The sequence below is a fragment of the Branchiostoma belcheri genome, unplaced genomic scaffold (assembly GCF_001625305.1).
Source record: "Branchiostoma belcheri isolate BF01 breed outbred unplaced genomic scaffold, Haploidv18h27 scaffold7, whole genome shotgun sequence".
In the NCBI taxonomy this organism is placed as follows: Eukaryota; Metazoa; Chordata; class Leptocardii; order Amphioxiformes; family Branchiostomatidae; genus Branchiostoma; species Branchiostoma belcheri.
In genome coordinates this window covers 3,720,325-3,828,857 of record NW_017804353.1, presented here as the reverse complement: position 1 = coordinate 3,828,857, position 108,533 = coordinate 3,720,325, and the positions used below count along the sequence as shown (strand labels likewise).

Sequence of the window (108,533 nt, the reverse complement as noted above, 5' to 3'; positions counted from 1 at the left end):
GGAGCGGATCTTGGGTAGCGGACTAAAGCTAACAAGGCTGGATACCAGGCTATTACATCTTTGCCTTGTCGCTTTACCCAGGACCAAGAATGAGTACACGGAAGCCGTCAAGAGGATGGGAATCCTTCAAGTTGAGCGCAACTTGTAAGTGGAGTGTTCGCTTGCACATACAATCAAGTTCCCATACATGTAGAGCGTATACATTAGTACTGGATCCATTTCATTGTTCACAACGCTAGTCGTACCAGTAGACAACAACTGAATGTTTTTTTTGTATGAAAGAAATACAAATGTCTTTAGATGCGTAAGGTTCCTCACATGGATCACAAGCATTCCTAACGAAGGACATGTACAACGTATGTACAACGTATGCACATGTACAACGTATGTCTGACCAAGTATGATGTCCTAACGAAAGAATTACGTATACACCTAAGTGTGCCCATGTATGATGTCCTTTTATTACGACCTTTTAATATGAGTTATTCATATCTTTCCCCTACACTGTATGTGTAGTAACCCGCTGTACATACTGTCCACCCCTCTCTACCACCTGTCTCCGGGCGGACGGGAGTTCCTCCGCCTGTGCGACTTCGTTCACCAGACCGCGGGCTCTATCATCAAGAGAAGGAGGCAAGCACTGGTACGTTCAAGGGGAAAATCAGCAGATAAGGAAGTATACGTAAATAGACACATCTATTTCAGTATGGAAAGCTCAGACTGTCGAAGGCTTCAAGTTCTCCCTTGCTTGTACGAAACACGCGGTCACGTCCTACGAGCTCTGAATCTGTAGAACGCAACCCAGGGCCTACTTGTTCCATCCTTGTTGATATACTCAAAATTGTGTGCTTGAATCTGTACAGGAAAGCGATCCTGGGATTTTAGCGGAGAAGAAAAGGCTGGATTTTATCGACATTTTGCTGACGGCTCGAGATGAAGAAGGGAGAGGGCTGACGGATCCGGAGATCAGAGAAGAGGTGGACACTTTCCTGTTCGCCGGTAATAAGTGTGACATCTCGCAAAATGTCATTTCATACTACACTGCACACAGAAAAGAAATCAATCCCAACAATAACTTTATAAAAAGTAGCATTAGCATTACTTATTACCATTTTTACTGTTTATTATTTAATCACGTTCTTGCCCTCGGGCATGGATGTGCAATAAACTTTCATTATAATGAAAAAATATACGCATTTGTCCCATTGTGCTCAGTACACGTCCTCCCTTTTTCATGGACGGGAGGGCAAAATCTCCCTCCAAAGATCAGCTTGGAGATAACTCTTCTTTTTCTTTTAAAATCGTCCCGTTCCGTCGCCAGGACATGACACGACTGCCAGCACCCTGTCCTGGGCCCTGTACTCCCTGGCCCAACACCCGCACCATCAGGACAAGGTACGGCAGGAAGTGGACCAGCTTCTGGCCGGCAGAGACCAGGACTCTATTGAGTGGTACGCCGCCTGTAGTTTACATCATGATAAAGTACTCCTACAGATTATTTGTGTTAGTTCCTTTACAGTTTCTGATATATTCCATGCTTGTGATCATTGGATAAGGCAGCTAATGTCTACATACATTTCATTTGTAGATTCTATCAAAGCTTGCCTGATATTGACGCTCCGAGTCAGTCATATCCTCGTACGTCGACGTAATACGGTTTTGAGCAAGGGTAATATGGCAAAACTGACCGTCGACAAGGATCGACAAACTTTTCCTTCACAGCTGAATCTCATACGACACATCCAAGACTGCTCATGTCCTAAGAATGTTCCCATTTCGTAAACCTGTCGTACGATGTACATGACAGGGATCATACCTTATCTTATCCCAGGGAGGACCTGCACAAACTGCCTTACCTGACCATGTGTCTGAAGGAAGACGCCCGTTCCTCTGATCTCTCGTACCGTCATGGCGGACACCATGATAGACGGGAACCCCGTCCCCCAGGGCCAGTACGTCGGCATCCACCTGTACGCACTGCACCACAACCCGCATGTCTGGGGGAACCAGCATATGGTACATTTGTTCTCTCCGCTACGTTTTACTTCTTTAAATTTTTTAACCCCTAGTGGCTTCCTTCCGAACTGCCAGTCAGAATCTTTTTCTGTGTGAATGGTACATTGTCAGTTCTGTATATATCGGTATAGCCGGTTTAACCGCCCCTCGGCGTAACACACCAGCTTCGCAGGCACGCGGCGGGGCGGCAGCTGACTACATGAAAAACCCAGTTCCTTGCTAGTGGTGCAAGTTCTAGAAAATTTTAACCCCTTGTGCCTTTCCTAGTGGTGCAAGTTCTCCTTTGGTTGTCTCTAGATAACCCTCGATCTCCGTGATTGAACTGTGGGTCGGATAGAATTTTACACTAACAGGTGTCAGCGTTTTGTTTCAGGAGTTCGACCCAAGCCGTTTCCATCCGGACCGTATGAAGGACATGGACTCTCACGCCTTCATGCCGTTCTCTGCTGGACAGAGGTATTCAATAATAGATACACGGACTGTTATATAGTGACGACTCTCTCTCTCTCTCTCTCTCGTTTTGCTGTGGGTTTCAAGACACGAATTTTGCTGTGACCTTTAGTTAAAGGTTAAAGTGATGGTGTGAAAATTTGATGCGTCTCTATGCACACTCAGATGTTACACACTTTTTGGACAAGCCATTCGATTATATACGATTCATTCTGTTTACGTCCCTGACAAGTATTTTGTGCTCATACAGGAACTGTATCGGACAGAACTTTGCCCTGAACGAAGAAAAGGTGTTACTGGCTCGTCTCCTCCACAGGTGAGTGTATTCAGCATCGTTTGTAAACGGTGTCATCAGTCTACCAGTTTATAAAATATAAACCATATTGTTCTATATCCTACAATAGAAATACGTGTCTCCATCGGTCTGGTGAACCCCGTATGTGAAAGAGTCAGGTGTTTGACAAATATCTTTAAACCATGCACACAACAAAAAGAGTTTGCTACTCTGGTGAGCAAGGAGCACTCAGTCTCTTAATTATACTGGTAAAGCCAGATCTAGTCTTGGGGTTCTACAATGTTTATAAGGCAGTAAGATGTGTGAAAATTGACTTCTCACAGCCAAGAACAGTTATTTATTATTATTAAGTCTCATTCATGTCCGTATTCCAGGTTTTCCTTTGACCTTGACCCCGGCCGCCCCGTGGAGAAGGACATGATATTTGTGATGAAGACCAAGGACGGACTGTGGATGAAGGTCAAATCTACGGGCCAGAAAACTAACTAGTTTCCTCGGAGAATGACACTGCCTATCATATACTAAGGGATAACAGTACCTACTGGGAGAACTGAAGTGATGGGTTTCTTTAGAAATCAGAGGTTAGTCAAAAGACTCAAAACTGTATTTATTCAAGATTGTTATTTTTCATCAAGAGGAAGAATTGTTAGGTCTGATTGTATGTCTTTGTCATATCATTTTGTGGTGTGAAATTCAGATCATGGAGGTAGAAGTGGAACATTTTACCTCCATATTCATCAATTTCGTGTACATGTACATGGTAACCTCATCATGCATTGATCAAAATTGATCCCTATTCACCAAGGTTATTGCACTGCAGTACTGCAGTTGATCAATAGAGGCCGCTATTTTCAGCCATCCTTTACAAGACTTGACCAAAAAATCAGATCCAGATTGTATGGTAGCATTCATTTTATTTCTGACATATCATGGGAAATTACATAAACATTATTTACATAAAATTGCACATACATGTAAGATACATATAATCTTACACAAATTAAGATTGATAATGTACAACAATGAATTAATGCATACAAAGCGACCAACATGTTGCAATGTAAAATTGGCATAAAAACTAGCATAATGGAAGTTAAGCATGGTTGCAGAGGCATCTTTGGCACAAGTTAAACACCACTATAATTATGTACACACAGAAGCATATGGAAAACACTACACAAAAACAACACCTGAATCACCATAGCCAGCACACAAGATAGAATCCCTTGATTCTTCGAACTGAAACCCTTCTATTGAGGGTTGACAAACGTGTTAAAGCTAATTGAGATTTTCCTGCCTCATCCACAGTAATTACTGTGTTTCACATTCTTAATTTTGTAGAGTTTGGAGAGTCAAGTATTTATGTGTCTTCAAGAAACAAACTTCACAACTTTTGGCATACCAAACTTGATTCTTGTCCCTAATTTTCTTGACAACTCTAAAAGCCATTTACAACTTGTTTTTTCATCATCTCAAACCAGAATGTCACAAGAAAAGACTTTCCAGTGTCGAATTCGAACTTGTTTTAAAAGTTATTTCAGAACAAGACCATAGTTTGTATCCACTCACTACTAGAAACAGGTATAACAGGTTTTTTGCTATCAACACTTTTTATGTACAATACAGCCATATTGTATGAAATATTTCACTGCATACTGTTTGCATGAAAGCTGCTACATTATACACCGGCTAAGCCTTATGTCTTAATTTGCTAAAATGGTATTTGCTACCAACTTCTTATGAAATACAACAGTTTGACAACAGATCTCTACTTTACCCTAGAGTTTTCAAGTTGTGTAGACTTGTCCAAGAATTGTCCAAAAGTTATACGCAAGTACCAGACAGCAGAAGACCAATACACATACATCGTAATACCAGGTGTTGGAGCAAGAAGGTTAAAAAAGGCCTTAACCACCTTGGTTACATTAGGCAAGAACACCTTTACATGCAACATTTTAGGTCCAGAGTTTGCAATCATAATGCATGTAACGGTTGCAGTTACTTCTTTACACACATGTAACACTTGCAGTTACTTTTTACATACTGTGGTAACACAATGATAGAATTTGAAGAGTTTGAGATATCACACATTATCAGTAAAGCTGTTCTAACTGTGTTCGTGACTCCTATACTACATCTCAGTTTCTGGAGGTTCTACTCGATCTGAAATCACCTTCAGAACCTTCTCAAACTTCATGTAACGGTCCTTCTGATTAGCCAGTGCTCCCTTGCTGCCCCACAGCAGCTTCATGTGGAGTTCCGTTCTAAACACGTCGAGCAGCGTGTCGTCCACCTTCAGCCCCTGGAGTCGTGACTCTGCCGTGATGCGGTATAAACCCGGCTGCTGCGCCACGCTCCGCATCCCGTCCACGTGCGCCAGGACCGTGTCCAGCCCGTAGTCGTCGGAGCTGTCCCAGGCGTACGCGCGCTCGAAGCCGGTGACGTCGTGCCCCATGAGCTGTAGGAACGGCAGGACGTGGGGGAAGCAGGTGTTGCTGAGCGGGATGGTGCTGGTGCCGGTGTTCAGCGCCTTCAGGGCCGGCCGCAGCTTGGAGTCGAACTTCACGGCGCTGGTGGTGAAGTGTTGTCTCAGGGCCGACCACGTGCCGTACAGGCGAGAGATCTGCATGGGAGGAAACAAACAGTCAGAATTTGTGTAAGCACAACTCCTCAGTCAGCATACTGACCAACAAGGTCTGTTTTCAGGCAAAATACATTTAGTACTGCACTCTTTTTATCTTTTTCAGAACCCGGAAAAAAGTCCAAAACACAGTTGAGTATCCATGACTCTCTTTTATGATAGTGTCATTTACTTTATGTTCAAGTTAGCAAAAGTTCATGGTCTGATATAAATGGACATGTTCACAGAATTACATGTTCACGGTGGTGGCAGGTGCAGAAAAAAAAGGGTCAGCAAATTATTTGTTAACAGCAATGATAAGTTTGCGGTACAGAAGTGACTTCAAAAGCCGTGAATATAAACGTACAGTGAAAAAAATCAGGATTCACAGTAACCAATCATGAAATACTGTACAGTAATCTCAGTTGCTCTTAGCAGATAGTGGAAAGTTTCCTAGAAAGTTTACAATGCGTAATATACAGTTTAAAAACTTGGGCCTTACATGTGGGGACTCCAGAGCCTTCATGATGGCAGAGAAGCCAAACAGATTTCCCATGGTTCCCTTCAGCTCGGCGGCGACCTCGATGAACTTGTGCAGAATCCCGGCGCGCTCCTTATCCCCGCCAGTACACGTCAGGACCGTCACCGACACCCACATGTAGATACACGTGTGTCTGCAGGGAGAGAACATTAACACTCAGTACCGACACCCACATGTAGATACACGTGTGTCTGCAGGGAGAGGATAACATCAGTACACTCAGTCAATGGTCATGTTTCATACTAATTTTCACCATTCTATTCTTTATCGTCATCAACTAACAAAAGGCTGGAGAGACACTCAAGGTTCTTTGTTAGATGTAGTATTTTACAATTACTAACAGATTCTGTGGAAATGTAGGCATATAACCTATTTAAACCATGTTACTTTATTTAAATGACAATAGTGACATAGTAACATGTAACAATAAAAAAAACTACAGTATATCATCAATTGGCTGAAGGATAACTTTGTTAATACAATCATAAAATCTCTTCATACCAATTCAACTTTGTTTATTTTGAATTACCAGACAGAGTGTATGTTGAGATATTCTATGAGTAATTACAAGATCTGGCAAAATGTCATACAGCTCTTTCATGAAAACTCCAGAAACAAGCTTAAAAGATGGTCTCACCTCTCTATGAGGTCCGTCCTGAGTACCTCCCCGTGCGGGAGGGTGATCAGCTCCAGGCCTGACGACACGCCCATCTGTCCTGCCTGCTCATCAGACACATCCACTATTCTGGCAACCTGTGTGGACAGGGCAGAATTTACATGTTAGAGGGACAACCAAACAGTGAATCAAAACTGGAAGAATGTAAACAGAATGACTGAAGACCAAACTTGTGCCTCGATATAATCAGACATCTGTTACCCTGTCTGGCAGATTCCTCATTAAACCGAAAGTGCTACTGCACTACCAAGGCAATCCACCAGGACGCCCATATTTGACCTTGACCTTCGTCCCCCTAACACCTACCAGCATACCAAATATCACCACAATCCATGAAGGCGTTATGAACTTATGAAGGTACAAAAATGCGGAAACACAAACACACACACACACACACACACACACGCACACAGACGCGCCAAAAACAATACCTTCCATTTCATGGAGGTAACAACAAAAAGTAAAGTGGTGTATTACTCACTTCACAGTCAACTCTGGTCATGTGCTGTGCAATTGTCTTAGCGCTGCCATCTAGCAGCATGGACCTGATCTGCACCACTGCAGAGTTGTCCAATGGCTTGTTCTCAGACGGTAACAAACACGTCGTGAATTCTGTAGGGTTGAAGGAAGACTCAGTCTCGATAACTATAGAAGGAACAACTTCCTCAAAGGAATCTTCGTCAGGATCCAGCTCGTCTCCAAGACTGTCCAAAGACGCTGTAGACAGGACCGAGAATCTTGTGTCAGACATTATCCGTCTCTTTCGTGCCTCCATGCTGTCTTTGCTCCTTTTTGGAGTGTTCAACCTGGCATAGTCAGGAATATCGTTCAACTTGACCAGACGAACTTCACCTTTGGCCAACGGTTGCCATGACACTGGAGGAGCGGGGTCAAGTTCAGAGTAGTCGTGCTGGGCTACGTAAATTTCCTCCTCCGGTGACAGTTCCTTCTCTTTATTCCTCACTTCCACTTTTGGTCTCTGCTGTTTTCTAACTGATGGTGTCCTGCTGGGTTTGGGGGGTGGTTTTGATCCGACCGCTTCGTTTGACCCGTGGAAGAACTTTCTCCGCTCCACGCCGGGGCTGAGAAGCGTTGGATCGCTGCCACACCTCTGAAGGTTGCGCTTCTCGATGCGAATGTCCTGAGCACTTCCTGAATGAGCGTTTTGCTTCTGCTTGATCAACGATATAGCCTCCACGTCCCTTGCTGAAGGAAGGTTGCTCTCCGAGGGATTTTTTGTCATCCTCCCGCTGACAGATAGCAGTTGTTCGGGAGACAGAGTCACTGGTTGGCTGCCTGATCTGCCGTGGATGATTTTACGACTAGCGTGAGGACTCCCTGTAGGTGTAGAGTGCGAGCTTCCCTTTGGACTTGGTGTGGAGGCAGAACGCAGTATAGCTGGGGCCGGGGACTGCCGTTCTGGTTGTGTTGTCGAGCCATACTTTGCGTCTGTGTAGCTCAATGGCAAGGTCCTGTTGATGGGGTGGTAGATGATTGCCCCCGTGCCTTCTGAGATCGGCTTCCTGTTGCCAACATAGAACCTGACTAGGGAGGGAATGGAGTCAAAGCTCTCCTTCTCAAACTGGTACTGAATCCTCGAGTACGTGGTGTTCGGGTGCAGCACCACCTTGTTGATGATGAAGTGAAGAGCCTGTCCCTTGGAGCGGCACGTCAGAACGAAGTCGCCCGGCTGTGAGATGCAGTCGCGGATCAGGAAGTCCCCGCTCTGCGTGACGAAGTTCTCGGCGACGGTGCGCGGTATCATCCCGTGGAACCAGGCGTGGCTGCGGATGTCGTTACTGTCCAGCTTCAGCTCCTCCTCCAGGTCTTTCCGCAGTTTCTCCGGGCTGGCGTCCATGGTTCTTCTCAGGCTGGACCAGCCACCAACTCCCTGTACAGGAAATAAAAACAAGAAATTATTCAGATCTCAATATTCTCTACTGTCCTGACAGCACATTGACAGACATCAACAAGACATCAACATTGAAGGATCACCGGCAGTATGAACCTTTGTATAACAGAATAACTGAATCTGTCAGAATTTTGATATACACACGTATTGCAATTTTGTCACTACGGAACATTGTGTTTTAAGCAAAACCTATAACATAAAGTAGTGCTCTCTGACAGGTCAGGTACCTCTACTAGTGGTGGTACAGAAAGGAACCTTCAGTCTTTTCGCCCACATAAAATCTACAGTCATCACGACTTCCAAGAATGAAAGCCAAATGCCTCGCCACCAAATGGACACAACTGTTTAAAATCCGGAAACAACTGTCAACATTTTCTGTTGTCCCCTGGTACCCATGGTATTGGTGAGTATTATCACAGGGTTGGGCACTGACAACCACAAAAGGAAAAGTGTTACAGTGTCGACCAATGACCAACTTGTTCTGACAACTGCTGCATTTATACAGACTTGACCCTGAACTCTAAAGTTTGCCGTGATTTAGTATCCTTGAAGCAGTTTGATATTTCAAACAGCTAAGAATAATAAACCGTCCAGTAAGTGGTTCCATATATTTTATCAGCCGGTTGCTAGCCAGGATCTGTAAGATCATGAAAATATACAATTGATCTTGACAGGAGTTCAGATGCTTCTATGCGGCTGACAGTTGTTGGGCATAATTTCCGGCTAAATTGACGGCAATGGACATTTGTCAGCTGTCTCTACTAGCTGTCCTTTGATAACCTATTGATTTTCACTCGCACTATATGGGTGGAGTCATTTGATTTTTATTCAAGAATTTCCAAAAGGGTTCTGAACTATTGTAAAATGGCATCAATACCTCTAGCAGCTGCCTTTATAACTTAAGATTATACCCAGTGGAAATTCTATCAAGGAAATTGTGCTTTTTGGGCAGCAGAGGTTGTATGTACTAAAGTAGTAAATAGATGTACAATGTCTGTCATTTCTTTCCATGTATTATTTACTTATATGTTGAAGGCATGCAAGGTGCTTAACATTTTTGAATTGCATTTACATGTCTTGCTTTTTCTGATAATAAAAGCATGATTTTGATGAACAGAAAAAGCGAAAATCATGTTCAGATACGCATCATATAATATTTCTGTTGAATCATTCACAAACAATATCTTTCTTGGTGATGTGACTGGAATATGTCTGACTGCTTTTAATCAAATCTGTCTTGTATCATTCAGTCATCCATAAATCTTACAAACGTAGTCCTCAGCCAATTATGTGATGTCTTCCTATAATGTCATTAACTTCAGCCATGCATGAAGGACAGAGACACTGATGAGAAAATCAAGTCAGGATGAAATATAGACAGACTCCTGCCACCTGACATGTAATGGCCTAATGCCCTTCTCCCACAGCAAAATATAATTTTGACCATTTTTTGTAACCTTCATGTACATGAATGGATATTTCATACCATCCTGCTTAGGTGTTTTGACAGAATTTGACTGGTTGACGTGATGGATCATGTTCGTTAATTTGGAAGGAGCTAAAATTGCAGACGTTCTTCCTGGTTGGAGCCAGGTGGTCGCTGAAAATTTGATGAGCACCACATATCACACATGTGGACGTCTTGTTTAGAGTGTCTCCGTCTCTGATTTATGGTCCTTTGGAGGATGATCCTTCAGGCAGACAAAAAGGATGCTTCACTGCATACTGGTACTGATTATGCTATGATATTCACGTCTGTTTGATTCAAATTTCTTCAGACCTGTTTCATCCTGCAACTTGTAGAGAGCTAATAATGTAATATTCAAACTGACAGCATTTTACAAATTGATTATTTCATTTCTATAATTCACCCATGACATTACAGGGAATTGAGCTGTGCAAGAAAACAAGTGGCTTGATGATAATCAGATGTGAATGAAACTGGAACACTGCCTAGAAATGGGACAGACTATTCTTACGTTGCCACACCATCTGTTGTGCAGTTTTCATGACTTGTCTACATCTAAGATAAGATTAAGTTCACATCAAGGGGCTGAAGGTTTGGGAATATTCTCTTCGACTACAAAAATTCAAATGTATTGAGCACATATGATTATAATGTAAAATTCTTCCACTATCAAAAACTTATGTACAGTAATGTACATTTTGGCTCAACCCTCCTGGTAAAATTCTAAAGATGAACAGAAGTTGGGATTTGGTGGGATGAAACAGAAGCCTGTAAATGGAGGAGGAAAAATGTCACAACACCTCCTCTGGGGCCCAGACAAATGGACCATAAGTGAATTTGTGGGACCCCCCTCTAGGGAATAATCCTATTAGCAATGACACTTGTCTCTGTCTGGAGCATGCACCTGTTCTAGTTCAAGTATAATGTTAATGTCAAAAGTATAGTTTTACCTTTCTTTCTTACATACTGAACCTTAACATTTACACGAAATATCTTCAGAAAAAAAGTCTGGTTAACAGTTCAAATCTAAAGCAAGGGAGTTGAAAAAAAAGAAAGACGACAGCTGACAATTTCTACAACTCCAAATTGATCAATGCCAACATAATGGCGTGATGTCACAAGATAAGCAACTTTTAAGGAGAAAATAATAAAAAATTGAATGATTTTGAAAATCATCCATTGTATATGCAGTAGGATTAGTATGTAAAAGTTTGCTTGCGATAGTCTTTTCTGTAGCACATCACACACACATGAATCCTAGGTAATCAAGTTTCAGGTTATGCATAATTCAGACCATTACGGGGTTGGTGGGGAGGAGATTATGGTGTTTGCCACTCACAATTACACGCTTACTTTGTCTCACTAAAAGAACAGATAACCTGCAGTGTGAATACTCATGACATCATGCTCTCCAGAGAGATTGGGTGGATCTAAACATGCTTTGGCCTGGAAGAGGTTTCCGTCATTAAGGTTTTCTGTGTTAACATGTTGGGAGAGGTCTAACATGTCTGTGAAAAAGACAATGTCTTACATGATTTCCCTACAGAATAAAGACATCATTTTCTTAAAAGCATGTTGGAAGTAAAAGGGTTTAAGGAGACCAGATGACAAAAGCAGATAGTGGAATTGCATGTTCTTTCTAATTGAAACTTTCCTTCCTTCGAAATAGGTCTTTCCCAAGTCTTAAAAGTGGCAAACAATTCTATAGAAGATAATAAAAAACATACAGAAGTCTTTGCCAGTCTAATTTGTGGTCTAAGCAATTAAAGTTCAATTTGTCAGGAGGTATTTAGATGCCACAATCTGAATAATGCAATTTATTTTGGACCATTGAATGGTGGACTGACCATAATTTGATCAAATTTCAATTCAGGACAAAACTTTGTATTCCTTACAAATGAAAATGTACATCACTCCTGCAGTTAACATTATTAATTCATACACCGTTTTGTTGGGCATAATCATACCATTAATCTATATGATACCCAGAACCAAACAATTGTTCACAATGTCTGCTTTTATTATTCGATAGTAAGGCCACACCAATTTGATTTCTTGGTTGACGAATTTTTCTAGAAAAATAATGGAGCGGGCGGGCGAAAAAAAAAAAAAACACCCCTAGGCATCCTATTATGGCCCAAAATGGTACGATAGGAGCCCTGAAGTCAACACACCAGGCTGGTTCAAAATTTAAACATTGAATTTTGAACTTTTAATGATACCACTGCATTGAAAGATGGAATAACTGTAACAACTAGGAAGAAAAGGACTGTTTTCAACTGTTCAGGGCAAAATATGAGCATTTTGCAGTTGATTCTGAATCTTTATTTTCATTTGCAAATCAGAAAAAAAAAATGAAGCGGGCGAATCCGTTAACCAAGAAATTGAATTGGTGTGGTCTAATATCTTTTAGCATGAGGCATTGTGTAGGTGGTAACCTAACCTGGCTTGAACTAGGAATGATGACCCTGGCAGTACATTGTGACTATGGTTGGTATGTCAGTCATGTCAAAGGCCAACTTCAGTATCTGCCAAAATATCACACAACCTTCTGATAACTACTCTTCCCTTTCATCCAAGTGTGATCGTTCCTGCTTAGTTGTATCATCTAGTAGTGGGGTGACACTTATGATTTTGTATTTATGACTTTTATAGTGGAGATAGGTGCAGATGGTTGGAGGGTTCAGGAATGTCAGACATCCAGGGTCAAGATAAGAGCAGCACCCTGACACTTCTCACCAGACAGGTCTATGCAGGGCGAACCAACATGTTACCAGTCTGACCAAAATATTTTGTAATATAGAATCTGGCATGTAACTCTGAGTTACAACCAAAAGGACTGATTTTGAAGATTATGTTGTGGATTGACAGCGTTTGTGAATGCAATGAAGGGAACATTTTAATGTACATAATTGTCATTCCTCTTCCAAACATTGTTGGCACAAAATTTGCACTGAGTTTTAGTGTGAGTGATTAGACGAGATGACACATTTCAAAGGTATGCACCAGTTTTACGACTGTACTCATGGACTGGTTGCCTGACTAGAGTTGAAGGTTGAAAGGCGGTGCCGGATTTGGTTGTGTGGTTGTCGTGCTGCCAAAAGCAAATTTCTGTGGTTGAAAGTTATAACAATTTCCTTGGAGCTGCTATCAGATTTATCCAACATCAAAATTCTTCTTGGAAAGACGTGACGAAAGACACTTCACTTGAACGGGACAAAGCAAGTTTCTGCTATTTCAGAAAGGCTCAGGAAAGCACTACAAGCATCAAGTACAAAAGACCACTACTCCATTCAGTGCAAACAAACAGGTACACACTCCTGCTCTAATCCCTATCTTCCACACAAATGTGTACCGGTATATCCTCTGGGCAAATTTACAAAACACGCCCAGTACAAACATCTGTAATTATAACAATGGAAGTTCCAAGAATCAAACTTGTTCTTACCTGAGAGCTGTAATTTGATGGTTTCAAACTGCAAAGAAAAGAAGAGACAAGAGTTAGAAACATGATCTTCAGACGACGGCACAAAATAATCCATCCTTGAACTAAAAAGAGTTACCAAGGTTTGGGGAAAATGAATGTAAAGGCTGCTGACCGCAACATGGCAGATAGTCTTCTTAATCGTCTAAGCTTGCTTGTTGGCACGCACCCCGGCGTACACATTGAAATCCTGTGATTATTGCACGTTTTCCCACAGAACTCCTGAATACGCTAATATTGTGTGGCCCAGACCACAGCCTTCTGACCCTTGGACTTCATATAGAAGCAGATTGTTACCTAGAACAGCCACCGGAGGTAAATATAGCCATACATTCATCTTCAAGTCATGAACTCAGCCTACATGACACCAGCTGCACGTTAGCGTTCATGTCAACCGCTGCGATTTACAGTGACAGTGCCCCGCCCTGACGTCATGTTTTCTGGGGGGTACGTCCCGCCCTCCCAGTTGTGTTGTCAACATCCTGGGCAATACTAAGGTCAAGTATGGAACCTGTTCTTAAGCTCAACATTCTTGTTTGTAAACTGACTCTCCAACCTGGATCAAATAACCATGATATGACGTGTACTAGACACTTAAAAAAATGAAATTCAATGTACATATTTCCTTCCTACAACATTTGTAAGTATAACAGAACAGTAATTCATCTGATTGATGTGAGGTCAGCTCATAAATGTCAGATCAGACATATCCATGACATTTTGACAAATTTACAACAGGCAGCATAGAAAATCTACAGGCAAAAACTGCATGCAACTGTAATAAACTAGTTTATATGCAGATCCATTATTCCAGATTCAAATAGTCATCATCATCTCAAAAGAAATCTGAGATGGCTTCAAAAGACAACAAAAATATCATATGTTTTGTTGCAAATAGCTGTATAATGTACAAAATCCATCACAAACCTTAGGGTACCATACGTCCACTAGTTAAAAACAGCCTCCTAATGACATAAAACCCCTATCATGATGGGGTAATTACCCGAAGTCATCTCCTAACAACAGGTAAAGGCCTGCCTCATTACTCCTGCCATTTCCTCTTACCCCAGCCCGAGTTTCCCAACTGGTCATCTCCATACCTGATGAGCAAATCCTATGTTCCATTGGTCTCAATTACACGGAGCTCTCACAGGCTGGCTAAATTGTCCATCGGGAGGTTTTAGCCACAGGTAGTGACCATTTACAGTGGGGTAATATTGGGACGAGTAAACCACTGTTGCTGGGGTTTTTAGAACTAATAGAAGGCTACATCAATTTCTTTTCTGCTGTTCCCATACTTGATATGTTTAGTATCAAGCCCTACAACTGTACATTGTAGAATCATTGATTTTAAACCTCCTTGGTAGAATCAAATCCTAATTGTGATTCGTAGCATTTTTTCAAATCTTTCCTCAATTAATTCACATACTAGTAAAATCCAAAATACCATCAACTATATTTTATGAATTGGTATGATAAAAAAAAACCTCCTTACTATCCAATATGGCATTATATGAAAGTCTTACAATGCAGATGATGCATGCTCATGAGTGAACACAGGCTACAGAACCACCTCTTTTGCAATTCTATTTCAGTTCAATGCTGGAATTCAATGTCTCAAGAGAAAGCTTATCAAATAACATGACAATCATTGCGATGGTCCCAAAGTGCTCCCTCACATGGTTTTCTTACTTACGATAACAATACAGCCTAATTGGAAGGGCCTTTTGTTTTTAATACATCTTCTCTCAAGGGACAATCTCTTCCATTTATGACAAAACGTAACTTTTACTTTTCTTTTGATACTGGTATGGCTATGCCAGATTTATATTCTAAAACAAATTTATTGGCAATTTCTTCTGCAGCAACCTTTCTGAATGAAGAAATGTTGGGTTCAGGTCATACAATTTTCTCTCCCCCTCACAGACATCACCAACTGATTCAGATGAATATTCCCGTAGATTAGATGCCCACTCAGGTGGCCCCTCGGGGATGCTTAACTGGTAATTCAAATTTCCATTTGTTGATGAACTGATAGTGATATTCCAAAAAACAGTTACTCAAGCAACTGGATATGATTTCTAAAATCATATCCAGTTGCTTCAGAAACTCTTTTTTTGGCATATCTTATTACCTGGATGTCTAACATTCACCAATGTGATAGTGATATTCCCTGCTGCTAAAATTTGCTCAAGGGTCCAAGACATTTTTCTACAGTTTTGGTATGAAAAGGTTTTCCAACGCTACCCAGAAAATCGTCTATCGGACGGTGTCAGTAAATTTTCTAGCATCCTCCCAGAAATCATCCGCTCCTAGTAGCAAACTTACCCATAGAGATAAAGGATATAACTTCCTCTTTCCTGTGGTGTATTTATGTAGCTTGTAAAATGTTGAAAACTCTAGAAATTTGCCAATGAAATTCAAATTTTCATCATTTTTGTACTAAGCAATTTCAACCAAGTTAAAAAGCAATCATAAACACATTAACCAACATGTTCCACCTTCATTGCACAAATGAGATTATTTAGAACTTACCAAGTCATCTTGAAACTATGAAACATTTTACTTAGAAGAAGATGGAGGAAATGACACTAGGACTTTTTTTTCTGAATCCTGTCACAGAAAAATCCTATTGGCAGCCTGACACATCTCTCAACAGTAAATCACTATAAACACCTTTAACCAAAATGTTCCACCTTCATTGCACAAATGAGATTATTTAGAACTTACCAAGTCATGTTGACGGCACTCCTATGAAACATCTTACTCAGAGAAAGATAAAGGAAATAACACTACCAGTAGGACCTTTTTCTGAATCCTCTCACAGAAAAATCCTACTGGCATCCTGACACATCTCTCAATAGCAAATTACTATAAACACCTTTAACCAATACCGGTATGTTCCACCTTCATTGCACGAAGGAGATTACATGTACTAGGATTTCGAACTTACCAAGTCATCCTGACGGCACTCCTACAAAACATCTTAATTGGACTTGGAAGAAGATGGAGGAAAGAACACTAGGACTTTTTTTTCTGAATCCTGTCACAGAAAAATCCTATTTTCAGACTGACACATCTCCCAACAACGACAGGCTTCACCTTTATCTACTGATGGAACTTGCCGTCCCGCCGGAATCTTCTCCACTGAAGCTTCCCACGTTAGACCACGGCACTCACGGCGAATCACATGCATTATGATAATGTCTGTTGCTAGGTGACCAAGCATTATGTGCCTTACTGTATAACAGTGGGCATGGTCCTTCATTAGGCATGGTGCTTGGCTTGAATACACTTCTCCAGATGGTTTGCTTTATGGTACTTTAGGGAACCACTGTACAGAATGTAAGGCTTACGTATATGATATAGAGGCAGCGTTTGATGTCGTGAAGACAAGAAAAAACATCCCTCCTACTATGCGTGTGAAATTATGTACATGAATGGACAACTACTTCAAAGAGATATGCTTTTTTTCTTTTGATTTGTAAGCCTCATATACATGCCATAGAAAACACATACAGAGCAAGGAGCTTAAAATATTTAGAGTCTGTAGAGTCTAAGGAAACCCTCAGGTTTTTGAAGGAGCCATGAAAAAAAATCAGCTTCTCACCTGAAGTTATTTCAACCTTATGAATTTTTCTGGGTGGATGATCCTATTTGAATACTGGGGCTCCTTAAAATATATTTTGGCGTGGGAGCTCAATTGTATACCATTAGTACTAGTATACAAATCAGCTGGCACTAAGGCTACTTTAATCTTTTCCATGTGTTTTTTTTTTTTACAGGTTAACATTCCACAACTATAGAGGATTTGGCTTGAACTTCATTAGATCTAGCATCCATTAACCACTTCTACCTGTTTCTAATATCAGTTGAACTTTGATTGACATCAGCTTCAGGGTTCCTTTTACAGTTAATGAAGTTCACCTGGTCTTTGGCTATTAAAGGCATCCAGTGCAGTTTTTAGGGCTTGGAAACCCGATTTTTCAAAGCCAATATATAGTCTAGCCACTTATCTACATGTACATACTGAGTTGAAACCACACTATCTCAATGTATATTGACCTTCATGGAGCAAATATTCCTAAAATTCTGATGGAAAATGGTTACTGGAAGGACCCTTGGCTGATTTTTAGGGTACCACCCATAAAGTAAAGGACTCATCTTGGGGCATGTTTCTGTGGTTTTAAAAGCCCAAAGTATGAAATACTGACTCAAATGTGCTAATGTGAAGCAGTATGTGTCAATATCACAAAGATTGCCGTGTTCAGAATTTTTCCAGTTTTGCTCCCTGAAATCACATTGGATGCCTTTAAAGGAACCATGCTAAATGTTAGCTGTCAACAGTTACCGAAATTCTAGTTGTGAGAGTACAGAGCAATCAGAGAATATTACCTAAAAATTTGGTACCTTGAACTTTTCTGTGAAAAAATACTTGACCAGCAGTCTTGAGACAGTATCATAGCCTATTGACTAACAATAGGGGGTTATAGCCATTGTCATGCACCTAACACTGAAGTACTAATACATTGGTGAGTATGTGCTAATACTGCAAAGAATGAAATAGGTGTGAGGGGGAGGGCAGTTTGATTTGCAAAGTAAATAGAGGATTACAGAGTCAGTTGGCAAACAAAGCACGCTGCTAAATGGAAATCTACACCTAGTTCACTTCCCAATTCAATACATGTACAATGTATTATGAAAGTTAAGGGCAATATACTTCATAGTATGCAGTTGTTACTGTGTCTAGTACAAGCTACAAAACTGACATTTACAAATCAGGTCTGACAGCGGGAAACCAAAACAAGATCACCCAACCATGACGTGGTACAAATATAATCCAGGACTTGATAACATCATTATCACAAATTCACAACAGCCTATGCCTCAAAATCAAATGAAATGACTTTGGAATACAAAGAACATACTACAACATGCCGACCATTGTCTTTGGTACAGGTATTTGATGTGACAGTGTCTTCTTTTCTTGCATGCTCCTTGATAGTTTTGCTTGACCCAAGCTACCTTCCTAATGTCAATGAATGATATAGATTACACAAGATAACAACAAACATACCTTCTACCCTTCTGGTTCCTGCTCCACTTCAGTTGTCAAACTATTTATAGTACATGTATTTTGAATTTCACACAGGCTAACGACATTTGGGAACACAGACTACTGATTATGCAACAACAACAACAGACAGTCATGCTTCAAAACCCCCCTAACTTTCCCTTACCTTCAGCTGTAGTCACTTGGCAAGTAGAGAACCGACACGGGCACGTTCTACTATCTCTTTACACACCTTCCAGTACAGTAAACACAGCTGTAAACCACCCATCTATTGATCCAGGCAGAGACAATTGAATGATGGCACCCAGCGTCTGACGCCGCCAAAACACTAGAGTAATCAGCTGCAAACGAACCCGCGGAACCTGTTTTATAACGACAAAGGGAAGGGCCCGTCTGAAGAGTCCAGGAAGGGCTATACCATTCCTACACACCTGCAGGGGGGGATTAAAAGGCTCTAGCCAAGTGAGTCTGGGTGGATTTTTTTTTCAAAACAGAAGTACTGACAGGAAGGAAGGTAGAGCAAGGAGCTTAAACATCCTTGGATAGAACAAGGACAAATGGGCTAGATTTGGATCTGGATATGTTTATTTTTAGCCAAAATAAAATTATCTCGCACAGAACATTATATTATTTTCCACGGAAAATTCAACTAAAATTTTGTTCGGATAGAAAAAAAAGGTGTAAAAATAAAAGTGTGAAACATTGAAAGGGGCATGTGTAATGATTTTAGAATTTGCTTGTAAATACTAGTAGCTTTCACACCTGTCACAATGGCTTATCTGGTTTATGCAAATGAGTTGTAGGGGGGAGGAGCAACACACATGAAGAAATACTAGTAGGTCACCTCCCAACCTGTGTGACATTACAAGGTCAGGAATCTTAAACCTTCTTAGGCTGTCAAGTCTCCCTTTTTCACTGGTAATCCCCTGAAGTTTTCTGGCTTTAGGTATTCCAGGTTGTTGGATAGATTCTCTACCACTTCCAGAATTTCCAACAGCAGTAACAATCAAATGAAAAATATACTAGTACTAGTACATGTATGTAGACCCCCTGGGATGATACTGGTGGACAGTGAATAAATCATATCAAATATCCACCATCCACCATAATTCAGTGTCCAATCAGGCAGCAATGGAAGGGGGGGGTTGTACACCACAAGCTTTGAGTAATGGATTACCGGGCTTAACTAGGTCAGAGGTTATAGGATGAGTTGTGACTAGAATACCTCTACCATAATAATGACAACAGACTTTTGTTTGGTTTGTATTCTTTGCATAGCTTAGAACCATTATAATATTACAAACTTACACAATTCCCTTTGACGCAATCTCTTTCAAACTACATAATGTATGTTGGGGATTCAAGGCAATTATAAATGCACACTTTTTTATATTCTTCACGGGTGCCTTGGAGTTTTGTCTTTTTTTATTATTTCAGGAACTGTGTACAAAACAATGGGCCTACATGCTGTGTGAAGAAGCACAAAGGAGTGTGCTGCTACCTGAGAGTCAGAATCTGGTGCAAAACAAACATGCGTCAGTCTATAGCTTTCTGTGTCAGAAGGTCAGGTGAACTTGAGTTGTAATTGATCCTTTCAAAATATTGAACGAAACAGGGACTGGTACAACTTTTGCTTGGAAAGTTATTGCCTGTGCAAATAAAGCAAAATTTGAGTGAAAAGAAGACGCTGACACATCCACGGAAGAACAGACATGAGTGTTGTCCCTTTCAGTTGTCAATCATTCATGCGGTGGTAACAAAAGGTGTGGTTGGATTTGATCACAATACACTTGGGTGTGGTGGGGGGTTAACCTGTTAGGTGTGGTAGGAACAACAAAAGGGCAATAGACAAAGGAAGCTATATGGCAGGGGGTCCTGTCAAATGTGAGTTATATGACAGGATGTTAAAAAGGGAATTACAGGTCATTAGACATTGGCATTGATACCAATATGACTTCAGAATCACCTTTTTTTCATGCAAGTTACAAAAATTAAATTTCTCATACTAAACAGATTACGAGAGGAAACCGATAAGGTATTTCTTTGGTGGACAAAAAATTGAAAGAAATATAAGAATGATAGACTGTCGACTAGTCCATTTACAGTTCTTGGAAAAAAGTCTTCACGGTCTGAAGGATGTTGTGAATTTTTGGAAGGATACACAAAGCTTTGCTTGGATACAAAATAGCACAGTTTGGTTGTCTGACAAAATGAAGGTATCATCTATCCTTCTTCCTTCCTCTGCAGTGAGGAACTGACTTCTATGTACAGAAAAATAACTTTCTGATGACAAAAAGGAATGCCTACACCTGTTTCTACTGAAGGCCCAAATTTACTTCTGCTGTATTTCTAAAGTCTAGTAAAGATAATTCAACTTCCATGTCCTAATCTGAACTTATCCCTCAATCTAAGGAATTTTCTGTATCTATAGTTAAAACAGACCTTGGACTTGATATTGACAAGTAGTGAAAGAAACTTTCACAAGAGGGGAAACAACTTCCCTTGAGGACAGGTTGAGGTTAACACAACTTCCCAAAATTTGTACTGATGTACAATAAAGAGTCTATTAGAAAGATTAGACAATTTCATGTTTCATTTGGAACAAATTCTTATTTTTAGAAGTGTGTACCTTGGGTTAATTACATGAACATGATATACAGGCTGTACCTGGATAGTGAGTGTGAATGAGTGACACTGATATGTCTCACAGAATATCAAATTTGTACAATAATGGATTGATGCTGAGATACACTTGAAATTTCAATTAGAAATTACAATTTGGAATTCAAGTTATCACGCTCTATCTCCAGTTTGGCGACACTGACACTCTCACCCACAAAAATTTGTGGTTTGGCCCTCTCCCCTTATCTGATAACCTTCAGGCCAGTGGCAAATATCGCACATACTTTCTCTCAAAACTGCGACCCAAATACTCCAGGACTAACAGGCAAGGAAACAGGAAGAAAGGCCAGGCCATATGGCTTACATCTCCATGTTTTGAAAAGCACCAGGGTTACCTCATGTAAACTATTAACCCTTATAAATTTCTAGCAGTCCTGTTAAACATCAGGATACAGGGGAAGAGTCCTTTTGTTCTTCTAGATTAATTATTCATTCTTCTAGATTAATTATTTGTTCGTCTTTTTTTTTAGATTGATTAGCAAGTCACAGTTTGTTACATCTAACAGTGAACACACATGCCATATGGCCTGTGACATGGTACAGAACAGTACCTAATGATATCTAGGCTAATGAGAGTAGCATTCTCTGGCAGAACATTTTTCTGGGAAGATTTGAAGATGCTAAGGATTTGTAGAATCTGTGGTCATTTGTATTATAGAACAAAATGGATCTTCACAAAGGTTATCTGTTATTTAATGTAATCAGCAGCCTTGAGGTTGAGGCAAATTTCCTTTTATGGTCATATATAGGTGAGATATTTCCTCTCTTGGGGCAGGTTTCCACATGATTAGTGATGTCATGGGGTCACTCAAGGTCACCATGCTTGTTTGAGGCTTACATGTTCAGGTTATGTCTAATGGGAGGAAATAATTAGGACCACGTCAAAATCACATCTGAACCAGACATGACAAATCACTCATACGTATGAACTCTTGAGCAACATTAAAAAAAAGTTACGGAAATTCAGTCTGTCATCTGAAAGCTTAACATCTGACCCAGGAATTTTTATTGCAGTAAATTATTAACTCTTTCTGAGGCATTGAATAGTCCTTCATAGTGATTAGTCTGTGTTCTACTTGTCAATCAGATGGACAACCAGAGAGAGAGACTTGTCAATCACTATTAGAACAACCTCTTGGAAGTTGGAAGGAATTTTGTTGACATAATAAAGACCACCATTTTATCCCTCCCCCTCCTTTACTAAAGTTGCATTGAGAAACTCACTTCAAGTTGGTACAACTATAGGTTACACCTGTTCCCTAATGCAAACACTTTACTTCTATCTTCTAAAGTAACACTACAATTTCAAACCTGAGATACCCTTTAGCCCTCCCATGGCCCACTACAAATTGCAGTGACCTCGCTTTAGTCACACTTGTGTAATAGCTCCATTCAGGGGGAATGTTTCCTTCCTACTGCTCTGCCCTTCCTGACTGACTGCAGGGTCTTAATGGAAACCCAAGACACAGGGTCATGTCTCCTTATGTATAATGGTCGAGACAGGCGTCTTGGAGAAAGACTGTTCTTTAGCAGACCACCCAAATTATGGGGACAACTTTTGTAACATTTTACCTTGTAGTCATGGAGTTGAAACTTACATCATTCAAATCTGTCAAGCCTAGGTTACATTGTAGCAGCAAACCAAAGGTTAATATGTAACAGTATGTAAAGTAATAATGATCACTTACCTTAACACAACAAACCTTGATCCATATGGTCCGAAAATTCAACTTTTCAAGGCTTGCAGTACTAAATCACGAATTTTGGAGGTACCCAGAAGTATCCTTTCCTTATTGACTGTTTAAAGAGGAGTGCACAACACCTGTTACAAGTCGTAAGATCATGGCAAACAGTCCAACTTACTTTTCTTTCAAACTCCCACCCTGCCTACGCTGTGTCAGCAGGGTGCCATTTGCCCTCCTTATCTTCAGGTCATGTGACGGCAGCAGGAAGTTCTGATTGGTCGGCAGGGCCCTAGGGAGGGTGCTTGAGTGCATCTTGTAAATATCTGGTGGGGCACAAAGAAAACAAGTCTTGGTTGAGTGCGCACAGGTACAGCTGACATGTGACACTGGCAGGGAAACTCCAATGGCTAGTACCAATACAACTGTTACTGAGGAAGTAAAAATATGTAAACAATTCAGATCATAAACAAATAGTAACCAATTTTGTATGCAAATATAAACTTCATGCTTGTTACACAAAGAAAAGCTATCAGATAGTATTACTGTTTCAAGGACAAAAAGTGACCAACAAGGTCACACATTCCAACTAAAAATACTAGAACAAACAAAAGAAAATTAAATAGGTCAGGGTCTTGTAAACATTAACCAGCTGGCGAACTGAAAAAGATGGGATGGGGTATTATTTCTGAATTACTGATCACTAGTACTTCACATAACTATTTCTATGGTAGTTGCTGTGGTGCCAATAAAAACATCAAGCAAATAGCACTATCTGCTCAAACTTCAACACAAAAAGTTGACAGTCTGACTGACAGGCTAAAACGTCTCAATTCGCTGTTCTATATTAAAGCTTGTACAAAATGTATGAACAAGTAACCAGAATACCAAATATAAGCTGCAATTTACCTCTAGGGCCACAATGACTTTTGGACAGATCCTTCTCTTCTTCCAAATCAGCAATGGTCATGGTAAAAAAAAAAGGATCCCACAAATAAAGTGGCTATCTCCTAAAGAGTTTGAAAAGTTCTGACGTTTCCTTGATAAAGCCAAAGTGCAAAGGAAGTAGTTGGGACAAACTGTTGTTACAAGGATGTGATTGGAACACCAGGAATGTGCTGACTTTTGCAGGAGGGAGGACCAGTGGGTCTAAAAGGGGTTCGTCAGATCACGAATTTTGTACAAATGTATCCAAATGTTTACAAAACAATTGGATAGGTTAAGAAAAAGTCTGCTGACACTTGAAAACCTATCAAAGTATGACCACACTTCCAGGTCAATAACACAACAAGCCTGGAATCAGACTAAAGGACCTAAGCAAAATCCAAAAGCCCCCCATCACATCCTCTGGAAGGGAGGATCTGAGTAACCTGTCATTTACTTCCTTTGGATCTGGAAATGATGATAACAGAGCCTCATGGGATACAACTACATGTTGTACCTGTGGACAGGGACAATCCATCCCTGCTGGCGTGTCATTGGTCACTTCCTTTGTGACATCATCAGGAAGTTTCAGGTAACTTGATACCGGATCATCGTTCTCATGTATCGAAGAACTAATTCAAAATCTTGGGAGGGACTACTAGTATATCTTTCACACAGATTAAGTGCATTCATGTTCTTTTTACGAGGTAGGTGCTTTCTTTTTTTTGAGTTGAAAACTTTTAACAAAATGTTTTGCAGTACATGAACACCATCTAGTGAAAAACTAAGGTACTGCAGGAAAATATCATCCATTGCCCAGCTACTGGTACTCAGTCTGACATTTGTACTTTTCCCCAAGAAAGTGTTGACAGAGAAAGTACATTCCTTCTACCACAAATAGTTCAGATTGTTTTAGAGTAGACTACCACATTTTTCATGCCAAGTTCAAGGCCAAACTTGTTTCCTCGTAGATGTAAAACAGATTTTACGAACATTTTGCCGAGGAAGCTAAAAGGGTTGGGCAGCACATTCCAACTGTACTGAAAGGAATGCTAAAGATTCAAAACATCCTAGAAATGAAGGTTAAACTGCAGATTACAGGGGAAGGTTGGAGACATGCAACAGAGATAAGTGTGACTTTGATGTCAATGATACAAAAATATGTAATTTTATGAGATTTTTCCATTTCAGTTGGTACCAAAAGATTATAGATTTTTGTGTTGAATTGATACAATAAGCAATGTTGTTCTGCTGGTGGTGTAATATAAAACTGGCAAACAATTATCACAAGAGGAAAGTGGACATTTCAAAATCATTTTCTGTCACTGTTTCCTGAGAAACATCCCAAGAATTAATTGAGTCAAGGACAACCAAGATAAAACATTTCCTCTGAGGGGAGGTCCCTCCAGGGTAGGTGATGACAAAACTATGACAACCCTTAGATCTCACTGTCACCACAGTCCTGGCTATCTCCTAGTCAGCGTTCCATGGGCTTTCCTCCAAATATTTCCCACACTTTCAAAAATTTACCACTGTCTGTCGGCTTCTCTGAATTCCCACTGAGGATTACTGCTAGCTAATGCTGCAAGTAATTTACAGTTTTCACGAGATACGTAATTTTACATCAAATTGGAAGTCAGGTACAACCTGCTACATCACATGTTTAGTAAGGAATATTTACTGTTGCCTTTAATGAAAAAGAAAAAAAAATACCCATGATTTCAACATCTAAAGAATTCTTGATCCTGGCACATAAATTTAGATTTCAATCTGGGATGGGTAATAAACATGCATATGCCATTGTAAAACATACATATGCCATTGTAAATCCGGTTCTTCCGCCCGGCGGACAAAAACCGGGCGCATGATAAAGAATGTCACAATTTTCCCCACCAACCTCTGCTTGGAGAGTATAAAATCTTACGTCAGTAACGTACAGGTTTGGTCATCCTGTGGAAAACTCGCTCAAAACAAGTTTAGGAAAGAAATCCCCAAGCCTGCCTAAATCGCGCTCCTGACAGTAGGCCTATGATGATTGGGGTGGGGTTATTAACCTCCTGCAGCAAATGCTAAGAAATCTACCAAGAAATCTAAGTTTGTTGCCTTACCTCTGGAGCGTCTCCTGTTCTGGTGTTTGATGAGGAAGAGGCTGGACACAATACTGGCCCGGTGGCCGCCGTTGTTCACTCCCAGGTTCTTAATGTCTGCTTCAGACAGGACCAGCAGGGACTGCAGGGGGTAAAACACAACAATGAAGACCTCACCTGTCTGAGGTACACACATATTGTGATGGATGGTTCCAGGATGTATATACAAGCCTCCCGGCTAATTTTTTTTCTCGGTTCTGCAGCTTAGACAAAGGCACAAAATCATTTGCTGAAACAACCTCAGAGTGTTACTTTGAAATCCAGTATTTGTACATTTTGTACATTTATGCAATGATTACCTGTATTGCTAACATCACATTTGTGGTAAGGCAAAGGTTGGAGCATCACTAAAGCTTAACACGGTTAGATCTCACGCTGAAACCAACTGAGTCAAACCATTTCACAGTGTTTGGTAAAAAAGGTTTATCAGCTGTTCTTTAAGTTGTTTTCTTATCCTGAAAACTCCCATTACATTGTTCAATTGTCTTTCCAGCTAACAAGTAAAACACACTTGATCAACATCATTACTAGAACATACAACATTGTATGTACAGTTGATTGGGGGATTAGAAAAAGACAGACCATCATTAAATCATTGATTCATTACAAAGTAGGGCTCTATGTTGGATTACATACCATAAAACTGTAGCCTGCACATCAGTATGGGGGATAAAATGGTAAAATTGCAAGGATTAATGTCTTTCTATTTGCCCAGAATCAGTTAGGGTAAAATCCAGCTTGGATCAAGTTTCATGTCCATGTCCCAGCCGTGTAATTCCTACATAATCCTGCCTTGTCTGAGCCTAATCCCCCAGAACCTGTGGATAGGGAACATCTGATGCTCCACTGCTCCTGTGTGTCTCCTCTGCACTCAGGGCCTTCAGTGGGCAAACAAGCACAGGTGGTCCGAAAGGTGAGAAGAGGAAGTTTCAATACTCAAACAGCTTCGACTGTCAAAATGCAGCTACCATAGTATCATATGATAGCCTGGGAGAAAAGCATTCAAGGCAGCTTTTCCTCGAATCAAGGAGGTTAGAGAGAGACCTCTTTGCTTGATTCAGGTATTTCTATTTGTTTGAATTTGGTATTTCCATCAGGTATGAGCTCAATGCCTGGGAGAAAGGCAATCAGCTTTGCCTCGAATCAAGGAGGTTAAAGAGAGACCTCTTTGCTTGATCCAGGTACATGTATTTCCATCTGTTGCAGTCAACGAAAAAAAGAGCGTCCTAAATGAAATAAAATATTCAAGTTAAAATTCTAAACTTGTGTAATCTAAGTCCAAAGGGAATTGTCAAGCTGTGTTATGGCAGTCTGAGTACTCAATTTTCTAACCCACAAATTTCTGATCAGCATATGAATAGCTAATGTCCATTACAGCCACCTTTCAATGAAGAGGGCATATGGAGCACTGCAAATGAGGTGTCATGTACATGCTGTATTTGAACTAAGTGGCTGGTGTGAACCAAAATGACTGAGTAGATAAAGGCTAATATTTGTACAAGGTGGTTAGGTATCATAACAGAAAGTAAAGGCTAACAGTATCTGTCTTCAATTATTCTAACATTGTAGTTTGTAGAAAAATCAAAATTGTATAATACTTTGACAATACAAGTGCACACAATTGTCCAAAGCTTCCTAACACATTGTGACAGCATCACCCCATCTAACACATCTGGTACCATCTGGCTAAGTGGTCTTTTGAACCTGAGAAAGCACTCAGTTTTACGATAAAACCATGACACAAGGCTTTTACCCAGACCCTGCAACAAAAAAGAAAATCTATTTGCAGATGTCTCCTGTTGACATAACATGTTTTATCCCTGGGAAAGCTGAATGAATGAGGCCATCCCTTTTGAGAGTGAAGAAAAACAGAAGTACCCAAAGGAGTTGACTTCATTCAGGCTAAAGCTGGGGAAACACATGTCCAAGTTTTCTGTTTGGACAAAAAACATGACTGATTGATTTCTTCTGAATATCTGAGTCCGTATAAGCAGTTTAGATAATCCACCAATGACAGAAGGGAAATCCCAAGTCGGCAGTAAATTCAACCAGTATTGTCGATGTTAGCTATCAAAGTCAGGGGAGAGGATGTAGAAAATCTGTACATGTCATCTTCAAGAAAGATGTTTTCTTGCAGAAAAAGAATTGCTCGCACCTTGCTTTGGATGAACATCTTCAGATCTTAAACATTATAGATGCATCATTTTATTGGACTTTCCAAGAACCGCTTTTGAGCTGTTGTCAGCAAAGTTCCTTGTTGGTTGTTTACACTTTCACTTGTTTACAGCAACCTTGTTTACAGCATGGAGTCTTGTTTACAGCTACTAAGTAAATTGCCTAAGTGGGCAGATCAGTGTATAATCAGGATGTGACATGCAGAGAATGTGGAAGCCACATGTTGTTAGCACTTTGCTGTCATTAAGTATTCAATAGACAAATGCTACTAGCCTCTACCGGCAAACTGTAAACTGGATGGCTAAACTCCCTCGGCGTGTTTATATCTCTCTACATGTATTTGGCCAATTTCTACTATTTCCAGCCGCGCCCTTAAGCCTGGAAGAGGCTAAAATGCTACTGAAAATGAGAGACTTTTCAAATCTGTCCAGCTGCTAATGCTTGCCTAAGCTCAAAGTCATGTGAAATATGGCTACTAGATCTAGCACTAATTTGACTAAAGGCATTCCTGTGTCCACTACCAGTTTTCATACTAATCATACCGGTAGTTATTTTGCTTGCCATTGGAATGAACTACACACTTCCATATAGCTAGATGTTACATCAACAGTTGGACTTGATACCCATCTGGAAAACTTTAATCTATCTCCTACAAAAGCTTAAAATTCCCTACATACTTGACGTGTTTCTACCTACTGCAAACCTGTAAACAAATTAACTCTGTACATCAACTACAAAGCCTGAACGGCTCGGTAACAAGTTGACTGGGACAACATGAAGTTTGTGGTTTACTTCCTTCGGCATTTCTAGAACTGCGCCAGTTCAGAAAAGCAGTAATTGGGTCTATTACTGAGAGGCAATTGGCCAACTCAAGCTTTCTGTAGTACTAGAAGGTCCTTGACCATGCAGCAACCACACTGCTTGAGAAGAAAGTTATTATTCCAGCTGGCAGAAAAATAAATAATTTACATTCTTGCACTAGTAATGTACAATATTACTTACTTATTAAAACTAACTTCTTGGCTTCAAAGAACAGAAACAGAAAGCCACGCTTATCTTTTTTTTTAAAACATTACTCTGCTGGTGTGTTACGCCAAAAGGCGGTTATACCGGCTATACAGATACAGATACTACTCCAAAAGTCAGTCAAGTGTACAATATGGTCTGTAAGAGGAGTCAATAAACTACCCAGGGTGTCTTTACAAAATGCCATCCCTCAATTCCCACCTATTTGCCACTTCCCACCTCACTGACAAAGCCATGTTTGAGGACTGTCCAGTGTTGGTTTTTCCTCTGTCCTGTGAAAAGCTACTCTCCAAGCAGAGGTTGTGGGGAAAGATCGTTACCTTTTTATATATGGCGTTTTTTTTTTGTCCTGATCCCCACCGTCGGTGGCCGCGGAGCTTCTCTGGCTAATGGATACTGCCTGGCCAATTTGATACTGTCTTTTTGCCACCGAGAGGGATCTGCTTGGAGATTAGTGAAAAGCAGCAAGTTTTCCATGTGGCTGGGATCAGGGTGAAGGATCAAGGCACAAGTATGTGAGGGTTTTATGGGTGGATTATACATGTCTGTGGGGACATGGCTAAATGCACTGTGAGGAGCTATTTACAGTAAGGAAAACACAGTATTTTAGGGAAAAAAACGATGATCAACATCTGATCCTTTCCTGATGACCTTCAGAACTGAAAGAGTGAAAAATGCTCTGCACTGAAGAGAAAGAAATCAAAGTTTGTAACGTAAGCATTTAATAAGTGCTTTTGGCCTTTTATTCCAGATAACATTTTATCCTTGCCAGGTGTGATGCTGGCAAGAATGAAGTTCAACTGGCTAGCTAGAGTGAAGTTCAAGCTCAGCTTGTAATCCTGGAGGCTTTGTCGTTTGAAGTGTTGAAGTGTGTTTTGTAAGCCTAGCTGCAGTAACAACCGTGTGAGAGATGACAGAAGTCTCGCCACTCTCACAATTCTCTCCCTTCGTCTTGACTTTCAGCTCACAACTGTCAGACAGTTGCATAACATCTTCAAACTTTCCTCACACCAAATTTAGAAAAGAAGTAGCTCCCGGGACATTCTATTTGCTTGACATCATCTTTCAAGGAAGAACTAGGAGCTCCCGCGTCTCAGTCTAAGGAAGTATGCCATTACGCATTCCACAGAACTTTTGCAAATGGACTGTTAAATTCCTTTTTCATATTTTTTACACATTTATTAGAATACACACTCTTTTTTTTAGGTCTGTTCCATAAATTCATGTTGCCACAAAATAAAAATACATTCAAATGATTCAACAGATTAGGTTATAGTGGACATTTGATTTAGTCATATCCAGCACAATGGAGATACATGTACCTAGTTGTGTACAAATATCAAAGCTACAGGGACCCTGTAACTTGTTTTCATTCCTGAATGCATGAAAATAATGAAAGGGCCTGGCAGACGTAAAATCTACCTTTCACCTTGAAAACTAAAGCCGCTGCCCTACAAAATGTATATCTCCCATGTGTGACAGACCTGCCTAACTGCCTTGAACCACCTCTGACCCTGGTAAAAATACCCAACCTGCTAACTACCACCTTCTGGCAGAGAGAACACATTTTAGAGACTCGTTAAAGTGTTGTCGTGATACACTCAAACTAGTAATGAGGCTGCCGCTGACTGTTTTCATCCTAAGACCACACAAACCCGATTTTACGGATGACATTTAACGTGACTTACACTACTACTGGCCTACTTCTTGTAAAGTCTGAGCAATTTTACTGCATTTGACTGTCAGCCAATGATATGTAGCAATGGACACATTCTGGCTAAGGTGTCACAACTTGAAAAGTCACAATGAACCTTTTGTAACCCTTTGTAACTAACTGCAAAACGAGAGCATTCAGGCCTGACTAAAATATGCACAAACTATAAACTATTTTTTACTCTTCACATCATTCGCATCATGTTTGAGGTTTTCATACACATAGGCAAACAATCTATGAGGGCCTGCAAGGGGGGGGTAGCGATTACGAATTACGCAAAATTTTCGCCGCCTATTACGAATTACGTTAAAGTCTCAGAGCTGATTACGACTTTACGATTTGCGGCTAATGCCCAATTACGAATTACGTTGATTTTTGGGGACGCTACCTACGAATTACGAAGTCTAAAACAGCCTGATTACGCCTTACGAAAAAGGGCTTGCAGGCCCTCATCTATGAAACTACGCAACTAGAAAATGAAGGTTGTCTGGCCAAAATCAGTTTGAATTTCCCCATTGTACAAAAAGGAGTTTCATGTCCATTTCTACTTGACTGAAAATAATTCTCCCTTAGTACTGAGTGCCATCTGCCATAAACTCTGTAATTTCTTCTTTTCACATACCTTACGGTAATCAGACCTCCTATTCCCACTATCAAGGGTGACCGCACAAGTTCACAGTCACAGTTGTTGACCGCAGCTCAACCATAAATCTGTGACATCTTCTTTGTATCCTCTGACCGCGACCGAAGAAAATCCACCACTTATCACGATGTTACCTCCTAACCGTGACCTCTGTCAGCAACCCAAAACACTTCCATTGACTCCCTGCCAGTGTTATTACCCTGATTTATCTGTTGTTCATCCTGGGGAGGTCTTTGAACTTCGTGGACCACAAAAGACTTTTGACACAATTCTATGGGGCGTCACATCCATGACATTGACCATGGCATTCTGTTTCAGCCTCACAATGTGCAAGAATTTTTGTTTTCATCAAGCTGAAAAGTGACAACCTGAGGAAGAATGTGGAAAACTTGGAGAGAAAGACAGTTGCCAGGATGATAAAATATCGCTAAAACTTGGCTGGTAGTGGTACATTATGGAAAGGAATGTAGGGATAAGTTTCAGACAAACACTTTCCTTGACTGATGTAACGTCTGTGGCCATAATATCACCAGGGTCCATAATATCGCCAGTTTCGCCACCTTGAGAAAAAGTATGCTTAAAGATATTTTTACTGCAACATACCCTAGGTATGTACATTTGAGGTGTAAAGGAGTGCATACCACAAGTATGTTGCAGTAAAGATATCTTAAAGCACACTATTTTTCAAGGTGGCAATATTATGGACCCTGGTGATATTATGGACACGGATGTTATATCACTAACTATAGAGTACATATTGCATATTTAGAGATGTCTACTCTGGAGGAAGATGGACTACAAAACCACAATTCACCAAAAACCACAAATCACTAGACTGTGTACACTGGCAATTAAAATTGTGGTTTGTTATTAGACAATCACAGGAGACACCAGCACCAACACACTTACCTCAAAGTTCAAGCTCCAGTCTCCTTTTGCCTGTCTATTAAGGCTGACTTCATTCTTTCAACATGCTTTACAAGACCATGGGAACAGGTACCTGGTCTGGAAATATTTGCCCCCTTTCTTGCTCCCTGCCCTTCTAGTGTTAGACCTAGCAGTTCTGGGTCCCTTCACTGGACTCAACTATACAGAGAGGGCAGCTTGACCAAAAAGGCATAATTGAAATTTCTCAAAATATTGCTTGGGCAGCCTCTAATACTTTTCTGCTCCACCCCCTACCAAGCCCACTGTGCAAACCATAATAGTCTAACTGTCAATCAAACTGGGTTGATCGATTGCGTTTGGCCCACTGTTGTCTTTCCAGTATTGTCAACACTGAACACTCCAGTGGTTTGGCATTGTTGGCCCCATATTGAGGAAGGAAGGAAAGGCTAGGATTCCCTTTTAATTAGAATAACAAGAAGTCTTCCAGAAGTCTTCCAGACATTTAGAGTCAGATACGGTCAACTAGCAGAAGATCTGTGTCCTAGGAAAATACATTGTAACAGTCTGGTGCCATCTCTGTGTAGGGCAAATGGGAATGACAATGCATCACAGTGTATGAATATTCATTTTAGCATCATGAAAGCTAATCATAACATGGACAGATGCTATATATATACAGTCAAGGATATTATAATATCACAATATTAAGGTTTGATGTGCTGGGAAATTCCCATGGCTTTTTTCAAGAGCTATTTCTTTGACATGCAATCCTCAGAACTACTGTTGCAATGTGTTAGGAGACAACCCCCCATGTCCCCCTGTCCCCTGTGACAGGAAGTTGTCATAGGCACACCACATCTGTATCTTATTAGTTGTGAATAAAGGACTCAGACCACAGCGTCTGGGAGACAGTTCTAGCAGGCAGCCACTGAGTACGGACATCCTTCATAGCCTCTGCTTCCGAACCCTACATTGGTGGCCAGCGGTGTGTTGCCGCTTACGAGCGGCCGAACCCGTCCCTAACGCCATCGTGCTAGGCCATGCCTCCTGAATCGCCAGGCGACGATTCCACCCGCCCGATTGCTGCTCGAGCTGCGCTACCATGCCTGCAACCGTCCGCTTAGCCAGCCTGCCGCCGTGCCATGCAGCCAAACGCCTGCCTAGCCAGCCTGCCGCCGTGCCATGCCGCTACCCGACCCCGCCCGACCGTCGACGTGCCACCGTCCCGTCCACTACACAGCCTGAGCTCGCTGACCGACCACTCGTGCCATGCATGTGTCCAGCCATCTCCAGCCGCCGTCGCCGAGCCCGACACCACGCCACGTGTACAGGACCGTGCGCCCGCTCCTGAGTAGCCCATGCTGCCGACGAGTGCCGCCGACCTGAAGCCTCCGTGTGCTCCAGCTTCCGACAATGACCATCCGCACTGTTGAACTTCTGCTGTGACCTGAATGAACTCTAAGTACTTGTGCCTGGAATTTCCACCACTGAACTCTGCCTGTGTATAACATCTGCGAACTTTAGCGAGTGAACTCTAGCCGTGTGTAACATCTGCGAACTTTTGTGGTTTTTGAAAGGTATTGTAGCACGCTGTCCTATCTGCTATGTTTTGTATTTTGTGTCTTGCGAATAGAAATGCTAGCCGAGGAACTGGTCGATGCCTGCGGGCCGACACTCCTGTGCATTTTCTAGATATGCTGCTTGCCTAAAATGAGCTGCGACTTACGAGTCAACTCTTTTAGGAAGCCTATTGCTCCCCGATCACATCGAAGGCCGGTGTGGCGTCGGATGACTGTTTTTAGATTATTTTCTGCTTGCCTAGATAGAGCTGCGGCCTGCGGGTCAAAACTTCTAGGAAGCCTTTATGTAACTTGTTTGTATGTTGTGCTCCAAGTACTGGCGCCTTTGAAATCACCAGCGCCCATTTTCACAGCAGTTAGTCCATATGTGCACCGGAAGAATCCATCTGTGTACCGGAAGAATTTAGTATTTTATGGTCCTCCTGAATGTTTACTTATCAGCTTTGTTTACATTATCTTCGGTCAATCACGCCATGACATGTCTTACCGATTTATACCTTTTCTTGTATCTTGTATTCAACTTTGTAAAACCTTGTACAGTATCTTTTCGTTCGGGGACGAACGACTTGTGAGAGGGGGCGAGTGTTGCAATGTGTTAGGAGACAACCCCCCATGTCCCCCTGTCCCCTGTGACAGGAAGTTGTCATAGGCACACCACATCTGTATCTTATTAGTTGTGAATAAAGGACTCAGACCACAGCGTCTGGGAGACAGTTCTAGCAGGCAGCCACTGAGTACGGACATCCTTCATAGCCTCTGCTTCCGAACCCTACACTACAACCCTTTCCAGAAGCATGTAAAATACACAACTGTCTGGATACAACTCTTGAATTTTGCTTCGTCCCTGATTCAGCTACTTTTTCTTGACAAGAAGCATGCCACAATGTGGTAATGGCCACGGACCTCAGCCCACCCATGTAGGAACTATACAGAACAGGAAGTTTTGGGTCCAACCAAAGAACCTGTTGGGTTTCAGTATTCAAGGAAACCCTCCAGTTCTTTCAGTAAGTGATGTAGGGGTGGGAACGGTGTGGTTTATACAACACAAGTTTTGTAAGTGATAGATGTGTGACTGGAGTTTGATAGCAGCTTAAGTACTTAATTAGTTTCGCTTGGTTGGTTGGGTTGGTTGCATCTGAGCTAACAAGGCCATGGGAACAATTAAGGTTCATTTGCGATGTGATAAAATATCGTGAAAATAGGTCATGTTTATTATCTTTCTTCCTTTTTTCTCTTGTGTAACAAACTGATAAGTTTGGCCCAAATCTGTTCATTTTTAGCCCTCCCTGATAGGTGTATCAAGGTGTATGACAGACTGGAAGGAAATATTTACATTTTGGGATTCATATAGCCAGGGTACCTGATCCCTCTTCCTATGAGAAAGATATTTGGTGAGATTTTCTTCCGTACAAAACTAGTTGATGGAGAAGGCGATTGACACATTTTGAAGATGGTTTCAATCTATTATAAGGTTTTTTCTAATGTAGAGAAACTTTTTTGGGGGAAAAGTACACCTTCACCAACTTGTCTCTCCCTGTTCTAATACACGCAGATCACAGAAGTGTGAAGAAAGAGCCGAATCTTACCTCCACTCCCTTGTAGTTCCTGAAGAGGTCTGAGTACTGCTTGAGGCCCAGCGAGTCCAGCCAGGACGGAATACTGGGGGAGGTCATGCTGGAGTCTGTGGTTAGCATGCTCCACCTGGGGAACACAACATCAATATTCCTTAATCATCACTGTTGCATTTGTTGAGTGTAACAAGTTATTCGGTGTGATAAAGCTAGCTGCCGCCGCGCCGTGTGCCTGCGAAGCTGAAGGGCGGTTATACCAATGCAGATACAGATTGTGCATCAAACTCAATCTGAGTAGATGAACGCTTTTTTATTACGCATACACATGCACTCTGAATATCTTTTATGAAGTCTACCTCCATGGTTTGAGATTACTCTTTCTGCTGCTCTCCAAGCAGAGGTTTGGCATACTTCGTTGGAGTTTTGTCAGACTTTAAATTTTGCTAGCTTCTTTGAGTACCAGTATATAGAAGCTGAAGAAAAGCTAACAAGAGAAAGCCCAACAAAACACCTAAAGGACACCTAAAAACCTCGAACACAAGCCTAACCTCTGCTTGGAGAGCAGGATCTGCTAGCCTGGTTAGTTTACATTCCCTCAATAGTTGTCAGCAGTGACTAGTGGAGTGGACATAAACTAACCAGCAGGTGCTTGTTGTCATTATCAGCCCTAAAGTTCCATACATGTCCAACAACAGATCATGTTCGCTGTAAGTCAGCTGTAGCCTATGTAGGACATGCCACAGGATAACCCAATATCATTGGAGACCAGCCAAGGTGTACTCTCATCCAAGCAGAGGTTTGGGCTTTGGCTTATTTAGCCTGGTATCCAGTCTTATCATGGTTGGGGCATAGTAGTTGGGGCAGGCTGTGTCTTCGGGCTGTAATAGTTTCCCCCCGCCAAATAGGCCACCTGGTAGGAGTGTTATGCTAATAGGCTAACTTTTGGCATGTTTTGGGGCTTTTTTATCAGACTTTCTTTTTTATATTGGTGTCTTTTTTTGTTAACGTTAAAAGAGATACCAGTGCAAAAAAAGAAGGCCTGATAGTATCACACAGTGATAGAAAAGCCTAAAAACACGCCAAAATAAGCCAAAACCCAAACCTCTGCTTGGAGAGTACAGCCAAGGTGCAGACAGGACCTGCCTCCCATAGAGGGACCCAGGGTCACCACATCAGTACTCATCTGTATCCTGGGGATAGTCCCACATTTTTCACATGCCAGAAGGCACTGAACTCCAGTTGTTTGGGGTATATGGATGAGTGTAGATAGCCTTGTAAACAATGTGTAAATGTGTGGCAAATGTGTCACGGAGATAAGAAAAACTGCATGCGTTTGTTACTGATATACTAGTAACTCAATGTAGACAGTTCCTATTCAATGTATGTACATGTAGTTCTGTCAAAACTATTTCATCATAAGTGAACTGTCTACAATAGTGTCTTACTTACTGCAAGGACATGTATAATGTCCTTGCTTACTGAAAGTTACTTTTGTCTCCAACAAGCTATTAAACAATGCTGGCTGTATTGTTTTAACTTTTAGCTTTTTAAAATACGTGATGAAAGTTGCCAGGGAAATTTTCCCCTTTCCTACTGTCAATTTTTCATCCTATACTTAGGAGTTATAGAGTTTACAATCCATAGTCCCTATAAAAGTAGGAGGGCCTGATGGGGGTTACTAAAAATTGCCAGACATTTTATTTGTTAATTGCCTCACAATCCTGTAGGTAAATGAGGTGTTCTGCACTGTACAAGCAACAGCTGCGAGTACACTACTGGTTTGGTCACCTGTAAGGCCACATAACTTTAACGACATAATTACTTGTTTGCCAGATTGTTTCTGGCACAATCAGGACATGGGAGAAAACAATAAAACCAGGCTTGCACCCCTGTTGAGATATTTGATGAGTTGGTTGGAGAAAAAAATTGTGATGGAGTTGTGAATAAGATCCTGTTCTTCATAGCATTGTATCCTAGAAACACATGTACAGCATCAAAATATACACAAAAATTATTGGCATCTCAAATTTAGGAATTAATCTAAAGAATTGTTCATAGATGTTCCAAGTTCTGGATAATGCATGTAAATGAGTATTAATTCATCTTTCTGTTTTGCTGGATAAAGAAAAGGATGGACCCACTAAACAAGTTTACTTACCAGTAGGTTTGTTCCACCTAAACAAGATAAGAGAAAAATGCCTTGAAGGAGAGGTATGGATGACATCCAACACTGTGAAACATTTGGGGCAAAATCTGCATGTAGGGTACCAGGCAGGAGGGTCTTGCCAATCAATGGTGTACTAGAAAAACTAAGTAGGCCACACTGAGCATAGGAAACTGGAGCAAGGCTTCACCCCTAACTAAGGACTTTGCACATTGCTGGCGGTTTTAGCAAACAAACAACGAAGAGATTTAAATCAATTGCATGGTTTCATGACTACTGTACATGTATGTTTAGCCACTTTACAAGGACTAAGTGATTATCATACCTCCTTGCTCATTATAATAATCATAATCAGACCTCAGAATTCTCCACTTTTCTGTCTCTCCCACAGAAAGACTTCTACAAAATGTATGACATGAAACAGGACCTGTGAAACTGCTGGACCCTGACAGAAGGATTAGTTCAGGAGAAGTAGTTGTGATTATGCGGCCAGTGACCCGCCCACTGGGAACCCTGCCTCAGAGGAATGCTGCACTCCAGGGGGAGCGGGCAGGCTAAACTGGAGCCTAATCACTGGAAATATCCTACACGGCCTCAAAAATCTGTAAAATCATATCCAGTAGAACCTGTAAAATTACATCCAGTTGCTTGAGTAACTATTTTTTGGCATATCTTTCTACCTGGATCAGTGGACGTCCAACCTTCACCAATGGCCTCAAAAATAGCTTTATAGTTTAAGGAAAAATGTTTTGTAGTTTAAGGAAAGATCAAAATGTTTGTAAAACATAAGATATCCATTAAATTTATCAATAAAAGATTGAAATTAGATCATTCCAAACAACGGCAACAAACACCCTCACAGTGACTTGGAATGGACTCTAGAATGAATTCTGCTTTTCCCCATATTTTCAGTCACAATTTTACTGTCAGTAATAAAAATTTGATTTTGGAAACTTTACTTTTCTCTTGCAATTTTTAGAAATAATGCTCAAAAGTCTTTTGCAAAACTCTTTTTAAGGGTTGTGCAAATCATTCTATGTATATACTTGGAAACATCAGGTAACATTCAGGTTGAAACTGAAAGAGTCTTGCAAAAAAGGCATATGTCAGAAAACACAGTTCTCAAGTTTGAGTTGAGCAAATTTTTAAGTGACCCAGTCACTCTTTGCTGAACTTTCTGCAAATTTCACAAAATAAGGAAGAACATTGATCCATGAGGTGGTGTTAGGATTTTGAAGTTGGACATCTGAAGCTGGTCCAAATCCTCAGGTTTCATCACCAGCCCCACGCTGGCACCTGGAGCTACACAAGTATTGGTTTTCAGCATCCCACTGTGATGGTGGACCAGACCTGAACACCACAGGGTCAGCAAAATGCTGGGTTTACAAATTATGTTCCACTTGAGCCAGACTGAGGAATTACTGTGGCACCAGCCTGGGGTGAATGGAGTTGTCAGGACACATCTCATGGTCCCATTGATTCGTTTAACCACCAGCTATCAGATGGGTGCTTAGTGATTGATGTGGATCCAATATTAGCTTGGTGGCAGTCCCCACCTAGTCCCCATCGCGAAGTTTTTCTTCTTTTTTTTTTTCAACAATTGCATGCAGTTTTCTGAGCTACCAGGTTTCAAGGCTTATGAGATCTGATTGCTGTCCTCAGAAACTATCTAGTAGCTATCAGAAAATTGCACTTTTTAGTTGTTGAGAAAACTGTAGGGATGTGGCTGCAATGGAGGATAGATTGAGGCAAGGCCTGAAGTTCAAGGTCCAAGCTCAGTTAGGTATGGAAAGAACTGTTTTTGTGCTGACAGTAGGGCTGGGATAAAGCGCAATAAATTTACCAATGAAAAGTACCAGTATTGGGTACTCAAAGGCCAACATACACACCTTAATATGGAAGATAAGGGAGAGAAAATAGCTTTCTCTGTCTATGAAAGTAAAAAAACAACACCAATTTGTTTTGCTAAATGTGTTCAAGCAGCTCTCTTTTGTAAAAGGACCAGTATCACTGCAAAAACAAGTGATGTGTGAAATTAGGAGAGATCACCTGATAGAAAGTCATGGAAGTAATCTAGATCAAACACCGAGGTTCAAACTTGCCTAAGCCAAGTTCAGGGTAGATGAAAACAAAACGAACTACAAAGGAGCCTGGATCAAAGATTTCTCTTGAACCCTGTACTTGTTTGGCTGCAACTTTCCGAGAAATTCTTCCAGTTTTCGAGTGCCATGTATTCCAGATGTTACCGATGTGAGATACCTTTCCAAGGCTCAAGGTCAAGAAAGAAAAACAAAACTGCTGCGGCACAACAAAAACACGAACAGCTGTGCAAAAACTTGGCTTTTCCAAGTCCGTACGATGAATATGGGGGCTCATACACAGATGGGCATGTTTCAAATTCAAAACGTGTACCCAGCAACGATTTATGTTCCCATCTACTGACCTTCCTGGTGGTAGGCATGAGCAGAACCACTCTCACTAACAAGAAAAGACAAAAAAGATCATAAATCTCATAAAATCAATACAGGAAAAAACATAACCAGCTGCCAGGGTCTTCCAATGAAAGATTCAACATAAGCATTAAAGGAAAAAGCAAAGTCCAGAGTTTAACTATGTAGGAATTAGAAGCAAGCATCTCGCGTCCTGTGAGGCTTTCCATGGCACAAAAGCCCTGATGTTTGAAAGACAGACCAGAACTGATGTTATTTGCCGCTGACTACTTATCCCATGTAGGCGCATGGCCCTGCATAAACAAGGACCAGTGGAGTGCCACTCTCAGGGCAAAACAAATCTGCTGGTAAAAAAAAAGGCTGCACTACAGATAAGCAGAATACCCAAGATAAACAGGTAGCCTTTAAATTGTTTACTGGTACTGTAGATATCAGTATTTCTCCACATTCCTGGCCAACACAACAGCTTTAATACCTGGCTGAACTTGGAAACAAGCCTAGACGGTACTGACACCAAAGAGTTTTTCTTTACAACTGCACTACCCATGGGATAGAGACCTTTCCACCATTTGAGAGTTCTTCTATCCAGTTCCCATGTCAACAAGGAAAATTCCTGAGGGAACACAGAATCATTGAACTGCAACACACACTTGTCAGGCCACTACTGCTAATTAAAAAGCATCGACTTCTGAACAAAACATGCAATGACAACACATTCTTCTAATACAATGTACTAACGTTATCTATTAAAAGTACAATAGATTATTGGACTGATCATAATACAACATGTATTTAGCCACGGCCACTTACCCAAAAGAAGGGAGACCCACAGAATTCCAGTTCAGACAGAGAATTCCCTGGATGACTTCAAAGAAGAAATGTTGCCAACCTCTGGATCTAAAAGTTGATTTTGGAAAGGCTTTGCCGTGAACTCAGCACGTGCACATGGAGAGGACTTGACAGCTAGCCTGAGGCTCCTGCCTGGTGTGTTGGCCTGCACTGTGCTGCCCACATGTGTTACAACAAGGTTTGTTGGTGGGAGATACCACTTGCCTAATGGGAAGGGGTGAGCAGCCTTGAGTAAAGAAAGCTCCTTTGGCAAAGCTTTTATCTTTCATCCTTTGATGCAGACATGACAGTAGGTAAAAGTGTAAGTGGCAAATGTGGCACATTTCTATGTAAAATTCTGCACATAAGAACAACATTACTACTTGGCTGTATCTTGTAGCATCTGAATAAAGCACATAATGACTACAAAAAATATGCTAATTGAATACAGTCATGATATGAGGGTGATAAGAAAGTGATAATGATCTTATTTTTACACATAATGTAGTTACGGTTCACCATAATCACCAATACTACAAATCTACCTTATTGCCTGTCTAGTTTTGCATATTTCTGGGCTTGCCTTGACCCCCCACTAGTATATAACAACATCGGCAACACTTCTCAAAAACCTGTGAAAACCGGCCAGCCAGCTGATTTCAATTGAGTGGTGACAAGATTTGATGGAAGAGGGGGGGTGGTCACATTGGGGATTATCATTAGACCAAATAAATAAGATAAATCATTAATGGAGGAAGAATTGTTTGGAAGATAAATAAATCCCATCTGGTCTTCTCTACAGGGGACCAACTCAGATTTTCCAAGTAAGGGAAAGACAACTTCTTATAAGGACATATACAATCCAGTTCCTTATAACATGTTAATCTTAATGGATGGACATGATAAGGAAAAGTCAATTTATCATTGAATCACTGTGTGTATTGATAAAATGTATGGTTATATTGGGACTGCAATATTTGCTGTAGGCCCACAAAATTGGGAATTAAAACATTTTGGCTTTGGCTAGCCTCCGAGACAAATTGAAATAACAAATTGCCTGATATATTTAAACTCATCACTATGAATTCTAGTAGTGCATTTACACAGATATTTCATTTGTGATGCTCTATGTCCAATTTATAAGACTGACTGCTCTTTGAATTGAAGAAGAAGAAAAAATTAAGTATAGTCTAGATGTCAGACTGTTTCCAGGTCCTACAAATGGCCTACAGGCTACATAGGCCAGCTCTTTACTCGAGCTGAGGAGCTGGCCTGTGTAGGTCCAGGAAAAACTGTCTGGTATCCAGGCTAATGCAGTGCTCTCTACCATCCCTTATCAAATAACAAGTGATTGACAAACCACAGGAAGACTAGTTGTGATAAACCAATGGAGAAAGGCGTTGATGACTTGGTGACAAATTCTTTAGCGACCCTGCGTTTACATGGCTCCTATGTCTTGTAAACTGTTCTGTTTAAAATAGGTGTCATCTGAAAGTAAGAGAATTTTAAGTACTTGAAAAGAACTTCAAGCTGTCTTGTACAAGTTGGCTTGCAGCATACTGAATTTCATTCACCTTATACCTTGTACTTGTTTGAAAACAATTTTCTAACCAAGGAAAATTTGACCATAATTAGAAAATCTGCTCTTGTAAAAAAAATCTGCCAGCAAAATTATCTTGAGCATAATTTGGCTGGAAAATGGTGAAAGACTTCTGAATTCCTAATTCAAAATGACTTCTTCACCTTCCAAACAAGAAAACTCTTTGATACAAGATTTTTCGCCTGTCATGCTGAACAAAACCTAGATAAAACCTCCTCTCACGAGGCTCCTTAGCGATTTATAAATGAGAACATCCTGAGACAGAAAATTGTGCCGTAAGACACGCCGATTCTCCACACTGTAAATGTCTTTAGGGGTGGGCGCTTCTTTTGCCAGGGTGACAAAAACCCTATGTAGTCTTCAAGGCATTTCCATTGTCTGACCCAGACATGACGAAATTCACCAAAAGAGCAGAGGGAAATCTTGGCAGGAATTCAATTTTCCAGTTCCCTCCATTCTTAGGACCCTGTCATCTGTGAAATCTGTCCCGCCTACAAATCTATCAGCTGTGACATCACCTCTTTCACCCAGTCTTGCTTCAGAACCACGGCCAGAAGTGGGGGCCTGCATGCCCTTTTTCATAAGGCATAATCACGCCTTTTTAGTCTTTGTAATCTGTAGGCAACCTAAAAAAAAATCATCGTAATTCGTAATAGTACATTAGCCACAAAGCGTAAAGATATAATCAACTCTGAGACTTTAACGTAATTCGTAATCGGCGGCAAAAATTTTGCATAATTTGTAATCGCTATAACCCCCATGCAGGCCCTCAGAAGTTTGCATGGGGAAGAGGCAATGGGAAATGTAATTTGTAGATGTTGATTGTTGAATTTTGCGCTGATAGAAATTCAAGAGTGTTGGTCTGGCCAGTATATCTTCTAGGCTCACAACCCAACTTTGGGTGGTCTCCGTTCCGGCTAATTTCTTGCTCTGTAAACTCCAAACTTTCAGATAACGTATCAATGAGTTGTTTTTACAGGAGCATATCTCTGGCATATTTCCTCAAGTGTGGACAACAACTCTATGAAAAATGCACAAGAAACGGACTACGTATGGGCTTGCCTTAAGCATCTTGTACAGTTGCATATGCACTTCACATGGTCAAGATTCATACTGAATCATAGTTTGGTCTACATGTATGTTTTTAGTCAGTTTCAACTCAGTAATGTTAATTGTTTCAGTAGATGTTTGGCTTTCACTTGTATTTTGTATCTGTATAGCCGGTATAACCACCCCTCTGCGCAATACACCATCTTCGCAGGCACGCTGTGCATTACGAAGACTAGCCTGGATGCCAGACCCAAAGCACACTGGACACAAAATATCTCAGTGTGCTAGGCTCACTGAGATATTTGTGTCCAGTGTGCTATGGGTCTGGAACCCAGGCTATACGAAGACTCTTTATGAAGAAGTGTGGCTGTTCAGGTACATGGTGTCCTCTTTGAGTAAAAGACAACACTGTCTGAAGTCTCTACCTGTCATGGTTTAGTTCCCAGTTTCCTATGCATTAACATTCCAGGCTGCACTTGGCCATATAATTTGTAACTTCCTATGTTAAAAGGACTGCGGACAGTCCCGACACCTGTGCAACAATCCCTGTACTGTCAGCCCTGGAAAACTGTCTTGTTTGCTCTTCACAGCGCAGCTCTTGTGGAACCTGGCGGAACTAAACGCCAGGCAGAGAGAGGGTATCAAGATGCTTTCAGAGTGAATCAGGGGGTACTTATCCAAATGTTGTGGAACCTAAATGGTACTTGATCCAACTAAATGCAGGGGGAAGATCACAACAAAGTAATGATGTAAGATATAGCAGAATACTGTATATTTCCTTATGGAGGTGGGTTCTTCCAGAAAGTTGGCATCTGACGTAAACCTATGAATCTAATACTAATAGATGCTCCCGATAACTGTGTACGGCAATGTAAGAGTAAGACGGTTTGGAGACGCCACTTCGTCCAAATTTGATTTACCTACTAACATGCTTTCAAGCACTGTCAAGCAATTGATTACAGATAAAGCGGCAATTCATGGTAAAGGAGCCATGGAGGGGGCAGAGTTCTTGAGTAACAGGGCACAGACATTATGTCACCCCTCTTGAAGGTATATTTGAACTGCTCCATTGTTTCATTGTTGGGTTGTGCTCTACACAAGGTCTTCACAGTGTGCTCTAGGCCTTCATGCTTGAAAACATGGCCTTGGGAAGTGTCACAGCTGACAAAAAATAGCCACATGAATTCCTGAATAACAAAACATGGCCTAATCCCTTCAAGCACAGAAAGGAAAGTGTCACACTTTTCTCACGCAAAAAAAAGGAATAAAAATAGTGATACTAGTAAAGCAGATCTAAAAAAAATTCATCAAAAGAAAAAAGTACATGTACATTTTTACATGACATGAAAAATCTAACTTTAACACAATGAATCAAAAACGGTAAAAAAAGTGATGTTCCAAAAATTAATGATCAATGACCTCTTCTGAAAGTTGAGACCAAAGACATTACAATTTAATGTTTTCTTCATTGCAAAATTGATTTTTAATTAGAAATGCTTTACTGTTTAACTTAAAGCTAATATAAGCAACAATGACAACTTTAAATGTTTGTCAACACAACCATAATTCTTATAATAGGTCAGGCCATGTGTCTGTTGAGCATTTAAGCCAATAGTTTTGAAAAGAAATGAATATGCATGGTATACTAAGCTAAAAACCTGTGTAACTACATCGTAATTTAGGCCCGATTTAGACTAGAAACGGTATACCGTTTCGAAACGGTACGAAACGTTTCGCCACAGAAAACGGTTCGTCTTTAGACACAGAGGCGGAAGCGTTTCGGGCCGCCCGTGGAGCAGGATGTTTCTGACCCACAGTGACCTATGATGACCTCCCCGAGAGGCTTCTACGGTTTGCCTCATTGGCCTTACGATACTTGTGTTTCAGGGCCTTGAACTTCGCCCGAACCTGCTTTGGGGTGCGTAAATAACCCTCAGCCGCCAGCCCGTCCACAAACATCTGTATGCCCTCCCTATTACGCGAGGTCTCCAAGCGGGATTGTATAGTTTGATCGGCCCACAAGCTGATCAAGCAGCGGGTCTCTTCTTGGGTCCAGACCCTCCCCTGGCCTTCTGCCATCCCTCCAGACGTAAAGGATGATGAAAATTCGAGAAATACACGATATAAAATGGCGAAAATGGACACAATCGAATATGGCGCGAATCTACCAGAAAATGGACGCGCGCGAGCCTATTAGCACGTGATTAGCATATGACACGTGACCTGGTTTACCGTTTCAAGAAACCCTTTGACTTTAGACCTAGCTAAAAGCGTTTCGGGCCCCCCGCTGAAGGGTTCTGAAACGGTCGAAAACCACGATGGAGGTGGTTTTCGGAAACGGTCCGCGAAAACCCATAACAAACCGTTTTTTCCTCTTTAGACCGGGAACGGTTAACCGTTCCGAAACGTTTCCCTGGCCAAAACCCCTTAAGCGTTTCTAGTCTAAATCGGGCCTTAACTGCCAAGCAGTCAGAAGCACATGCCAGTCTACCTACCAAATGAAGGCCCATTTAAATTCCCTTTGCGACATATTAAAACAACACTTTTCAACTAACTATAGTTCCCCGTCAGTAGAAGAATTTGTCTTACCCCAAATGTGCAGCCAACACTTAACCAGCCAGGGAAGTCTTAGCCAAAACAACAAAACGCAGGAGAGTCCCTCTGACTGTCAGAGCCGTGCGGAAGTGATGACCCAATGACAGTGTCCCTTCTTTTCCCTGGGGCAGTGGCGGTGGCCTGATTACATGCTACCCAACAATGTACTTCCAAATATGGTCATCCCCCATGGGTCTTCTGTCTCTGCTGACACCTGACTGGGTTTACGTGGGGAAAGTTGCTGATTCAAACTTCCAGAAAAATGCAGGAAACATGTTTTACACACAATTTGACAAAAAAAAGTTTATGATATTCTAGCAGGTAGTCCATGTGGCTATATTTTTCTTAGGTAGAAGACATTTTTTGCATGCCGTGTCTTTGTTTGCTTTCTATTCTATGCCATAGAAAAGAAGTGAATGCACACATCTCAATGAGCCAGGAGTAAATCACTATCATGAAAATCAATTACCAAAAGTAACTTTCTCCCCCTCTAACCTCTAATCTGGGTTGGTCTGACCATCTCTTTTTTACCTCCATGGTCTGACAAGCTATATAGAGATTTTAGGAAGACTACAAACAAAATGTTTTGTAATAAGTACCCATAAAAAGAAAAATTGAAAATGATGAAGGACATCAAACAGTGACAAGGCCATACAAATATCATACCAGAAGACACATGAAATTAAAGTAACACATTTCTATATCTGTCACAAATTGTAATATATGCTGTAAGATAACATAGTACACACACATAATTGTAGTTTCCCCTGTAATTTTTAGCCATTGACTAGAAAATTAGATTATAAAAAAACAGTAAGTTGATGTCGGTGAACAAAAATATTATGTTATACATGTACATTAGATAGAACAAAAATATCTTAACATTACTGATGTTGATTATGCAAGGAGTCTAGTCTCTACCATGCTTTGGGAGGCGGCTGGAAAGAGTAGAAATTGACCAAATAGAGAGATAATATGCCAGGGGAGTTGGTCTGCTAGAGAGTACATTTTGCTATTAAACTCTCTCTATCTGGCCAATTTCTACTCTTTCCAGCCACCTCCCGAAGCCTGGTAGAGGCTACAAGGATTCACAAAGTCAAAGAGGGAAAAGATGACGGCAAACTCACCAGTCTTGTAAACCAGCGTGAACAGTGAGCCAACGTGAGAACAATGGAGTCCAGGTCGGCCGGAGTCAGGCTTGTCCAGCCCAGCACAAACGCAGCGTGTACTCAATAGCTGACCCTTCAAACAGTGGTCAGTCTGGGCAGCCCTAACAAAAGCCCGCGGTGCCCTAATGGACACAGGAAATATAATAGAATTATGCAAATGTAATCATGTCGGATGGTCACGCTTTTGACTGGTGGTCAGACAGAGGTAGGAGAGTGATTATGGAGATTACAGTACTTCTCAAGTGGACTTACAGACAAGTGTTTTGTCAACAGTCAAGGGATCTAAAGTTAAAGAACCTCCTATTCCCTGTAGTATTGTCCTAGGACAAAAGGGGTGAGATATTGAATTCAATGAATGTTCTTTATGGGATAACATAGGAAGTACAGAGTGTGCAGAAATTGAAGAGAAGCTTTTGTAAGCAGGTATTTAGGGAAGAAAACACTATGTAAGTTGAGTAATGGTTAACAATTACTCAACTTACATAGTACAGGTCAGTAACATGAATGGCAGCTCCCTCCATTACTTCGAATTCTTCAAGTTTGTGTGTTTCTGTAACCATTAGGAACGTTTAATTCATTTCCTGTAACGCCAATCAAGGGTATAAGTTGTTCATGTTAAAACTTACCTTCCAGACTTTGTGAAGCTGCACTTAATTTGTCAGTTTAAAACCGCAAAAGAGAACAATGAAACAAAACTGTTGCGCCACGCCCCCATCCTCAACAGCTGAAGGTCATGGTGACAAAAATGTCACTTCACTCAAATCACTCAACTTATGATTTGGACAAAAGTTTTAGAAATCATCGGTGAACGAACAGGACGAAAACGAGATTCATAATCAGTGTATCAAACAGTCATTTCATGTAAAATGTTAGCAGTAAAGTTACCGTCACACCATCTCGTGAAACCGCATCGGGCACTCATAGGATCGAAAGCATGGTCTAAAAGCGCCGCCTGGCAGTTCTATACAAAGTGCAGTTCATCGATGCCAGCAGACTGAAAGCGTCGCCTGGCAGTTTACGTCCAAAGTGCAGTGAATATGTAGCCAGACGTGGCAGTACCTGGGATGAATGAGTGTATCACGGAAGGAGATTTACTGTTTATAATAGTCCTTGCCTAAACAGCGACGCCATGGCAGGGTCAACCTCCCCGAAAGCCCAGGTTGTTTCTGGCTTGTCGAAGCGTCGCTGGCAGTGGCTCGCCTTCCTGGGGCTGTTCCTGGGGTACTGGGGAAGCGTCTTCTGCCGCACGGCAACAGAAGCTGTTATGCCCGCCATGATGCAGGACAAAACCATCCAGTTCGACAAGGTGAGGCCGATATCCAGGAAGGGAGTCATTCTGCCAAACACACCTGTGTAACAAACCTTTGAAGATGTTATAGATAATACCCATTTACCGTAACGTACGACATGTAACGCTACTAGATCACATAACGTTTAGACAGTATTCAGTTTTGAAACACTGGTCCATATGGAATGTATTAACCTAAGGAGGTTACACATGGGGCCATAGTGCACTTGACGTGGCACCCAACCTTTGAAACTAGGCATGTATGCATCCCTAACAACCAGAACAGTTGACATTCATAAACAAATCCATGTGTACTTGCCACATGGACATACCACTACTCCAGTGCATCTTTAATATAATATCCCTCCCTGTGCTACCTGTCTTATGAAAACAGTCGAGAGGTGGTGCTTTTGTACCGTAGAAGTTGAAGCAGAAGTTCACAGCAAGGATATAAAAGTATGTAAATAAATAGCAAATTGCTGTCAATTTTGTTTCAAGAGTTATTTCTGGTGACCTTTAGATTAATATCTTATATTTTATCGATACATGTAAATTGATGTAAGCAATCGTCACAACATTTACAGCGTACAGCGGGGACCATGCTGGCCTGCGGAAACGGTGCATTCATCGTGGGCAAAATCCTGTGTGGCATAGCCTCGGAATCGTTCGGAGGGACCAGAGTTCTGACCGTGTCTCTACTGCTGGTGGCGTTCTTCGCCGTGGCCTACGCCAGGGTGTACGTCGCCTCTATGCTGATCGGCTCTTACATGCTACTGAAACTTTTCACTGTGAGTTTGTAGAGTTTTATTTCACTTGCTTGATGAGTTTTCCTGGATTTCTCGGGAGACAGACACCTTCCTATTACATTTCAAATCGAACTGGTAGAGTCAACATAAGTCAAGGGATGCCGGTACATCTACTATACTGTTTTAGATATCTCTTCTTCCTATCCTTCTTACTGTAACAGTGGGGGGTTTATAGGCGCTACCAACAGATCCTGCAAACGGGTTTAGACCTTTTCGGCCGAGCGGTTAGAGTGTCTGACTGGGGCCCGGGAGGTTGTGGGTTCGAACCCCGGCCCGGGACCAGTGGGGTTTTTACTGTCTCCTCCTGTTTCTTACATTACATCAAAAAACAAACCCTTCTACCTCTACTATCCTCCCCCTACACAAAGCTTTTGTTCCTCCCCTACTATCCTCCCCCTACACAAAGCCCCTTCTTATCCTTAAATGAAGACCCTTCTTCCTCCTCTCCGATCTTCCCTTGATACCTTGATACCGTCTTCAGTCAAGGGATATAATATAATAATAATAATATATACACAAAGCCCAGTGCTACAGGTCTGAAGTCTTGCCTCCCCCCAGGCGATCTGGCCGGCCGTCACCAAGCTGCTGTCTGCCTGGTTTGACAAGCAGGATTATGGGAAGGTTCTGGGCGGGATGTCCATCGGGTTCCAGGCAGGGAGCGTCATCGCGACGGTCCTCATCGGATCCATGCTGTCCAGGGGTGAGATGTCTCTCCTTAACCTACTTCCTGCTGAGCTAGCCTTTTGGTAATCTCCAAGTAGATCATATGGTGGCAAGGCAGTAGCCACCGAAGCCCAATGGATACTGTCTGGCTAATGGATACTGCCTGGCCAATTTGATACTGTCTTTTGCAGCCACCAAAAGATCTGCATGGAGGTTAACAAGGGTAAGCAACAGGAATAGTGTCACCATGTTGTTTTGGTGGTGTTTCTAGACATGTTATAGAGTTTAAACCAGGGAAGAAGGGTGGAGATGAAGATAACTCATCACCATATTACTAAGATGAGTATGCACATGCACATACAGCAATCAAGTACATCGGTAGAAAAGCATAAATTGTCTCTTGTATTTTCATTTCTAGCCTTTAGTTTCATCCTCTAATATGTAGAATAGATCAGTCACATAGTATTCTTATAAGATAATAGTTGCCATACATTGCACCCTGAATGAGTATTGAGCAGCAAAGTTCATTGTTTCAGTATGGACGTGACAGTTTTTGTCTTTTTCCTGCCAGGTCTCCATTGGAGGACCGTAGTGACCATCCCTGCCGTTGCCATGGTGATGATCGTGTGCCTGAAACAGTTCCTCCTGTACGAGTCGCCCAGTAAACTTGGGCTGGCGCCGGCCGCACGGGAGGCAGAATCACCTGAGAAGGTGAAATGAACATAATTCTTTGAATTCAATGTTGTTGTTCTTAGAGGCACACAAGAAGAAAATTTTGTTTGGAGGTGGTGAAACTGTAATATCTGATACAATTTTTGAAATCAAAAGTTTGTTAGTATTTTAGTATTGTCATGCTCTTTTCATTCCTGTGGGTATCTGAAAATCCACCTGTTCCACAAGTGCATAGTGTGACCCAGATGTAGTACAGCCGTATAGTGCTAATACTCTCTATATACATTATCTATTGTCCATTTTCTATAAACCATGTTTTCTTTGATTGTCTGTGCATCACCATTGTAAAAGAGTCCCATCCCTTTTCCTCAATAGAAACCGGTGGACCACCCCATGGACAAGCTGAGTCTGAGACAAGCCCTGGTGTACATGATGGAGACTCCAGCCTTCTGGGTGGTGGCTGTGGCGTCCATGGCTCTGTCAGGTGGGAATCATGAAAAAAGAGACTCTTTTTGGATACAGGAGTTTTCTTTTACTGGGCTAATATGCATGTCCATCATTTGTACAGTATCAATGGAACAACAAGGCTTGATTTGACCATAAGTCAGAAAGGAGTGATAGCTTGAGCTTAAATCTTGGTCAACAGTAATAGTTATACATGTACACCAATTTGTGCAGGTACAACTATAGAGCAGACAGTTCCAATTACGGTGTACTTTTGAAGATAACTTCTACTGGTTGTAGATAAATTCTAACCATCATTATGTGTCAACAAAGCAGATCTAACTTGCCTAACGTTGGTTTGGTTCTCCAGGAGTCTTTGAACTTCAGATCTTCATAAGATATCTGTATAAGATAACTTGTAATTTTAACAGTCATTGGCTGTTGTTTTCTGTGTCAAACAAAGCAGATCTAAAAAAAAAACGTTTGTTTTGTTTCTCCAGGAGTATTTGAGCTTCAGATCTTCATGCCGCTGTACTTTAAGGAAGTTCTCCAGCTCACGCCAGGCGAGGCTGCTCAGGCCGCAGCTCTGTCTCCCGCCGGGGCCATCGTCTCGCTGGTCATCGGCGGCGTTCTGTACGACAGGCTGCGTCGGCAGGAGAAGTGCATCATGATCTCCACGTTCCTGGTCATCACCGTGGCCTGTATAGGAACGCTGTGGCGATACAAAGACTTGGACATCAAGCTCGCTGTCATTATTGCGTTCCTTCTCGGCTTTTCCGTGACGATGCCGTTCTTTCTCCCGATCACGATATTCTACATGTCGTTTGGGGGAAAGCGCCACACGCCCACAGTGACAGGGATCCTGGACTGTTTGGGGTCGCTGGCTGCCGTGATTATGGACAATCTCATGGGCTCGTTCGCATGGAAGGACTTGTTTGCCGTCCAGTTCGGCTGTGCGGTAGCGGGACTTGTGTCCTTGGCTTTGCTCTTGTCTTCACGTTATGCAACGTGATGCAGGATCAGAGAAGAGTTACAATATTTTCTATGAACAGGTGATTTTGGATTAATTTGTACATTCCTTTTTTTTTTTTGACCATAACAAAAGATGGCATATCAGGGCACTGCAGTTGAAATTATACTTTTGTATGGAAGGAAATCACTGTAGATCATTCCAACAAAGAATGAGTACATTTTGAAAGCAATCATGGTGGAAATCAGGTGAGCACGCAATATGTAAAAAGATGATTCTAGAAATAAAATATGATATTATCATTGAATACCTCACTAGCATAGAGCCACATAGAAAAGTGGTGTGAAGACTAGCTGACTGCTGTCCACCCCTGTATCAGGGACCATGCAGCAGTATAATCTAATACTGGATACCATTACTACCTGTTATCATTGTTGCATATACATATGTGTTGCTACGTTTGTGAGATACTCCACTAACATGGTTTCTTTCATAGTCAAGTATGTTTGGCACATCTATGGGCTTTTTCATGACCTGTTATACAGATGTAACGTTATATGTACATGGCCCGAGAATAGTTGATTTTGTAAATTTTGTCTCAGGAAAAGAAGCAATTAACCATGAACAATGCATAACAGGATCAATAAACAGGACCTATGGTGCTCCGGCTGTCTTACTGAGGAATGACTGTGGTGTGAAAGATGTCAGATAGCTAGAGTATTAGTCCACTCTAGATATATACATGTACCATAAACAATGCTTAAAATACTGGCCCTAGTAATATACATACCTTGTCAGGCATCTATTGCATAATTTATGTAAAATTACCTGACTTGAACCACATCATTTTTCTATCATTGGTTGCTGTCTGCGGCCTTGACCCTTGCGTCACAGTAGCGTGTGAGCGTTAGTGCGTACACACCCACTGACCCAGCTATCATTATATTCTAAACTCCTGTTTAACCAGCAGTGGTGAAACCAGCCAAGTCTAGAGTCAGGTAAGGTATTAGCCTGTTATTAGCTTCATAAAGACAGCTGTTATGTTGTAAAAAATCTGCATGAAATCATTACACTACGTCAGTGTTTGTACGTTGTGTTCAAAGAATTTACCAAGGTCATTCCACCTTGTTTGACAAGCTGTCTGTCCTTGGTTGAACTCAGGATATTGTTAGGAGATTTCACGTTGTTGAAGGTGGTTGCTTGCGTTGGTTCCTTCTCTAGTTACAAGATAAAGCGTGCACTAGCTGTGTACTTGAGAAACAAGTGCCCCTTTCTGCATGTTAAGTCTTAATTACAGCAACACTATGTCATATTTCAGAGGGGGATTTTTAGTTTGCATGTGCCATGCGTGATAGGGTCATTATTGGACTATATGCAGTTCAAGCCCAAAAGATTAGCATTTCTAGATCATGGACTGATAGTGAGAACGCAGATTTTCCCACTATGTCTGATCTCGCACCAAATATACCTGTAGTCACATGTAACCTCCCGTGAGCTGCGTTTCTCTCTAATAATAGTATTGGGACGGTTGTCATTGTTTATGATAAGTCAGGGGTTATGATAATTGAAATTCAAATGCTCGGCGTCCTGTTAAATTTGCCTGGGGGGAGATTAAGTCTGTGAGGGACGCTATTATCTGTTGAACAATGCTATTCTTTAACCATGAAACCGGCAGAAAGCTTGAATCTGTATTTGCCGAATCGTCCTCTAAAAACTGAATCGTTACATGGTTGTTAAAGATAGCGAAACAGTTAACGTGCTGCTTTAGAACGGTGGTTAGTGTAGAGGTAACCATAGCCAGCTGGATTACGGTATGACTTTCACATCATGTTCACACCGGTGCTTCGCATTTGTTGTACGTGCAGGTCTTGTGCTCAACAACTTGGAACAAAACCTTCTGGTAGAATTCAGTGTGTTTTGTTCTTCACAAGGCTTAGTTACGGAATAAAAATACGCACTTGTAAGAAACCTGGCATCAGATCAAGCTTCGAATGCTTTCTGACTGATTTCTATATAGTAGATGCCAAAACCGCAGAAATTTTAATTGACTGAGCATTTCTGTCCGCCAATTTCTTTCGCCAAATATAATCTCTGTCGTAATGCTACAAAAGGTTGCCGATTGTGTATCGCTCACGGACTGTAGCATTAAATGGTCAGGATTCAATCATGTGGATAAATTTGATCAAGAACGCTTGACATGAATGACCTGACGCGTCACTTAAATAGTTATTTTGTCGGATGATATACTAGTAGTTCACTCTCCTACGAGGGCATGTTAAAGTTCACCACATGTACAGAACACCACTGCGTGGTCTATTCAACTGCCACGACACGGTAAGCAACGTTGGTACTCGTACAATCAAATATTCGCACTATCCTTGGTATATGGTGGGTATAATGTTGCCAAATCCGAAGCTTTTTATCACGTCCGAACGGCACACCTACGTCGCATTTGTACTCTGCTAGAAGGTACTAGTAAAAGTGACAAGATTTGGTTTTAGCTTATTATGCAAAGAAATGCCATTGACTGTCCGTTCCAGTAGGGACCTTCAAGCAAAAAAGGACAACCACAAAGTCACGTCGAAAAGCAACCTAGAACGTTAACATGTCCTCTGTAGCCTAAACCTGGCCTCTACCAGGCTTCGGGAGACGGTCGGAAAAGTAGAAATCGGCCAAATAGAGAGATAACTACTTTTCCAGCCGCCTCCCGAAGCCTGCTAGAGGCTAGCCTAAACCGTATTAAACATCATCAATCCTTAATTAGTTAGGCCCGCTCATGTATATTCATTATATAAGTCAATAAGCCTTTTTTATGAGTGTCATGTTTCCAGCTATGCCGTCCGCGAAGTCGTTGCTAGGCGAGAGAGAGTACAACGCGTTCCGGGACGAGTGTCTGTCCGTGCACAACCAGTACCGATCCCGACACGGAGCCCAGCCGCTCAAGATCAGCAGTCAGCTCTGCCAGTCTGCACAGGAGTGGGCGGAGCAGCTCGCACAGGTAACCGGCCGATTCAGCTGCAATATTGAAAGGGATTTTAGGATGCAGTTTAATCTTCAAGGAGATTCTAGGGAGGCAAGGGTGGCGTATGGCTCCTCTCTGGCGAATGGATACTGTCTGGCCAATTTGATAACTGTCTTTTGCCACCCTAGGATCTGCTTGGAGATTAGATGCACTTCACACACCTACTTATACAACATGTACATAGAAATGCCTGACAAGGGAAACGGCCGGCGTCTTATGGTGATATTACAATCTGTGACAAAAGTATTATAGTTACTCTTACATGTACATCACTGAAATTGTACCTAGAATTGTTTCAATTGCCATGACCTAGTACCTGCACTCGTAAGAGCATAGCATTACAATAATTAAGGTATTTCATTCAGCCATTTTACACTACCAGGTATACAAATGTGACCTTATACCCTCGGTAGTGTCAATCGTCGATATTGCAACGAAGACATGTACAACATGACATATCAGACCTGATTTCTGTGCTTGTCTTTCTAGACCGGTAAGTTGGAGTACAACCCCGACAGCCCGCATGGCCAGAACCTCGGCATGAAGCCGGCGGGAGGGAAGACTCCCCTGTCCGGCAAGTCCCTGTGTACCGCCTGGTACGAGGAGAAGAACAAGTACGACTTTACCAAGAACGGACATCAGGAAGGAACAGGTCTGAGCCTGCGATATTTATCTAAAAGACTCGTGAAGAAGCCAAATTTTGGTGTTGGTAAACAGGATGATTAGAAAATCCAATGCCCAATTATGATGTTTCTTACATGATTAGATCTCGGTTCATCAAAGAAACGATAAAGTTTCCCTAGCGGCATTCATTGGTACTGTGAAAGAATTAAGAGCCACAGTATTGCGGCGTTAGGCCATGTTGATTTGATTATATGGATGACATCCTCCGGGAACCCCAAAATTAATGCGCGCGTGCGAATAAAAAAAAAGTTTTGAAAAAAAAAGTTGTTTTCACTATGAAATCTACGTGGTCACGAGGGTTGAACAAATGGGACGGAATATGGTTTGGCGAATAATCTAGTCTTCAAGTTCATTTCTTTACAATTTCGTCTTTTTTCGTTTGATTTTGGCATTCTACGACATTGGTATGGTTTTTTTTGTAACTTACGGTATATTTTTGCTCATTTTGCAACTGTTTTGTACGATTTACAGTATGGTTGAAAACTTTTTTTTTTTTGAAACGGCCGAAAATTCACGCGCGCGCGGATGTCATCCATATAATCAAATCAACATGGCCTTATCTATCTCATCGATCATAATGACTTCTGACCACACTGCTGTGGTATAGATCAGAGAAACTGTACACCTTAGAAATTTCTTGGAAGCAATCATGGCCTGTTAGGCTGAAATAGAAATTATACCAACCTCTACTTGGAGCTGAATGTAATCCTTCCGGCATGCTTATGTAATTTTTAACTGTTCTGTGCGATTTCAGCCCATTTCACACAGGTGGTCTGGAGGGACAGCCGTGAGCTGGGACTGGGAATGGCGAAGGACGCCGGAGGGAACATTATCGTGGTGGTCAACTACTCACCCCCGGGTAACATCATGGGCAAGTTCCAGGAGAACGTCTCGTCGGAAAGGTTTGTAGATCCCACAAGATTTGAGTAAAGGGCGAATCTGTAAAGTTACATTTATTGTTAACGCAGCGATTTGGTCGTTTTGTCTGTGTCACAAACCCTTAATTCTTTCATCCTCTTCAAATATAAGGGCGGGTCATTGCACTGCATCAAGATAAGGATTTATTCTAATTCGACAATCATAATATGCTGTACCTAGAGAATTTCTGACACGAGGGGAACGATATGATGTCGTTTCTCATTAGTTAATGTTACCCATATCATCAATATGTAACAATAGCAACCTTTATAGCTTTGAGTGACTTTGTTTTTCCCGCACGGCACTAGTAGTGGGAGGAATCCCTCAGTAGCTGGGGGTAACAAACCCGCGACTGGTCGGACGGCGGCGGACGGGAAGCCGAGTCAGGCTGCCTCGGATGACGAAGACGACACGGACTGGACCAACGAGAAAGTCAAGGAAGGTAAAATCTCGACGTTCTCCGGTCTCAAAGATAGACTGTGGGGATAGCATGGTAATTGTACTATACTATACAAGGGCACATTTAGCATCCCAGAAACTCCTGAAATTGTATTCCTTCCTTCCTTCCTTCCTTCCTTCCTTCCATCCTTCCTTCCATCCATCCACCCTTCCTTCCTTCCTTCCATCCTCCCTTCCTTCCATCCTTCCTTCCTTCCTTCCTTCCATCCTTCCTTCCATCCATCCACCCTTCCATCCTTCCTTCCTTCCTTCCATCCTCCCTTCCTTCCATCCTTCCTTCCTTCCTTCCTTCCATCCTTCCTTCCATCCATCCACCCTTCCTTCCTTTCTTCCTTCCATCCATCCTTCCTTCTCTTCTTTCTTCCCCAGGTCATTGAAATCACTCGTAATCTTTTCTATTTCTCGTAAATGTGCCTGAACTTTTTGACGACGCCTCTGGGGTGGGCTTATTTCTCAATAATCATTACATGCTGATTTCTGTCTTGTAGCTGAGGCGAACTTTGTTGAACAGCTGATCGAGCGGCAGAACTACTACCGGGCCAAACATGGCTGTGACCCCGTGACCCTGAACCCCGTCCCTCTGACCGAGCATGCGCAGATGTGGGCAGAAACGATGGCAAAAGACCGGCAGCTGAAGCACAGCGGGAACCACGAGTACGGAGAGAACATCGGCTACAAGTACAGCAAGAGGGGCCGACCGACGAAGGGTGAGCAGATACAGACACATTGATAACATACACACGTATAAGTACACGTACATGCATTAACATCTCATGTTTATGCCAGTACACAAGAACATATATCTGCATACATTATGATAATGATAAGACTCGGGAACAATAATCGTTCATATTGGGAGAGGCACTTAACACGACTTTTATCAATTGACTCAGGTGAAAATGAGTACTAGTGTATATTGTCTATTGTCCGCTCATGCGTTTGTCCTCTGTGTTGGTGGCGGCATAAAAATATGAATAAACTTGAGTGTGCCGTCACCATGTCTTGTGTGTGTGGTAAATGTTGGAATAAATAAAAACTGTGTTAAAGCTAAATGGAGAGATAAGCCCCTGACCCGGTTTTTTTTTCATCAATAGCGGCCGAGGTTGTGGACATGTGGTACGACGAGATCAACCACTACAATTTTGACCAAGGTGGACACCAGGAAGGAACAGGTAACCGAACATTTTCTTCAGAATATTTCATATTGTATCTTGCATGCATGTGGCATTTTCTGGAGATTTCAATGTTTATTCTGCACTTTGTGCCTTTAAAATAGCTTTTAAAGTCGCCATTACGAGTGGGTCCTTATAGAGATCTAGTGTATTAAGATTCGAAAGAAAAGATATATATGTAGAGTGCATGTAAAGTTACTTAACCTTTAGTTTGTACATCGTCGGTTGCAACTCTAACCAAGAAGTTGTTGCCTTCTGCAGGACACTTCACCCAGCTGGTGTGGAAGTCTGCCCGTGAGGTGGGGGTGGGCTGGGCGAAGGACGACACCCGCACCAGGACTTACGTCACCGCCAACTACCTCCCCGTGGGCAACAAGTTGGACGAGTTCGCTGAAAACGTCTTCAAGCCATTGTAGAATTTTTGTACAATGTGTTTTACTCTGTATGATTGGTCATCTCAACCACGCAGGCCTGTTAGCCTGGAGTCCAGCCGTGTCAGCTTTAGTCCACTCCCCAAGATCCGCTACCCGCCAACAAGGCTGGACTCCAGGCTAGAGGCCTGTGGCCTCATTAGCAGGTTTTAAGGCATAGCTTTCTTTGTTGTAGGGACGTAAATGTATTTGTACTCGTAGTTCTAAGTGAAGTTGTCATTAGCCGCTTTTTTTTGGTCTTGGATGCTTCCGGACTGTGCACTGTGGTTGGATTTATATACTGTGTGCTATGTTGTCATTTGATTTCTTTTATGGTTAATAAAGTATTTTTCTGGACTAGCTGTGGTTGTACAAAAATGCTGGACATCCTCCTTGTTGATCTTTTTTTATTCTACGATCTACATGGTATGTAGCGTAATACCAGTGAAGAGAGCATAGCGCTCCTTAGCCTCTATCAGGCTTGGGGAGGCGGCTGGAAAGAGTACAAATGCCGTTGAAATGTGCCAAATTATGAGAGAGAGATAACATGCCGAGGGAGTTGGTCCGCTTTAGAGTACATTTTGCCGCACACTTCGGGTATATCTAGAGACGACATTTTGCCATTTTTATGGCGGACCAACTCCCTCGGTATGTTATCTTTTTATTTGGCCAATTTCTACTCTTTCCAGTCGCCTCCCGAAGCCTGGCAGAGGCTAAGCGCCCCTGCCTTCCGTTCATCTAAGATACTTGAGCTTCCGGAATTCCCTCAAGCCGAAGCGGGAACACTGCGGATGAGAGCGCTGAACCCTCCCGAGGCGCTCGCTCCGTCCGTCGCCAAGTGCAGGGCGAACGTGGAGTCGGAGGTAAATGTCGTGCCGGGAGACAACGCTTGTCCGCAGTACCGTTGAGACGGCGGCGCTCCTAGCGGCCTGAAGATACAGAGAATGAATGAATATAGGTTTAATGTACAGCCCCGAGAGATAATCCCTGGTCAGGTGCAAGAACCACCGAATAAACCGCCGAGTGAGCGTAGTGAACTTTATTGCTCGACGATCGTACATTCAGTACGGCAATACCTTGCAGCAAATCAAGAACACAACAATGTTAATCTAATCTACAATTATAACTACAGAATATCATTGATAACAGTATAATTTACAGTATATCCATGCATGTATGAATGATTTTGTGTCGCTTTTGAAATGTAATACTAGTATGAGGGCGATGGAATATTTCTTGACTTTTTGTATGCAACAAAAGTGGACAGAACTTTGCAGTTTCAGGCGTGATTATACTATAGCAAGTAGACTACATCAAAAGACATCATAAGTCTAAAAGTAATAATTTTCACGACTTACGCATGGACTTCCAAATAATCACCGGTACATCCGCCGGAAGTGACGTTGTTGTCATTCGGGCTGTCCGCCAGGTCAAAGTTGAGGATGTTGACCTGTAGTGAGTACCCCGGATCTGTGGTGATGACGTACCAACAGTCCAGGTTGGGAGGGTAGAGTTCGGGGTAGTTAGGCGAGCTGATGATGTCTATGCCGCCACCGGTAACGTACTGGTCCACCCTGCAGTCTAGAAGAACAAGAGAAAGTAAGTGAACTAGAAAACCACCAGCTAGAAGGGAAATAATTTTCTATGTTCCTAAACCTTACAGTCGTACCATTTGGGACTACAAAAATATCAATTATGACTCTCTCCTTGCTTTTTCAAATGATCCCTCATGGAATGACATTTACAAGTGTGAGACGGTTGACGAAGCCAGTAACAAATTATGTGATCTTATCTTGGAGGCGAAAGGTCGCTGCGTCCCCCATAAAACAATTGTTATTAAGCTCAATGATAAACCCTGGATGTCTTCAAAAATAAGGCGACTTATGCGCTCCCGCGACAAGTCGCACAGAATTGCCAAATTTTCTAACAATTCTACTGACTGGGAATTATATCGTAAAATTCGTAATAGACTTTCTACAGAAATCACACGAGTCAAGGCGGAATATCAATCTCACTTGGAGGCTCCTCAATGTTACCCTCTATGTACAACTTTAAAACGATGCAACTCACTCAGGTTTACATTGGAGATACTAAGCGCTTCTAGCTCTGCTTGACTGTTTATAACAGTCAATTAGATATAGAAGTCCAAATACTACGTAAGTGTTAATGGGCCTAAATTCTCCTCCTAGCTCTGATTGGCGGATGTTTTTCCGCCAATGAGATATAGGAGGTTACCATGTAATCTTATCTTTCAAATAGCTCTGTTAGCATTTAATTTAATATTTTAATGTCTTGGGGTGGTGGGACTACGGCGCACATGTCAATTTTGTATATTTAAATGTTAATTGTACCCTTTTGTGTGTGGCGCTGTTAATATAAGTTGTTAACTTGAGTGCAGCGTCACACTGTCCTTGTTATGTCTGTATGTTTTGATGAATAAAAAAAAAAAAAAAATTTTCTGCAATACATCGACAGAACATTACTGTTAGACTTTTTGCTCTGCTTCTTTTTGATCGATGTAGTGATAAACTTATTTCACAATATTGTGGATATGGTCCAGCGTACATCTACTAGCTACTTAGTATATAATAACAAGCATGGTATGAGACTTATCTACCTTACAGAAGACTGAAGTATGGGATAAGAATATGATTTTTACAATCACACGAGTGATTGCGGTTTTGTTTACATAATATACATGCAAATTATTTAGAGACATATGCAAATTATTGGTAGGCAAATCAACCAATCGTCACCCGCCTACCACTTGCTAGCTGTGACGTCATGGCAATCGCCCGTTTTGGTGGAATTGCTAGCGTTTTGGCATTTTTTGTACATATTGTCCTATATTTACAGCGCATGGGTTGCATTTCAGTATTCACTTGGATTTGCTATTTGATATGTATCTGTGCTTTCATTGCTAATATGGAAGTTTTGTTTCGTGTCTGCGTGTGTGTGGGGTGGGGTGGGGGGTGCAACCACCTGTTAAGGGCACCAGAGTGGCCGGCAGTGTGGTCAGCGGTTGGTCAGTAGTGATCGTTGTGGGATCGACTGTGGTCATCAGAGTTGTTCCAGGCTCTACACTAACAGTGGGGTGTGCAGCGGTGGTTGTAGGCGCAGTGGTGGTTACGTTGGCCATCCCTGAATTAGTTGCAGTTTGTGTCGTGACGCTAGGGGTCGATTCTGTCGGGGGAAAGGTGGGGTTCGGCTCCGCTGTCGTCGGGTGATCTGTTGTGGGTTCTACCAAAAAGATAACGATATTAGTTTCCACCGGACTCTTTTGCAGGCTAAATAAATAGTAGAAATCGGCCAAAAAAGAATTTATGTGGCCAGGGGAATTGACATCCTTTTTGGCGATGCCTACTACTAGTATTTATTCAGCCTGCAAAACAGTCTGGTGGAGACTACAATGATATGACGTTTCCAATTTCATTACGAACTTTGTCTCGTGATAGCTATTCCTTCTTAAGGTAGTGATTTGCTTCATCATTAAGATTGAGCCTGGAGAACAAAAACACTATGTTAGTATTTGTCTTCGACAAAAGCAACGATGCAATATATATCGCTTACTACTTACTAAGCTTTCTATTATCTTGTTGCACAATGTCCCAGTTCTTCCTGCGGTTCTGTATATGTAATACTGTATGAGAAAATGCTATCATGAGTCTGTCCCTACCTGCACACGCCTGTTGTATCAGCCGCACGGCGTCTATGGCGATGTCACCCGTGTGTGAATCTCCCACAAACGCCTCGAAAATCACCTGAAAAGAGTGGTCAGAAGTTATTACCTCAGATATCCTTTGAACATCCTATCAATATCTGCAATTTGTTTATACATCATATGTCATACAGATTTTATTTGTAATTTCCATAGCTCTAACTGTGCACTATTAAGCCCTCTGTGTACTGAACTATATGTTTTACATGTTATAGAAATCACAAGAGGGTTTCGTTACGTATAGCACGTACGTACGTACCTTATGATACCCCTCTGTAGGGAACGAGACCTGTGCTTCCTGCCAGGCCGATCCCTGGTCTCCTTTCCTGGCCCACACCAGCTCTCTTACCAGCTTATTGGTCCTTCAATAACAGACAGATTCAATGAACTAGAGAACATTTGCAAAGCAAATGCATAATGTTTACCTTCGGACATGGTCTGCCCTGTTAATTTTTACTCAAACATATTCACATACATGTACTACTAGTATATGGTGACAGGAGCAGAGCAGACCATGAAGTTTGCAACATTATGTAACCCAACACCAGTCACCATGGTGACAGATGTCAACAAATTATGTCATTGGCCAGGTCAGAGGTTAGTGTTTGGAGAAGAGGAAATTGAGTAAAAACAATGTTTTCCTTCGGTAAACATAATGAGTGTAACAAGTCCTTCAATTGAATGGCAGGTAACTATGAAGACAGAAGACAAGAAAATACTCTGATTCAATGTTTTGCTTTTTACTTTGATGCTGGCTGTGTATATGTGATGTTCTCACTGATTCAAAACCATTTGTACAATTATTGAGTCAAAATTTGAGAATGTAGGAACCTTTTTTTTTCGGCCCGCCTTGTTTTTTTCACCCGCACGCATTAGATTTGGAGTCTGCCGAGGATGTCATCCATAAAATTTACTTGCTGTGGCCCAACCTACCTAGTCTCTATGTACACGTTGAGTGTGTCTACGCTGTCCCCGAACATGTGGTAGTGGAACTCCAGCAGAGGACAGCCCTCCGGTTCGAACTCCTGGCTGATGAGCCGGGCCACGTCACCAGGTCGGTGCGGGGGAGACGACTCGATGTACGCGTAGTAGTAGTCTGGAAAAAGGATCCGGTCTATCTTAGATTTGAGTAGCACGTCGGCAGAACATACTGTACCTGCACGAATCTCACAATGTATTGTGCATAGCACTTCGGCAGAACGTCTCATTCCCGTATATAAGGTTAACATCCCGTCAATAGTTTCCAATGTTATGTCGAAAAGATATCGCCTGCAACAGACAAAATTCTGATGCAACGTTGACCAAAAATCCAACGAAAACCGTGACAATTCAGGGTTTCGCACAGGCGCAGTACGTTCTGGCGACGTGCTGAGTTATTTGAATCTGTAGTTTTTGGTAGCAAATGTCCAGTACGTATACTTAGTTATCATACTTATCAAGCCTTACCCAAGTCCCCATACCCACTACTGGGGCCTGTGCCTGGTGAGGTAGTTTCTCTGTTGTTTCTTGTCCAGTCGAAGTCGTCCGACCTGTCTTGTTCGTAACTGCAGAAGTCTGCTTCAAACTCGCATTGTATTGGGTCTACATTGGAGGCATATAAACATCATAAAACTGTATCAAAAGTGTTTTTAAATGCTCATCCACCTCTCAATAAAAAGTTATGATGTAAACTATCTTCTTCAGATTTTTCAAAGTTTACAAATATGCAGATATTCCAGAAATAGAAATTTAGCGATTTTCTGGCGACTTACCCTTACAGATGACGTCATTTCCGGACCACGTGCCTGCTCCCTCGCAGGTCCGGAATTCGCTGCCCTGGCTGAAGCCGTACTTACACTCGAACCCAATAACGGAACCCCAGGCAGTCTCGTTCCCAAGGATCTTTCCGTACTCTGGGCGCTGCAGCGCGGGGCAGTGGATCACTGTAATGATATACGCAATAAAGCGGCGTTTAAAAACGCCTCGGCAACGTGATTCTATTTTGACCAAAAGTTCCGCTGCAGTCCCAAGGGAAGCCACTAGGGGGCCCAAAATCTCATCATTACTAGATATAGTCACCCTACCAACCCACCAAGTATGAAACCAATCCATTCAGCCGTTCTTGAGTTGTCTTGGTGACAAAATTTAATTCCCTAGGGAATGCATTCGTGGAATTCTTAAAATATTTTCAACTCAATCGCAGTACTATACCAATGGCTCCGCCCCTGAGGCGTCGCCAAAAACAGTTACTCGTACTCAAGCAACTAGATATATGCGGTCAGACGTTTCAGGTAGCATCGTCACTACCTTTCGTCAGTGACACTGGAGACTTGTCAGAAAGGCAGGTTTATAAGCACGAATTGTTATGATTATTTTGTCATCTTTTCTCTTTTTTTTCATCTCACACCAGACTGGGTCTATGTTTATCGAAGAACGTTATGGATACAAAGATCTACAAAGTTTAGCATGGTCCCAGCTTACCCTGACAAGCCGGCTCCTGACCGCTCCACGTCCCGTCTGCCTGGCACACCGTCTGACTGGGGCTGGCCGGCGTCAGCTCGAACCCTACCGAGCACGAGAACGAGGCCGAGCAGCCATACGTCATGCACACGTGATCTGAGACGACCAATTGGCTCGGAGATGGCAGAGCGGGGCAGGTGACAACTGGGTAGGGAAGAATCGTAAGCAAAGTTCAAGGCCCATCACCCTTCACCCAACCGCGACGGGGGCCGACATCGTCTACCAGATACATCTGACCCAGTGTTAACGTTACACTTCAAAGAAACCACGTGACAAGCCTCACTCAGTCTACTGAGGAAGACCAGAGTGATTGGTCGAAAACTCTAGGTGAGAGAACTTTATTGTGTTAGATCTGAAGTTTTAAACATGTAGCTACCAACACAGAGGAACTTTCATGATAGTAAATGAATCGTACTTTGACAGGTTGGCACCGGCGCGGACCAGCCGACGCCTTCCACACAGGTGGTGTTGGCGTCGCCGATCAGCAGGTGTCCGGGGCTGCAGGTGTACTGCAGGGTGGCACCTGCCAGCTGGCCGGAGAAGCTGCTGACTCCGTTAGAGATGGAGGGAGGGAAGGGACAGTCAGAAGCTGTGGAGAAAGAAGGGGATATCACACAGATATGGTGAGTTTCAGAGAAGTCTTGTCTTTCTATTGCTGACGACCAACGGTGTTTTTGGGTAGGTGTTTTCAGGTGTTATCAAGGTTAGATGCGGTTGCAATTCCAGGGAAGAACAGGCGATGGTACGCAATGGTATAGTGTTCATCATATACATGTAGAGCTATTCTAATTGCAGTATCATTAGAACAAAATGCATTCTGATATGACCATGGCTTATACGATCTACATAAAGAGAAGCTATTAGCAATAATGTAAAGACTAACAATGGATGCCATTTGACTTAATTAAAAACTCAGAGTTAGAAAAATGTCTGACCCCAGTATGTGAGGTTGAAGCCCCTGTCAGTGACCGTGGCGTCGGTTTCCCAGACAACGAAAACATCGTCTGTCGTCTTGGACGAGAACACGTCATCGGGCGGATACCTCCCGGACAACGTCACAATGATGTCACCGCTGGTACTGGAGCCCTGGCGTTCACAGAACAAAATAGTTTGATACTGGGAGCTACTACATCATTGAAATAGTTCATTCGGGTAGAATGCTCGCTTTAATTAATTTGTAACTTGGAGGTCGTGAGTTCAAACCCCGGCCAGGTCATACCAAAGACTTTAAAATGGTTCATACTGCACTCAGCATCTATGAGAAAGAGTAGGGGGAGGTCAAACACACGACACTACCAGCGGGCTAGCCCCTATTGTACTGCTTGCACAATCGTGTGGCCCAAGGGCTACAGAAGTGGAGATGGTACCACCCCTTTGCTCTTCACAGAGTGGAACTGCGCCATTTTTATCATTGACAAGAAAATTAACAGGAGAGGAAGTATCGTTATCATGAGATTGTCACGGTATTAAATAAAAACGCGCCTCATAGACAGTTAGCTTATCGTAAAAGTGTTCCGTCTGCAGGAAGTTGAGCCGGAAGAGAGTGAGGTGGTTGTCCCTGGGCTTCAGCACCCACGTGCACCGCTGGCGGTCCTGGTAGTTCCCGGGGAAACCTGGGCTGTACAGAACTCCGCTGTCGTCTGTCAGGAGGTCGCCGTTACCACACAGGGCTGGAGCAAACATAATCAATATTTGCTTGGTATTAAACATCAACTATAGCCTATAGCTAGCCTCTACCAGGCACCGCGGATCACTGGAAAAATAGTAGAAATTGGCCGAAATAAAGGATAGAGTACCAGCCGGCCAGAGAAGATCCTAGGGTCGCAAATTGGATCCTTTTTGGCCGGCTTACTCCCCTGGTATACACTATCCTTTATTTCGGCCAATTTATACTATTTTTGCTACTTTCCAGCTATCCGCGGTGCATGGTAGAGGCTACAGTTAACAAAAAAATAATGCGTCTTGTAACGTGATACTTTTTCGAACGCGCCTAGCAATGGGAAAGAATACCGTAGTAACAGACCGCCGGCGCGCCGTGGATAGCCTGGCCTTATGCTCAACAACGATAGATGTATTTAGCTTTAGTTGTTTTGTTCCACGTAGAACTGGCACATAATGCTGTAACGATGCTACGCCACAAGAAAGGCTTACCTGTGCAGGTTGGCAGGGTGGTGTAGTCCCACTTTCTGTCGGGACCGCAAACAAACGTAACCTTGTTGTCTGGATGACCGTAGGTGAACCCGGGATCGCAGCTATACGTCATGGTGTCCATGTACAGTAGCCCGGTGTACGTGTAGTACCCGTTGGGAAGGTCATCAGGCAACGGGCAGCTCACACCTATAGGAGAGGGAAGATGCCTACACTGAAGATATAACATGTAGGAGATGGAATATATCTATACTAAGGAATCTACTGTGGCCCGTATAGACATGGCGCCAAAGCACTACCAGCGCCCGGCGCGAAAGCATTTGCAATGTCGCTATGTGCCACCGTAGAAAAGACAGAAATTCTATCGAGCGCTTTTACCAAAGATTGTCAACGGGCAGCTGACACCTATGTGATATGTGGGAGAGGGAAGATACATGTACATAAACAAAGAAAAACCTACCGTGGCCCGTAAAGACAAGCGCGAAAGCACTAACAATGCCCGGCGCGAAAAAAACTTCAAATGTCTTTATGGGCCATCGTAGAAAAGACAGAAATTCGCCAACGTCTATCGAGCGTTTTTACCAAAGACGGTAACAACTGGAGCGAGCAGGGGCGCTAGCTATTAATCCTATTGTGGCGCAAGACATCTATGGCGGCAAACTCACGTTTACAGGACGGTTCTGGGCCGACCCAGGTGCCGTTTTCCGTGCAGGTCCGATTGGGGGTTCCTGAGATCTCGTACCCATGGTCACAGCGGTATAGGGCGTACGCCTGGTCATACGTCACGTGGCCGTTGGCGGGGTCTGGCAGGTCAGCGCATGGGCGGACTGTTCGAGGTCAAGTTTAAAGTTACGAACAATTATATGAGGATTCCAACACAAGCAATCGTATGATGTTTACTTGTTGGTCAATGCTATTAGAATTGACAGTTTGTAGCTATAAGTTTTTTTAACAGAAACGTGATCGTGTTTTAATTGCTGTAAATGTAAAAGCAAGGAGGTTATATACGTTTCTATGTTGTCCATCCATTGACTACCGTAAACATCTGCTTTACGAATGTATACTTATAACTGTGGATATTTACCAGCTGAATATATGGGACTTATAAGAGAAGACTTACTGTAAGGGTCGCAGATGACGCCTGCGTCTTCTGAGTGGGTACAGTCAGAGCTGGTGGCTGCCGGACACCGGAATATCGTCTCCTCGGTTCCTGTGCACTGCACGTCGTCTAGAACAATGTCTCCCGTACCTACAGAAAAGTGTGGAATACGGATCAGTAACAGGAGGTATTTTAAACTTAGGTTTTGGGTCAGGATTACTTGTTGTCCAAACACGGAGCCAGCAAAGCAAGGTTTGTAGCTGACTGTACGACTACGTATACGTGCTCAAGCTGCCTACCAGTAGGCACTGAAGTAGCCTGGTATTCATGATCAACTTGTGTACTCTTCCCAACAGTCGCAGGAAGGTAGCTGATAAGAAAAACGGATGAACATCAGAATAGCTGAAGCTAAAGTCATGCGTCTGCTCTGCAATCTCCGCGGAAGTATATACCCTAGTCCTTAACTTCCAGTATGATGCAAGTGTTCACCTGCTCCAAAGAAGGCATCTCCATGCGCGGACAGTGCCCTGTGGTATCCCAGCATCCTACAGACGACGTGCGCGTCATTGATGTCCCACAGATCGTCGCAGATGGTTCCCCAGTACCCGCCAGACAGGAGCTCCACTCGGCCCTTGTTCGGAGTAGACCCTCCCGCAAGCCGGATCCTTCCTATGCCAGCTAAAACCCAGAGGATACACATGTACATACTCCACAGCGATGTTTTTTTAGTAGGTAGAAACATTGCAAAAATGACGGCATGTGGTCTACGACATAACGTTTTGAGATGATTTAAAACATTTAAATGAATGTCGTTCCTTAGTTACTTATTGAAGTACCATCTACCCTTTTTTTGCCTAAATTGGACATTTTTCTTAAACTATAGGACGGTGTTTGTAACAATGCCGACATTCCCGAAATAGTTTTCCACTCACAGACTGCCCTGTAGCTGATTTGGAAGCCCCTTGCTTGTACGGAATTATCGGTGGTGAAGTAGACATCCAGGCGAGGGGTTGACGTATCGAAGGCCGGAATGCTACCGGTGCCGCAGTATTTGGTGCTGTAAACACCCTATGGGAAAGGATTGCATCGACATCTTGTTAAAGTACGTAGCTATAGCTTTAAACTGCAAGAATCTACGCACTGATCCTTGCTCTTTAAAGCTACGGTCACAACCCGCCGTACGTGCTTTTTCTCCGTACGTTTTTTGGGAGGCTACGTCTGCTACGTTTTTTCTGAAAACGTGGGGAAGGAGTGGCGTCTACGCACGTCACTCGCACGGTTGGACAAAGTGTAAGAGTGGGGCCTGCACGCCAAGTCTGGTCGTGAGCGGTTGCGTGCATCGTACGTTGCGCAAGTGGTAAGTGAGTTGTACGTGCTTACAACGTACAATCTCTGTGCGATTGGAACTTTACCGTAAGGACGCCGTACTTACACGTGCTTCTTCCGCACGGCACGTACGGGGCACGCGCGTCGCTCGTACTCGCACGCACGGGTGGTGAATCCGCAGACCGCACGTAGAAAAAGTTCTTACATGCACTTAAAGTTCTACGGCGTGTCAGCGTGCTCCCAAATCCGTAGGATTCCGTACGGAGGCGGTACTCACCACGCACGGATGCCCTGCGTTTGCCCACGTTTTTGCACGTAGACAGCACGCAGAAGCACGTACGGCGGGTTGTGACCGTAGCTTAACTTACTACTGCACGCCAGCAAGGCACATTTTCTGACCTTGAAAATAAACTTTGCACAAGTTCATGGAGAAATGAAAAAGAACACCTTTTTCACTCGTCAATATATAAGATAAAACTATGACCATCTCCGAAACATGTTTTATTTTCATTAGAATACTCTTCGGTTTATTGTCTTACCAAATGGACGTACTGTTTGCTGCGTATAGGTCTCTGTATCTGTCTCTGTATAGCCGGTATAACACACCAGCTTCGCAGGCACGCGGCGCGGCGGCATCTGACTATATTACACCGGACGACCTGTTACACCTACATGTAGCCTTTGAACATGTAAACCTTAACATTGCTTAGCTGCTTTATTTACAAACTTACGTTTTCTAAGAACCGTAGATAGTCGTACGGGCAGCCTTCGTCATACTCGATGTCCATGTCGGTGACCTGAGCTAGGATGGTGTGGTCAGTCGGAGCCTGGATGGTCCAGTGACAGTTCAGGTTGTCCGTGTAGGGGTAGTTGGGGTAGTTCGGGGACGCCAGGAACTGTGCCGTCTCCCGGGCTATGAGGTTGCCGCCGCATGATTCTGCTGCATCTGTCAGCACATAACGTTACAGACAAACTTTATTGACACAACAAATGTACGGGCGACTTTCGTAAGGTCCGTAACTACATGTAAACATACTATACAGACAGAAACGTGTGTACAACAAAATTGACCTACGTACAAAACAATAGATGAATCAACTTATACTACTAAGGTATAAACATTACTTGTACTACTAAGGTCTAAACATAGACCACTAAGGTCTATACTACTATCTAAGGTCTAAACATTATTTGATTATATCTGTACGTACACAGTAAGGGTTATTACCATCTAGAATGAAATTGAATTTATTCATAGCTTGAAATGTAACAAATTCCGTTGAGCAAGCAGACAAAAAGGTTGAGCAGTACATGTAGCGATGGATTTTTTTCTCATTCTTGATGACAATCTTGTGCGAGTTATACGTATTATTACTAGTTCTTTCCATATGTTATATGGATATCACATTCATTAAATGCATAAACGCAATGCATGTACAGCACACACAAACACCAATTTGCGGATATCTGTTAGTATATAAATGCATATATGTCGACGTAGATGATTGCATGGCGTACGTGTACATGTATGTATTCGGGAGGGACTGCAGATATTACACAATGTTACATGTATTACAAAATTCTTGCACGAGTTGCAAATATTACGCAATTTGTGGGCGCGTATATATTTCAAATATTTTGTTTGTTCGCATAACTGGTAAACCACCATAAGGCGTAACACTCCAGCTTTGTACACTAAGTCGGGACTGTAAGGTTTGATCCACTCACACAGGGAAGGACCCCTACTCCTATCGATGAACTGTGGTTAACTCCCTAATATACCATAACCTCTTTGTGCCGCAAAGTAGCTTTGTGGAAAAAACACAAGGGATACACTACTATGTATGTTAAAGTTGATGTTAATGCATTGTAAACCGTATGAAAATTTTACATTCTCTCAACTGTTTATGATCACAAATATTCTTTACCAAGCACGGCCACCACAAACCCGATCTACAAAATGTCTTACCTGGCAAAACGCCCAGACACAAAAGGACAATGAAGACTTGAAACGTCGCCATATTTTACCACAGATGTGGCGTACGTGCGTATGTGTTGGCTGTCCTCTCCTTGTCCTTTTGCACACGGTCGGCCTGATAACACAGGTCAGCAGCGCCGAATGTTGGAGAAAACACTGAACGATAAAGAAAATAACATTGTACGCGCAAAGAAAAGTAAGAAGTGATGAAATAGACGTCAAAAAGAAAATGGTGGAAAACTGCTAGATCATCAGATTGAAAGTCAAAGTCAATGGAACACCATCAAACCTACCTTTTACCGCAGTGGACTGCTCTAAGTTAACACCGTGTGAGAGTAGTTAGGGGGCGGACACCTGTACATGTGTGGTGTATGTGGGTGTTCTACTTGTTCTAACCCACATGAAAACACTACAATATCCGGAGATCTGTATCTGTATTGTTTCAACCAGCCGGTATACGTATTTAACCATCCTTCGGTAGAACACACCTTCTTTACAGATACGTGTCGTCAGCAGGATATTTTTTCCAAGTTCTTTTTATTAACTTTTCAAAGCAAAAGAACACAGACATGCATGCCACAGCTATTATAGTCAAAAGAAATTAACACAGAATTACTTAGATGCATACTCAGAACTTTATTTCTTTGTATTTGGATCCCATATACAGATATGTTGTCCTAAAAATAAATGTGCGTCTTACAAGTCTATACTCGGCATTCTAGGGTCAGAAACAGGAAGGGTTTTATTTGTCCATGTAGAAAACGTTAAACAATCCGGTATATCGACTATGAGGAATGTGTGCTTCTCTTATCAGAAAGGTTTTCCTTGCGCAAATGTGCGTCATGCTAGCGTCTTGTGATCGGAAGGCAATGCCCTGTAGTCATTCATTCATTCATTGACTCACTCATTTATAGATACATGTCCATATAAGTTCATTCATAAAATCCTACATTCTTTCCATATCAAGTGAAACTTGTTTGAACGAGGCGAATGATCCATGGACATACTCCTTAAAAGAACGCGCCGACGCTGAACATAATTTATCCCACCAACTGTATAAAAACTTTTAACTTTTCTTTCATATGTCTCATGTCAGAACGGAGAAGTTATGAAATGAAGTAAAAGGCAACAGCAATGTGACTGTCTCTTTTGACTGGCATGGTATGAAGCTAAGTTGAACCCTGTTCACCTGCCCAAGCGGCCGGACAAAGCACGCCCCCACTTCTACCGCCTACTCCCCCACCTGTCCTAAGCGGTGACATGAAAGCCTGGTCACCGGCAACGTACACCACTTCCTGACCGCGTGGTATGCATGTCTTGACTTGTACATTTTTTAAAAACTTTTTTTTATAGTCACGTAGTAGTGGCTTGTAAGCGGTTTCAGGGAAATCCATATTGGGGATAAAACTAGATTCGTTTTTGCATACATGTCTTCTTCTTGTGTGCTTAAAGGGTTCATCGTTCTGACCAGATGCACATGTGAATGTTGTTAGCACCCATGATTGAACCTAGTCCATGTAAGAACTACTTGTAGTCTTGAGTAAACCCCATGACTAGGGTCCTCCGAAGGACGACCCCCGCCCGTACGTTGACCGCGCACCACCTGTACGGTTCTCACCCGTCCCATGACATAGTCCCGCCCACATGCTCACCTCCACACAGATAAATACATGCGCCCTTCAGCAGAGGTACAACATTATTGGGCAGCTTCAGCTTGGGGTAGGGCTTCTCAACTCAAGTCAAGATGAGAGCGTTGAAAGTGTGCGTGATCGCGGCAGCGCTGGTGTCCTTTGCCAACGCACAAGGTACGAGCATGTCTACATTTCTGTGATTATCGAAACAAGTAGAGTTGCAAATACTATTGCTGCATATGTGTTGCGATGTTCTTTGTTGTATAGTTCCATATGTTGAGCATTATCAGAGGAAAAGGCGCTGGTTTTCTTCGATTATAGAATGAAATGGAGCACAGTGGAAATGGAGTTTCTGTACCAAGCAGGTACGCATTTTTAAGCGAATGAAGTTCATGCAAAACCTGCATGTATATAAGGATATCGAGGTTGCGTTGAAAAGTTGGAAATGGTCTTAAAATCTTAGTTTGCTCGACAGGCTTCTTCAATATTTCAATGGATGTACAGTAAGCTTGTCCTTGTTTTTTTTCTTGGTGGTGTACTTGATATTTTGGTAGCGCCTCTGGGGCGGAAGCATTGTTTACAGTACATCACGATCAGTCTAAAAATATTCAGTAAATTGAACGAATGCAATCCCTGGGTTTTGAGGAAGCCTTCCTTGCTACGTGATTGCACTTCCAAAAAAGTTGCTAGGGGGACCAAATCTACCCTAATTCTTCATATGGCCAAAAGCTATTTGCCAACCTAAAATCATGATCTTCAAGCTAGCTTCTTAGAGAATAGCCTCCACGGAGCGTTTTTTGGTTGGCAAGCTCCGTGGACGCTATTCTTTGGTTTATTGGTTTATTTCAAACACAAACACAAATCACAATACAGCTCCATCACTAGGCAGCCACAAGGCTGAATTGTGTGAATAAAAGCTTTAGACAGTGAAATAAAATCCTGATCATCATTCCGTGTTTTAAAAACAGTCATTAAATTATATTAAAATCATACATTTACACAGACTATTCATGATTTAAAATGTGAACAAGGTACGGTAATGTACTTCTGCTGTACCGCTCTGTGCGCGCTGGCAATTGGTCAAGTTTTGCATGTTGTCTAGTCATCCTCCCACTGACACTACCCCTGGTTTGGGGCAGCCAGTGTCGGTAGAGGGTAGAAGCTTGTATGTTGTTCGCAAACCGTCTGCACAGGGCTATTCTCTAAAAAGTCCGAACATGCGCCCCGACGTTGTACCCTTTGGAAAGGTACTTTACACGACTTTCCTCACTTCACTCAGGTGAAAAATGAGTACCTAGCTTTGGCTAGGGACGTCCCTCGGATAGGACGTTAAATGGAGGTCCCGTGTTTGGGAGAGCCACACCCCACGCACGTTAAAGAACCCACCGCACTTATCGAAAAGAGTAGGGGACCTTCCCGGTGTGAGTGGTTCAAACCTTACAGTCTGGTCTCGGGGTTGACATCTTTGAAAAGGTGATAGTCACCTGTTATATCAATCCTTCCACAAATGTGGTAAATCTTCATAAATAAATAAAAATAAAAAGCTAGCTCCGTGGAGGCGATTAGTACAGTCCCCTTCCCAAGATTCTATATTACTCCTTTGTTTCCCATGGAAGAGGTTCATCAGTCACGTAATATAAGATAGTGGAATATTCGTAGGCAAGCTACAATTGTAGAGGCCAAGGTCAAGTTAGACAACGGACCACGTGGGGGGTCCCTACGTCGCATCAATCAGTGACTATTTTTGAAAGGTAGAAACACGTACCTACAAGTTTTCCATGTCGACTGTACATCTTGATCACGGAGTGACCTAGTCTCGCGAGAACACGACACGAGGTCACTCCGTGATCAAGAATTTCAAGATGTACAGTCGACATCGAAAATTTGGAGATACGTGTTTCTACCTTTCAAAAACAATCACTGCTTGATGAATATATTACTAACTATCTTCCCTGTTTTCACAGTGTCCACCGGAATAGGTCTGTACGCCGGTTTGGTGCGGCTGGTGAGCGGACCCAGCGTGCGGGAAGGCCGGGTGGAGATACGGCGGACTGAGTCCGAAAGCTGGGGGTCCATCTGTGACGACAGCTGGGATTTGCAAGACGCTCACGTTATCTGCCGTATGCTCGGCTATCCACGTGCACTGGAGGCCAAAGGTTCTGCTTACTATGGGCAGGGTAAGTAATACGGTGTATTCCGTATCGCCCGAGGTTCCAGCCGACCGTGGGTCGGATCGCCTGACGGCAGAAGGCCGGAGGGAGATCCGATCCGCGGGAGGGCTGGGACCAACAAATTCTATGGAACATTTGGAAGCTTACGTCGATGACTGTTAGACATCCAGGTAATACGATACGCCAAAAAGCAGTTACTCAAGCAACTGGAGATGATTTTGGAAAAATTCCAAAATCATATCCAGTTGCTTGAGTAACTGCTTTTTGGCGCATTTGGACGCTTGTGTGATAAAAAATGGAGCCCCGGGCCGTACCGCCAGTTACTAGTATTACACACGACCGAAACACCCGTATCGAACGTATTCGCGGCCCGGGTATGACATAAACGATAGTACACAGCTAGTTCAAGGGTCACGTTATGTTTCAGGAAACGGTAATATCTACCTGGACGATTTGAACTGCAATGGGAACGAGGACAGCATCTTCGACTGTCCGTCCAGAGGATGGGGCTCCCATAACTGCGGCCACGGAGAAGATGCAGGCGTGGTGTGTGAGGAATATAGTAAGTCTTTTGCTGCAACTCTAATGTAAGGCCCCTGGTACAAACGAACTCACGACCTACCGAATCATAACTGCATGGCCAGGGATACTTGCTGTGGCTTATCTTAGAGGAGCAGGGGTGGGGGGGGCAGTTAATCCCTATCTTGGTGGGTATTACGACAGCATTTTAAACCTGGCAAAACAAAAATGATGAAATGTTCGAGCCAGTTTGTTCATTTATTCATTTATTTACTCATTCATTCATTCATTCATTCATTCATTCATTTATTTACTCGTTCATTCATTCATCCGTTTGCAGCTCGACATTGTGCGGACTTGGTGGTGACCCACGGCCACGCCACGTACTGGTTGGACACGGCGTTCATCCACTGTGACGTCGGCTACATGGTGGTGGGACCCGGCGTCAGGAACTGCACAGCGGACGGGACGTGGGTGGGGGGAAACAACGCCACGTGCCAAGGTATGAAAAATTTCTCTACCTCTGTATGTTAGTGATGGGGTACCACGCCCAGGGTGCAGGGCTAGTGTAGCCGGTGGGATGACGTGATAAAGTGAGTGGCCGCACTGTTTTCTTTATTCCAACATGTAATGACAAGACATGGTGACAGCACACACAAGTTTTCAACTTATGACAGTTATGTATGTCGTCACCCACCAACGCAGAGAACAGTACTCATTTTCACCTGGGTGAAGTAAGGAAAGTCGTGTAAAGCGCCTTTCCCAAGATTAATGGCATGACAGGATTCGTTCTTCATAAGAATCGGCCTATGTGTCTGGGACTGGTCGAAAAGTTTGTCTTTGCAATCGGTGTGTTAGAAAACAGGTTGATTATTTTAGGATAGCTGGTTTTAAATATGGGATTCGGCAGCAGGGAGAAGGTTGAAAACTGAACATAAATGTGCCCTACTTCGTCGCAGTGACGGAATGCCCACCGCCACCCACCGTCCTTCACGGAGAGGTGACGTACACGGGTCTGGAGTATTCAGACGTCGCCACGTACACCTGCGAACCCGGCTTCACCTTCAACAACCCGTCAGAGCAGCTCACCTGCGAGTCTCAGGGAGACTGGGACTTCATCAGGACTCCGGCGTGTGAGAGTAAGTCAACGTCTCTGTAACTTTTATCACTTTGAAGTCTGAGTTTCACTGTGAACGACATTTTGCTAATGTTTTTGATCGCTAGAAAGACGACGCCTTTCGAAATCACCAGAGAATCGAGCTTCTATAGCTAGATCTCTTTCGCGAGAAAATCTGCCATGTCACTCTTTATTCTTTATTCAAAACACTGGTCATCATAGCAGCAGTACATAAAAAAAATATGGACCGCTAAATTGTGCTGACCGTACATAGTACATAAAATACAACGTAGGGACAAACAAAACAAACAGATTCACGACAATTACAATATGTAGTGTACAATACATAAAAACTAATTCTGCATTTGACTGTTAAAGAGTCTGATAGTTTGATGACATACGGTCGTTGGCCGATCCCTGAAAATCGAGTAGTGATCGACAGAACACCGGAGTATTCCGACCTAAAATTTCGTCTTTTTCACCAGTACCATTTTCCTGCATTGTGAAGGCGTCGTAGGGAAGACTTTACATTGCTTTTATAGAATATTAGGCCATATGAATGTTGTTGATAAAGTTAAAGCGTTTGATGCAACACAACAAAGTTAGATTGACCCAGGGAGGCTTGTCACGTGGCTTCTTTGTGTGACGTCAACATTGGGTCAAAGGTATCTGGTAGACGATGTCGGACCCCGTCGCGGTTGAGTGAAGGGTGATGGGCCCATATGAATGTTATTTCTTCATTTTCCCCCAGCTATCTGCGGGAATAACCAGCACCTGACGTACGACAGAGGCGTCCTCCTGAGCCCGAACTTCCCCGGGAACTATGAGAGCTCCCAGACCTGCACCTGGCACATCAAGCCCAAGGAGAACCACCTCGTGCTCTTCCGCTTCAACTTCTTCGACACCGAGCACAACTATGACTTCCTCACTATATATGAGGCACGTATAACTGAGATTAACTATACGAGCTTTCTGTTATCTTGGGCAATCTTATGCTTTTGGTGTCCTTTCCAGACACGCGCCGACGCCGACGTTTCGGTGACCGTCTGTCACCTTCCTCAGGTCAATTCTAACTTTGCACTGTAGCAAGGATGACAGACGGTCACCGAAATGTCTGCAGAATAAAACATTTGGTTGTGTAAAAAGAGTCTCTTTACTCAGTGACTTACCAACCTGACGAAACTATTAATGGGTGATGTAACGGTCTGTCCGCAGGGTTCCTCGGACTCCGGGCGGCTGATGCTGACCCTGTCCGGACAGTACAAGCCTGTGGACGTGTTCAAGACCGAGTCAGCTGACGAGATCTTCGTCCGCTTCCAGACGGACGCGTCCTTCACGATGGGCGGGTTCAACATCTCCTACTGGGGTAAGAAACGCACAGCATCTCGCAGATTGCCTGGATGCCATCCCATTTGTATCCTTACTTACTCCCATACTTACTACCCAAAATATGGGAGTCCAGGCATACAAATGGGATGGCACCCAGGCTATAGCGGAGAAGGGAGGCAAAACTTTTCCTGTACACAAATATTGTCCATGCAATTTGTGTACAGGAACACGTTTGGGATAGCCTGGTATCCTTTCTGCTGCAGCTCCTGTTCACTCATTTGATTGCCTCATTTGATCGCCCCCTACCAATTCTCTACTAGTAGATATTAGTAGTGTTAATTCATAGATTATACTGCTGCGAGCATCCCTGACACAGGGGTGGGCAGAAATTGGCCAGTCTTCACACCATGTTTTCAAGTGACTAGAATAGGATCATTAAATCAAACAAAGTTGGAAAAAGGTTCAACATTTTACGAAAATATTTGCCGTCTTTTCGTGCCACACAGCTGCGGACTGCGCGACTCCTTCGACACTCTCGCACGGAGGTACGACGTTCTCCGGCAGCTTGACCGGCGCCACCGTGTTCTACAGCTGTGAGCTGGGGTACGACCTGATCGGCCAGGACAGCGCCACCTGCACGGCCGCCGGCTGGTCTTCCCCCGAACCCGACTGTCAGAGTAAGGACCTCGGGTTTACCTCTTTTTAATTTTTTTTTATTCACTGTTCATCTGAAAAGATACAGGACACAGTGGTAGTCAAGTCTAGGGGATGCTTATATTAGCTAGCCTGGTGTCCAGCCTTGTTAGCTTTAGTCCGCTCCCCAAGATCCGCTCCCCGCCAACAGGCTATATATTAGCCGCTCCATAGAAAGAACGAAATGTAACTTCTAAGTCCTATAACTATAATTTATCGTGTTTACTATTTGACATGTGGAGGATAATCACTAGGATTAAAATAACGGTGGAGGCAAGCCTGAGAGCAAAAATCTACATTTTTTATAGTTTTGTTGCAACAATTCTCTTTATAATTTATAGGCCTTGTCTTGATCTTGTTTCTTATTCCCTACTCTCCAAGCAGAGGTTTACGTTCAGTTTATTTTTGATGTGTTTTTAGCCTTTTTATTGGGTTTTTATTTTTGTTTTGTATCGATCGGTATCTTTTTTTCGCCAGCCAAAAGACGTACTGGCTACTGCCCTGCCAATTTGATACTGTCCGTTAACCGCCTAAAGATCTGCTTGAAGATTAGTTGAAAGTATTTCAATTATGCGGTCAGGCAACGACGAAACGTCAATGTCATTGTAGTTAAGCAAGCTTGCCTTCCCCATGTAGTCAAAGACTGCCTGCCCCTGTCGACGCCCGACCACGGCACGGCCAGTGCGACCTGCACCACGTACGGCTGTACCTACAGCTTCTCGTGCGAGGTCGGGTACGAGATCGTCGGGTCCAGCCAGAGGACGTGTAAGGAAGACGGGCTTTGGACTGGGAACGACACCTCTTGTGAAGGTACTAAGAGATCAAGAGATATTTAAAGACAAACTTCTGTAGATTTAACGTTTGATTCTTTCAAATAGTTGCAAACACAAGGCGTTTCTAATAGGATATAACCGTTATATTCAATATGACAGTATAGCAGCACATACATGTATGTGTGCATACGTTCAAATCGTCTATGTCGTATGCCAAGAGCTTATTTTCTCAGGGTCTTTTGTGGCGGTCCGCTTTACAGTTTTTAAAGTCCATCACGGGTGATTTTGCGTTTTATCGAAAGCTTTAACGTTTCATCGAAAGCTTTTTAAAGCTTTTGATAATCGTTGTTTGATGGTTTATTTGACGGCTTTGTTATGAAACGTACAGAGACCCTGCCCATTAACCGGACCAATTTGCATGACCTTCCTCGGTCGGTTGTGAGACTATGCTGACTGGAACATTTCTTACTTACGGCACACTTTCAATTTTTGTCTTAACAGTTGTGCACTGTCCTGAGCTGTCACGGCCAGAGTTTGGGAAGATCTTCGGCAGCGGGACGGTGTACGGTACCGTGACGCAGTTCGTCTGTCTCCACGGCTTCGTTCAGGGCTCCACCTCCCGGACCTGCCAGGCGGACGGGACGTGGTCCGGACAGGACGTCATCTGTCACGGTAAGGTCACGACAAGGTCACTGGAAGGTTAAGTAAGGCCACGGCAAGGTCACCGTAAGGTCGCGGTAAGGTCACCGCAAGGTTTCGGTAAGGTCACGGTAAGGTCGCGGTAAGGTCACGGTAAGGCCACCGCAAGGTTACGGTAAGGTCACTGTAAGGTTACGGTAAGGTCATGATAAGGTCACGGTAAGGTCACGGTAAGGTCACGACAAGGTCACGGTAAGGTCGTGGCAAGGTCACGGCAAGGTCACAGTAAGGTCGTGGCAAGGTTACGTTCGTCGTAAGACCGTTCTGCGATTTTCATCTCTTGGATTTGTCGATCAGATTGTATAAGAACTAACCATCGACTGTGACAGGGACGGCCTTTTCCGTAACAACACCGCTGGATTTTGTACAAGACCCAGTGTATGTTCGTGATTTCTTCATGGGGTTAACATTAGTCTAACCAAAAGAGATCGTACGGTAAACATGGATAATGACTCCGGGTATGTCTTGTTCTTGTTCCCGTGTTTCCAGACCCAGTGCAGTGTGATTTTGAGGCCAGTATCTGTGGCTTCCAACAAGACCACCAAACCGACGACTTCGACTGGACCAGGAACTGTGGAGAGACTGCGTCCGATGGCACCGGACCGAGCTCAGGATATGGTTCTAGTAGGTCAACGAGATGAGAATAGATAATAATAATATATTCGTCATATACTAGATATCTATTTTTTTGACAGGGTATGATATGATTAAACAGCAAGACTTGTGAGAGAGTGCTTGTGCGTGTGTGGCGATACGGATTTTAGAACCACATTTCAACTGGTAGTTTATACAACTATTTGGGTGTGACTATTCAACCCACTGGTCTTGCTGAGTAGCTCAACAGAACGCCCGGTAGGAGTCTAGCACGTGGTGGGGCTAATCAATCTCCCATCGTGAAAAACCTACCGGGGAACTTAGCCGAGGCGGGCGGGGAAGAGCTTCAGCAGCCCAGAAGAAAATCCGCTCCAACCGCGATAGACTGGATACCAGGTTATGTGTGTGGTGGACGGTGTGGTACTAACGCTGTAGTGATTAGAAATCCGCGCAATGTATGCACTTATTGCCCCCACTATGTTTTTACGTAGGCTGTTACGTGTACACCGAGGCGTCCAGTCCGCGTGTGCAGGGCCAAGTGGCGCGGCTCACCAGCGCAGAGTTCCAAACTGAGGGATGTCAGCAGCTGCAGTTCTACTATCACATGTACGGGGGCAACATGGGCACGCTTAACGTCTACTTGGAGACAAGGTATGCCAAACGACGTCTCTGTTGGTGTCACCGAAGCCCTTGAGTCAGTTCTTGAGACGTCGCAGAACATTGAAGTTCACAATATGATAGTGCAGACACTGTGAGTCGCTTTGACTAAAGTAGATCAGTCGGGTTCGACAGTTAAGAACTTTTTTTACACGACAGTTGTAACGGGTACAACGTATAGCACAGTTACATACATAGTTGGTGTTGCTAACAGTTCTAACTGGTGACAGTTCTAACTCTTCTAGGAAGCTGATCTACTTTCATAGTCGACCATCTAAACTAAGATCAAGAGAGGAAATCATATCATGTGTTATACTGACAAATCAAATATCCTTTGTCGTACAAGCTTAAAGTTTGATGAAAAGAATGTTTGTCATATTCATGATTGTGATGCTACATTGTGTGATGTACATGTAGGACATACGTGATCACCAGCGAGCTTGCCTTTACAATTTCTGGCGACCAGTCCAACTCCTGGCATCGTTTAGCAATAGACATTCCAGAGGATGGATATCACAAGGTAGGGCAGCGTGATTGTCTAGTCTTCTTTGCTTTCAATTTCACCACATGGGGTGACAACAACCTCTGTAACTGAAAAAAAAACGTTCAATTATATGCGTACTTCGAATTCCGTGAATAATTTCATCAACTTTTATAATTATTAATGTCAATTATTGATAACAAGCACAGACCAGTCGTAATTGCTCTGCTGATGAAAATGACAGACAATTTAGGGAGGCCAAAGTGAAATATTCCTGGGAAGCATTTTTGAAGGCATATATCTTAAGAAAGAATCATCATTGACAATCCATTTCACTGCTGTCAATAGTACTTACTACGGTCAATAACCACTGCAAATTTCAGAGAGCTGCAATGTTGGAAAGTACTGATTTATTGGCGTTGAAAGTGGAAAAATGTCACAAATATGTCAATTATGGAAACTTCTGCTCTTAACAAGCGTTTGTGAATAAAGAACTTTGCTATTCATTGTATATAACGTCATGTGCATCATTCCATCAATAGACACTGAATGCATACTTGATTTCAGGTGACGTTTGAGGCCATCCTAGGATCGGACTTCGAAAGTGACATCGCCATTGATGAGGTCCAGCTCATACCAAGTGACCACTGTCCAGGTTGGTCCTCCGAGTAGCTTTGTTTTTTATTCCAAAATATTTTGTAGTTGTTATCCTTGTTTAACGTCTAATATCTCGCTAGACGTGGTTTCTTGGTTTGCGCAGGGTTCGGTTCAGAGTCAAATTGTCTCTCCAGGTATCTAGCTCTTGTATAATAACTCTTGTGGAATAAGGACATTTTTTTCATTTTTTCACTTGACTTCTTCATGTTAAGGACAATATGTGCGTATTCGACTTCTTTCTTCAGTTCCTACCACGCTTCCACCAACAACCACCCTCCCGCCAACTACCACCCTCCCCCCGGCCAGTACCCCTCACGTGCACCCGACCACTGGCAACCCCGTCGTCGTAACCACAACCGGCCTGGCGTCCTCAACTATCATCCCTCCTTCAGGTAAACATGACACGAAATACATTTTAGCTTCTTGAATTGCAACAATCTCAACATCATATGTTTTTATAATCCGACCCCACCCAATAGTACTTGCAACGGTATTCTTTAGTGCTCTGTATACGATTTGAACGGCTTCCTACTTGCGTTGTGCCCACTGGTCAAAATCTATTCGTAAATGCGTATGTAAGTTTCAAACTGAAAACTTTCAAAGGTAGGGCTAGCTAGCAAATCTAGCATTTCTGTCATTAAAACGGAGGCAACAGTTTAGTAAAACTGCATCACTTAAACCGATGACCAGCAAAATGTCGAGACGTTTCAGCACCAAGGACAGGGCTAGTCTGCGCCTATCGTCTGCTAGAAAAGTTCTCAGAAAATTGGCTTTCCTAACACAGTGGCGTCGGTGGCGCAACGGTCAGAGCGTTGGACTCGGAACCAAGAGGTCCCGGGTTCGATACTCACCATATGAATGCCCCGACGCTGTGCCATTGGAAAAGCACTTACACGACTTCCCTCCCTGTACGGTGGAGTGACGCCCATATCGAGCCTCTTCGGCTAATCTATCTAAATGTGTGCAAAAACACACTGCGAAATTGGTGCGCCAGTGTGCCAACCAACATCTACACATTTGCCGTAAAATTATTATCATCATTATTGGCCCAGCCTGCAGGCACCATTACCACCTGTCCGCGAACAGCATTGACGTGATGGTAAAAGCTGCAACACTGAAACCGATGACCAGCAAAATGTCGCGATGTTTCAGCACCAAGAACAGCACCATCACTTTTCTGCGATAAAAGTTCTAAGAAAATTAGCTTTCCTCCTTACCAGGCACGTTTTATGTTTAATACCGTTTGATAGCATGTTGTTGTATTTTAATGATATCTTGTGTTGACCACAACGCAATTCAGGCATCCAGTATCTAAAGGTTGCCTGCGAGTCTGGTGTCTGTGTGTATTGTGTATGAGGTCTAAATAAACACACAAACCATTAACACAGCCTGCAGGCACGATTACCACCTGACCGCGAACAGCATTGACGTGATGGTAAAAGCTGCAACACTGAAACCGTGTGCCAACATCTGCACATTTGCCGTAAAATTATTATCCTTATTTACCCAGCCTGCAGGCACGATTACCACATGACCGCGAACAGCATAGACGTGATGAGCTCGCCCGGGTACCCGCTTAAGTACCAACCGAACGACGACTGCTGGTTCGTCCTGACGACGGAACCCGGCTACGGCGTGCAGATGAACATGCTCAACTTTGACCTGCAGGACCGACTTCCGCCGGCCAGCAGCGGCGTTTCCGGTGTCTGTGCCGATTACGTCGTCATACACGCGTGAGTTGTGGTGCTATCTGTAGTCTCCTTTGCAAGCGTTCTGGGATCGGTCATTTTTTGGCCGCGGCCCCCGACCCTAGTATGCCATCCCTGGGTTGGCGACCGGACCTTCTAATGCATGCAATCTACCCCGTGTTGCTATTTACGACATTTCTTCGCACTGACATCTCTACAGCTTCGGTATACTCAAGCTTTCTTAGCCGTAGCCTTGCAATCATCCTGGTTAGTTTACCCCCGATCGTTTGGTCACCACCTAAGTCACAATATTATCGAGCTTGTCCCCCATGTATTGCTTCTATTCCCAAGCTAGTACTTCCCTAGTTGTATTGTGTGTGTAATGTGTCGTATTGAGGCGTAAAACTACTAAAAACAAACAATAAGTGCACGATGTAGAAGTTGTACTCTTTCATGGTCCTACGAGACCGAGGAATGCCTACTACTACTATCTAGCCAGGGTGGTACCAATGTTAGTTTAATACCTGTAATTAACTCGTACCACAAGTACATAAGATGTCTGACGTAATCTCCAAGCAGATCATACGGTGGCAAGGCATGCGCAGTATTCATTGGCCAGAGGAGCGTCCATTAGCCACCGATGGACACTCCTCTGGACAATGGATACTGCCTTGCCACCGTATGATCTGCTTGGAGATTAGTTTGACGGTTTCTTCCACCTGTCCAGGCCGCTGGGAGGTCAGCCGTACCCGCCGCGCTGTGGCACGTCCATCCCGGCGGGGTCTAAGATCTCCGCCCCCGCCAACACCACCCTGGCGCTACGGTTCGTGACGGACGCCACGGACGAGCGGAGCGGCTTCAGCGCCGTGATCCAGAGCCTGCCAGAGGACCTGCTCGCCACCACGCTCACCTTCGCCGACTGATGAGGCCAGACTTTTCTTTTTGGGGTAAATTAAAAGCCAGACAAACCAGTACAAGGCCGTTTTCTTCATTGTAGTTTACAGTGCAGCAAACGATTCTTGGTCGGCCCGAAAGCTAACTGTTTTTCATGCAAAACCACCGTTTCTACAGTTTACAAGGCAGCCTCGTAGAGGGAGAATACAGATAATTTAGATATTATCATTACTTGTTATCGATTCTATTGATCACGTCCAGGCAGGTATGACAATAACGAGAATGGTCCAGTGCTCTGGTTATTTATTGATGTAATACAAAAGATAGCCTGGGTTCCAGACCCATAGCACACTGGACACAAAATATCTCAGTGAGCTCACTGAGATATTTTGTGTCCAGTGTGCTATGGGTCTGGAACCCAGGCTATACAAAAGACAAAGAAAGACACAAGATTGCAAATCAACTACCACCGATAGATCTCCGAAAGTCCTGCGTTCCGGCGTCTTACATCATGCAACAGTCTTGTAGGATGTCCTGTGGTCTTGAGCACTGTGCGTCCGTCGTCTGAGAAGTGTCACAGTCCAAGTCAGTCAGTCCGATGGGAAAATCCTTGACTCGTTTACTGCTTCTTTGCGAAGTTTTCAAACACAAATTATCTTATATCTATAGTCCATTGGAGTCTGGGAGCTATTTGGATGATGCTATTGTTGTTTTTTTTCGCATGGTTCTGTATACTAAATGGCTGTTGTTCGTAAAAACTGTCATTAACTTAAACCATGTTCTGGTTTTACATTTCGTGTTCAAACTGCTAATAAGGCGTGGTAAAAAGCGGAATCGAGTGTCTGACAAAACACATCAAACATGTATCAGTCATACAGTCTGGCATCCAGGTACAGCTTCTGAACATCTAATTACACGAAAGGTATTTCGGAAGAAACTTATACACTACTAATATGATATGATTCTCCTAATAATTCATACTGACCCACCGCACCAAATTAATTTCAATCACAACAAAAATAGCTGCTTCGCTCCGATGAAAATTTAGTTAAATCTACCAACACATCTAAAACACCGTGTACAGAGTAGTACTACGTATTTGGCCTATGAGAGGCACCGTACTGTCCAAGTTTGATGACTGCTTTCTCGCTGGCATGATGGTTGGGAACCGAATATTTCAAGTGCCGTTGTGTGGATGATGTGCGCATGTCGTTGTGCCCAGTATTCGGTGTACGTCACTTCCGTTTCCTGTAACACACATATTATGCATCAGAGTTGAGATACCGCATGCGATATGGCAGAATCGTCACGGATTCTTCTGGTAGAGATTCCGAACGAAGTCGACATCTCTGTCAACAGGAAGTCGAAAATAAGGCCAGGAATGTGTTAGGGTCTCCTATTTATACATCCTGAATATTATGTCAATTCATTGATGTAAACTCATATGGATCGAATTGAAGAGTTCTGAATGCTTTGAAGGGAATATCTTTACACAAACACACGCACACACACACACACACGCACGCACGCACACACACACACACACGCACGCACGCACACACACACACACACACACACACAAACGCGCGCGCGCCGAGAGAGAGAGAAAGTAAGACAAAGGGCCAGATATCGTAACAGACTAGTAAACAGTGTCCTATAGTTCTGGCTCTTCCTCTATCCGATGATTTCAAAAACTGGTTTTTGCAGGGGTATTGATAGTCCGGGACGACCTAATTAGGAACAACTAGAGCGTAACTATGTGAAACATCCTTACTCTTCATTTACCACTTTCAAATGTAACATGAAATAATCTCCACTCCTTTGGAGGCTGAATAATAGGCGGAATCTGACTTGGCCTGGCATTTGAAAAAAAAGAGACCCATGCATGTTTCTTGTAGCACGGAAACCCCTGTCTCCAACAACTCTTTGTTTGTCTTCACACATCAGAGGAGGGCACAACCCATTAGGCAATACCTCTACCTATGCATATACCTGCACTACTGATGAGAACACCGACCTCCACCCCATCCCTCAGTTCAAGGCCCGTTGGATGATATATATAGTCTATATCCTTATCAGTATAGTAGTGCAGGTACCTGCACAGCTACACCAAATCACCAGCCTTCTGTAGAATGTCCTTCTGTAGAATGTCCTTGGCTACACGCATCGCCTTCCAAGAACACACAAGCACACTGACGCACCAGATTTTTAGATATCTTGATCGCCTGTAAAGGCCATATGCACATTCTATTTCACATGATTTGTGGGCTATGATCACAGATCTAATACCATTTTCGTCACGACAGAGCTGACTTTTGAAAGAAACATCCACAGCTGTCCCACGAACGTGCACAATGAATGTAACGTTACTGTTTACACACAGTTGTAAACGTCATGCAGAAAAATGTTGCAGTGGGTTGACGTGAAAATCGAAGATCCCCCGATATTTTATTGACGACTTACCGTACGTATGATACATCGGTAAGAAGTGGCGTCGGTGGCGCAACGGTTGGACTCGGAACCAATAGGTCCCGGGTTCTATACTCAACGTGACACGACGTTGTACTCTTGGGAAAGGCACTTTACACCATGTACGGTGGAGTGACGCCCATCGAGCCTCTTGGGCTAATCTGTCTAACTGTGTGCCAAAAAACACACTATGGATTTGGTGCACCAATGTGTCAACGTCAGTACATTTGCCACCGAGAGCCGTTACGCGTTATTTTTATTTAAAATACATTGGTAACTATCCGGATAACTCACCTCGAACCCTAACGCACAGTTACGAGTGAACAATAATGGCGAAGACGATGAGGAAGACGAGAGAAGCGCCCATAAGAATGAAAGTAAACAGGGCAGCTCCAGGGGAGGGTGGCGACTCTTCGCGTCGTGACAGCCCGGGTCCGGCATAGTAGTACATGCGGTCCATTTTGTCAAATGCGTCCGATTTTAAGACTTGTTCTACCGACAAGGTGTTCGGTTGTTGTTTTGACTGACCACTTGTTTGTCTCTGCCTACCCAGCAGATCATTCCTTCAGGCAACATACCGATTGGGGGCACAACCATTCTATTCTTGTGGGTGTGATCCTTTTAGAAACCTGCTCACATTCAAGGTGTTAGACCATCTTACAAGTGTATGATGCTCATGTAGACGAAATAATATGATGAACACGCGGTGTTTAAGATGCATTATAGGAGTATTTTTATAGCATTGGGTCGTTTTTTGCTGTTTTTTTCACTGAACATTAATTGATGGTTTAGGCCCAAGACGTAGTTGTTGGACCTGTTTTTTTTTTTTTGCTCATTGTTTCTACCAAATAGGGCGTGAGTAGAATGGTCAAACAAGCAACTATCCACGTAGTCAGTTGTTTTCGCTCGCTGTTTCTTCTAATTAAGAAGTGAGATGATCATGGCGTGTCGAGATGAGCAAAACTTTAAGGAAGAAAAGAGAGCCTTGAATAGAACTGCTGGCGACGTTTGCTTGTGTGTTTTTTTTTCAGAAATAAAACAAGCAGACAGCCTTTTCTGAATATTTTGACAGGTAGGTTGCTATGTGCACCCTGTTCATGTTGTTTCTTCAGCCAATAGTGAAAGGCAGACCTGGTTTCCTCTCACGTGTATCAAAAAGAAATGGATGCAACTTACCGTCTGTAATCATGTAGCAAGAACAACAATCACGGCGAGCACAACAATCGCGAAGAATGCCACTGCTGCAGCGAACCGAATGCGAGCTTTACGGGAGAGATTGTCCATAGAACCGCCGCGTATCCCACTGTCGGTGGTGTAGGTACCATCCTCACCCACATCGTGATAGTGAGGGTAATAGTTGGCCCAGAAGGAGTTGTTAACGTGGCCGAGCATTTCGATCCTTCCCCTCAGTGCTGACATACGCCTAATGCTAACTAGTACTGTTGTTAGCGAATTCAGTGAACCGTGCGTCTGTCACAAATCAGGACGAACCCATTTTCTGGGAGATGGGTGGACACAATTTTGATTTTGGAAATGTTTAAACTGATTTTCTATATTTTGCTACTTTCTGTTACTTCCGAAGGATTCTCAAATCAGATTCCTTTCCTTGACCATTAATTGTTATGCAGCCATTGTACGGAAATGTTACTGTGACTGTATCTTGTGTTTCGGAACCTTAATACGCAATGTGTGTACATGTATCTATGCACATACCAACACTAAATTTGGGGACACAACATTTTCGTCACAACAGAACTGACGTTCATACAACATAACCACATGCAACTGTGACAAGAATGTTCTCAATTTTGTAACCATGTGTAACATTACATACACTGGGTTGGTGTGAAGATTACCCACTGGCAGTCTTTTTCTTACATTTATGGTGCTAAAACAAGGGTACCTCCGTAGATAACTCACCTTGAACCCTAGCGTACAGCTAGTGTGCAACAACAATCATGAAGACCATGAGGAAGACGATAGAAGCGCCCGAAAGAACCATGATACAAATGGCAGTAGCCGAGGAGGGTGGCGGCCCTTCGTCTCGTGGCAGCCCAAATCCGAAGTGCATGATGCTTAATTCCCAACGCCGGACGGACAACCAGGCAATCTGTTGTTGGTCCTGTCTTGGGTGACCATTTATTTGTCTCTGTCTACCCAGTATGATTTCATTCCTTCAGGCAACATGAAGGGCAAAACCATTTTATTCTTGTGGGTGTGATCCTTTTAGAAACCTGTTCGAATCTAAGGTGGTAGAGCATTTTGCAATCGTATCATGCTCATATGGGCGTATGATAAACGCGGATACGCACGCTGTTTAAGATGCATTATATTTGCGTGGCATTCGGCCATTTTTTTCACTAACCATTGAGTGATGTTGGCCTTACTTATCATGCGCTGTCATTGGTCAGTAACTTGAGTGACCTTCTCCTGATCGTTTAAGTACAGGCGCGAATGAAGGGATTCATATTCTAGTCGCTTGGTTCTCCGGCCGCCGCTCAGCCTAAAGCGATCGACCGAGCCCACCCTTTCCCTGGGGAAGTGCGCGACCGTCCGGAAGGCGCCTGTTTCTTCCAACCATTAGGTGATACGTGTAGCTATGCATATACCTGCACTACTGATGAAGACACAGACCTCCACACTATCCCACAGTTCAGGGCCGATTGGATGATATATAGTCTATGTCCTCAGTAGTGCAGGTACCTGCACAGCTACACGTATCGCCGAAAGGCTTGTGCCCTCATCAAGAACACACAAACACCGACGCACCAGATTTTTTTTATTTCTTCATCACCTGTGCCAAAATGCCATATGCATGAACGTACTATTTCGTATGATTTTGAGACTATGGTGACAGATCTAATGCCAATTTTGCCACGACAGACGTTTGAAAGAAACATCCACAGCTGTCCCAAGAACGTGCACAATGAATGTACTGTCGTAACCATGTCATGCAGAGAAATGTTACAGTATGTTGACGTGAAAATCAAAGATCACTCGATCTTTTCTTGACGTTTTACCGTATGTTACATGGGTAAGTAGTGGCGTCGGTGGCCTAACGGTTAGAGCGTTGGACTCGGAACCAGTAGGTCCCGGGTTCCATACTTACCGTGGGCCGACGTTGTGCTCTTGGGAACACCATGTACGGTGGAGTGACGCTCATTGAGCCTCTTGGGCTAATCTGATAAATTAGCAATAAATAAATGGGTAACTACCCAGATAACTCACCTCGAACCCACAGTTAGGAAACAACAATGGCGAAGACGATGAGGAAGACGAGAGAAGCGCCCATAAGAATGAAGGTAAACAGGGCAGCTCCAGGGGAGGGTGGCGACTCTTCGCGTCGTGGCGGCAGGCCGGGTCCGACATAGTACATGTGGTCCATTTTGTCAAATACGTCCGATTTTACGACTTGTTTACCGACCAGGTGTTCGGTTGTTGTTGTTTTGACTGACCACTTGTTTGTGTCTCTGTCAACCCAGGAGGATTTCATTCCTTCAGGCAAAATATACCAATTGAGGGCAAAACCATTTTATTCTTGTGGGTGTGATCCTTTTAGAAACCTGTTCACATCCAAGGTGGTAGACCATCTTACAAGTGTATCATGCTTATATGATGCTATGACAAACGCGCGGTGTTTAAGATGCATTATTCATGTACGATTTGTGTAGCATTGGGTCATTTTTTTTTTCACTGAACATTAATTGATGGTTTAAGACGTAGTTGTTGGACCTGTTTTTCTTTTTTTTGCTCATTGTTTCTACCAAATCGGGCGTGAGGAGAATGGTCAAACAAGCAACTATCCACATAGTCAGTTGCTTTCGCTTGCTGTTTTTTTCTAATTAAAGAGTGAGATGATCATGGCGTCTCGAGATGAGCAGAACTTTAAGGAGGAAAAGATAGCCTTGAATAGAACTGCTGGCGAAATTTGGTTGTGTTTTTTTTTAGAGATAAAACAAGCAGACAGCCTTTTCCGAATATTTGTTTCTTCAGTCAATAATAAAACACAGACCTGGTTTTCTTTCACGTGTATCAAAAAGACATGGATGCAACTTACCGCCTGTAATCATGTAGCAAGAACAACGACGGCGAACACAACAATCGCGAAAAATGCCACTACTGCCGCGCACCGAATGCAAGCTTTAAGGGTCGGGGAGAGCTTGCTCATAGAAACGCCGCCTATTCCACTGCCGGTGGTGTAGGTACCCTCCTTACCCACATTGTTATAGTTGTAAACGTAGTCGTAGTCCATTTCGATCCTTCCCTTCAGTGCTGAAATACGCCTGATGTAACTAGTGCTGGTTGTCTGTTGTCAGCGAAGCCAGTGAAGCGACTGTTACAAAACAGGACGAACCACGACTACCAACCCATTTTCTGGGACATGGGTGGATACAATTTTGATTTTGGAAATGTTTACCTTCCAAACTGATTTTCTATATTTTGTTCCTTTCTGTTACTTCCGAAGGATTCTCTTTCCTTTCCTTGATATTTGATTCAGTTATGCATTCATTGTGCGGAAATGTTACTGAGACTGTATCTTGTGTTTCGGAACCTTAATACGAAATGTGTGTACATGTATCTATGCACATACCTGCACTACATTTGGGGACATAACATTTTCGTCACAACAGAGCTGACGTTCATACAACATACCAACATGCAACTGTGACAAGAGTGTTCTCAGTGTTGTAAATATGTGTAACATTACATCCACTGGGTTGCCGTGATTGAGAAGGTTACCCAGTCTTTTTTTTACATTCATGGTACTGAAACAAGGGTACCTCCGCAGATAACTCACCTTGAACTCTAACGTACAGCTAGTGTGCAGCAACAATCATGAAGACCACGAGGAAGACGAGAGAAGCGCCCAAAAGAACCATGATACAAATGGCAGTAGCCGAGGAGGGTGGCGGCCCTTCGTCTCGTGGCAGCTCAAATCCAAAGTGCATGATGCTTGATTCCCAACGCCGGACGGACAACCAGGCAATCTGTTGTTGTCCTTGTTTCGACTGATCACTTATTTGTCTCTGTCTACCCAGTGTGATTTCATTCCGTCGGGCAACATGAAGGGTAAAACCATTTCATTCTTGTGGATGTGATCCTTGTGGGTAGAAACCTGTTCGAATCTAAATTGGTGTGAGTAGAAACCTGTTCGAATCTAAATTGGTAGAGCTTTTTGCGATCGTATCATGCTCATATGGACGTATGATAAACGCACGCTGTTTAAGATGCATTATATTTGCGTGGCTAGGTGGACTTTTTCACTGACAATTGAGTGATGTTGGCCATATCTATCATGCGCTGTCATTGGTCAGTAACTTGAGTGACCTTCACGGCGAGAATGAAGGGATTCATATTCTATTCGCTTGGTTCTCCGACCGCCGCTCAGCCTAAAGCGATAGACCTAGCCCACCCTTTCCTTGGGGAAGTGCGCGACCGTCCGGACGGCGTCTGTTTCTTCCCAACAATTGTCATATCAGCGTCTTTCCCTTGATCTTTGATTCTTATCTGAGTCACTGTATGCTGCATTGCAAAGGTTACTGAGCCGGTATCTTGAGTTTAGTACCTCAGTTTATTCCGTAACTACAAGACGGTTACATATAGCTGCACGATGCAGTATAAATACAGAATACAAGACCTTTCAGCTGCGTTCCTGTACAACAATCTCTAGAAACAATCCACGACATAACGTTAACGTATGGAGTTTTAAAATGGAAGCCAAGCATCACAGAACAAAAGGGAACATACTGCCTCACAAGAACTGTCTGTAGTTCTTCATCATGACTATACAATATACACTATAGCTTATTATAGGTACCTTCCAAGTTCGCTTGTACACTTAGTACCGTAGTACTCACACCAGCTAAACGTCTGGATTCTTCAATGTGAAGAATACAACTCAGACCATAACAACGTATGCCTGTCAGTTCTAACATTGACTTTAGAAGAATTACATGATTTACACGACTTATCCCAATACCATTTTGTGTCAGCACACCTTATAGAAGAACATAACAACGTACTCGTTAAACATAACACAAATATTTGAAAATTTAAACCACAACTGATTTTGTCTCTCCATCTTTGTTTTCTATGTCTTCATCTAACTTCCAGTCGTGATGCAATGCTTATTCACTTTCTTATTTTATCCAAGCTCTGTATCATCCCCAACTCTGTATCAATTTACGTACTGTGTACTTCGTGTGATTGAAAGCTGTCCGCCCATGCCCCCTATACGGTATGGTTCCGGATTGTTTGTCAACTACATGTACATACAAGTCGGCGTTTAATGTGTCTTTCTGATGGTTCCTGATGTGCTAAACGGACGAAAAAGGGTACAAGACACCGACAAAACGTCTGCAAAGCTAGAAAGGCCGACATTTGCTTGGGAGCAAATACAGCATATTTCACTCCATCTCCCTACCAGGCAAAAGTGGACTATTCTAAACTTACCCCAGTGCAAAACTGACACATTCTCAAATGAATAAATTATATAGCAATTCACAGTAATTAAGGACAAAGATGCAAGTCTGTCGCTGTACCCTGACGGCTAGGTGGACTTGAACATGTCGCACAGGAGACGCTCGATGGGGATGTTGCCGATGGTGGGGCGGAAGAACAGCTCCTCCAGACTGCGGGCTCGGACCCCCCGCAGCGCCGGCAGCAACAGCAGCAGCCGCCCGAACCGGATCTGTGGAATCACGGTGACGTTAGTTCCGGACGAATTTCAAGTCACTAATTTTATAGTTTCTCTGCATCATTCTATACAACATTGTCAAAATAACTATATGTAAATCATAAGCCTGGAAGCCTAAACTTCGTTGGCTTTGCAGGTACTACAGAAGAAGCACAATGCCATATGCTAGAAGATCATTATGTTATGCTACTGTACATCCCGCCTTCTAATGGCACAGTCGTTGGTGAGCTTAATGCTTCCTCACATGGCGGGAAAATTATCAAGAAGGTATCCAAGGAAAGGTTGGAGTATTGTCGTACCTTGTCTTCAGCATTTTTTGAGGCGATGTACTCCCCCAGCATGATCTGTGCCTGGTCCTGAACCGCCTGGACCTGGACGGCGTCTCTCAACCCACGGGCGTCTGGGGAGGAAGTCAGCGTGTTAGAATGGCAATTCGTAGTCTAATGATAGTCATTAGATAGCTTTAAATAATAGTAATAGTCAACTAGGTGAAGATTCTGCTGCCTTTTTGTGGCTAATACGAGATAGGATTTGCCAGGCCTCCATCCAGGAAAGTAGTGTAAAGTGCCTTCCCCAAGGGCACAACATCGCGGTGCACAAGATGGCAGGGTTCGAACCCGGGACCTCTTGGTTCCGAGCCGAATGCTTTGCCGTCACGCCACACGACCCAACTATCCATCGCTGCAATACCCCCTATCGGTCTGGTTATGAACAGCATAACTCAACAACAGTACCGGAACATTATATCATTATAACAACGTAATCCTACCTGATTTAAAAAGCACGATGGCCTTCAGACATGCGTACTCGGTCGGGTCGACATGCGCCTCCTGGAAGCGTGACGTCACGTCCTGCAGACCCCGGATGTCGGCCATGAGGAGAGCGGACTGTTCTGACGGCGGGATGACGCGGTCTGCGGACGGGCTGCTGGTGGCCGCCGTCAGGAGGGAACCTGGGGACGTATAGAAAAGTATTAGTTAGTACCGGGTTCTTTTAATTAGTAATTAGGCCATGTTGATTTGATTATATGGATGACATCCGCGCGCGCATGAATTTTCGGCCGTTTCCAAAAAAAAAGTTTCCAACCACACTGTAAATTGTACAAAACAGTTGCAAAATGAGCAAATATATACCGAAAGTTGCAAAAAAAATATTTGAAAACGATTCCAACGTCGTAGAATGCCAAAATCAAACAAAAAACTAAAATGCAAAGAAATGAATTTAAAGAGTAGATTATTCGCCATACCATACTCTGTGTCATTTGTTCGACCTTCATAACAACGTAGATTTCATGAAAGCAACTTTTCTTTTGCAAAACTTTTTTTTATTCGCGCGCTCGCATCAGTTTTGGGGTTCCCAGAGGATGTCATCCATATAATCAAATCAGCATGGCCTTACCTGTGCAAACGAAAGTTCAAAGGGACGACGGTGTGTTCTCAAGTTGTCGAATGTTGACTCTGTACACCTGGCCGTAGTCTTATACATGAATTACTTAAGTGAATATGAACATTTATCATATATGTATGTGTATCCTCACTTCGTTTGCAAGTGTTCTTCCAACTCCAACTTAACATCCACCAGATAAGATGATCTTTTGACAGAGTCTTCAAGTTCCTTATTTTTTCACACACCTGACCACAACGAATAAGACAGACCTAAAACCACCTGGAGAAGAGCTGTATCAGATGACCTGGCGTCTATGGGACTGTCCTGGCGATCAGTGAAGAAGGTGGCTAAGGACAGACTCAGATGGATGAAAGGGATGAAGAGGATAAGTCAGTAAAGTTAAGTACTTACCTGGGTCTATGGGCATGGCCCACTGCGCGGCGCTGAGGACGAACAGCTCGTTCCACGCCTCCTCCAGCAGGATGGCCTGGTCGCGGAACGGAAGTCGTAGGAATGACGGGATATTACGCGCCCACTTGACGACGATGAAGAGCAGTCGGGCCGCCGTCTCATACATGTTGTCCGCCGCGCCCGGGAAGTACTGCGCGTGCTCGGTCGGCATCCTCGGGCTTTTTCCTGCATCAGAAATATCACCCAAATCAGCTCACTTCATAAACGTACATAACACAACAAAATGCCAAATAGATATTTGACCATGTGTGTCTCCGGTCTTCTTCAAGACCGTGGTTTCGGACACATTACCTTAAAACACACGCGCGTGATTTCAAAAATTCAGAAATGGGTCATATGTGCTAAGCAGTAATCAAAGCTTCGTAAGTCAATTCAATATAGTCTAGTTAGTCTCACAACGTTTGGACGACCTCTCTGTCATCTTCATCAGGTCAAACTCAACTTTGTTCAATTTGCTCTGATAAAGATGACACAGAGGACGTCGAAACATCGTTACAGCAAAATATATGGTTTAGCCCTTTTTGTCATAAAAATATATGGTTGTAGTTACCGTCTTTGTCGTCGCTGTCCGGGTGAGGGCCCTGCGCGTGTACCCGCTGGTCGGCCTGTAGGATGGCGTCCAGAAACTGGTGGTTCTCCCCCGGCACGGTCAGGTGACCAGACCGCGTCATCAGGTGGTGACTGAAGGCTCTGCCGTCCAGCAGGCCTGGCTGGTCATACGTCACCAGGAACGGGCGGGTCGCTGGCACCTGGGAGGGGCGGGGGGGTGATAAAGGTGTTAGCTAGCTAGTGACATATTACCTATAAAGCGTTAGCTGACTAGAAGGGCTAGTCTCCTTTGCAGACGTGGTCTGCGATTTTCTGACGTAGATCGCACGCTTTAGAAGCTCTGGCCGCCAAGCCTAGGCCTACAACAACTCTGGTAGGTGGCAAAATCATATCCTCCGCCAGGCTTCAGGAAGGGGTTGGAAATAGCACAAATAGATGATATGCCAGGGGATCGGAGTTGGTCCGCGCTAACAGAACAGTTTGCGAACAGCGGGATACTAGTGAAATCAACAGGTGGTCGCACTTCAGAAAGCCCGTCTGCAACTACTTTCGAAAACCCTTTACCCGACCCGGGGCGCGCTAGCAGGAATGCCCCCTCCCCCCTCGATATACCAGCATGGAAAGTCCCTGCTGACGTACCTTGATGGGAGTGATGTCCCTGTTCTCCCCCGGGGTGAGCCTGTGGTCGGGTTTCGGCGGGCTGGGCGGGCTGGCGCGGTCAGAGTCGTCCCGCCGGTACTGGTAACACCGCGGCGCGCGCTCGTGTTGCACCGCTGCAAAACGCACAGAACAATCACACTCAATACCTGACAAATAAAGTCGTTTACAGACAGAGGAAACTCTACAAAATTCAGATGTAACGAGACGATGGATATAGTTTTAGAAAAGCTTCTAATTGCTAGGGTTGAGTTCAGAGTTGAGTTCATACAAAAGCGCGCTCTCTAGCTCACTCTCCCATTTCTGACTCAATTACAGGCACCTTTCTAGAAATAAAACAGCAGGAAATACCACAGTATTTGTTCAACATGATCCATGTTTCCTAACACATACTTTTTAAAGGTCATGGATACTTGATTCCTGAGAAAAAAACAAGTTTCAAAGATGCTCTCCTCTGGATGAAAATATAAACGTGGAGGCGGATGGGAAAGATAATCTTACAATCACCCAGGGCCTTCCTGCGATGAAGCCCTTTGAAGTTCTTTAGCTCAAAGAGTAGTTTTTAGTGCTCCTGGTCTTGTCTGAGGGCTTCCGCTACGGATCATTAGATAGTAATGAGTTTATCAAAGCATCGGCGGCGTGTGACGTGTATGATTACGGGCAAGGCATTGGTGGCCTTTGATTCAATGTAGGAGCGCGTACGTAGCGCGGCGAAACAGAGAACAACTTTATAGTGAAAGGCCCGAGGACAAACTCTTTAATCATCATTTCAATTTGCGCCGGTGTATCTACGGGGCATAGAATTTGCTGATGTCTTCATCTCCTAGAAAAAGCAATCTCCGGTTGATAGAGCGGTACCATTTTTCGTTGTAACTCGGATGGCAGCTTTGTAATTTAACAAGATAAGAGGGACCCCAGAGTTCCTTGAAAGTTAATCACACAATCATGTAGGTGAGCTCCACTTTCTGCAGCCCTCCCCGTTTCCTGTAGCTAGCTCCTCCCTTATTTCTTGCAGCTTTTCATTGTAAATCGTGACCATAATTTTCAAGATACAAGTTCTGTCTTAGATGCCAACATGAAAACTTGCATATTCAATGATTTCAATTGAGAAAGGAGAGAGAAAGAGAACAACATCGTGGCACTTTTGTACCAACTTTACTCAACTTTAACTCAAATTCAATATAAAAAGTTATGCGTGGACTAACTCTGGTCAGACTTCTCCCGAACGTCAGTCGAACTTGGTTGGCAGGTGTTCGGACAGGGACTAACGCGACACACATCGAAGGTATGATGATTGTACCATAAATGAAGTGAACATGTAGTACATGCGTTACTAGTTAGGTCACACACATTCGCAGTTATAATTTCACCATAATGAAGTGTGTTACATCGTTAAGTCACACGCATCGCAGTTCTGAGTGTACCATGACTGAAGTGTGTTGCCGTCCTACCGTCCTTGTTCATCTGCGCGTCCAGACACTTCTTGAAGCGGCAGGCCTGGCACTGGTTCCGTCTGGCCACGTCCACCACACACGAGCCGTTCTCCTTACAGATGTAGGCAAGGTTCCTACAAGAAAACGGTACAAGACATACGTTTATTTTTCTGTGTCTTACATTTCATGACAACACCTAGAGACGTCACACTAAAGTCCATGGCCTATGTTCATGCCGTCTCCAGAACGACAAACAGGCAAAGCCTAAGGATCAGCAATTAAAATAATATGATACACAATGTCAAAAATCATGAAATATGTATCTAGAAATTTCAGGTCTAACTGATAGGATAGAATGTTACTTTAAATCTTGAATGTGAAGCAGACTTGAAACCAACTAACATAGTCATCATGGAAGTTTATCTGTGTTGGTAGTAATCATAGTACGATGCTAAACTTTATTCCAACACAAAGGTGCATATAGTCGTCACACATGTTATGTGTTTCCAAATGTCTAAGAATGTTCTAGACAGAATTCAGGTGAAGTATTACACAAATAGGCGGATAAATTAAGCGAAAACATGGCCAGTTACCGTCGGATGCTCCGTTTGAAGAAGCCCCTGCACCCGTCACAGCTGTAGACCCCGTAGTGCTTCCCCGAGCTGCGGTCGCCACAGATGCGGCAGGGGATGTCAGGCTTCCCGCGAGTCGAGCTGGTCAGGCGCGGCGGAGACACCGTCACTACTGCCACGGTTTCTGCACGAAGAGAGAGTTTTTTTGTGGAATCTGCTGTATAAGAATTCACCCAGTACTACGTTTTTTTAATGACAATAGCAATGACAAATAATATCTCATTGTAATGTATTAATAGTTCTGTAGCTTAATGTATAATGTGTATTTTTAACTGTAAATTGCCTGAAATTCAGTGACTGTGTCACTGCGAATGTACAATAAATACATCTTGAATCTTTAATCTTCTTTCAGTTTAGATTCTTTATGGGGTATCTATTGTCATAAAGGTATCACATTATTTCACCAGTTTGTTAGAAAGAACTTCATCATTCTCTTACTAGTGAAATAATGAGATATTACCATTCCATCTCATTTTTAACGAAAAGGAAAATCTAATGATAGATTCCTCATATAATTGGTTTATTTGCTTGTATCAACATATTTACAACATATCTCGCAGCCTTGACATACAGGGCTGAATTCTGATCAAGTTGTTTACAATATAAGTTATTAATAGTAGGGAAATACAAATTGAAATCATATCGGAATCTACATATTAATATATCACTTTGGTACTGGTATTTACAATCTTACAATCTTACACTCATTATAATAAAGTCACCCCCGTAAAGCTGACCGTACAGAAATAACGGGTATTATGTAGCGCACCGTCCGCGTACATGTACGTACATGTAGCTCTGATAAGACGGCTATTCCGAAAGATGTGCTTTACACAAGATGACCAATTATATGATAAACTAATGGACAGATGAACAGAAAACAAACAAAGCAAACGGCACAACACGGATATCAAGGAACAGGGCACAAAGTCTCTCCAAATACCTCATAAAGGTAAACCTATTCCAACACCGTTTGTCGGTTTGAGAACAATGGGAGTGTTTGTTCAAGTGAGGTGAGTATTCGGTGCCGTACCGCCCGGACCGTTTACTGAAGATTAGTGAATGAAGATCTTTATTGTGCATTTTTGTCCCACTATGCTAGACAAAGGCCACAAGTTTACAAACATACACATAAACATATTGACATCTATCATATACACTAGTATATTTGGTCATGATTTTTCTCATCTCTTGGTAATGGCATAATATAGGATGATTTAAAATTGGTTAAAGTCGGTTTCTCAAAAGATGTAAGAAATTTGAATATCTCTTTACTATCCAGGTATCTAAATTGAAGAAATGTACTCTGCCTAACTAAAATAATATTTCAATTGCTATCATGCAAATAAAAATGTACAGTAAAATGTACTTCGTCGTCTACTTTACCTACATTGGCAGATTCTTTGTTCTAGATCAGCGAGAAACCAGCGGTAACCAACAGAGCAGGCTACTAGGAATAAATAAAGCCATGCGGATACAATGTAGTCGTTTTGACAATGAAACCAACTAATCCTCACGGCCAAAGCTAGCGTTTGCGCCGCCCTGCTGTTTCGATTAATCTCGCACAATGCTTGCATATTTCTTTAATGACTTCGCCGAACAAATCTAAACATTATATAGCACCAACAAAGCATGCCACACGCCCGGCACACCCATACAACACCGCCGCTGTTTACCTGTCTACTCCTGTCTAATCACGAGTCACCTGCTGTAATATACAGGCAGGTAGCAACCGGGGCTCTTGACGCGAGTTTTGTTTGCTTTTCCTCACCTGCCTGGTCCCTAACTTCTAGTAGAGGCCGTGGAACGCATTGTGTCATTTTCATCAAGGTTTTACTGTTAGTTAGTTTTTCCCCCACAAAACTACTGAGAACAATACGCAAAGACGGCTCTGTAGAGATGCTGAATGTGAATTAAAGGCCATATAAAACACAAAATGGCGTACAACACAATTCTTCAGAAAGCGTAGATATTCTGGCACAGTCATAAAATCAGTTCCGTTAGTTGAAAAATCATTTCGATATGCCAAAATTGACAATGAAATCTTGCCAATCATATGCAAGTAGCCCTTTCAAACACAGTCGAAATCGGCCATGGCTTCTTATTTCAAACACCAATGAACAAGAAAAAAACTTGGCGAAAGACATACATGAACCGCCAAGTACAAACTATGGGTGATTGCAACCCCACATCAACTGTCCTCCTGATCGCGAGCCAAGGTGTCCTGTCCCCTGTCCATAGACTTACCTGTGCCGTAAGTCATCCTTGTTAAAAATAGAAGCCGGAACGATCTTCACAACAACAATGTCCGCCTCGCGTGGCGCCTCCGATCTCCCCGGGAGTCAGACAGGGAGTGCCACGCGCCAGGCAGCTTATCACCGTGTCAGCTTTTACAAGGGGGTGGGTCTAACCAACAAGCTAATGTGAGAAACCAGCAAGTGTTCGTGCGATAAACGCGCGCGCAAATAAAGGGGGTCTTTGGCAGCAAAGTACTAAACACCTTGTTTCAATAACCGCACGCTGTGTCAACAAGCCGGGCAGAAAGGGCCAGGAAAGAGCAATGATGAAATGATGCAGTGGTCAATTTGCCAGCGATTGTTCTCGCCTATCAATCCGTGTTTGTCCGAATATTCAGCTTTTCAAGGCTAACTCGACAGTTAGACCGTTAATGCCTTAAACATACCGCTTTTGTACGTCTGTATGAAAGAGGCCACACTCGAGCGTCGAGAGAAGGTAAACTATAGCCATAAGAACATGATGGTTAAAATACACATTGCGCACTCGTCCGGGCAGCTTGCGAGCACGTATACCGGGTTTGGAAAAAACTTTAAGCAAAGAAAACAAGAATTCAAGCAAGAAAAGCATCAGAGAAAATTTGGTAAAATAGCTGACTATTATACGTAAAAGTCGTTTTGGTGTTTTCAAAGATGGATTTCTGACGGGCGGACTTCGTGTCAATGAAGCATATGTTTTCGACGATTAACTGGGCCGTGCTCTGTTGTGCTGTGAATTTGTTTTTAAGATACAAAAAACCGTACCTGATATCGCAGAAGTCGAAATCGGAGGCGTAAATCGTCCGTCCATGGAAGTTACCGGAGTGTCTACCATCCTTTCGGCGGGGGTTGTCGCGGGGGTGTCCCGGGGGTTGGTGATGGCGAGTCGGTGGAGTGGCGTTCCGATCGCGCTCGGGTAACCAGTCGTCTGTGTCGGGGTCTCGCTATCCACACACTTGGCTTCCTGACTCGGCGTTACGTCAGGACTTGGGTCACATTTCTTACTGATATCCGCGATTTTTGGAGCGAACCATCTCAGAGAATAGGTGCCGAGCGATGATGACATTTTCTTAAGGCGAACACTGTCATATCTAAGATATTGCGTGCATCAAATTACCAAACAGCCTCAAGCCTTTCAGGGACTTTTGAACTTTGTGTACGTTGTTTTGTGTGATTGGAACTTTCTAAAAAGTTCGTGGTAACAAAAAAAGTTTAGCCGTCACCCCTACAGATTGCTACCGCCCGCCTTCTCTCCCTCGCACGTCACAGGCTGGCGGTGCCGTGGGAAGATCCAGGTGCGGCGGCGACGGCCTCGATTGTTCTCCTGCCGCCAATTGGCTCCGAGTCCGCGGCGCACGTCAGTCGGCGTTCCGCGGGCCGGCCGCCGCCGTGTGCCCGCCGGGCGTACCACCATCACACGGTAATTAGCTCGCGCGTCGCTGCCAACTCTCATTAGCTCTGCACCACTACTTTTGTCAGGGCTCTATCCTCGCTTATGTCTCCCGGGGATGTCTTTCTTCACATCTTTTCTGTATCCTTTCAGAGGAAACAAAACCTCTATTCGCTGAGACCAACCTTTGAATCGTTTTTTAGCTACCCGAGTGTTAGCATAAGCCTGGGTAAACAAAAGACCAAAGCGCACACAAGCCGCAACGGGATATGGATGATCTCTTGGTGGGAGTTATGAGATAAAGCACTTAGAACACACAACACTCGTCTGCTCGTATCGCGAGATATACACACACATATAGGAGCATTATTTGGACCTATTCTAGTGGTATTATCAGTCATAGATTTGATTATCATATTTCATATACTCGTACAACGATATAAGAAAGGTACTTATGTGATATATCGATAGGAGTTCTAAAGATTGGATGTTTACTGACACCTAGCTGCTAATGAATGCTTCTTCAAAGATTCCACCAAAGATTTTTCGCTTCCTTTCTTTGCACAACCACGAGTTGTTCGACTGAGAAACGAATGAGTTTGAAATGTTTGGATATGGGCGGGGGACATCAAAACGCAACAACAACTAGCACAATGCAACCTGTAATATTGGAAAGACGTTTATTAGGATTGTGTTTGCCTCCTCAAATAATTCTACTCTGTTGATGTGTCCTTCAACAAAGGAAAGCATAACCATTTTGGCCTGCTGAGAGAGTTTTTCACTGCCGAAAATTCACCCATAAACTGCTAAAGTTGAGCGCCAAAACCGACTGTCTGGTGGTGGCGGCCGGCTCGGCCCTTCCCGCGTTGATTCTGACGAAAAAGAACGGTTCCATGTTTGATCCTGGATCGGTCTATTACCTTCCGGACTGAATGTGACCGCGTCCTTGGTGCTGAAACAACGGTCCATCCGCCATGCATGTGCGGCCATACCGACCCGCGCATTTAAGCGGTGGTTAGAGACTAGGCGACATGTACGGCCATACCTACTCTCCAAGCAGAGGTTTGGGTTTTGGCTTATTTTTGGCTTATTTTAGGCTTTTTTTATCGAGGTTTCTTTTTGCACTGGGTTGGGGAAAAATCCAGTGCAAAAAAAGAAACCCCTATAAAAAGCCTAAAAACACGCCCAAAAACATAACCTTCTTGGCGAAGGTAATAAGCCCAAACCCAAAAATCTGCTTGGAGAGTAGGCCATGCCGGGCGGTGTAGCGGTAGTTAGGGACCGGGCCGGTGGTGGGTTTGACCCAACGACGTTTGATAACGGTTTGTTCTTATCTGCTATTCAATCTAATATGTAGCAATAAAAGCTATTGGCCCGGACATGTCCTAGATCTATTGGCATGCTAAAACTATTGGTTCTTTTAAAAACAATTGAATGAGAACAAAAACAAGCATATACCTTCCCGTGACAACGTAAAAACTCTCGGTTTTGTATGAACTCTGTTTCTATAGAGGTATATTTAAAAAAAGGCCTGTTTTCTGTTTCACGCTTGTTTTATTCTTTCGTGTGTGTTTTCATGACATGATAAATAAGCTGTTAGTAGTAACAATTGTAAGCACCCTTCTTGTTGTGCGTTTTTATTGACACACAAAAAAACTGTTGACTTGTTATACAGACTTGATGAAGGAATGAGTTACAGAGTCTTTTTGTGTGGGTTGTAGGGATTATGGTAGCCGAGTTATTTCTTAAGGTCCGACCTGTATCCATAGTCTTTGGGTAACGGTTAGGGGTAAAGAGATGCTCCAAAAAGCAGTTACTCAAGCAACTTGATATGGTATTGAAAACGGTCCAGTTGCTTGAGTAACTGATGCTTTTTATCTGGGTATCTAACCGTCACCGACCTTCACCGACGTAAAGAGATGGCCTATTCATATAGCCAGCTGTAACCATAAAGTTGTCTTCTTGTTATATATACACGTTAATTGGGACTTTTGAGTAGAAACCGCCTGGAAGCGTCTTGGGTATATATACTTTAATTGGGTCTTCTTTTCATTCACGATGGATATACATGGTTGACAAATTAAAATCATATATACAAGCCCCGTGTAGTTGCCATTGCACTGGCTGACTGTAGAAAGCTTGTAGAATGATTTGTACGTCTCCAATAGAAAGAATATGAGGAAAGAACAATAAGCATTCAGAAGTTCCTGCGTCTGTGCTGAGGAAAAAAGTTCGAGTCTGTGTTTGTGTTTGACCGTTATTTTATTCTGATAGAATTACTGACGGGTTGTTAACTTTCAAAGGCGACTTCCGTGGTGTCTGCAACTTTGTGTTACCAACACTGGTGCCCAAAAAGACGCCGGCAAAACCGTCAATGTAGCAAACGGAACGGAAAGATTTAATTGCGCGGTGTGACACGCGTGTGTGTGCGGTACGGACGGGGTGTAGACATGCCCGCCGCGTGGCATCTGACACGTTCTACAAACACCCGCGCGTGCATGGCCGAGTAAAGGTCGGTCTTGTACAAACCTAGCCCGTGCCTCTCTTTGTTTGCGGCCAGACCCGTTTAATTGTCTATAAAGTATAAACTCTGTCTGACAAACACAAAGCGGGCGGTTGACCTCCCGCCAGGGGTCGCTGTGCACCTGAGCGCCCTCGCCCGTGTCGTTCATTGAATGAGTGAATGAATGAAGACCTTAAATTGTACATTTTTGCCACACTGGGCTAAGCACAGGTCACAAGAGTACAATCACACAAGAACTTAATTGACACAACAAAAGTACAGCGACTTCTTAAACTACATGTAAACATACAGACAGATACGTGAGTACAACAATATTGACCTACATACAAAACGATGAATCATATACATATACAAATACATATAACTGTTACATGTATATATAAACGTCTAATGTATTCTAGCCTTTTAACTTCCTCTCGCTTCTTAGTAACTGTATAAATGTATATGAGAAGTTAGAGTTGGTTTATCAGAGGCTAACAATGGGGCTAATTGCCGGTTTTATTGACCGTTTAGCGGGGTAATTGCGGTGTCTGACATTTCGGACACGCCGCGCCCATATTGAACACATTCGTCTTCTCAGACATGCAAAGACTACTAGTAATGTACTTTCACAGACTTAATATTTTACCAAGTTAAGGAACCATGTTGCAAAGCCTGAAAAACTGTCTCACCAGTTTTATTATTTGAACACAATTCTTTTCAAGCTCACAGAAGAGTTTGAGGTATGTTTTCTATTGAGATCATGTTTAACCTACGTGTGCCATTTAAGTGCTGTTCCTAGACAAAATACAATAAAACAGGGCACTTGTAGTACTGTACTTAAGTCCATGTTTTTTAAAAGTTTCTTGCAGTGTGAGCTGTTTCGTTTTCATTACACATGTACATACACGTATATTGAAATATATAAATTTGGTTCCTAGTCAAAAGACAACCATAACAGTGTAAAAATGTACGTCTATTTCGTTTGAGCAGCAACACATTCTGTAAAAGATTTGATCGATTTAATTCCTTATTGTGGAATTCTTTCTTTAACTTTTTCCTTTTTTTCGTGACTTTTGTGGTCCACCACCTCGCCCCGAGGCCACCCGTAAATCTGGCCGGGTCCTCGCACCTCCCCACAACGGGCAGAGTAATTTTCTCAGCGGGAAGAACTCGCAATCAGCCTCCCTCTTAAGCACGAACAAAGGTGCAGTTTCACCGCGTCTGCCCCAGACATCGTATATCTGTATCAGTTAGTGTCTCATTCAGGTGATGCGCATATGTACGAGGGAGAGTCATCTTTACGATCTAGCTATGTAGCTTAAAATCTGTGCTGTACAGATTTCAGGTGCGGTAACCATCACACAAATGACTTTCTTTTAGCGGAAGTTTTTGTGTGTCTCAGAAATAGTTCTCATGAACTTTTGAAAGTGTGTATCGATAAATGTCTCATTCAGGTGATGTGTATATGTACGGGTACGAGTCAATGGAGTCATCTTTACGATCCGTGAAAACGTACAGATATCAGGTGCAAATTTAAAGAGAGGTGTGATAACAATTACATAAATGACTTTCTCTAACGGAAGTCTTTTGTGTGTGTTTCAATAATGGTAGCTTACTCGTCGTCATGAACTTTTGAAAGTGTGTAATAAGCGGAAAACAGTCTCAAAGTCATCAAGCATCGACCCACACATTAGATATGAATTTCAAACGTAATTAAGAGATAAGATTATACAGTACTAATGATGACATCGAGCAATGTAGGACTATGTGACTTCTTCCCAAACAATATCAAGCTAAGATGTCGGCGTTGAAATCAGCACAAAAAATCATTAAAGTATTCAAATGTTAACACTCTGATTCGTGATTTTTTTTAAAAAGGTAACAGCAAGGCTGATATGTATACCTTTTAAGTTATCGATGCTCTCGAAGATTATATGGAGCATACCTGTATGTGTGTTCTTCCATTGGTAGTAACTGGCGACAAAGTTTTCTCTTTTCATCAGAAAGGAAAAACGTTAGACCACACAATTTTGAATTCCTGTCAAAAGCTCGTAAAACCTCATTTACAAAAATCCATTGTCCACTAATCTCATTATTTAGTCACAATGACCATTGTGTACAAGTTTTAAATGGGAAGAAATGACCTGTCAATGTCGCTAAGCTTTCAGAGACGCACTTTTTATGTGCCGTCTGAAGACATGAATGCTGTGAGCTGGCCTGTCCGGCGGGGTGTCTTCACAGATCCATCTTGTCCGGTACCCCACACCGTAGGCCGGTCGTTAGACCTACAACAACAATGTGCAGGGTCAAAGGTCCTCCAACACCTGCGCCCCGAAATGCCGACCTTTACTTCCAGCTGACACCCAGGCTTGGACACAAACGCGAGCGCCTGTATTGTCCACGCAAAAACGTAAGTTTTCTAACTTACACGACGCCTAGACAACAATAATGGGTACATAATACATAT

The 108,533-nt window shown here is 42.9% G+C and overlaps 8 protein-coding genes, 1 long non-coding RNA gene and 1 pseudogene across 9 annotated transcripts; 5 read left to right on the top strand and 5 right to left on the bottom strand.

The window, feature by feature from the left end:
• LOC109484545 overlaps nucleotides 1-3,250 on the top strand; it is a 6,085-nt pseudogene extending 2,835 nt beyond the window's left edge.
• A 355-nt stretch (nucleotides 3,251-3,605) lies between these two features.
• Nucleotides 3,606-13,546, bottom strand: LOC109484507 (breast cancer anti-estrogen resistance protein 3-like). The gene is made up of 5 exons (XM_019787800.1): nucleotides 13,427-13,546; nucleotides 7,080-8,489; nucleotides 6,560-6,675; nucleotides 5,884-6,055; nucleotides 3,606-5,384 (listed from the first exon to the last, which is right to left on the bottom strand). The coding sequence occupies exons 1-5, from the start codon at nucleotides 13,487-13,489 to the stop codon at nucleotides 4,893-4,895; spliced, it is 2,253 nt and encodes a 750-aa protein (XP_019643359.1). The 5' UTR covers nucleotides 13,490-13,546; the 3' UTR covers nucleotides 3,606-4,892.
• Nucleotides 13,547-22,943: 9,397 nt separating this feature from the next.
• LOC109484378 (ankyrin repeat and SAM domain-containing protein 1A-like) lies at nucleotides 22,944-39,299 on the bottom strand. The gene is made up of 4 exons (XM_019787628.1): nucleotides 39,289-39,299; nucleotides 35,584-35,698; nucleotides 25,933-26,053; nucleotides 22,944-23,226 (listed from the first exon to the last, which is right to left on the bottom strand). Exons 1-4 carry the CDS (start codon nucleotides 39,297-39,299, stop codon nucleotides 23,078-23,080), a joined length of 396 nt encoding a protein of 131 aa, XP_019643187.1. The 3' UTR covers nucleotides 22,944-23,077.
• Nucleotides 39,300-48,494: 9,195 nt separating this feature from the next.
• Nucleotides 48,495-52,916, top strand: LOC109484671 (probable hexose phosphate transport protein). Its single transcript, XM_019788018.1, is given in 7 exon segments — nucleotides 48,495-48,730; nucleotides 49,297-49,500; nucleotides 50,077-50,218; nucleotides 50,753-50,892; nucleotides 51,229-51,337; nucleotides 51,798-52,021; nucleotides 52,023-52,916. Coding segments are annotated over 7 exon segments (1,053 nt in total). The 5' UTR covers nucleotides 48,495-48,553; the 3' UTR covers nucleotides 52,080-52,916.
• A 207-nt stretch (nucleotides 52,917-53,123) lies between these two features.
• On the top strand, nucleotides 53,124-59,049 carry LOC109484683 (repressed by EFG1 protein 1-like). The gene is made up of 8 exons (XM_019788032.1): nucleotides 53,124-53,265; nucleotides 55,099-55,265; nucleotides 55,779-55,941; nucleotides 56,728-56,875; nucleotides 57,200-57,333; nucleotides 57,839-58,057; nucleotides 58,445-58,522; nucleotides 58,784-59,049. The coding sequence occupies exons 2-8, from the start codon at nucleotides 55,101-55,103 to the stop codon at nucleotides 58,936-58,938; spliced, it is 1,062 nt and encodes a 353-aa protein (XP_019643591.1). The 5' UTR covers nucleotides 53,124-53,265; nucleotides 55,099-55,100; the 3' UTR covers nucleotides 58,939-59,049.
• Nucleotides 59,050-59,698: 649 nt separating this feature from the next.
• On the bottom strand, nucleotides 59,699-71,921 carry LOC109484377 (CUB and sushi domain-containing protein 1-like). The gene is made up of 19 exons (XM_019787627.1): nucleotides 71,692-71,921; nucleotides 70,454-70,668; nucleotides 69,329-69,464; nucleotides 68,886-69,074; nucleotides 68,418-68,546; nucleotides 67,963-68,124; nucleotides 67,301-67,486; nucleotides 66,632-66,819; nucleotides 66,085-66,235; nucleotides 65,565-65,738; nucleotides 65,111-65,293; nucleotides 64,402-64,572; nucleotides 64,097-64,231; nucleotides 63,584-63,746; nucleotides 62,910-63,012; nucleotides 62,609-62,693; nucleotides 61,915-62,172; nucleotides 60,291-60,513; nucleotides 59,699-59,861 (listed from the first exon to the last, which is right to left on the bottom strand). Exons 1-19 carry the CDS (start codon nucleotides 71,741-71,743, stop codon nucleotides 59,699-59,701), a joined length of 3,066 nt encoding a protein of 1,021 aa, XP_019643186.1. The 5' UTR covers nucleotides 71,744-71,921.
• A 1,454-nt stretch (nucleotides 71,922-73,375) lies between these two features.
• On the top strand, nucleotides 73,376-83,036 carry LOC109484376 (CUB and sushi domain-containing protein 1-like). The gene is made up of 14 exons (XM_019787626.1): nucleotides 73,376-73,505; nucleotides 75,296-75,508; nucleotides 75,930-76,064; nucleotides 76,362-76,523; nucleotides 76,981-77,160; nucleotides 77,890-78,077; nucleotides 78,354-78,504; nucleotides 78,974-79,144; nucleotides 79,797-79,970; nucleotides 80,435-80,605; nucleotides 81,122-81,256; nucleotides 81,718-81,877; nucleotides 82,301-82,403; nucleotides 82,932-83,036. Exons 1-14 carry the CDS (start codon nucleotides 73,445-73,447, stop codon nucleotides 83,034-83,036), a joined length of 2,109 nt encoding a protein of 702 aa, XP_019643185.1. The 5' UTR covers nucleotides 73,376-73,444.
• A 250-nt stretch (nucleotides 83,037-83,286) lies between these two features.
• Nucleotides 83,287-85,686, top strand: LOC109484616 (neuropilin-2-like). Its single transcript, XM_019787962.1, has 3 exons — nucleotides 83,287-83,413; nucleotides 84,532-84,754; nucleotides 85,437-85,686. The coding sequence occupies exons 2-3, from the start codon at nucleotides 84,552-84,554 to the stop codon at nucleotides 85,630-85,632; spliced, it is 399 nt and encodes a 132-aa protein (XP_019643521.1). The 5' UTR covers nucleotides 83,287-83,413; nucleotides 84,532-84,551; the 3' UTR covers nucleotides 85,633-85,686.
• Nucleotides 85,687-86,132: 446 nt separating this feature from the next.
• Nucleotides 86,133-91,557, bottom strand: LOC109484685. Its single transcript, XR_002141079.1, has 2 exons — nucleotides 91,301-91,557; nucleotides 86,133-86,851 (listed from the first exon to the last, which is right to left on the bottom strand). It is a non-coding gene; the product is annotated as an uncharacterized LOC109484685 (long non-coding RNA).
• A 2,981-nt stretch (nucleotides 91,558-94,538) lies between these two features.
• On the bottom strand, nucleotides 94,539-102,160 carry LOC109484374 (nuclear receptor subfamily 2 group E member 1-like). Its single transcript, XM_019787625.1, has 9 exons — nucleotides 102,145-102,160; nucleotides 99,859-100,021; nucleotides 99,284-99,399; nucleotides 97,815-97,948; nucleotides 97,177-97,375; nucleotides 96,567-96,791; nucleotides 95,539-95,721; nucleotides 95,069-95,169; nucleotides 94,539-94,763 (listed from the first exon to the last, which is right to left on the bottom strand). The coding sequence occupies exons 1-9, from the start codon at nucleotides 102,158-102,160 to the stop codon at nucleotides 94,623-94,625; spliced, it is 1,278 nt and encodes a 425-aa protein (XP_019643184.1). The 3' UTR covers nucleotides 94,539-94,622.
• Nucleotides 102,161-108,533: the final 6,373 nt, after the last annotated feature.

Coding starts and splice junctions, on each gene's coding strand:
- LOC109484507 (XM_019787800.1), bottom strand. CDS start 13,489: ATGTTTCTAACTCTTGTCTCTTCTTTTCTTTGCAGTTTGAAACCATCA. Junction 6,676..7,079: donor TGACCAGAGTTGACTGTGAA/GTGAGTAATACA, acceptor CTGTCCACACAG/GTTGCCAGAATAGTGGATGT. Junction 5,385..5,883: donor AGGCTCTGGAGTCCCCACAT/GTAAGGCCCAAG, acceptor CCTCCCATGCAG/ATCTCTCGCCTGTACGGCAC.
- LOC109484378 (XM_019787628.1), bottom strand. Junction 26,054..35,583: donor GGAACTACAAGGGAGTGGAG/GTAAGATTCGGC, acceptor TACCCCCTGCAG/TCCCTGCTGGTCCTGTCTGA. Junction 23,227..25,932: donor GAACAGGAGACGCTCCAGAG/GTAAGGCAACAA, acceptor GTGCCCCACCAG/ATATTTACAAGATGCACTCA.
- LOC109484683 (XM_019788032.1), top strand. CDS start 55,101: ATGCCGTCCGCGAAGTCGTTGCTAGGCGAGAGAGAGTACAACGCGTTC. Junction 55,266..55,778: donor GGGCGGAGCAGCTCGCACAG/GTAACCGGCCGA, acceptor TTGTCTTTCTAG/ACCGGTAAGTTGGAGTACAA. Junction 57,334..57,838: donor CAACGAGAAAGTCAAGGAAG/GTAAAATCTCGA, acceptor TCTGTCTTGTAG/CTGAGGCGAACTTTGTTGAA.
- LOC109484377 (XM_019787627.1), bottom strand. CDS start 71,743: ATGGCGACGTTTCAAGTCTTCATTGTCCTTTTGTGTCTGGGCGTTTTG. Junction 68,125..68,417: donor CGTCATCTGCGACCCTTACA/GTAAGTCTTCTC, acceptor GACCTCGAACAG/TCCGCCCATGCGCTGACCTG. Junction 67,487..67,962: donor CCCAGAACCGTCCTGTAAAC/GTGAGTTTGCCG, acceptor CCTCTCCTATAG/GTGTGAGCTGCCCGTTGCCT.
- LOC109484376 (XM_019787626.1), top strand. CDS start 73,445: ATGAGAGCGTTGAAAGTGTGCGTGATCGCGGCAGCGCTGGTGTCCTTT. Junction 78,505..78,973: donor GTTCAACATCTCCTACTGGG/GTAAGAAACGCA, acceptor CGTGCCACACAG/CTGCGGACTGCGCGACTCCT. Junction 80,606..81,121: donor ACAGGACGTCATCTGTCACG/GTAAGGTCACGA, acceptor CCGTGTTTCCAG/ACCCAGTGCAGTGTGATTTT.
- LOC109484616 (XM_019787962.1), top strand. CDS start 84,552: ATGACCGCGAACAGCATAGACGTGATGAGCTCGCCCGGGTACCCGCTT. Junction 84,755..85,436: donor GATTACGTCGTCATACACGC/GTGAGTTGTGGT, acceptor CCACCTGTCCAG/GCCGCTGGGAGGTCAGCCGT.
- LOC109484374 (XM_019787625.1), bottom strand. Junction 97,949..99,283: donor CGCGCAGATGAACAAGGACG/GTAGGACGGCAA, acceptor TGCGTTTTGCAG/CGGTGCAACACGAGCGCGCG. Junction 94,764..95,068: donor CAAAAAATGCTGAAGACAAG/GTACGACAATAC, acceptor GTGATTCCACAG/ATCCGGTTCGGGCGGCTGCT.